The sequence below is a fragment of the Mercenaria mercenaria genome, chromosome 9 (assembly GCF_021730395.1).
Source record: "Mercenaria mercenaria strain notata chromosome 9, MADL_Memer_1, whole genome shotgun sequence".
Classification (NCBI taxonomy): domain Eukaryota; kingdom Metazoa; phylum Mollusca; class Bivalvia; order Venerida; family Veneridae; genus Mercenaria; species Mercenaria mercenaria.
In genome coordinates this window covers 76,538,183-76,653,248 of record NC_069369.1, presented here as the reverse complement: position 1 = coordinate 76,653,248, position 115,066 = coordinate 76,538,183, and the positions used below count along the sequence as shown (strand labels likewise).

General features: G+C 35.3%; 3 protein-coding genes across 4 annotated transcripts; 1 reads left to right on the top strand and 2 right to left on the bottom strand.

Annotated features, from left to right (window-relative positions):
* Window positions 1–7,555: 7,555 nt before the first annotated feature.
* LOC123546316 (negative elongation factor A-like) lies at window positions 7,556–45,568 on the bottom strand. The gene is made up of 11 exons (XM_053551767.1): window positions 45,341–45,568; window positions 33,023–33,194; window positions 31,157–31,318; window positions 28,115–28,204; window positions 26,376–26,533; window positions 23,303–23,366; window positions 22,136–22,266; window positions 21,355–21,460; window positions 16,794–17,068; window positions 16,236–16,335; window positions 7,556–13,227 (listed from the first exon to the last, which is right to left on the bottom strand). Exons 1-11 carry the CDS (start codon window positions 45,539–45,541, stop codon window positions 13,049–13,051), a joined length of 1,638 nt encoding a protein of 545 aa, XP_053407742.1. The 5' UTR covers window positions 45,542–45,568; the 3' UTR covers window positions 7,556–13,048.
* Window positions 45,569–50,494: 4,926 nt separating this feature from the next.
* Window positions 50,495–92,723, top strand: LOC123547515 (casein kinase I-like). Of its 2 annotated transcripts, none has more exons than XM_045334688.2 (9): window positions 50,495–50,998; window positions 55,188–55,294; window positions 59,762–59,888; window positions 64,632–64,730; window positions 66,078–66,204; window positions 66,615–66,706; window positions 78,687–78,761; window positions 79,128–79,341; window positions 86,127–92,723. In XM_045334688.2, exons 1-9 carry the CDS (start codon window positions 50,873–50,875, stop codon window positions 86,132–86,134), a joined length of 975 nt encoding a protein of 324 aa, XP_045190623.1. In that variant the 5' UTR covers window positions 50,495–50,872; the 3' UTR covers window positions 86,135–92,723. The 2 variants fall into 2 exon arrangements, with proteins under 2 accessions (XP_045190623.1, XP_045190622.1); XM_045334687.2 differs by lacking the exon at window positions 50,495–50,998 and adding an exon at window positions 51,453–51,726.
* Window positions 92,724–104,843: 12,120 nt separating this feature from the next.
* LOC128559599 (vacuolar protein-sorting-associated protein 25-like) lies at window positions 104,844–105,816 on the bottom strand. The gene has a single exon (XM_053551766.1). It carries the CDS (start codon window positions 105,665–105,667, stop codon window positions 105,149–105,151), a length of 519 nt encoding a protein of 172 aa, XP_053407741.1. The 5' UTR covers window positions 105,668–105,816; the 3' UTR covers window positions 104,844–105,148.
* Between the last annotated feature and the right edge of the window lie 9,250 nt (window positions 105,817–115,066).

The following is a 115,066-nucleotide window of genomic DNA, read 5'->3' as shown; positions in this document are numbered from 1 at the left end:
CATCAAGGGGGATAGGGGAATTAACCGTGGATTGAAAAACCTATAGGTCAGTTAGTGTAGCCTCCCTTTATTTTGCAAATGGCGACAAGGGGGTAGGGGAAGTAACCTTGCATTGAAAAGATAGAGGTCGGTTAAGGTAGCCTCTCCTTTATTAGCTCGACTATACAAAGTGTGGAGAGCTGTCCTACTCGACTCGGCTCGATGTCGGCGTCCTTCAGCGTCCTCACATAGGTTAAATTTTTGATGCACTTTCTCTTTATCTCATGCATTTGTTTTAAACTTAAAATTTTTATTCCTAATCATCACCCACATCATACTGAGCAAGGGCCATACTTTTTGCACCAATATTTCATGAATCATCCCCCTTTTTATTTAGAATTTCAGGTTAAAGTTTTGATGCACTTTCACTCTATCTCAGAAATTAGTAAATCTTAAATAGTTGTTCCACATCATCACCCACATCCTATGACACAAGGTCCATAACTCTGGCACCAATTTTTCATGAATAATGCCCCCTTTTACTTAGAATTTAAGGTTAATTTTGATGCATTTTCACTATATCTCTGTTATTACAGAGAGGATTTTATTCAAACTTAAAATAGTTGTTCCACATCATTACTCACATCAGACGACACAATGGTAATAACTCTTGCACCAGTATTTTAAGAATAATCCCCCATTTTACGTAGAATTCCAGCTTAAAGTTTTGGTGCAGTTTAACTCTATCCCAGTGATTACTAAATGGATTTGATTCAAACTTAAAATAGTTGTACCACATCATCATCCACATCATATGACACAAGGTCCATAACACTGGCACCATTTTTTCATTAATTATGCTTCCTTTTACTTAGAATTTATGCCCAGTTTCACTATCTAGCATCGAAATAGTCGAGCATGCTGTCTCCTGTGACAGCGCTTGTTTGTTATACCCTTGCAACAGCCATTCGGTTCAATCTCAAACTTAGGGTCCCGAAGTGCCCTCCGATCTACTGCTGAACAGCATAAAATTTAAAATAAACACAGATCAACATTGTTTTGAGGTAGAACATTTCTATCTATTTTCTTATAATCACTTCATTGCCCTTTGACCTGAACATCAAGGCTTGATTTAAGCGGAAAACACAGTTTATAGCCTCGAATCTCACAATTTATTTAAATATGTCTAGATACGTCCTGCTCTGTGTTTTCTTAATAAACCATGCAAATTGGCGGTGGGGTGGGGGAGGAGGAAGGGGCTAAAATAGATTCACATCCCCATCAGTTTTGACAATTTTTGTAGAGCTTTGCGTATTTTTTCCTTTCAACACCAACATTTGTATCCAAAATTGTAAAATTCAATTACACTTCACACTTTTGATGAATACAATCAATGTAGTATAGAAAATGTCTGAATTTAAGAATAATGTTATTTCAAAAATTGCTGTTATGTATTTATTTCTATTTACAATCACACTGTGTTGTCATTCGACACTGCAACATCTAATAATAAGTCACACTGGTGTAAATGTGCTTCTTTTTTCTCGCAGAATGTTTCTTTCACATGTTTAGGTGTTAAAATATCGCATATGCCAGTTAACATTTTTAAATACCTCCATCCGTTTTATTGACGAACCCGAAATTAAAGAACAAGGCTTTAAATTGTACAGTCAAACCTGTGTTAAAGACCACCTCTGAACAGAGACCACCTGGCTCTAAAGACTACATGTTTTGTTTCCCATTTTAACATTTGCACTGCACCGGTATTTCAACCTGTGAATAAAAACCACCTCCCAATACAGACCACATTTTGGCTCTCCCAAAGGTGGTCTTTATAGACAGGTTTGACCGTTAAAAACAAATGAAACAGTTGCCCAAATAGATGTTATGTATCATTACATGTTTAATTACATGTTTAGAAAAGCACCACTTTTAATACAGCACATAAACTTTAACAGTTAGAGCCATAAAGGGAGGTAATAAAAAAAATAATAAAATTTCCACGATGTTCATCATTATTCAGAAATCTGACAAATATCAGAGAAGATAATTGTTAGAAACAGGATTTAAGAAGAAGTTAATATATCTTATCTGACAAAGTATCACGTAGACCAGGTAGAAAATGTATCGTCTACAGTGTTAACACAGTTCTTCTATGACTTTACCTAATGACATTGTTTTTGATCACACGATTCAAAGTTGACCTGAATTTCATAAAGAACAAGGACTGTCTATTGACAGTGCTCTCGGCAAGTTAAAGCACTTCTACGTAATACTAACTTACATACAAACGTTTTACCAAATTGTAAGTTGAAAAAGGGGCACAGCTTTGTGAACTGTAATTCATATAGGTATGGAACCTGGCTCCGAGTGGCCATTTTAAAAGCATTTGGTTCAGCAGTTCCAGAGACTCATCTTTCATCACTATTTCTAAGTTATAAGGGGGCACAATTTTGCCAGAATAAAAGCAAGAGCTATGAATTCTGTTTGAGGTAATCTCTTAATGCAAAAGACGTGCGGAGTTGAAAGCATTTGGTGAGGTAGTTTCTGAGAAACCGGATTCCACGCAAAACGTGTACATTAGGCGTAATTATGATAAAATGTAATCCAGAGATATGACATGTGTCATGTGAAATCATTTTATGGCTTGTTTTGTTTGAACCAGAATTATTATGCAGAAGGTAATAAATCATTGCAATGGTTTTACACTCTTTTTACATTTGTGCCAGTATCTTTTATTTTCACCTACACTGAACACTGGTTCTAAATGCACAAAAAACTAAATCCATGAACTTATCAATAAGAAAACCAAGAAATAGAATTGACAGACACTGAAAAACTACTAGGAGTGTATGTAGACAACAATCTAAAATGGAAAACACATATACAAAATCAACAGGGGTCATCTGCTGGTCATGGCCAACCTCCCTTTCAACTTTCATGACCCTAGGCCAAAGCGTTCTTCCAGAAACGTTTTAACTGTTCCAGGTCACTGTGACCTTGACCTTTGACCTCAAAATCAATAGGGGTCATCTGCTGGTCATGATTAACCTCCCTATCAAGTTTCATGATCCTAAACCAAAGCGTTCTTAAGTTATCATCTAGAAACCGATTGGTCTACAGACCGCCCAACCAACCGACATCTGCAAAATAATATACCCCTCATTCTTCTATTAAGTTTTGTGATCCTAGGCCCACGCCTTCTCAAGTTCTCATCCGGAAACAGTTTAGCTGCTCCAGGTCACTGTAACCTTGACTTTTGACCTACTGACCTCAAAATCAATAGGGGTCATCTGCTGGTTATGATCAACCTCCCTTTTAAGTTTCGTGATCCTAGGCTCAAGCATTCTCGAGTTACTGTTCGGAAACAGTTCAACTGTTCCGGGTACTGTGACCTCGACCTTTGACCTACTGACCTCAAAATCAATAGGGGTCATCTGCTGGTCATGACCAACCTCCCTGTCAACTTTCATGACTCTAGGCCAAAGCGTTCTTCCGGAAACGTTTTAACTGTTCAGGGTGACTGTGCTCTTGACCTCAAAATCAATAGGGTTCATCTGCTGGTCATGATTAACCTCCCTATCAAGTTTCATGATCCTAAACCCAAGCGTTCTCTATATACCCCTCATTCTTCGAAGGGGGGACATAACAAACTGCATCAGATTGCATGTAGATCGGGTAGAAAACATTGACTTTTGAGTGAAATCAAAGTTAATTCACTGATTTGACCTCGTGATCTTATCGTCGGGCCCAGATTACTTACTTTCAAACTCAACATAAATTTCAGTTAAGAGTATAAAACACTGCCACCAGTATCAGACCTAGTATGAAAAAGCATGACCAGACAATTGTTTTCATCCCAAATCAAGCCAGTATGAAATATCTGTAGTGAAATATGATCCCCTTTCAAATGATATATACCAGAGAAAATGCCAGAAACTGAAAGTTCAAGCCTCTAAATGCCAAGTTATCTTCTCATGCTGTTGCAAGACGGGCATTTCAAACGTTTTAACAAACTATCTACAATTACAGACTGGATAGTGTTCCAGTAGGCTTTATTAAGCAAATTCATGATAAGCAGCCTTATTCAGGGTACTGAAATTCGCGAGTTTGTGTTTTAAGACATGATACAGACTAATATCAAAAAATATTTTTGCAGTGTGAAGTGGCATTACAAAAATATTTTTGCATTTGGAAGTGGCATTACAAATATATTTTGCATTTGGAAGTGACATTGCTAAAATATTTTTACATTTGGAAGTGGCATTACAAAAATATTTTTGCATTTGGAAGTGGCATTACAAATATATTTTGCATCTAGAAGTGGCATTGCAAAAATATTTTTGCATTTGGAAGTCAATTTACTGTGGCATTATAAAACTATTTTGCATTTGGAAGTGGCATTACAAAAATATTTTTTGCATTTGGAAGTGGCATTGCAAAAATATTTTTGCATTTGGAAGCGGCATTACTCATGGAAATAAAACCATTGTAAATAGTACCACATCTACAGTACGTCAAGCATACATCTAGTCAAAAAATGTCATCAACTGCAAGTCTCAATTCTTCCTCTCGCTGGTATTTATCTATATTCCAAGTTTCATTGAATTTTCCCCCAGTACTTTTGGAGTTACACACCGGACAAGGGCAGTGTGACACATGGACAAACATGACCAATCGGCAAAGCAGCATCTATATTCCCATTGCTTTTGAGATCACAATAATACAAACAAAAGAAGTATTATCATTTTTATTTTATTTCATCATTTTCAAAATAAATAATATTTATTCAAAACATATACAAAATAAAAATGGCAGCTCATCTGACATAAACACAACAGATACTTCCTGTATCACACTAGACAGATTGAGAGACTTTTGACAAAAACATTTATAAAATACTTGTTAATCACATTTTGGAGGTTTAAAACCATGTGCATTTTACATGTACTGAGACATCTTATTAATGCTCCTGGATTTAATTTAGCAGACCTTAATAATAAAGTACAGGAAATTTCTGCACACACATTGAAATCTCTATCTTTCTACATATGAAACTATACAACAACTTTTAATTCTCCATCTGTAAAATAATTTTTACTTATTTTTGCAAATTTATGTGAAACAACCAGTTCAATTATGTTCCTGGCAGGTGTCAAAAAATCCACATATATTAATTTTTGCTGAAAAACCCTTTTCAAGGTTTCCGATGTCGGCCGACGGTGTATTACATTCAAAGACCATTAGAATAATTTCAAACTTGATATAATGGATTTAAATTCAAACTTTTTGGTTTGTAGAGTTTTGTCATGGAAACTGTCAAGTTAATGTTCAGCTTTTCTAGCACGATACAAACCATTCTAAACAATTTAGAAACTGACTCAATCAGAGGACAATTTTATAAAGATGTTCTGAATATACAATGTATATGTCATTATTTAACTTCATTATACTTCTTGTATTTCAATCTAAATCAATAAAGTCTAAAACATAATGTAAGAAAACATGGCCCAAAAAAACCTGTAATGAGCGCATAGGACATACGTCCACCGTAGAAGACTTTTCTGTTAAAAAAAAGTCCTTCCTGTAAGTATCTCTATAAAGATCTGTCCTAAAAACAGTTCTTCCTTTCAGTATCTCTATAAAGATCTGTCCAAAAAACAGTCCTTCCTTTTAAGTATCTCTATAAAAATCTGTCCAAAAAAAGTCCTTCATTTAAGTTACTCTATAAAGGAAGAATTTACAGGTGAACCAACTTTCATATGAGCAAACGAGGGCAAATCTTTATCTCATATCCCATCCCAACATTCAGATGGGGGAATGGTGCATATCCATAAACCAAAAGTGAAGTTATATAAGTTAAAGAAAAACCATATAACACACTCCCCTAAAGCTCTTTAACCAGAACTAGAACTGTCACGGGAGTGACAAATAATACCCCCACAATACAACCTTGTCACAGAAGTATGGCAACCATAAGAAAGAAATGGCCACAAGAAGGTGCAATTTAAGTTGTTTAACTTGAAGGTAAGGTGAAACAAGGGTGCAGAATGTCACAATATACGCCCGTCACAGCAAATTTGTTTACACTAGCACCTGTATTTACAAATGGAATTTTAATTTTCTAGTTGTTTACAATGTTGTTTTTTTTAGAAATTATTGTAATTCTTTTATTTTTCTAAGTCCACAAAAAAAATCCTTACCAGGTAGAGATACCTTAAAATACACCCAAAATTTGAAAGTAATATCAATGTTGTACCACAGAAAAGTGGTCTTGGTTTTTCCCTACGGTCAATTATAAAAAAGTTACAACGTAAGTTATTTATAGTAACAACTAAGGGAAGTTAATCTTTAAAGAGAAAAAAAAAAAAAAAAAAAAAAAAAATCGAAAAAAAAAAATTACAAGTCCACACAAAAATCCTTACCAGGTAGAGATAGCTCAAAATACACCTCAGAATTGGATGTAACATGCATGTTGTACTACAGAAAAGTGGTCTCGATTTTTCCCTACGACTTGTAATGAAAAAGTTACAATATAAGCTATTTATAGTAACAGCAAAGGGAAGTAATTTTAAAGAAGGGACCAGTGCATGACACTCCGTCTCATGATGGTGTACAATTGTGCCAAGTTGCATCAAAATCCCTACATGCATGAAGAAGAAATGCTCCAGACAAAGTCATTCTTGTATCTGACCTTTGACCTTTAAGTGTGACCTTGACCTTAGACCGAGGGACCTGGTTCTTGCGCATGACACTCCGTCTCATGCTGTGAACATTTGTGCCAAGTTGTATCAAAATCCCTCAATGCATGAAGAAGAAATGCTCCGGACAAAGTTTTCATTCTTGTATCCTTTGACCTCTAAGTGTGACCTTGACCTTACCCCTAGGGACCTGGTTCTTGCGCATGACACTCCGTCTCATGATGGTGAACAATTTTGCCAAGCTACATCAAAGTCCTTTCATGCATGAAGAAGATATGCTCCGGACAAAGTTTTCATTCTTGTATCCTTTGACCTCTAAGTGTGACCTTGACCTTAGACCTAGGAACCTGGTTCTTGCGCACGACACTCCCTCTCATTATGGTGAACAACTGTGCCAAGCTACATCAAAATCATTCCATGCATGAAGAAGATATGCTCCGGACAAAGTCATTCTTGAATTTTTCATTCTTGTATCCTTTGACCTCTAAGTGTGACCTTGACCTTAGACCTAGGGACCTGGTTTTTGCGCATGACACTCCGTCTCATGATGATGAACAATTGTGCCAACTTTCATCAAAATCCCTCCATACATGAAGAAGATATGCTCCGGACAAAGTCATTCTTGAATTTGACCTTTGACCTCTAAGTGTGACCTTGACCTTAGACCTAGGGACCTGGTTCTTGCGCATGACACTCCGTCTCATGATGGTGAACAACTGTGCCAAGTTTCATCAAAATCCCTCCATGCATGTAGAAGATATGCTCCGGACAAGGTCTGTGGACGCCGCCCCGCCCGCCCGCCCGCCCAACCGCCCATCCGCCCGCCAGGGGCGTTCCCATAATACGTCCCGTTTTTCAAACGGGCGTATAAAAACTCAAAGGAGTGTTTTTGAAAGAGACTAGTGTTATAATTAGACAATGATTTCAGTTATTATACAGTTAATTATGTAAATGTTTTGTTTTAATAGCATACAAAATATTTAAGATTATTGTTAAATTCAATAGGCTTATTTCAAACATTAAATGATTTTTTGGATGTTTTCAGACAGAAATAAATATCAATTTATGTATTATAGAAACAAGAGGACCATGATGGTCCTGAATCGCTCACCTATCCCCACATGACCCAGTGTTGAACTGAGTATGACGTCATTATTTCTATTATTTGACATAGTGACCTAGTTTTTGAGCACATGTGACCTAGATATCATCAAGATAAAAAATTCTGACCAATTTTCATGAAGATCCATTGAAAAATATGGCCTCTAGAGAGGTCACAAGGTTTTTCTATTATTTGACCTAATGGCCTAGTTTTTGAAGGCACGTGACCCACTTTTAAACTAGACCTAGATATCATCAAAGTGAACATTCTCACCAATTTTCATGAAGATCTCATGAAAAATATGGCCTCTAGAGAGGTCACAAGGTTTTTCTATTTTTCGACCTACTGACCTAGTTTTTGACCGCACATGACCCAGTTATAAACCTGACCTAGATATCATCAAGCTGAACATTCTCACCAATTTTCATGAAGATCCGTTGAGAAATATGGCCTCTAGAGAGGTCACAAGGTTTTTTCTATTTTTAGACCTACTGACCTAGTTTTTAACCCCACGTGACCCAGTTTTGAACTTGACTTAGATATCATCAAGGTGAACATTCTGACCAATAATCATGAAGATCTCATGAAAAATATGGCCTCTAGAGAGGTCACAAGGTTTTTCTATTTTTAGATCTACTGACCTAGTTTTTAACCCCACGTGACCCAGTTTCGAACTTGACCTAGATATCTTCAAGGCAAACACTCTGACCAATTTTCATGAAGATCCATTGAAAAATATGGCCTCTAGAGAGGTCACAAGGTTTTTCTATTTTTAGATCTACTGACCTAGTTTTTGACCCCACATGACCCAGTTTCGAACTTGACCTAGATATCATCAAGGTGAACATTCTGACCAATATTCATGAAGATCTCATGAAAAATATGGCCTCTAGAGAGGTCACAAGGTTTTTCTATTTTTAGATCTACTGACCTAGTTTTTAACCCCACGTGACCCAGTTTCAAACTTGACCTAGATATCATCAAGGAGAACATTCTGACCAATTTTCATGAAGATCCATTGAGAAATATGGCCTCTAGAGAGGTCACAAGGTTTTTCTATTTTTAGACCTAATGACCTAGTTTTTGACCCTACGTGACCCAGTTTCGAACTTGACCTAGATATCATCAAGGTAAACATTCTGACCAATAATCATGAAGACCTAATGAAAAATATGGCCTCTAGAGAGGTCACAAGGTTTTTCTATTTTTAGACCTACTGACCTAGTTTTTGAACCCACGTGACCCAGTTTCGAACTTGACCTAGATATCATCAAGGTGAACATTCTGACCAATTTTCATGAAGCTCTTATGAAATATATGGCCTCTAGAGAGGTCACAAGGTTTTTCTATTTTTAGACCTACTGACCTAGTTTTTGATGGCACGTGACCCAGTTTCGAACTTGACCTAGATATCATCAAGATGAACATTCTGACCAACTTTCATAAAGATCCCATGAAAAATGTGACCTCTAGAGTGGTCACAAGCAAAAGTTTACGGACGCACGGACGCACGGACGGACGACGGACGACGGACACCGCGCGATCACAAAAGCTCACCTTGTCACTTTGTGACAGGTGAGCTAAAAATAGAATACCAATTTTTGTATACAATAGAATACTAATTTCTGTACACAAAATGAGTTTGGCAAATTTTAAATTGGAAAGAGGCCATAATTAGGTAAAAAAATGGTGGTTTGTAGCCAAAGTCAAACTTGACCTGTATTTTATGATGTTACACCTGTGTACCAAAATTTATTTAAATCTGTCAAGCCTTTCATGAATTATTGTCCGGAAACCTTGAGTTCGGCAAATTTTAAGTTGGAAAGGGGCCATAACTATGTAAAACAAGAGCACCGCCTTGCGGGTGCTGACGCTCATCTGATTTTTTTTGTGTAATAGAAATATTGTCCTACCCATGATTTTCTAAGTCTAAAAAGGGCCATCATTCTTGCAAAAAGCAGGATAGAGTTATGTTTCTTGATGTACAGTGTCCACTTATGATGGTGAAAAACTGTTGCAAGTTTTAAAGCAATAGCTTTGATAGTTTATGAGAAAAGTTGACTTAAACATAATACTCAACCAAGAAAATGATTTTCTAAGTCCAAAAGGGGCAATAATTATTGCAAAAAGCAGGATGGAGTTATGTTGCTTGCTGTACAGGGTCAGCTTATGATGGTGAACAAGTGTTGCAAGTTTTAAAGCAATAGCTTTGATAGTTTAGGATAAAAGCTGACCTAAACATAAAACTTAACCAAGAAAACTGATTTTCTAAGTCCAAAAGGGGCAATAAATCTTGAAAAAAGCAAGATGGAGTTATGTTTCTTGATGTACAGGGTCTGCTTATGATGGTGAACAAGTATTCCAAGTTTCAAAGCAATAGCTTTGATAGTTTAGGAGAAAAGTTGACCTATACATAAAACTTAACCAAGAAATCTGATATTTTCTAAGTACAAAAGGGGCCATAAATCTTGCAAAAAGCAGAATGGAGTTATGTTTCTTGCTATACAGGGTCAGCTTATGATGGTGAACAAGTATTCCAAGTTTCAAAGCAATAGCTTTGATAGTTTAGGAGAAAAGCTGACCTAAACATAAAACTTAACCAGGAAAAGCCGACGCAGACGCCGACAACCGCTCAAGTGATGACAATAACTCATCATTTTTTCCCCAAAAATCAGATGAGCTAAAAATGGTGGTTTATAGGCAAAGTCGAACTTGACTTGTATTTTCTGTATTTTATGATGTTACACCTGTGTACCAAAATTTATTTAAGTCTGTCAAGTCTTTCACGAGTGATTGTCCAGAAACCATGAGTTAAGCAAATTTTAAGTTGGAAGTGTACCAAAATTTATTTAAATCTGTCAAGTCTTCCATGAGTTATTGTCCGGAAACTATGAAAACCAACAAACCAACAAACCGGCAACCAACCAACCGACCGACAAGCTCACTCCTATATACCCCCCAAACTTTGTTTGTGGGGGTATAACTAAGTCAGATATCTGCAGGTCATACATCATAAATATTACTATATTGCACAGACATTGATATTGCCCAGCATTCAAACACGACATGACCAATGTACAATTTCAACATTCATACATAACAAAGCCAATGCACAATTTCAACAATACATAAATTCTAATACCGCCAATTTCTTTTCGCAAGTTCTATTTTTGCAAATGTAAACTTTGAATGATGAGTCATTAAGCTGATAAAAATATGAAAGTGACTAGTGGTACAAACTTACTGACATAAGGTTTTTGCAAGATTTTCTTATAAATAACCAAGAATACTGTGCAGAAGGGAGTAAATTGTTGCAACACATTTGAAATAATGCAGAAAATTTACATTCTTCTTGCATTTTTACCAGTATCTAACTTTTATTTTCACCCACTTTATCATTTGTTCAGTGTCATATATACATTCTATGCCAAACTTTGTGATGAAACACATTGAAAAATTTCACCCACATTGTGGGCGAGTAGCTTTAGGATTAGGAATATTGTTTTCTCAATTACTGAAAATCTTTTTACTATATAATACCTAACATATACCAAATGTTCTAAATTTCAAAATGGGTTGTACTGTTGTAAGTTGTGAGAACCGAGACATGGCTATTCTGTGAATACTAAACTACTGACAGATAGCAGACATACAAAAGCAATACTTATAGTGTTGCCAGAGATACATAAAAAACTGTATAAACAAACAATAAACTAAAACAGAATTACTGAAAGGACATTTTGCATGCAACATATGACCTTATTTGAAGAGGCCTGGATCTTGCATGAAAAAGTTTTGTTTCATGGAGAATATTTACTGTAAGCTCTTATGAAACCCAATGATGAGTGATGGACTGGACACAGATGAAAATCATGATGATAAACAAGTGTTCAAAGTTTCAAAGCCACATGTCAAATAGTTTTGACAAAATGTGGACTTGTACGAAAATAGTACCAATTTCCAAGTCCAAAAAGGGCCATAATTCAGCCAAAATAATTAACAGAGTGATGTACGTTTGCCTACAGATAGAGATTGTTATAATAAACAAGTGATAAAAGTTCCAAAGCTATTTGTCAAACAGTTTACACAAAATATGAACTGGTAAGAAAAACTTAACCAACATTTCTACGTTAAAAGGGGCCATAATTCAGCCAAAATGGTACACAAGTGTTGAAAGTTTCAAAGCTTTATCTCAGAAGGTTCTGTCAAAATGTGGACTGGTACTAAAAACTTAACCAAGGTGTGACGCCGATGCCGACGCTGTGGTGAGTAGGATAGTTCTACTTATTCTTCGAATAGTCGGGCTAAAAAGGTTCTTCTTTAAACCTGTAAGTAAAGACTTATGAAACTTCCATCTCTAACCTTGCAGAATTATACTATAATAACAAAAAAAAAAAAAGCTTCCATAAAAAAATGATTATGACTGGAGACAGTGTCTAAAATTTTAGATTTAAGTTAGTTCAACAAATGTAAGCTAACAAAGTACAAAATGGTATAAATATGGACGTATATTTATTATAAACCTTTTAAGTCAGAAATTTTGATTAAGATTAAATGAAATTATGCATAAACATGTATTTTGCAACTAGTCAGCTCCCCAAATTTCATCAGAACAAATCTACTATAAATGAAGTAATGTCAAACTGAATATCTGCCATTCTTAAGTATAAATGTTCTTCAACCTTAAGTATTAATTTCAGACTTTAAACATTGATGAATACCGGTCCAGTTAAATGTAAATCAGACTTTGAGGACCTGCCTGTCTGAACATGATTTCATCTAAAATGGAAGCAATTGGCTGAAAACTGCTAGAACCGTGAAAATCAGTATTTGCCAGAAACTGAACACTTTTGTTGAGCCAGCATGCAATGAGCTGAACAGTCATCAAAATGGCTGTCTGGTGTTTGTTTGTACATCTAAGTGAATTATTTTGGTTTAATTATTAGTAATAGTTCACGATAACTATTTGATTTTACGGCTAAAAATAATAATAAAACCCTAAATCAAATTTAAGTTTACAAAAAGCACCACAAAACCAGAATACAAATTCACTCTTTTGCCACTCCACATCATGAAATTCTCTCAGTGTGGCTCTTTCTCCTTTTCTTTCCTCATTTTCCATCCTTCAGATGCAATCACATTTACACCACCGAAATCCCTATTCCTTTTTTCTGGTCTTCTTTCCACCTCTTTCGGCGGTGATGAGTTTCATTTCCAGTTCCATCATTTAAGCTTATACACAACACAATAATGAAATCTGTACTATTCAACCTTCCTCGATTTCTCTGTATTTTTTCACCCGTTTCCATTCACCAGTTAAGTAATTCATTTGGAAGAACGTATCGACTAGCATCTGTTTCTGATTTTGATCAGGTAAAGTAACATGTTCCTTAGCTTCACTCAGTCTGATACTTAATATATTACCTTGCTGTGGACATGGATTCTCTGAAATACAACATAATTCATTGCTAAGACAGATACAGTTCCATTCACATATTCAAAATGATTAGGTTATTTAACAATTTTAGTTTGTATTAATCTATTTTAGCTCAATTGTGATGAAAGTTTCAAGCTTATTTGAACCACTCTCAAGTCTGCTTTCTGGAAAAACTAGTAATGGTGTTATATGAGAGAGGGTGGTCATGATCCCAGTGAGGCTCAAACCCTCGACCCCGGGTTGAGCTGTCAACATCTTAACCACTAGACCACCACTCCTCTTATTTAATATTTTTCTGTACAATACAGTGATATATTTGGACAAGAATGGTTCTTGGCCAAGATATTATGCTCATAAATATTTGGTGCGTGTGTTCGGGTTTAACGTCTTTTTATGCCCCCGAAGGGAGGCATATAGTTTTTGAACCGTCTGTCGGTCTGCCTGTCAGTCTGTGTCAGTCTGTCCGCAATTTTCGTGTCCAGTCCATATCTTTGTCATCGATGGATGGATTTTCAAATAACTTGGCATGAATGTGTACCACAGTAAGACGACGTGTCACGTGCAAGACCCAGGTCCGTAGCTCAAAGGTCAAGGTCACACTTAGACATTAAAGGATAGTGCATTGATGGGCGTGTCCGGTCCATATCTTTGTCATCAATGGATGGATTTTCAAATGAATGTGTACCACAGTAAGACGACGTGTCGCACGAAAGACCCAGGTCCGTAGCTCAAAGGTCAAGGTCACACTTAGACGTTAAAGGATAGTGCATTGATGGGCGTGTCCGGTCCATATCTTTGTCACCGATGGATGGATTTTCAAATAACTTGGCATGAATGTGTACCACAGTAAGACGACGTGTCACACGCAAGACCCAGGTCCGTAGCTCAAAGGTCAAGGTCACACTTAGACTTTAAAAGATAGTGCATTGATGGGCGTGTTCGGTTCATATCTTTGTCATCGATGGATGGATTTTCAAATAACTTGGCATGAATGTGTACCACAGTAAGACGACGTGTCGCACGCAAGACCCAGGTCTGTAGCTCAAAGGTCAAGGTCACACTTAGACGTTAAAGGTCATTTTTCATGATAGTGCATTGATAGGCGTGTCCGGTCCATATCTTTGTCATTCATACATGGATTTTAAAATACCTATGCATGAATGTGTGACACAGTAAGACAATGTGTCGTGCGCAAGACCCAGTTCCGTAGGTCAAAGGTCCTAAACTCTAACATCGGCCATAACTATATATTCATTCAAAGTGCCATCGGGGGCATGTGTCATCCTATGGAGACAGCTCTTGTTCAACAATTTTTCAGTCATATAAACGATGGTGTCTACTTGTAGCAGTGAGCACAATGCCCAACTTTATAGTGCTGCCTCACTGGAATATCACGCCGTAAACACGTGGCATGATATCCCACCCAGTCACATTATACTGACACCGGGCTAACCAGTCCTAGCACTATCCCCTTAATGCTGAGCTCCAAGCGAGGAAGCTGCTAGTACCATTTTTTACGTCTTTGGTATGACGCGGCTGCGGATCGAACCCACGGCCTACCGCACTCGAAGTGGACGCTCTACCACTAGGCTATCAAGGCGGTTTTCATGAATATTTGGACTGACTGAGCTGATGAACACTACCTACCAAATACTCAAGTTAGAAAGCAGAAACTGTCAATTTTACAATCTGAGTAATTCCAGCACAATGATTCCACAGCCCAAAGGACAATCCAGTTTGTTATCAAACTTATGTCCATAAACATCTGAAAATCTTTGGTAAACATTGGATAGTAACTCTTTCAAGATAGTCTAGACAACTTTGAGGAGGCTGGCCACTGCCTGCACGCAGAGGGCAATTCCCTAATATGTTCTGCTGCATGGGCGTATAAAAAAAATCAACAAAAACTAAAAGTGTATCCATATGACACTGGTGCCCACACTGCCTGTCACGGTCATATCTAACTTGTTGACAATGCAAGACTAAGAAAACTTTTATACTATCTTGGGTTGGGGTATGTTAATCAGAGTGAATTGGGCAGGGGTAGAGAAATGAATACAATAAAATTTCATTAAGAAACAAGTGTAAACAGAAACTGAAAGAGTAAAAACAAAGAAGATTTTTTTGTAGAAGATGGGTGGGGGAGCATAGGAGGGGGAAAAAAGATTCAAATCCCACAAAAAAAAAACACATACTGACCAACACTCCCATAATATTTCATGAATTATGGTCAAAATACTTTTTCACAAACTCTTCGACAATTAATGCATATCGGTATTTTTGATAAAGTCTAGGTTCATAACTCTGACCTTGCAAGGTGAAATCCCAAACAAAGCCACAGGTTCACAATTTCACATGCTGAATAATATTCCTATTTGGTTTGATGATTCTAGGTCAAATACTTCTTGAGATACTTGTGACAATTTTTTTTAGCCCTTTATGCATATTTTTGACTGAATCAAGGGCGATAACTCTGGGCTGACTAAATGATCCCCCCAACACAAAACCCCAGGTGCACAATTTCATTCGCTGAATAATATTCCTATAAGGTTTCATGACTCAAACTTTTAGGTCCTAAAAGCATATTGTTACGGTCACTTACGCATAGCCTGTAAGTTTAAAGCAAATCTTTGACAACTGCGTCAGGGAGTCGCCTCTTTGGCTCAGTGGTTAGAGCATTTGACTACTACCCGTGCAACCCGGGTTTGAATCCCGTCAAAGGTAGTTGGGATTTTTCGTCATAAAATGCTATGCTCATTGATTTGTTATGGCTAAAAGACATAAGAATAATTTTAACTAAGTCAAGGGCCATGACTCTGGTCTGGCTAAGTGAAGTCCTTAAAAACCCCAGATGTACAACTTCACATGCTGAATAACAATCCTATAAGGTTTGATGACCCTAGGTCAAATACTTTTTTAGATATGCCTGATACAAATGTGGAAGGACGGACAGATGCGAGGACAAGGGCAACTCTATGTGCTTCCCTAAAAATTAATATTAAAAATATTATTGTACCTCTTGATCCAGCCATAAAACCAAGAATCAATGCTTTTTCTGGTCTTGTCACTTTGTTTGAATTTTTAAACATTTCCTGTGCTTCGACCATTTGTTCTCGCTGAAAATGAAATGAAACCAGTTACAATATAATCCACTCCTCCTGTAAGTAAATGCGTACTGTAGTGGTGTGATAATTATCCACTTAGTCAACCAATATAAAATATTTTGTAATGTGACAGTTAACAAAAATTTTCTTCCCCAACAAATTCTAGTGTCTTACAAATACCAAGTGTTAATCTGCCTAGCAAACAGTCAAATTACTATCTATGAAAATGTATGGATGATCGAACCAGTCACAGGCTTAACATTCAAAACCAGGGAATTATTGGAATCATTCCAAAATCCAAGAATTTCCCTGTAGCTGTATAGACCAATCTTCATCATCATGATTAATCAATGATTAGGCTATTTTTGTACTGATTATTCATCAATATGGAAATTTTGACTGATTCCCAACACTAGCAGATTGCTGTTCATTACCAAATCAATAAAAAAGATCAATAGATGGATACATACTGTAAGTGAAAGCCCCTTCTTTGCTTGGGGTTGTTGTTGTTGCTGCTGCTGTTGGGCAGCCAATGGCTGTGGAACATTATTTTGAGGCTGTGGCTGGATTGGCTGTAATGGTTGTCCAATGGGAGTGGTTGTATTTTGATTGACAGCTGTCTGCTGAAATGTTTGACCAATGGATGGCAAGACAGTTGTAGTTCTGATTTGTGACTGGCCAAGCTGCTGTAGTTGTTGTTGTAAGTTGTCCCTCGCCTGCTGAGTATTTGCCGACACTGACGAGGCTGAAAAAAAAACAACCCTGAATGGACAAGCCAGTACAACATAACTGGACATGCCAGTACAACCTGATTGGACATGCCAGTACAACCTGACTGGACATGCCAGTAAAACCTGATTGGACATGCCAGTACAACCTGACTGGACATGAAAGTACTACCTAACTGGACAGGTTTAATTGTCGTCTGCATCCTACCGCCTTAGGCAATGTTATCGGCATAGTTGACACGTGTTTGGAATACACAAGGTAATAAACAATCCGCTCTATCGATTTTCTACACTAGCTGATCGTGGGTTACTGTCTCACTTGCCATAATTATTTATGTAGCTATTAAATAAAATAATCACCAGTTCCTGTCGCCAAAATTAAACTAGAGCTATCACTAAAGGTGATGAATGTACCCCCCGCATGCACTGACACAGTACATTGCAATTTGATGCGCACAAGATTGCATAATTATGTGGACTGTATGTATATAGACTGTATGTATACAGTATAGTAACAAAAAACAAAGTCCCATAACTATGCAGAATATTTATCTAAAAGAATGTAACATGCACCATGCACAACTAGGGTTGGTACTGATCACTTGTGTGAAGTTTCATTAAACTGTGTGCGAGGGTTTGGTAGATTAGGCACGCACAAGATTGCATATGCAGACTGTATGTACATAGTATGTTAACAAGAAACAAAGTCCCAAAACTCTGCAAATCAAGGGGATGAGGAGAGATGGTGCACACAAGATTGTGTCTATGAATATAGTATAGTAACAAAAAAAAAAGTCCCATAACTCTGCAAATATTTTTTCTAAAAGAACCAAACATGCCCCATGCACAACTACAGTTGGTACTGATCACTTTTGTGAAGTTTCATTAAATTGTGTCAAGGGGATAAGGAGAGATGGTGCGCACAAGATTGCGTCTACGGACAGACAGACAGACAGACAACCTGAAACCAGTATACCCCCCCTTACAACTTTGTTGTCGGGGGTACAAAAATATAAACTAGAGCTATCACTAAAAGTGATGAATGTACCCCCCGCATGCACTGACACAGTACAAAATTGTGTCTATGTATATAGTATAGTAACAAAAAAACAAAGTCCCGTAACTCTGCAAAAAAAAAATTCTGAAAGAACCAAACATGCCCCATGCACAACTACTGTTGTTACTGATCACTTGTGTGAAGTTTCATTAAATTGTGTCAAGGGGATCAGGAGAGATGGTGCGCACAAGATTGTGTCTATGTATATAGTATAGTAACAAAAAACAAAGTCCCGTAACTCTGCAATTTTTTTTTCTGAAAGAACCTAACATGCCCCATGCACAACTACTATTGTTACTGATCACTTGTGTGAAGTTTCATTAAACTGTGTCTAGGGGATGAGGAGAGATGGTGCGCACAAGATTGTGTCTATGTATATAGTATAGTAAAAAAAACCAAAGTCCCGTAACTCTGCAAAAAAAAATTCTGAAAGAACCAAACATGCCCCATGCACAACTACTATTGTTACTGATCACTTGTGTGAAGTTTCATTAAATTGTGTCAAGGGGATCAGGAGAGATGGTGTGCACAAGATTGTGTCTATGTATATAGTATAGTTACAAGAGGGTCATGATGACCCTGGATCGCTCACCAGAGTAATATGAGCTACATGTTTCAAATGTCAAACTGATGATTTTTAGAAATTTTTTGAAAGATTTTCTGATGTACAATCAAGTAACCCCTGGGGCGGGGCCAAAGTTTGAAGAAGTCTACTAGGCAATGTAACATATCAAATATCTAAGATCTAGGCCTTCTGGTTTATTTTTGGCAAATTTATGAAGATTTCCCTATATACAATCAAGTAACCCCTGGGGCTGGGTCAATTTGACCCGGGGAGGGGGGGTCAAGATTTGAACAACTTTTGTAGAGGTCCACTAGGCAATGCTACATTTCAATATGTAAGCTCTAGGCCTTCTGGTTTATTTTAAGAAAATTTTGAAGGTTTTTCTATGTACAATCAAGTAACCCCATGGGACGGTGTCTAGTGGTAACACACTTGACTGTTAATCCAGAGGTCCGGGGTTCGAATCCCGGTCCAGGCACTGGAAATTTCTGAGATGCTCTTGAGTGTCTCCCACCTGACTAGAGACCTGTACTGGTTCTTCCCAGGAAAGATGGCTTCGCATGTATTCGGTGCTATACACCGGGCACGTTAAAGAACCAGACTGTCTATTCGAAAAGAGCTAGGCTAAGTTAGCCGGACGCGTCTGTATCTGAAAAGTTCTCTCTGTCTGTTCTGGGGGCTTTATCTCACTCTGTCCCTCTGGTCAGATCGCCCTGTGTCTGTACTAGTAGAGGATGATTTCGCACCCTCTGTGGCTGCAGTTGCTGTAAAGCACCTTTGAACGTGTTTATCATGAAAAGGGCGCTATATAAATCTGGTATAATAATAATAATAATAATTCATGATTTGAACAAATTTTATAGAAGTCTACTAGGCAATGCTACATGTCAAATATCTAAGATCTAGACCTTCAGGTTTATTTTTAGAAATTTTTTGAAGATTTTCCTATGTAAAATCAAGTGACCCCTGGGATGGGTCAATTTTGACCCCGGGGGTCATGATTTGAACAAATTTTGTAGAGGTCCACTAGGCAATGCTACAGGTCAAATATCTAAGCTCTAGGCCTTCTGGTTTATTTTTAGAAAATTTTGAAGATTTTTCTATGTACAATGAAGTAACCCAATGGGGCTGGGTTAATTTGACCCCGGAGGTCATGATTTGAACAAATTTTGCAGAAGTCTACTAGGCAATGCTACACTTCAAATATCTAAGATCTAGGCCTTCTGGTTTATTTTTAGAAATTTTTTGAAGATTATCCTATGTAAAATCAAGTGACCTCTCGGGTGGGGTCAATTTTGACCCCAGGGGTATTGATTTGAACAAATTTTGTAGAGGTCCACTAGGCAATGCTACATGTCAAATATCTAAGCTCTAGGCCTTGTGGTTTATTTTTAGAAAATTTTTGAAGATTTTCCTATGTAAAATCAAGTGACCCCTGGGGCGGGGTCAATTTTGACCCCAGGGGTCATGATTTGAACAAATTTTGTAGAGGTCCACTAGGCAATGCTACATGTCAAATATCTAAGCTCTAGGCCTTCTGGTTTATTTTTAGAAAATTTTTCAAGATTTTCCTATGTAAAATCAATTGACCCCTGGGGCGGGGTCAATTTTGACCCCGGGATCATGATTTGAACAACTTTAGTAGAGGTCCTCTAGGCAATGTTACATGTCAAATATCTAAGCTCTGGGGCTTCTGGTTTTTGAGCAGAAGATTTTTAAAGTTTTTCCTTTTGGTTGCCATGGCAACCAGAATTCTGTATGGAATTCAATGCTTTGAACAATTTCTGAAGAAGACCATCCAAGGAACATCCCTGTGAAGTTTCATCAAAATTGGCCTGTTGGTTTAGGAGGAGATGTTGTTTAAAGGAAAGTGTGGACGGACGCCGGACGGTGAGCGATCACAATACCTCACCCTGAGCACTTTGGGCTCAGGTGAGCTAACAAAAAAGAAAGTCCCATAACTCTGCAATTTTTTTTTTCTGAAAGAACCTAACATGCCCCATGCACAACTACTGTTGTTACTGATCACTTATGTGAAGTTTCATTAAATTGTGTCAAGGGGATGAGGAGAGTTGGTGCGCACAAAATTGTGTCTACGGAGAGACGGACGGACGGACGGACAGACAGACAGACAACCTGAAACCAGTATACCCCCCCCCCCTTACAACTTTGTTGTCGGGGGGTACAACAATCGCAAGTGGCGATAATGGTGACTCAGCGTGAGCCCTGCCTAACTGGACATGCCAGTACAACCTGATTGGACACGCCAGTACAATTTAACTGGACATGCCAGTACAACATAACTGGGCATGCCAGTAAACCTAAATTGACATGCCAGTACAACCTGATTAGATATGCCAGTACAACCTACTGGACATGCCAATACAACCTAACTGGACATGCCAATAGAACCTACTGGACATGCCAGAACAACCTAACTGGACATGCCAGTACAGCCTAACTAGACATGCCAGTACAACCTAACTGGACATGCCAATAGAACCTACTGGACATGCCTATACAACCAGTGCAACCTAACTGGACATGCCAACAGAACCTACTGGACATGCCTATACAACCAGTACAACCTAACTGGACATGCCAGTACAGGCCAGAAGAACCTTACTGGATATTAAAGTACAACCAAACTGGATATGCCAGTATAAAAAAGATATAGATACCTGGAGAAGGCTCGGGTATTCTGGTAGTTTGTGTTGGAACATAGGACACAGTCTGAGTCTGTGGTAATGATGAGACAGCTGAACTGGTACCAACTCCAATAATCTTCTACAATTTTGAAAAAAAAAAATTCCATAACAATTCTAAATTTCTTGGAATAAAAAGCTTAATTTCTTACTTCGCTAACCACAGAATTGAAGAATTATTATTTAAGAACTGACTTATTTTCACTATACAATTTTTAATATCACAGTGAAGGATTAACTCTTTACAATTTTCAATTTCCTAACCATGGAAGTGAAGAATCAATTGTTTTACTTTACAGCTGAAGTTCTCCTAATCAGAGAGGTAAAGCACTAAAGTTAAATAAATGGAACCTCAAAACTCACAATTTTGTAACAACAGAAATGATCGAGAATAATTTGAAACATGATTTCAAGAAAAAAAAAATTTGGTAGGGGTAGGACAGAAAAAATACATTTTACACAGTATGAGCAGTTGCAACATTCTAATTGTCAGTAATTTTTCTGACAGCAGTATAATATTTCTAGTCAAACAAAAACAATCAATATTCAGTCAGAAAAGATAACATTTCAACATATGCATATATTTAAGTTAACAGGTGTTTGTCAAATAGTTTGAGTGAAATCATTTCAACTTCCACAAAAAGACCAATTTTTATCACCAAGCTTCAACAGGAGTATGTAAAGTAAAGTTTTAATAAAATAATTTCAACTGACGACAAGATTTAATACATAGTATGTACATGTAAGAAGCACTTACTGCTGGGGCTGGGGAAACAAGCCCTGCTGCGTAATCTGGAGTATAGGGGGCAGGATTTGCCGCTTGATTGGCCGCAGCTGCAGCCTTCTCTGCTTCCCTTTTTTCTTTTGCTTGTTCAATAGCTTCTGTTTCTACAAACAGAATGTCACAGTACTTAAAACAAAGAATGTCACAGTATTGAAAACATAACAATAATTATAGTATTAGTTACAGTGCAATCCCTGTTAAAATACCTTGCCAGGGAGACTGGATTTTGTTGCACAATGGCTGTTTTTCTGCAGAGGTCAATAAGTCAGACATCTGACTGGTTGGAAAGTTTAAATGTGCCTTTATAGAAAGGCATTTCGTGGCCTCAACGCGAAACTAGTCTATCTGCTTCTATTTCTATATACACATAGACTAGTTTCACGTTGAGGCGACGATTTGCTCTCAAGGTGTGGTATTAACACAGCTGATGAAGAACAATTTTGCCTGCATTAGCGACATTTTTTTTGTTCAACAGCATGTTAAAAGCTATCTGATGGCTGTAATTCTTAGTAAATCACCCAACCTCATCTTGTTCTTCAGAGGTTACAGACAACATCACAACAGGTGATCAAAAACAAAAATCTTTGAGTGCCACCTGCCTATGGGCCAACCAGCTGTCTCATGTTGTTGGGTTTTATGTCATACACACACAATTTAGGTCAAATCGCATTTTCCAGTTTTTAATGATTGAGAATAACCCTAGCTGCTCCCTAAAGCATTCCTCCAGGCAAAGGGTGGCTCCTGGGTAGATTTGCCAACCTTTTGTGAACAAGATGTATGGCTTCCTAACATAGGGAATTATACATCCCTTTTAGGAAATCCCACAGCAGTGAACGGGGCAAGTTATTCCCACAGCAGTGAACGTGGCAAGTCATTCCCACAGCAGTGAAAGAGGCAAGTTATTCCCACAGCAGTGAATGAGGCAAGTTATTCCCACAGCAGTGAACGAGGCAAGTTATTCAAAGACTGCAACCTTATCAATTTTCCCATGCCAAGTCAATCTAAATATCCAAAGTGCAAAATAACAAACAGACAAAAGCCTTAAGCTCCAGATATATAAATAATGTGTCTCAGTACAGTGCAGATCTTTTCCTGCAATGCTCAGTTTATCTTTTCTTGCAACAATCAGTAAATACTTGCCAGCAAGCTTTCTCCTCCTTTTTGCCTCTTTTGGTCCTAAAGGTTGTTCTGCAATATCTAAGAGCTGTAATGAAATACAAATGGTTTACAATATACAGAGGATATTTGTTTGTTTTGAGTGAATATGGAATATATCTCACTGAGAAGTGAGAAAATTTCAAATATTTTCATGAGCGCATAGCGCGAGTGAAAATTTTCTCACTTTGAGATGAGATATATTCTATATTCACAAAATACAAACAAATTTTCTTTTTATTTTATGCTTAATTACGTTGAGATATGCATGTTGGAACAAATTTTAATCTCAGCGCGGGAAACGGACGTGCGTAAACGAACATGATGTCAGACGTGTTGTGACATTAGAAAGAAGCACACGACATAAAGTTCCATTTTATTTTATTTCTTGCTGCATAACGTTATGAAATTCTCATTAAGTGCAATACTTTGAATAGAGAAATATTCTATAAAGAACAAAGTGCGACTACAATTTTCATCATGTTCTAAGCAAATAACCTTTAAAATTTATACACAATGTACAAGTAGATCGGCAAAGCTGTATCATTTAGTGAGTGATATGCAGTGAATGATATGGATTATATCTCACTGATAAAACGCAATATTTCATCAGTTAGCAAAAAATAAATGACTTTATTTATATTTCAAATGTATAACTTTCAGAAATCACATACAAATAATAAAGCACGTAAAGCAACTTATCTTAAATGAATTTGGTGGGTTTTTTTTTTTCACTAAGAGGGGAAGGAGAGCAGGGGTGTAACTTGGGGAAAATGGCTTCGTTTTTGGGCAAAGACGAACAAGGCAGTCTGAAAGACAGCTAAATCCCCCGCCATTGCTATGGATAGTGAAAGGGTAAACCTTTGACCTTTAGCTTTGACACTGACCTTGAACTGACATGGCCGACTCATGAATTCTGCATAATGTCTTGATGAGGTGATCATTTGACCCAAGTTTCATGAAAATCCTTCAAGGGGTTTAGGAGATACAGAGCTCAAACCTCTGACCTTGAGTTGTGACCCTGACCTTGAGTTGACATGGCAAGTTTAATGTTAATCCTTAAAGGGGCTTACGAGATAGAGTGGACACAAAATGGAAGGCTCAAACCTTTGACCCTAAGTTGTGACCTTGACCTTGAGCCAGCATGGCTGACTCATAAGTTCTGCACATCATTTTGATGAGGTGATCATTTGACCCAAGTTTTATAAAATTCCTTCAAGGGGTTTAGGAGATACAGAGCGGACACAAAATGGAAGGCTCAAACCTTTGACCTTGAGTTGTGGCCTTGACCTTGAACCGACATGGCTGACTCATGGGTTCCGCACATCATCTTGATGAGGTGATCATTTGACCAAAGTTTCATGATCATCCTTCAAGGGGTTTAGGAGATATAGAGCGGACACAAAATGGAAGGCTCCAACCTTTCACCCTAAGTTGTGACCTTGACCTTGAGCTGGCATGGCTGACTCATGGGTTCTGCACATCGTCTTGATGAGTTGATCATTTGACCCAAGTTTTATAAAATTCCTTCAAGGGGTTTAGGAGATATAGAGCGGACACAAAATGGAAGGCTAAAACCCTTGACCTCGAGTTGTGACCATGGGTTCTGCACATCGTCTTGATGAGGTGATAATTTGACCCAAATTTCATGATTATCCTTCAAGGGGTTTAGGAGATACAGAGCGGACACAAAATGGAAGGCTCAAACCTTTGACCTTGAGTTGTGACCTTGACCTAGAACTGACATGGCTGACTCATGGGTTCTGCACATCGTCTTGATGAGGTGATCATTTGACCCTAGTTTCATGATCATCCTTCAAGGGGTTTAGGAGATATAGAGCGGACACAAAATGGAAGGCTCAAATCTTCACCCTAAGTTGTGACCTCAACCTTGAGCTGGCATGGCTGACTCACGGGTTCTGCACATCGTCTTGATGAGGTGATCATTTGACCCAAGTTTCATGATTATCCTTCAAGGGGTTTAGGAGAAACAGAGTGGACACAAAATGGAAGGCTCAAACCTTTGACCTTGAGTTGTGACCTAGACCTTGAACAGACATGGCTGACTCATGGGTTCTGCATATCATCTTAATGAGGTGATCATTTGACCCAAGTTTCATGATTATCCTTCAAGGGGTTTAGGAGAAACAGAGTGGACACAAAATGGAAGGCTCAAACCTTTGACCTTGAGTTGTGACCTAGACCTTGAAACGACATGGCTGACTCATGGGTTCTGCACATTGTCTTCATGAGGTGATCATTTCACCGAAGTTTCATGATCATCCTTCAAGGGGTTTACGAGATACAGAGCAGACACAAAATGGAAGGCTCAAATCTTTCACCCTAAGTTGTGACCTTGACCTTGAGCTGGCATGGCTGACTCATGGGTTCTGCACATCGTCTTGATGAGGTGATCATTTGACCCAAGTTTTATAAAATTCCTTCAAGGGGTTTAGGAGATATAGAGTAGACACAAAATGGAAGGCTCAAAACTTTGACCTCGAGTTGTGACCTTGACCTTGAGCCGACAAGGCTGACTCATGGGTTCTGCACATTGTCTTGATGAGGTGATCATTTGACCAAAGTTTCATGAAAATCCTTCAAGGGGATTAGGAGATATGGAGCGGACATGAAAGTGTTACGGACGAAACGGTTATGACAGACGGAAGGACGGACGGAGACCATTCCTTTAACCCCCCCACCATTAGTGGCGGGGGATTAATAAAAAGTCAATTTTAGGAGAAAACTGCATGATCTGAAAGAAGGGAACAGGTCTATAAACGGCCCCTATTATAAAGAAAGAAAAGCCCTGGACTTGTTCCTCTGCACTCATTTACACTTATTTTTCAGTTTTATTATGAAGTGCTTTCAAAACTTGTAAATTGTAAGGGGTTATGCTGCCTTGTAATACTTATAGTTAATACCCTGTATATATGCCAAGCTATTTGAATATTCATGAAATTATAAAGAAAATATTTGACCTATAAAAGTGACCATAAGCTGAATCAAGACTTTCCCAAATCATCTGAAAATGTATCCATGCATACAAAGTTATTACCTTAATGCCTCCTTCTTTTTTCAAAGTATTCATTCTGTTTGGTGTACCCGCTATAGACGAGCCAGAGCTTCCGAGAAATCCTGATTTTCTTCCCACTGAGTTAGGGCTTAGGAATCCTCCAGTGGGCATGTTCTTACTAGGAAAACCCTTTAAGGGAGCTGAAATGACAAGATTCAAGGCTGTATTCATAAATTTTTAGTCGTAAAGGAGAATTTTCGTTTCATTTTCAACAGTGGGGATTTGCCTTTCTATAAAGGTCAAAGGGCAGCTGAAACAAAACCCAGATGATTAACAAACAATTTCTATTTTCATGAAATTATGACCTGTAACTGCAAAACTTCCCCTAGCACAGAGGGGGTGTAGGACCCGATTTTGTCCTCAGAAAACATGAAACAAGGACCCCAAAGGGCACGGATCTAAAGATACCATGGATTCTGTTATCAATAAAGCGGGTTGCATAACAATGTCTGTTAATGATTTCCTCGAAAACCCGAAAAAGCCTGTCCAATTCTCTCTGCATAAACTTGGCCAACATGAAGAAATCTTCTAGGGAGGCCAACCCAGATGAGTTTTCGAAATCATACACATGGGGAAAACTGCTTGTTTCATCTAACCTTTTTCATTGTAATATTGATTATTATATTCTTATCTCCTGACAAATAAGATAGAAACTGTCAAAACAAAAAAAGGGTGCTTTCTTCCTCATAGAGCATCTGCCTGGCAATTTTAACACTGTCTTCAGACACATCACAAAAATAGCAGTATGTAACAAGAGATGTTAACTGAACAAGCATGTCTCTCTAAGCAGCCAGTCAGTAATGGGGGTGATGAAGTAATACCCAGTAATCAACAATAAACCATTCCAATGCTCAAGGTGACCCGGATCTTGATGTCTGATCTACTGATCTGACAAAAAATGTTTGAAAAATATGTAAGCCCACCTACAGACCTTTGACTTACTGACCCCAAAAACAATAGGGGTAATCTACTTCATAAGCCCAATCACGCTAATAAGTTTGAAGGTTCTGGGTATAGTGGTTCTCAAGTTATCATGCAGAAATAGTTTTCAATGTTAAGGTCCTTGTGACCTTGACCTTTGACCTATTGACCTTAAAACTAATAGTGGTCATCTACTTCATAAGCCAAATCATGCTAATAAGTTTGAAGGTTCTGGATCAAGTGATTCTCAAGTTAAATTTGATTAAAGTCCATCCACCTTTTCAGACGCCGTGAAACATGATTCGGAAAGTTTTCAAGGTTCAGGCGCCTGTGACCTTGACCTCTGACCCCAAAAACAACAGGAGTCACCTACTTCATAACTCAATCATGAATTTTGAAGGTTCTAGGTCAAGTGGTTCTCAAGTTATTGAGCAGAAACGGTTCCCTCTTCCAACAGACAAACATACCGACCAATCGACATGTGCAAAAGGGGAGCAAAATCAGTCAACCTAAACATTTGGTCCAAAAAAAATTATAGTGAGGTATTTGAGAAAAGTATCAAGAATATCTGGCAGCCACTTTGTGCCGAGGAAAGCACCTATTCAACATTAAGGAAATTATAAGCAACAATGTTAACTGAACTGAATGATTTTCCTCCATGTGTGTATGGTACTGAAAAGTCATACGCGTTTGCCACCCTGTAATAGCTAACCTGATTGAATTTTATAAAGCAATTTCTTACATTTTCAGTTGTCTTTGAATAATCTTTTACGAAGTGTCAAGTTTTGGGAAACACTTACTAAAGTCATCCATCTTTTTGGCAAAACTCCTTACTTTGATTGGAACATAGTCAGAACCATTTCTCTTTCTGTTAACTGCTGCCTCAGATGCTGTAAGTAAAACATATTGTAGCATTTAAACCACAGTTAGTACTGTGTTCATAAACAATATAATTTGAGGAACTTTCTCTATGGTGCAGCAAAGTACACTGAACTTCCTAAAATACACTGGGTAATAATCAGAAATATGTTAATACGCAACTGCATTTTTAAGTCTGCACATAGGTAAAATGGTAAATACTAACAGGTCCCAATTTGCTTTCTTATTAAAGAAAGACTGAAACAGCAATTTCCAGAGCTCCAGATAAGCTTTTGGTGCAATTGGGTATTTACCCATCACTTTTTGTCTGAATTGGGTATTGGAAATTTGAATTGGGTAAAAATAATATCATTACCCAGCCTTTTCAGATGTAATTGGGTATTTGCTAATACCAATTGGGTATTTTACCAATCTCGCACTAACAATTGAGTATTTTTTTGCTTACAGTATACATGGTATATATCATTAAACAGGACTGACTAAGTATTTTAATGGCGCCCTTCAATGTTTAATACAAAAATGTATTTAAAATTGTAATGAATGTTTCATACTGTTGTTTTCTTTTTCACTTTTAATGCAGTCTGAGATCAGTTCATCCACAATATCCCGAACGATGTGGTCACCGCAATATGCAATCTCCCAAAAGATGTCATCCAGTATTGGTAACACTACATCGTCACAAACAGATAACTGTCATTGTTGAACAGCAAAATATCCCACTAATTTGTTTGTTTGTGCTGCAACAATGTTTTTTCCTGCAACCTCTTTAGGTTAAAGGTCAGTAATTCAAATCCTTCTTTGTTTCATATAAAAAACGACAACTTCAGGTCGTCTTTACGTATCTTTAGAGAACATCACTTTTTCCTACACCTATTTTTCATGAAAGTTCTATCACAAATTAACGAAAAAATGAAAAGAAAATAGGGGGTTATGTAGTTCCTAGTGAAATGCCAGTCAGTTGTGGCCTGCTACCCTAAAAATGGCGCATATTTACTCTCGTCCGCGCAATAAACACCTACTTCCGGTTTCGATCTGCAAACTTGACATGTGGGGTGTATGAACATGAAAACCGTCTCATTTCATGCAAAATGTCTTCTAGTAATGAAAAACGGTGATTAAAGCACTCGTTCTACATGAATTTGCGCAAAAAATGGGAAAATTAGGATCTATTTATTATGGACTTCTTTCGACTACATCACCGAAGCACATTTTCGACCGAATTACTGACCTTATTCCTATAAGAAATGTTTCTTTTCAAATATCACACAATTTTCATTTCTATTTTCAAGAAAGATGTAATACCAAACATATTGCCAAGTTTCATTGTGAAATTTCGAGATTTTAGAAATATATAGACATTTAATAGAAGCCACCCCCTACCAATTTACTGGGCTAAATTTTGGCCCTATGGCACTTTTATTGTATATTTTGGTAAAAGTTTCACTCGTTTGCATTATTTTTCACTTGGATTCTAAAATTTCATTCATTCCGTCATGAATAAGACCCAAAAGGATGCATTTTGTGCATTTTCTGACATTCTGGAGACAAAACATTGGCTTTTTTATCCCAGAAATCGCTGCTGAATAGGCGCATCTACTCAAAATATGGTCAAAATTCAAAATTTTTCAAATGTCACTATTATTTTGCATTGAAAACACCCTTTTATATCATAAACAACTGATCTATGACTATTAAGACTAATTGCAATGTGTTTCGAGAAAGTCTTATTTCAGCTCTTATAGGTTAAAGGTCAGTAATTCAAATCCTTCTTTGTTTCATATAAAAAACGACAACTTCAGGTCGTCTTTACGTATCTTTAGAGAACATCACTTTTTCCTACACCTATTTTTCATGAAAGTTCTATCACAAATTAACGAAAAAATGAAAAGAAAATAGGGGGTTATGTAGTTCCTAGTGAAATGCCAGTCAGTTGTGGTCTGCTACCCTAAAAATGGCGCATATTTACTCTCGTTCGCGCAATAAACACCTACTTCCAGTTTCGATCTGCAAAACTTGACATGTGGGGTGTATGAACATGAAAACCGTCTCATTTCATGCAAAATGTCTTCTAGTAATGAAAAACGGTGATTAAAGCACTCGTTCTACATGAATTTGCGCAAAAAATGGGAAAATTAGGATCTATTTATTATGGACTTCTTTCGACTACATCACGGAAGCACATTTTCGACCAAATTACTGACCTTATTCCTTTACATTTTATTGGCGTAAAATTGTTTACAAAGCGTCCAAATAACACCGATCGGCCGACTGAATGGTCCTGTTATTTTTCCGATAAATTGCAACCTGTTCTGCAGTAATGTATAACCAGTCAGTCAAATCTAGCGTTAAAGTCTCGTACCCGTTCTAGTTATAAGGAAAATGCGATACGCAAGCTATTTTTTACGAATTGGGTATTAGGAATTTTAATTGCGTTTCAGTACGCACACTGTATGAATTCAATTGGGTTTTCTGCAATTTTAATTGCGTAAATACGCAAATACGCAGCTTATCTGGAGCTCTGAATTTCATTATGCAACATAATCACAGTTTGTATGTCACAATCCTTTTGTCATAGCACAGAACTTCAAAGCCTGAAAAGTAACAGCAGCACACTGGCAGATAAAACCATACAAACAGGCAAATATCTGTCTGTCCGTCCAAATTGTTTAACCTGTTACAAGTACAGGACAACCAACTGTGAAGTCATTACTTTTCCTTGAGGACTATCTTTTTAAGATTTTATATAACATGTGGTAATCAGCAAAATTTCATCCCAACAAAATGGTAAAATTCTAATTCATTTTGAAGATTAAAATCCATAAATTCAAATCACCAAGAAATAGCCGTTTTGGCCAAAACCGAGAAAAATCCTGCATGCAAATCATATGATTTTGCAGTGTATTAGATAAGACTGTCATTTCAATCTAAATGCCCTGTCTAACAGATGAGAGAAGTAAACTTACACTTTTGTAAGAGTTCAGCTCTAAGTGCAGCAGACTTCGGTTTTCGTTTCAGGGCAAAGTGTTTTGTCGGTAGTGGCTGTTGTCCCGTGGTGGCTATCAGCGCAGTCTTGTTGAGAAATTGACATTCCATTGGCAACATCTTCACATCTACGGACCGCTTCACTGAAAGGCATCACGGAATGTCTCGGTATGTTATCTGATTTTACAAAACTCTTAATTTCTAAATAAACTACATGTAATTATGTTCTTTATCTCGCGTGAAGTTGTTTGAGATGAGAACTTATTTGTTTACAAAAAATGCCTGATGAAAAACATAAAAAAGAACTGTTTTTTTTTTCATTAGAACAGCATGTTAAGGCACTTGAATTGCTCGATTAGGGAAAACCAGGGTATAAAGTCGCTGAAGAATACGGAGTCGGTGCATAAATTAACTTTATTCCTGGTGAAACAAAAATATGGCTGTATTTAACAGGAAACGACGAAGTAAACACAGATTAAAGATGCAGTCAATAATCGAACAAATGTCAATGAACAATTAGTACACAAAAATAAAAATACCATAAACCTCAGTGTAATTAGTTCAAATGGAACATTTATATTTTACTGCTCCCCTTTATTTCCTTGCCAGATCATGAGCTTAAATTTGTTTTACCAACATCATACGAATGATGCATATTATTTGAAATTTATATTTTATCAATATGCAATTAAAGAAATAGTATTTAATCATTTCCACTCCTACCTTAAAAGAGGCCAATATATAAGTATCCAATATTCATGTACTTTAATTGGAAAAATATATGAAACCAGCGTCATCCTGTTAAGTGAGACTGTTTTAAGAGACTCCCTGTCATATGTGACCTTTTTCGCTGCTTCCCAAAGTCGGTCTCTTAAAACAGTCTCGACTGTAATTCAAAAACTTTATCTTTAGTATTTTTTGTTAAATAAAATTCATTCTTTCTTAAGTTTCTTATCTGTGACTAAATGAGCAAACATTACACATAGATGAACTATAAACCAGAAAAAGGTCAAAAGAACATTTAAAAAGTATTTGCTTTATGGCAGAACCATTGACGGCAATTTTTATGAATGTTCATAATTCTTCTCCATACATAATCTTATTTACATAATCTGACGAAATTATAATCAACAAAAGCAAAACTCGCCTTTTTTTCATGCACGTTTCACTTTTATCAATTGCTCTATACACTGATGTATCCAGATATAAAATCAAGCATTGAAAAAACATCTTCATTGGTTAATAAGCTTTCATTTTGGTAATCATTGTTTTGAGTGAGACTACCCTCTATTTTCATTCTAGAGACTGAATAAATCTTTGCAAGACTGTAAGGATCTTACATGCCTGCCTGTGTAAGACAGGGTTTTCCCAAACCCGAGGGACCATGTGGAATGGAAAACCGAGTGCTAACGTTTTTTCCCATGTTGTCCCAAGGCTTGGGAAAACACCTGCCTTACTCAGGCATGTTACATCATCTTTCTTGCCTACCATTAATATTGTATAGCTCATACACTATGATGTCTGATGTCATAATATGTCAAATGATGTCAAACGATGAAACGATAAGGTGATCACCTACCCAGATAACTTTTGTCTTTCCCCGCATGGCAGGCAATATCATATGATCAGATACAGTTAGTAGATATTTTACAATAGAATTCTCAATTAATTACAGAACTGTTTAATGCTTAAAGCACATCAATACACTGATTTACAATTTTGTTTTGTGAAGCAGTGTTCTTGGAATGTGGCTACATGGTAGTCCTATCTCTGTCCTTATTTCTTTCGGTTCATATCTAATACAGATGAATAACATGTTAATATGCAACATTTAGCAAAACAATTACCCATCTTTTTGAGATCAGAAAGAACTTCAGCAAAAGTTCCATTATTATCCTCCAGCTCGAGATTCAGTGCTCCTGTTGCAGGGTATGTGCGTAAAATCTCCCCTACCATAGACACCCACTGATCTGTATCATGTATTGCCAACATCAGGATCTCTTCAAGCTGTCCCTTACACTGTCAAATAGAAGTAATGAAAAATATCTTTCACTTAATATTTACATTGTATTTAACACAGATTTTGGAGAAAATGCTAACATACAATTTGTGTTAAGTATGCTCAATGACTGCTTCATAAGTCTGGATACTATGAATATTAGACATTCAGGCTTGGAGTCAGACACTCTAAGCTGTTCTTTTTTTTTTGGACACTGTTGGTGTTCCATTTCCCTCTGTACTAATGAACTGTTCAGCACAATTTTTAAAAAAATCCCCGTCTATCCCTGCACCACTATGTTCATGTACTTAAAGAAACCTCTATGTCTCGCAATTATTTGACAAACTCCAATTTATGCTATATATCTGGTCCAGTATCATCATCATCATACATTGGCTGCTGATCTATTCTAGTGAGTTAACATTAAGAATTTAAGACTACAATCATCTGGATACCGAATCTCTAGATAACTAGTATATGGTCCGTCTAGAGGTGTGGTAATCAATAAAATAAAATTATAATGAATTCTAAAAATGACCCATATCGAAATAAGTCTGACACAGTAAATTTATGTAAGTAATACGTAAGTGGATTTGATGTAAAATTAATTACTGCAGTTGCAAAGGGAGGTATCATTGACATTTTTCTACTATTGTCATAAAAGAAGTAAATGTTGGCAAAAAGCCGGTCAATATGAGTATTGACCGGGCCGGCAGTCAATACTGGTTAAAACCGGTCAATACTGGTTGATTTAATACTTTGGTCACTCTTGGGTGGTCAATACTGGTTTATTCAACACTTTTACATAATGCACATTCACAGATTAGAACAAGCTGTAACAGTAATGTAAAAATTATAAAGCAATCTGAATAATATAAAATTTTGTTTGTTAAAAAGTATAGTGGATTAGTGGTCAATACTGGTCGATTCAGTTTTGGTCCTTGGCAATGTATCCTGGTCAGGCTCAGTTCTGGACAATATACTTAGACTGGTCAGTGGTCAATACTAGTTTATTTAATGCTTTTATCACCTTAATGTATAGCCTTTATTTTGAATTAATTTAAAAAAATTATTACTATAAATTACACTCACTGAAATGGACAGTACTGGTCAATTCAAATTTTGGTCCTACACAGTATCCCTGATCAACACATATATTGGTCAATACTGGTCATTTGCATAACTAACGGTAATTTTTTTAGATAAAGTTACCATGTTCAAGCACCTCAGTAATACAGTGGGATTATTGATCATGACAGCTAATTAGTGACTAGATAGACAGGCCTGCAACATATAATCTGTTGTATATTGTAAGACATGGTGTCAATTAGGCAATGTGACACTTGCTACCAAAACATAATTTAACCACTTCAGTGAAAGGGTCCACTTGTAGGCAGCAATTTTTCATTGAATTAAATACCAGTAAAAATAATTAGATTTATCACTTGTGAATCAAACACTTAACTGCTACAGTTTATGAAATACTTTCTACAAATGAAGTTCAGTTAAATTAGCAGTCTAATGACCAGTATCAACCAGTGCTGACAAATTGACCACTTCTGACTAATTTGGGAGTATTAATTTGGTTGCTTGAACTAAATATAATTCATGCAAATACGGTACCATCATCAAGCCCCAAATGCTCTTAACAGTCATTATTTAAATTGTTCATAAACTCTGCAAAATATCTTAACAGTCAGTATTGACTAATTGACCAGGATTGACCAATCAACCAGTATTGACTACTTCAGGGAGTATTGACCGGGGCAGTTTTTAACCGGTTAAAACCGCTGATTAAAACCGGGGGCAGTTTTAACCGCCCAACATTGGAACTTGTGCACGCTTGCATGGCTTTTCATCAGAAAATTGGGAAGAGGCCCTGGCCTTTCAAACTGGGAACTTTATGCCCGATAATTGTCCATTTTTGGGAAAAAAAGCTTTTCACTGAAAGATGGATACGAAGTATATAAATTTTAATAGTAATAAGTATTTTCAACTTGTATTTAATTTTTACAGCATTTTATTTTTCAGACTTCAAAATTCAATTCAATAAAAAAATATTTCAAATCTATTTACAGGTTCATTTCTCTTTGTTTGAAATCTTTAAATTTGTCAACCAGCAAATTAAACAGTAGAGACCTTCTCAGTGGTAACAGTGTTTGAAATAGTACTAGTACGGAGCTCCTTGGTTACCGTTTCTTCGGTGGTATTATTACCGCTACCCTCGATTTTACGTTTTTTATCCCACAGTCGAACAATGACCTCTGATATTTTTTGATACTGTCACACGTTTGATTGAATTACTGTAGTATTTCCTGTTATGTGATATTTTGGAAAAAACAATCAACCGGAAGTAAACACTGAAAGACAAATTAAATTTATCTCCTTTGAAACACGGACTAAAATCCTGGACACGGAACATAACACGTGGTACTGTGTTCAGTTAGGCTATAGCGTGACAGAATATCGATACCAGACAAACGCTTCCTCTGGAAATACTTAAATGTAAACAAAATCTAAAACATCTGTTAGTGTGATTTTGGGAAATCTTGCCTTGCATTTTGGAAGTGTCTCTGCCACAGTTGGGAAAAAATACTATATTTTTGGATTGGTAAGTGGGAAAAAATATTATATTTTTGGATTGGGAAGTGGCCGAATATCGGCCTCTGTTATATAAGGATGAAATGCCCTGGCTTGTTTGCAACTAAAAGCAACATTTTGTTGTTATTGTTTGTGATGTCACTACCGGCTTCGCCTCGCAGTGAAGAGCGCCGTTTCGCAGTGAAGAGCAGGCATCATTCCACTGATAAATAAGATTATTTTTTTTTATCTGACAAAAATCGTAAGAGACTGGCGTCCATTTAATTGATAAATTGGTAAAAGTATTTTACAGGTACATTTTTGAAACCAAATAGAACAAAGTTGCCTTTACCCCTAGAGACCGGGATCAAATAACGACATGCTAACTAAGCTGACGGCATTATGTCATGCATGCAAAATAATGTGTAAAATTGTTGTTATATGAAATAAAAACATGTAAAGATCTAAATTGTCTTTAAAGGCACTGACCTCCAGATTTGGCTAAAAATAATCTTTCTTCCAAATTGAAGTTTGGTCATATTATAAACATTAGAATATGAGTTTTTGTTTCTAAATATTCTAAAAATTCAAGTCAACAAAAAATAGGACCACATCGGGAATCGAACCCCGGACTGCCACAGCAATAAAGACATTTTCCTGTCGTGGTAACCAATAGTGCTATAGCGGAACTGGTGAATTATGACTTCAAAATACAGATATTAATAATCGAAACAGTTTACCTTGAGTAAAGCGTTACAAACGCTTTTCGATTTTCATTGTAAAAAGTAGTAAAAACAGCAAATTCTCATGTGTTTCCGTAACATATAGTTTGTCAGTAATAAGTTTTAAAGCCTTCTTGAGAAATATAGCATTTATTTCCAGATATCTAAACAAAAATATTTTTTTTGTTGTCGAACGAACTGAAGGCCAGTCCCTTTAACTCATAAACACAAGATTTTAGATTTTGCAACATTTTTCTGCTGCTATAATTGCACAACTAAAGTATTTAAACAGGGTTTTTTCCAGCTAATTTGGGAACATTGCCTAAACCCCCAAAATTGGGAATTTTGACATGTAAATGTTCCAAATTGGGAAATATTTAGTCCCATCAGATATAGTAAGGATGTGTTGAAGCACTTTCTCATACACTTGTTTCACATTGTAAACCTCTTTAACATACTTCCGTTACAAAATTGTCCATAATTTGGTCAATTTTTGTGCAATTTTTATGAAATTTTTTTCAGAATTTAGATTGGGAATTTTTGCATACTAATTTTGGGAAAAATACGTACTTTTTGGCATTGGGAATATAGCCAAATAAAGGCTATAAAAACGGCCAAAAAAACCCCCCTGTATTGCGTGCATTTAATTAATTTTGAAAGATTTTCCTTTAATTTCATGAATGAAACTCCGGCCTAGAACAAAGTATTGAAAAGAACAACTTATGCCGAAGGTACACGATCAGGTTTGGAAGTGGCTATTCTTACGGTCCCGTAGAAATAGCCTCACAGGCTATTCTTACAGCCCTCCCGTAAGAATAGTGAAAAGCCTGCAGGTGTCTATTCCTACGGCTCTCATTTGACTGAAATAATTTCACCCATCTTCTTTACTTTTCCGGTAAGGAAATTCATAGAAGACAATAAAGAGAAGTGATTTCCCCTAGTATAACACATTTTATTATATTTTATTACTTCCATTTGTTACATAAACAAACAATTTTAATTCAACGAATTAAACGCAAGTGTAAAATACTTATTTAACTGAAATTTGTCTTCTTATTAATCTTAATAATTCGGAAAACGATTGTTGGTTGTGCAGATGTGGATGTAAATACATACATTATGAATATTGAAATTTAAACACTAAAAATATTGACCAAGTGCTTTCAACTATACCAGTTAGAGAGTTATTGATCTATGTTCGTGCATATCGATCTACACGCAAATTTTTCCTATGGGACCATAAGAATAGCCACTTCCATCCACAGGCACCAGTATCGGACCTGGGACAAAGAATATGGCCTTGTTTTCATCCTAAATGAGATCAAAATGAAAAATATGTAATGAAATATGACCCCCCTACAAATGATACATATGTCTACTGAAGGCCAGAATCTTGAGAATCTGCGAGCAATGGGTTCACTTCTTGGGCCGTTGTGAAATAAATTCTCTAGACATTTGAACAAACTACCTATCACTATTTCACATGTACATTTAGCTACAAAATGAGACCGACCCCAAGTCTCTAGCCCTCCTTGTTCATGAAATATCTATCAGAAAACGAGTGACTTTCAGCTGCAAGTTCCAGGTAGACAGAAATGTGGCACAACGAAACAGTACGAAATCATGGACTAAAAGATGTTTGTCAGCCTAGCTAGGGTCAAATTCATTTGCCATTATTAACAAGTATTACTAATAATGTAAATCATGGCCACTCACCACCGTCAGTAGCATCTACCATACGCGATATTTACTTTTTTATTTTTCCGTTGGTCTTTCAATTGTATTCTCCGCCATTGAAACCGATAAATAATATTCGAGTAATTTCGAGTAATTTTGCACGAAACGTTGCGATTCTGTCGGAGGTGTGTCGCTATTGGCCAATCAGAAATTGCGTTTAAAAATACCTACTACTGTTTGCAGATCAAATTGCCCTTTCGTCTTTTCTTAAATCGATAAACTTGTACCTTTACAGCGATGCTGGAGCTATTTTTGGATCTCGTCTATACAGGTAACTCCGCCTTTCCGATACGAGTAAAAATTACTGAATGAACTTGTTTACATAGACTGCGTTTAACTGGATTGTAACAGATGTACTAGAACTAATCTTCATTTAAAATTTAAATGAATCTTGCCATAATGCAAACTACATTTAGGTAGCGTGGATATGAAAAAAGACACCCTCTTGTACATTACAGGCCTTTTTCTTCCTAAATTTCAGTACCTTTTGCTGCATATTTTTAAATAATGTACCTCGTGTTTATTTTTTTAACAATAATTATAAAACGTGACTGACTCGAGTTGTTGGATTCGCTCATCATTGATTGAAGGGCATAAATTCGATTCCCGGAACCGACCATGCTTCCTTAATTGAAAAAAAAGTCGGCATTTTCTTACGGAATATGTGAGTCTGAGTCTAACTAATTTGACGCGATCCTAGGAAACAGTTACGAGTAGTTTTCTCCACTCGAAAGAAATTGTCATTGCCAGATTTGGGTTTAAATGCTGATATTGTTGCAAATATAAGATAAATTCAAATAAAACTTACATGTATCAAAAGGTAGTCCAAACAATTTTACTCAAGAGTTGAATATCGTTATATTTTTGACTGGTTGATAACAACTATCTATTTACGTCCAATACATTTCCATACACAGGTTTATTTTTAGGTTACACGCCACGCCTATGTCATCGACATTTTTTTATTTACTCCATGTACTTACTATTCGCATTATGGTTAACAATTTCGTTTTTACTGTATGTTTTTAAATTGATGGCATTTTCTTCTTATTAAAGATTTTTCTATTCTGTTTTTGCCTTTTCTAGCCGAAAGTCCAATTTTATTTTTCGCATTGATTTCAATTTATTTACTTATAAGACATAATAGCTATTTGCGATCGCGCTGTATAAAATTTTACCGGTAAATTTATGAATAATCGGCCGTTTTTATGTAATTTTGATTAGTTTAAAGTTTGTATCTTAATGAAAATGCCCTAATATTCTAGCTACATCTATCTTTTATCAACGTTAAAAATTTGAACCAAATCTGTTGGATATTAAAAGCTCCACACGCGTTTCCTGTGTACGGGACACCTAAATTTCGCGGTATTATTCTTATCTAAAATTTACCTGGTTACCTGTTTTCGGTTGCCTGTCGTCGTCTGCTTGTTTATTGTACGTTTTCACTACTGGATTTTCCTATGGTGACTTCTTTCTTATATCCATTACTCTGCTCTGTATGTTGTTTATGCCACTGTAGGTCCCTAACATCTATTTACAAATGCTTGCCTAACTTTACTGTAAATGATATTTTCTTCCTATGTTTACTATTTGATTTCTTATAGTTGTTTTATTACCTTTGTTTCAGTTTTATGTAAAACATGTTAAAGTTGTTTCAAATTTTGGTTAAAACTAGCTAAAATATGATAAAATTTTATAAAATCAGCATCGGCGTGTGCAAGCGATAAAACCAATAAGTACTGCGATTTATCCTCAATTATTTTGGTCCTTTTAGAGTGACCTTCACAAATATAAAACAAACTAAACGTCGAATTATTTTGACTTCTGTGAGTCTATAACTGGTTCTTTCCACGAAGACAAGGCTTATCAACTGCCTGTATGTTAATAACTGATATAGTGTTTAAACGACTTCAAATAAATAGTAGATCTAGATAAATTCACATAGTTTTACACGTTAACCCCACCAAAAAATAAAATTAAACAATCAAATAAATCAGTTTTTATGGATATAACAATTACATTTTCTACAAGTGTTGCGGAGCTTGAAGGTTCAATGATCAATGATACCTTTCTATAAAACCATGTATACTTTTGCATGGTTAGAAATTTCGTCAATAATAATTGTCATAACAAACAAAAAACGCTGTTTTCATGTGAACGTAGTTGAAATATTCTATATTCTACTTTTGAAACAATATATATCTATTATCTCCTTATTCATTGCACTTTACAATGTATGCAAGTAAGGCGATACTTCAAAGACAGAGTCAGAGCGCGCGCTTTGTGTGACGTCAAGATAAAGAAAAAAGTTTCACCACAAAGTGAATGAATGAGGCAGGGTTAACCTGTCAGCATTGCTCCAAAAATAGCTTCAGCTTCACGGTTTTTGTGACGTAAAAGAGTAACTCTATCGATTTCAAAAAGGAGGAAAGGGCAATTTGATCTGCAAACAGTAGTAATGAATTCTGTTCAATGGTGTAGCATTCAGTTGAAAGACCGTGGAAAAATTTGAAACGCCAATATCGCCCGTTTGAGATGCAACTGACGATTGGGAGTGGCTCTAGTTTATGTATTTATTTATACTATTTAGCATTTTTTATTAAATTTGAGCCGCACTCGGCGGACAACCATACTTTAGTCTATGTTTACGTACCGATTCTTTCTGCCGCATTTTTATCTACCAGGGACTTTCATCAGGAAATCACTTGTTTCCCGATTGATATTTCATGAACGGGAAGGGCTAGAGACTTGGGGTCAGTCTCATTTTGTAGCTAAATGTATACAGGAAAAAATGATAGGTAGTTTGTTTAATTGTCTTAAAAATTTATTTCACAACAGCTCGGGAAGTGAACCCATTGCTCGCAGGCTCGATTCTGGCCTTCAGCAGACATATGTATCATTTGTAGGGGGGTCATACTTCATTACATATTTTTCATTTTGAACTCATTTAGGATGAAAACAAGGCCATATTCTTTGTCCCAGGTCCGATACTGGTGCCTGTGCTTCCATCAGGTTTTCCTGTAGTCCTAAATATAAGACCTGACATAACTCATATCACGTTATAAGTTCATTTTAATTGATATTTTACATTTTTTATTTTCCATGTTATGTCAGGTCTTAACGTTGAACTGAAATAACGTATAGCACAAAAATCGCGGCTTCAGATCTGAATTTTGATCTGAAGGTTTTTTAACGACTTTCTGGCAAAAATGACTGAAATTTTCACTTTGAGTGTGAAGAATAATCATAAATGTGCCTTATGGCAGCGATAAAAGTTACATTTTACCTTATTTGTTTTCAATTATCCCATCAATTAATCCAGTATCCAGTCCGTTGAAAATTTTGAATAGTGGCACGGTAATAACCGAGGGTGTTCCGGATGTAAACATGATTTGCATATTAGAATCATTTCTTGAACGAAAGTTACCTTTTCTGTATCCCATACAGAGAAACTATAAATGTCAATATTCTTTCTATTTTTAGAAGAGACATTTAAAATTTATAAGGATCAAAAAAGAAAATATACATTTATGATGAAAATAAATCAAAATTACAATGAAAATATTTGGCGGGAAATATTTTTTCGTCTACCGCCGATCAAATTTAATTGGTACTTTCAATTTCGAAACAAGATGGTGGCACGTCAAATATAAACATTCGATGTCAAAAAGACGGAGCGTCATTTCGTGGATAATAATGCATTTTAAATCATTTTAACCTTGCAGAATTGAAGCAAAGGTATTTTTGTTCCATCTAGGTACGAAGTTTACCGACTTTAAAATGTTTTAGAAATTGAATTTATGCTACACTTCTTTCATACTTAATGTTTAGACAGCAAAAAGGATTTGATAGCAGAGCTACCGGCGCCGCGACAGCGTCGCATTACGGTTAGACGTATGAACAAGAAAACGAATAGAGAGATCTAACTGTGTATACTATCGAGTTGAAAATTCGTGGTATTTTTTTGGAATCGGTGTTGTTCGAATTTTTTCGTGTGGTCTATGCACATAGTAATTAATCAGTAAAGACGTCAGTAGACGCTTACTGTTTACGGTTGACAAAAGCGTCTCGCTTACTGCTTTGAATATTGAATAAAAATGTAAATGCGTGTTTGATAATAAAAAAATTAGTGCTAAATACATTTTCTACGAAGAAAAAAGAAATAAAATACAATATTTTCATTCTGAAACGACTTTCGTCACGCTGCCTTACTGAACATTATTATATATACTTATGTTTGTCATGATGACGTCATAATTCTCCAATGGTGTAGTGGTTAGCAAGTTCGCGTTGAAAACCAGAGGTTGTGAGTTCGAACCTCACCTGGACCAGATTTTTTTTTTCAATTCCTTTTTTAATTCATTTTTTTCCCTATTATTATGAGTTTTTAAAAAAATATTGTATAACTAAAGTCATTCATGTGTGTTTAGTTTTGATGTCAGGTTCCAATGTAGTGCCTGTGCAGTAGTCAGTAGACATAACTTTAACAAGAGCACCGCCTTGCGGGTGCTGACGCTCATCTGATTTTTTTTGTATAATAGAAATATTGTCCTACCCATGATTTTCTAAGTCTAAAAAGGGCCATCATTCTTGCAAAAAGCAGGACAGAGTTATGTTTCTTGATGTACAGTGTCCACTTATGATTGTGAAAAACTGTTGCAAGTTTTAAAGCAATAGCTTTGATAGTTTATGAGAAAAGTTGCCTTAAACATAATACTCAACCAAGAAAATGATTTTCTAAGTCCAAAAGGGGCAATAATTATTGCAAAAAGCAGGATGGAGTTATGTTGCTTGCTGTACAGGGTCAGCTTATGATGGTGAACAAGTGTTGCAAGTTTCAAAGCAATAGCTTTGATAGTTTAAGAGAAAAAGTTGACCTAAACATAAAACTTAACCAAGAAATCTGATATTTTCTAAGTCCAAAAGGGGCCATAAATCTTGCAAAAAGCAGGATGGAGTTATGTTTCTTGCTGTACAGGGTCAGCTTATGATGGTGAACAAGTGTTGCAAGTTTTAAAGCAATAGCTTTGATAGTTTAGGATAAAAGCTGACCTAAACATGAAACTTAACCAAGAAAACTGATTTTCTAAGTCCAAAAGGGGCAATAATTCTTGCAAAAAGCAAGATGGAGTTATGTTTCTTGATGTACAGGGTCTGCTTATGATGGTGAACAAGTATTCCAAGTTTCTAAGCAATAGCTTTGATAGTTTAGGAGAAAAGTTGACCTAAACATAAAACTTAACCAAGAAATCTGATATTTTCTAAGTACAAAAGGGGCCATAAATCTTGCAAAAAGCAAGATGGAGTTATGTTTCTTGCTATACAGGGTCAGCTTATGATGGTGAACAAGTCTTCCAAGTTTCAAAGCAATAGCTTTGATAGTTTAGGAGAAAAGCTGACCTAAACATAAAACTTAACCAGGCAACGCCGACGCCGACAACCGCTCAAGTGTTGACAATAACTCATCATTTTTTTTCAAAAAATCAGATGAGCTAAAAACAAAAACAGCTTTAGGATCAAAATATACAGGCATTGAACTGTGAAAAGCGAATAATGCTCTTCTCCCCGTTCACATATATTCAAACGTTAGCTTTAATATTGTAATAGTGGCCCCAGGTTCTTAGCATAACCTCGGACTGACAGACAGCAAGTGATCACAATGGCGTTACACGGACAGACAGACGGATAATCATGAACACACTTGTAGACATTGGGACACTGAATGTTGGACGCTGTTATAAGACGAACTAATATATAGTGACTAATATATTTTATTTAGTATATATTCAATTATACTAATATAGAAACTAGCTATTAAATGAATGATAATTATATTGTAAGTCCTAAATTTACTTAAAGAATTATATTTATATTAATTTAATTGAAAATATAATGATATGGCCGAAGTTAATGGTCAACGATATTCGTTTATGAGCAGTGGACTAAATCCAAGTTTAAATGTCAAGGCTAAGCCTTGTTATACTGACCTCAGAGGTGCAGTATTTAACCGACCGATACACTATTGTGTCTCGGTATATATACGGTCAGTGGTAGAACAAAAACAATTGATTGGTTAATCTAAGGAATAAACAAGTTCTTAAACCAATCAAATATGTAAACCAATGAAAATAGAATATAGTTAAATTCTGATCAATGACAGAAGGCGTATTATCTTAACATTAGATAGGGTTTCCAAAATGGCGACTTCCATACTGAAAATGACAGAAAATTAATAACAAATAAAAGTGGTAAGAATTCTGTCCTATTACAATATCACTGACCAGAGTTTATAAAAAAAAACTAAAACTATTGGCGATGAATTATCAATAAACATCAAAAAGATTAACCATAAAAAAGCCATAGAAATGTTAACTTAGAAGTTCAGTAAATAAACAGGGGTTTTCGAGAATTTCGGCAAACACTGTTTTTCTCAGGTAAAATTCTGATCATTAACTTTTAAAAATTGCTAGTCTTTTGGGTTTAAAACAAGCTTTGTACACTCATGTAAATGATTATTTGTACAGTCATGTAAATGATTGTTATTTTCCCATACCAGGCGTCTGTTATAGCGGTATTTTTGACTGAAAGTTTGACACAATCAATCTTCCTTTCAGAAAGAACCAAAATTTGATCTAATAGAACATAAACTTCCTAAACGAATCCATAATTCCAGACAATTCCAATACCACTCCTTTAATTTTAAAGTGGCAATGATTTTTCAAGGGAGCTCTGCCTTTTAGGTAGCACCTAATTTCATATTAGTAAATTTGTAAAATGTCAGAATATTGAATGTTGAACGTCAAATGACAACTTTTTCACGTCTAATTATTTGGACTAGTTTTCCTGTTGAATAGGCAGTAGTCGAACTAATCCGACGTATACAGTTTGTTTTATATTGTGACGGTCAAACTGTAACGATGGCTGCACAAGTCAGAAATTAAAAAGCAGCCACTCAGCGACAGTAAGCTCGTCTAATTAGGCAGTAGCTAATTTCATACTACAGTAACAGCATATAATTTGAATACCTGACTACAGACTCGTTATATAAAGGTCCGGTAACATGCACTACATGGTGGATTTTGACAAATCCTACAACAGAGTTTGAATATGGCACAATTTTGTCTTACCAAATCAACATTCCTCCTAGGAATGTGTAGAAAAGAAAGCATAAGTTTCACTTTGACATGCGGCTGGAGGGTATGGAAGCAAGCATGGATATTCTGCAGTCTTTCCTGCGAGAGCTGGGAGCATATTGTTTTACCAGACCACAGGTCATCTGTTGAACCTAATTTGTTGTGCAGCCAGAGCGCAGTGTCACCGGCGGCCATATTGAAGAAGTCGCCTACACGTTTAGCATAAACACTTTCGATTGGTCGGAATGATAATGTGACATGTAATCTGATTGGTGAAATACAGATTGTACAAATACCCCGTAATGTACCGTACCATGTCCTACTTGAGGGTATACAGTAGTAAATAAATTTCTATAGGCTACGTTCTATATAAAATGAGCAATCTTCTGAGAGCTGTAACACATAGCCAGGCCCATTTTAAAAAAGGATTACTAGCCTTTGTTCTTTAATGACCTATAAACCACAAAATCATGACTGCTCAAAATGCTGAAAGTTAAGCAACGCTTTAATAATTCGTTATCAAGTTAAGTGTAATGCAATTAACTGGGATATGCATCACTATTTTCTTTATATATTATCTAAATCGTATTTGATTTCAGCCATATCTATTGCTGTCTAAATACTTTCGATTTCGATTTAGACATTACTATTGATAGAACTTGTGGTGTAACTATATACTTAACAGTGAACATAGGACTTTCCTGGTAGTTTTATTTCGATTATCTACTAGGAAAATCAAAAATTTATAACTCTGTCAGATACGATACGATAACCAATGATATCTGTACTTATTTGTGATTTAAATTTAGTGTGTATGTATGCATTAGAAAATATTCTCGTGTAATACACTGATAACTGATTTTCCTTTTAAATTATTTTTAAGGAGACTTATATTTTGTAAATAATGTTTGATATATATATTATAATTACCCGTGTTAATGATAATTGGATTTGTTCTACAGGTATATCAAAATGTCTGTCTGTAAATATTGTCGAATGTGTATGTTTATGTGTATATATGTTCAGCTCTTCATGTATATTGAAGGAAATAAAGTATCTATCTACCGTACCATGTCCTACTTGAGGGTATACAGTAGTAAATAAATTTCTATAGGCTACGTTCTATATAAAATGAGCAATCATCTGAGAGCTGTAACACATAGCCAGGCCCATTTTAAAAAAGGATTACTAGCCTTTGTTCTTAAATGACCTATAAACCACAAAAGAACACCAAGAAAAGTAGGGGTCATGTATTTTCAAAGAGAGATTTTTGTTTGACAGGTCAACACTATGGACTCACAGCTAAAATGTGGGTATGAACAAAGGTGTAATTAGATTTGTTTACATTTCTTTAAAAGCAAAAAATCTCCTTGAAAATACTACCAAAATTTCAGGTATAGGTCCACAATGAAATAAAATTAGGACCTGGCTTATATACAACATGAAAATGCCACTTCAACTGGAAAAAAATGGAGGATTCTTTCTTTTCACCATTGGTTGATTTATCTATTCTGTATTTTCTATTATTTATGTTTGATTTTAAAAATTTAGTATTGTTTGTTTTTCTCAAAGTTAGTAATAAAACAACTCAGTCTGACCTGTGGAAATATATAGAGGATATTTGTTTGTTTCAAATTAATACCGAAATACCTTATATAAGTGAACACTAAGTGCAATATTTTTGTGAGTAGCGCAGCAACGAGTAATAATTAAAAATCTAGTGTTCACAAGTGAAGGATATTTAGATCTCACATCGAAATAAACAAATTTTCTTTTTTCTTCCATATCCTTTAAGAGATTTTATCAAATCACATCCGTTTTACTGTCAAAGGGATAATAGATGCATGTTATTAGTCGGTATGACATATGTTTGGGTGTATGATGGCACTAAGACGTTAGATGTTACAGTGTTATGATAGGGTTTGTAAAATGTAATTAGTCTGAAGTATATACTCCGGTGTTCTAGAGCCAGCTCGCCCAAATCTTTCTGCAAAAACAAGGAAGAATATCCAACAGGGAAAGCCACGTTCTAAAAACGCAGCCTCCCAAAACGAGCACACGATCAACACACGCACACCACACACACACACACACACACACACACACACACACACATACAAGGGCAAAACAAACAAATAAAGGAACACAGTGGGACACCGCCTCGGAACGGTCAGTGGCAAAACCACCACTGGGGAGCTTAAACCAGTTAATGGTGCACCTAACCTCACTCTTACTTCCAAAGTCACGGGACAGTGTAAATAAAAATTATCCCCGCCAGGTGAAACCCTAACATATGCAAAGCCAACAGAAGGCATATAATGTAAAACACAAAAATGCTCTTGTATACACCTGTATCTCCTTGAACATCAACCAAAAACCAAGAAAGTCACCTGCATGATACAATGGTTATTTGGAAAATAAAATAAAAGTTTTTTTACATTGTCATGATTTATTTATTTTAATTCCGACGATATTGAAATTCAATAAGAATACCAATCAAAGTTAAGTAAAAAGCAAACCAGCTATACTATGCTTTAAACCACCAACATTATGAACATGAGTCACTGTGTAAAATCAGACCATCCAAGATTACTTAGACAGTCTTTTGGAAGCATAGAACGCAGTAAAGCAAACTAATAGCAGACTCGGTTTGATGAGAATGTTCATGTGAAATGAAAAATTGTGCAAAACCCCTTATCCCACCCCAACACCGCCCAGCACAAATTAAAGTGAAGTTCCGTTACAGTGGTACATTGAATGTGTTCCATGATCCTTAATTAAGGACGGGACAATATAATATCACCGAGTTCAAGTACATGGAGACCTTTTGCGGCCGCAAGTTAATGTATGCCTATTACATCTGTACCTTGGTCAGTACAATTTGATCTACCAGTCCTCGCCTCAATCGTCTTATAAGTTAACCAATGGTGTTACATGTTCTTGTAGTCCAATGTTATTGGATAATCTGTCCGAACGTTTTTAACCATCTCGGAGCTGATCTTTAAATTTGATCCTGAGGCAAGACGCCGCACATCGAAATCCTTTATCCTCCAACTGAAATTACTAACATTCTTTCGGAAGAGTGAAATGTAAGGGTGGCACGCTACAGAACCCATGGAAGCATCTGGTAGCTGTCCATTTTCTTTATTTTGCACTTTTCTTTAACTACTCACTTTTTCTGGGGAAGTCGAACTTATGATGGGTAACCAGTAGCGGCTATAAATAAACTAAGATAGGCTACACACACTTGAGTTACAATAACTGGCGTGAAACGGCGTAGTATCTAAAGGAATGGCTGCGACAAAAGAACAATATCAGATATACACTGATGACAAGTGTCGTGTCTCACGTCCGCGCCGTCCCGTTCAGTGATTGAGATTTGAGGCGTAATATCTATTATAAGCTCGAACATTAGTAGTTGATCTTCAATACACTTTTACCGATTCCTTGTGCATTTTAACGAAAGCCATTTACCGGAGGACTTAAACAATGATGTCATACTTTCACACAAAAGGTTTTTACGTCTTGTTTATTTACAGAACCTATGAATTACGATCAGGCGTTTTGTCAGTATACTAGCGTCCAAATGATCTGCAAAAAATGGGCTAGATATAGTTTTGGCAGGACTATTTCCGTCTTGCATAAATGTCGTAATATTATATATGTCACTATTTAAAAATTGTTCAGTACCCAGTCCGAGACGCCCATGCACACCTTACTAATATTTGAAAGCTGCCTTTACAATATTCATCGGAACATTATTATAAAAATAAATCATTATTTGACATAGATTGACTTGCCGTCTACTAGTTAATTAATGAAAATATGCAAAGGTGAGTCTGGGAAATAGACATTCAAAGTAAGGTAAATAAAACAATCATTATCATACTGCTGCCTAATTTTTACTAAATTTTTTGTATTATACAGGTTCGTTTCAAAATGTTACTACATGGGTAATTGTCTATAACTTTTTGCTTACCCCTATATATGATCACATTGAAAGGCAGATATTATCTTTGAAAAGAAAATATAATTTTACTTATGGATTCTTTTAGATGAGTAAAAGTGAAGAAAAAAATCATTGACCATAGTATGGATAGTATAGGATTTATCGGTCTTTAATTATAAACTCACGAACATAAAATATCAAATAACAAGATAAAAGGTGAGGAGGTATGTAAACAACTGGTATTAATTGAGACCGATACATGTAGTCTTTATCCAAACCGAGAAATTAATCATTCAATGAATATGATTCTACTAGTGTAAAGTAGAAACACTTGTTTTGATCCTAAAGAAAAAATAATCTGCGTTTTCCATAAATATTCAGATGTTGATCAGAAAGTATATGATTTTCGCAAAGAATGGAAAATCAGGATAAATTGAATTGTTATAACAGTTTATTGTATTTCTGTAATAAACTTTTACAATCAAACATCGTATTTATGCAAAATCATGGATTTAAGCCATATCGGAGTACACCTGAAACTTCGTATGAAAGTTTAATTACACCACACAGTTCTAGTTTAGTTCAGTTTAATACAAAAACTTGATTGCATTTTTCTCGATAATAAAAACATGTTCTTTCTACTTATTATGGCTATATTGCACTGAACAGTGTCCTTAGTTTGCATCAGAAACTGTATCAGTCACTGTCAAAAGGAGTTATACTATGTTTCCTGCTGTTCAATTTTTGACGGTTCTAAACAAGAATTAAATATTGATAAATCATTAAAACATATTTCCCAATACGATATGATCTACCATTTAAACTTATCTAACATAACCCCGAAAGCGGGAGCATGATTCTTTATATAACACATGCTCTTCGATGTGATCATAATTATAAGCTGACATAGGGGAATGCGAATAATTATGAAAAGGGCCTTTACCTACATATGTATTACATTTTTTATGAATTCAGCTTGTCAGTGCATATTATATCTGTCTTAATTATTTGCTACAAATACTAAACGCTGCTTTTTTTCATTAATAGATGTAAATATGTGCTGTCAAAACATGTCACTTTTTTATTTGTCACTACCTTACACGTGCCATCAGTCATATACGGACAACTAATAATATGCCAATCACGAAACTGATTGCTCAAAGTATATATAGATTTGTTCAACACATTCAAAACTTGATTAGTTTTTTTTCTGTTTTTAAATCCGATTCAGGATCAATATCGCACTACGTGTGTACTTGTAAGATACACCGATACAATGGATTATATGCCTTAAGCTTATTTGCGATACTAATAGTTCTTTACACGCTTAAAGTTGTCGAATTACCCACAACCCTCGTTGGTTTTAACCTTTCTTTCGTCGTTAACATAAAACTTCTTTGTGTTCAACCAGAGAGGACTGTCATGGGGATTAACAGGCAGAAAACCTTTTAATAATTTACGTTTTAATGATAGTTTCATTTTTTATCACACAGAGGATATAGCAGTAAATGAATTTTCAATACATGGTACATGGTGTAAGTGATTTGGTTTTCAAGTTATATTAGGTGGTTTAAACAATGGCCAGCGCAACCAGTTCGTCAAAAGGAGAATTCCACATTGGTGGAAAATACAGACTTGTTCGGAAGATCGGTAGCGGTTCATTTGGAGATATTTATCTTTCAATAAATATTGCGAATGGAGAGGTATATTCAATTTTTATTTTATTTTTTTTTATAGGTATTATAAAATGTTCTTATAGCAATTTTAAGTTTCTAAAAAATTTAGTCCTTCTTTAAGATAAACATGCATATTATATATGTGCACTATCTAGACAATTATCAATCTTGAATGTACATTATAAATTGGTGTAATTTGTGCAATTTACCTGGTCACCATACTTAATGACACCGGAAAAGAGGCAGTTAGGTGGGTTTTGGAAACTTTGAATACAGATTTATGACCATTGCGTTTCAATTCATTTTGTTTATCATTTCTTTACTTCATCCATCGCATCATCATCATCATGATGAATCTGTAAGAAACGAATATTATCGAGACAAAATTGGATGGTGACGTCATACAGGAAATATAGGACGCTGTATGTGCTCCCCTTAGTAACCGGGCAAGTGCCCGCCTACTTTCCCATAGTTCACTGCTTTTTCTTTGTTCCGCAAATAACAGTGACACATTTCAACAGCTGATCGTTTATTAAAAAGAACTTAAAATGGAGACAAAATACATACTGTAATACATGTTTTTGAAACGAAATAAACCTTATACAATGGCGAGTGCAACAAATTCGACAAGTAATTTAAGTAAACGTTCAGCATGTTCAGAGTTTCATATCGGTAACAAGTATCGTCTGGTTAGAAAAATAGGAAGTGGGTCATTCGGCGATATATATTTGGGAATAAATATAGCGACAGGAGAGGTATTCTTTGTTTTAAATTTTCATGTTTTTTTTTTGTGTTTTATAAAGAGAAAATGTTGAAATGTTAGAAAGTCTTAGTGTTTCGTCAAAACAAATAATTGGCCCAATAAATACAGACTTCTAGATATCTTTTTTGGTCGAAAAATCTTTCATACCAGTATAGTTTCGTCCACAAATTACAGGCTGGTTAGTGGGAGGGGGTATTTAATTATTTTTCTTCAGTAATAAGTAAACAGTAAATAAAGTCAGCAATTGTAACATTATGGTATGATATAATTTCTAGATTTTATATAAAAAAACTTGTTATTTTTCAAGACTATTGACAGTACCTTAGACAGTGATGTATTTCAGGAGGCTAGTCCAACTAATTTGACGCGATCCTATGAAATACTGAGATATTTTTTTCATATAAGCAATATCCCCACTCGCGTCAAACACCCGAATGACCAAAGTAGTTGAAGCAACTTCCGATGAAATTTTCATCACTGCCGACGCTTTACATCAGGGGTTCCATTTGACCCGGGACCCCGGGTCCAGACCCGGGAGATTTTCAAAAGACCCTCAAAGGACCCGGCATGATACTTGCCTGTGCGTCCTTCGGGACCCGGAGGCATTTTCCTTTGATAATCCTTTCTCTTATCATTCATTTCCTTCAGTAAAACTATTTCCACGATAGACACGTGTATTCCAAAATAAACGCTCGCGGTCATGCCTTTGATCTTCTGCTAAATCCCGCCCTTTCTCCTGTAGACAAGCCTCGCTGATTTTTTTTATCAGCAAATTACGTCACGGCGAGTGCACATAGGTAACAAGAATCAATGAAGTGTTGAAATTAATTGATAAAGCGTATTGATCCTGTGGACAGTCAAAAAAGGCGCCAATTATTAAATTATCCTAAGCAGCTGATTACCGTGCATGTGAAAAGTGCCCTGCAAGATTTTGTCATGCAAACCTTAAATTAGACCATTGCTTAGTGATCATACCGTAATTTCAACAAGAAACTTCACAAATTTTGATGAATTTTGAAAGCAAAAATAAGATTAGAATGTCCGTTCACGAGTCTAATTACACCCGATGTCATATGCATATTTCCAAAATTCCTTGAAAAAAACTGACTTTCAATGCAGTTTTTAATGATAAGTAGCATAATTATTTGAGTAACTATCTCTGATTCAGCTTAGTTTGCCAAGTAAACCGAGCATAAACTACTTTCCGGTGACATTCCGAAAGTGTACCAGTATCCGGAAAGTACATTTTGGATACATTTTTATAGAGTGTTATAGCACTGTTCTGTTATTAAAAATTAAATGAAACATAGAAGAAAAACCTAATCAAAATAACATGAATTTTGATAAATATTAGTTTACAATATATGACCTGAAACTGACATTTTTATTATGCTGTAACATGATATTGGGTTTATTGTTTTCTTAGGTAAAGATCTACGTATAAATAAAAAATATAGTCAATTATATGGACGTGTTGGGACAGGACTCCTGTATTTTGGAAAAGGACCCTTCAAAATTTGGGCCCAAGGGTCCTGGGACTCTTGGGTTTTCAGGTCTAGTGGAACCCCTGTTTACATGCTACAGTATTGAGGTTTAAATGCTGATTATTTCATGAATTGGCCATAAATTAAAGGAAGTTCTAGGGTAACGGATCCGTACTTCTAGACAAGCCTGTTAGGTTTTTTCTAGGACTAGGAGTACAGACCTCCATTTTTCTTGAGATTAAGGGTCATTTACATTTCAAATTTTGTTTAAAATGAAATAACAAATAACATTTCATCAGAATTCACCTTAAACTTGGATCTAAATGGTTTACAGATAACAACTTTCATCCGTTTTGTTACATTTTCTTTTTCGTTTTTCACACATTTGGTGGCCATTACGAGATAACATACATGGGACGTTTTCACAAACAGTTTCTTTTACTTAATGCCGCTTAATTTATTTCTAAACAATCAGTTCAAATAATATCCAAAATTACGAATTTTCTGGTGATTTAAACCTTTGTATGTACTGTACACAATCAACATTTACCGTGTGTTTACACGTCATAGTTTGCATAAAAAAACAGTAACTTTACATGACTGTGTACTGTGATTTAACTTCCATTATTTTGATCCTTCAAAGTTTTGATGTTTAGATTACCCGTCACAAATATGAAATAATCTGAACGTCGAATTATTTTGACTACTCAGGAGGCCAGCATGATTCATTTGATACTTGTTGCCATCTTCTAAGACTAGATGTACCAGGAGTTAAAAAAACTGTATTTGAGATGACTTATACATTTACATTGGTAGATGGTCTCAACAACAGAACTATATCTTATTTTGATAGGAATAAATTTTACAGTTGTTAAGGTTTTTTAGGCTTGATGTTTGGCAACAGTCATTTTAATATATAAGAAATGATGGCAGCCCGCAAATGTTTACTTTTCAGCAACAGACTGTCAACGAAACAGTATTACATGTTGTACATGTGTTCATGTACCGGTATTTCTTGAAAAAGGTGTTAGATACTTTCAGTAAAATAAAGATATACTGGTATACACTGCACACAAGTACATACCCTGCATCCCTAAAATTATATGCCATGACAGTAATATTAGTTAGCCTGACAGCAATATCTTGGACAATTAATTATCTTATACCTGTACAAAGAAGTGAAGTTCAAATATATAATATTTATAATGTCAGTATGAGTCACAACAGGTACCAAAACACATATAAAATATTTTTCCAATTATTGATTTGAATTTTAATACTGCATGCTCATGTGAAGTGAAGTAAATGTTTGCATGAAATCAGTTTGGAACTCATTATAAGTTGATGGAAAACACGAGTGTACTGTATATAAATATAAAGATATAGAAAATGCTTTCTCAAACATGTAGTAAATGGAAGAACATGTAGTGTCAGTTGTAACCATGAGCAAAAAAAACTGTACAAATATGATTGTTAGTAAATTATTTTAAAAAACAATAAAAACATGTTAACTGTTGCATATACAGTAGTTTTGAAGTTCCCATCATTTTGTCAAACTGACAACTGGGCTTCTCAGGGTTTTCCAGGCAGTACTATTATATCAAATTTTAAGAGCAAATTTTTTATTATGCCCCCAGCATCTACTGATGCAGGAGGCATATAGTGATTGTCCTGTCCGTCCGTTAGTTCGTCCGTCCGTATGAGGTTAACCAAATGGGACCGTTTCGTCTAGCATCAATACCCCTTACTAGAATGACTTGATACTAATGTAGATGTAACCTGTGACCATTCCTCATCTTCAGACATCACCTGACCTCAGTTTGACCTTGACCTCGTTTTGGACTTAGGTGCAAAATCTATCGACAAGGATGCCACTGGGGGCATCAAGCGTTTATTGAACGCAGCTCCTTGTTTCTTTAGTGTTAAAGAGCAGCTGATAATTTACTTATGTTTAATTTGTGTATTGCAGGAGACAGCTGTCAAATTAGAGTCACAGAAAGCCAGACATCCACAATTATTATATGAGAGTAAACTGTATAAAATTCTTCAGGGAGGAGTTGGTATCCCACATATACGGTAACCAAATTAATCAGTTTTGAATATTATTTGAAGAGGTTTTTCCTCTTATGATACAATTTAGGTCTTAAATAGAAAGTATAAGAGCCCATGTTATTTGTAGGAATGAACTAAGGGTCTTTTAGTTAACTCTTTCAGTGTATCACATCTTGTGAATATAACCATACACTATGTCAGAATTTAAGTTAAATAAACACGTCCATTTAGAACTAGGATGAGTTTGGGGTTATTATCTTGGTTAATAGCTTTCACATCTTTTAGACAATTGTATTGTTTGGGGTAAATAGAAAAGTCATACCTCCAAACTGCTTAAAATAACCGGTTTTACAGATTTTTTATCGGGTGATGCAGTTTTAGATGGATGTGCCATAAAGCATAAAAGGTATCAGGAAGTTCTTTAAAATAAGATTTATAAAATTTTACAAAGTATTCAACATTGGACTGTTATATTTAACTGGAAAGTTAACAGTGTAATATTCCCACAACACAATAATTTTGATACATTGTATATCTATTATAAAATCAATATAGTTAATATCATTTTTATTTGTATTATTGAACATGTTAGCAGATGCACCTAGTGACCTTTGACCAATATTTGCAACACTAATAGCTATACACATGTATTTGATAATACTAGGGTATCTATCTATTTGTTATATCATATTATATAACATCATGTTCACAATATACCCCTATAGCAAATGGAAATACCTTTCACTTTTTATCACATATTGTACTGAATTATCCAAAACATGACGGAAATATTGGGCATATGTTCGCAGTTGTCACATCAGATTGCTATAAGATAATTACATCCATAAGACCTGCATTATTAACGAGGAAATAGCTGTATGTACCATTGAACATACAGTCATATAATAGTTGCTAGGGAAAAGATCAATCATTTATAATAATTGTTTACTGTTTGAAACAGTTACTTCCTCATTAACTTGATGATATATTCAGTTGTTGATCTACCTCGTATATGCACATTTCAAAAAACAGTGCAAAAAAAGCAAAGTATATTGTTTTACAAATAACTCTTTTAATCAAGCTAGCTCCTAGCACACTATCATATTCCTCAGTTATGTGACATTAAACTATGTCTGTATGTAACATATATATGGAATTAAACATTGTTTAAACCAATTAGTTACTTAAAGTAATAAGTTTGTTTTGAATTAATATACAATGCTTTTAGTATTATTAGAAAAGCTTTAATATCAGAAGATATTCTTAGTTCTTTCATCTCAGAGAGAATAGTTATAATATATTGAACTAATTACAAATGGGGTTTGTCTTCCGTTGATTTATTAAAATAAAAAGAAATGCCTTAGAGATTTTAAAACAAGCAAGGATCCAAAAACTAACACACAGTTCTAAGTACAGTAAAAAGAAAAAGAAGAGGTCTGGATTTTTTAACTTTAAATGTGTGAAATAGATTTTGAACGCAAGATGTACTAAGACACTAATACCGGTAGACTGTTTAAACCAGAAATCGATCCAATATTTAACCCCATTACACATTCTTGTATTAAACATATTGATCAAGAGTTGGACAAACAAAAATAGAAACGTATCTATGCAGATTGTGGCTCGATTTCTGTCTGTGTGTAAAGAAGATCGAGTAAAAGAATTTCATTGAACACCAAAATTCAGACAGTGAGCTGAGATTATGCTTTTCATACTGGGACAGTCATTAAGTACAAGATACAATGAAAGTTTAACAATAATCATTTATCTGCACTGTAAAACTTGTAAAGGCAGAAACAAAAAATCAGAGCATTTTATTGACTTGCAAAATATACCCTGTATGTTAAAAAAATGCACACTGTATATGGTTGTCATTATACAGGTTTACATAAAACAACTTTTAACAATGAATATTTCTGAACATACGTGTACATTCAAGATATGAATAAACTTGCTTTGCAATAAAATAATGTTAAACAAAGAATATCCTAGGTCAAAAATAGTGTATTTCTAAATGATATGAGTGCATGAATCAGTACATTTTTTGGGAATACTCATATTTTAAAATGATTGAGCTGATTTACACACATTTATAAATGCACATTGGTATGTACAAACAGTAACAGCATTTTCTCAGTTGATAAACAGTGATTATCTTCATAACTGCATAACTCTGGGCTCAGCGATATATGACCATTTTGTGTCGATTCGCCGTAAAACCCAACTCACTCATAACTCTGGTATGTAGGAGAAAAACTTAGCTTCACTTGCCTTTCTGACCAGTCTTGTTGGGCTGTCACTCTCAGCTTAGTCCTGCCACAGGCATTTGTGATGGTAGGTTCCATACCTATCACATATATATTAATGCAGGGATAGGGCCAATATGGGACTCAAGGAGTTCATGTCATGTACTTGTAGCAGTACTTTGCCTTGGCAAAAATGTCTATTGTTTATACTTTAAATAAATGTGTTCTCCAGTTTTCTGACTCCAAATAGTCAAGTATTCCAAATATCTCTACTTACATGTATTTTCATGTACTTACTTCACAGACCTTCAACCTAATATCTGTCCTTTTCATTCACTGGTCATTTGTTTGTGTAACATGTGACTTGTGTGAATACAGATTTTCTCATATTGTACATTTCCCTGTTATGAAGAGTGTATAAATCAATGAAACTATCTGAAATTGTGCCTTTTCAATCAATAGACTTACTGTTCTCATATCAGATGTCATATGAAAAAGCCTTATATAAGATCTGTATGTATTAATATAAGAACGTGACTTAAGAACATTTGGGTTTTTAGCTTTTCTTTAGCACTCCTGCGTTTTTACGCTTTTCAAATGCTAGACCCACTGTTTTTTTGCAACTGGAAACATTTTCAGTTTCACAAATATGCCATGCTCAATTAATATTCAGCCAATTTCCTACTGTAAAAACATTTCATTGAATATAAACTCAGTATGGACATAATCTACTCAAAGTTGTTTAGGACATAAACTGAACATCAGTTTTTATTCAGACTTTTTTAGGATCGGATCTGAGTAATAACTAGTTTTAATACAAATATTTTGATATATAAATGTTATATTTATTACAATGTATCATAACAGTAGAGTCACGTTTCCTAAGTTACTAGTCATAGTTGTATGTGTAAGTGCATGATATATTTTAACTTTTAAATAAAGTTTCACTTGAACACGTTTTTGATGTAGTCTCGGTGGGTGTTGGATGTTTACAAGTACGATTTATATCCTCCTGGATAATACATGGTTTAAACAGTGCAAACTGTTCAATTTTGTTGATGTCTTTCGGAGATATAGACAAGTTTAATGGACCGAGAATAATCACTTTAGTCAAGGAAATTATCATACAGTTGATCCCCATTATAAAACACCAATTTATCATATACAAGTACTTTAATACCTTTCAGTCCCTTCTGAAATAAAACCAGTTCGCTAAGACTTTTTATAGGATGTCTAATATTTTCCCTTTTCACCTGTAATTTGAAGATACCTTTTTAGTGACAGATCAGTTTAAGTACAAATGAAAATTGAATGTGTATTTTGCCCTTTGGCTCTTACTTTCAAATTTTGCACTGAAATAGATCAATTTGATACAATTAAGGTGTTTTATTGCCCGGACAATTTTATCACCTGTTCAAATATGTCCCATTGGATGTGCATAGCCCTATCAAAAGTCATATTTCTTTTAAATGTAGGCCTATGAATGAATTCAGACATTCAATAGACCTGAACAACTTTTATGTATCAAGATATTATTTCTGATTTCATACTACATAATTTGGTCTGTTTTCATAAAATTATATTTGCTGTTATAAGTGGATATTAGTGAGATGTCCATTTTCTGTATTTGTATGAATAAATGTCATCCACTACCATCTTGACATACTCTGTCCATACAAAAAGATGCTTGTAAAATTCTATTCTACTGTCATGGAAAATATTCAGTTATGATGATCTTGTTCTTGATATGCGTTCATTGCCATTTTGAACAGCACACATTGTATGTCAGGTAGTAACTGGTGGTCATTTAAAGTAACCAGTATTCCTAGATTTTATATCAGTATTGACTTGTTCTGTGCAAGAAACTGACAAGGTCACTGGTCACTTAAAAGTTTGAGGATGAAGAACAAAATGTCTTCTTCAGATTGTCGTTACTCTTAAGGAATAGTTGCCTTGCAAGGAGATCAAACTTGCAACCTGAAGATTTGCAATTTATTTCTTCCCTTAGGCCTACTGGCCTGTACTGACTGAGCTAGCAGTAATTATAATTCTTACAAGGAAAAGATACTCATACAAATTTGATGAACTGCAGACAGAAACATAGCACATTTTTGGATGTGAAAAATTCAGGAATTTTATACTTAAAATGACAGGTTTAATGCTTTTGCCACTGTTTGACATATTTTCACCATTTAAACCTGTGCTATTTGACATATTTTCACCATTTATTGTTGCATGTTTTTAGATGGTATGGCCAAGAGAAGGAGTACAATGCCCTTGTTATGGATTTACTGGGACCAAGTCTCGAAGATCTCTTCAACTTTTGTTCAAGACGATTCAGTATGAAAACAGTGCTCATGTTAGCTGATCAGGTATATCAGATGTTCAGGCCTTACTTTATTTACCAAAAAAAATTATTTGAAAGTTTGACTAGTAAATGTTTTTTTGTGAAATTTGCTGTGGATCGTTTTAGTTTCAAAGTGTAAGTTTTTGTTTGTCTTTTGAGATGAGGGGTTGTCATGGAAAATTCTATCAGCAATGTACTACTACGTCAGGATTTGATAATCAGCTCTACCTGATAAAATTAATCTTCTTTCACTGTGATAATGTTTACGTCAACCTCTATTTTTTCTATTTTTAACTGATTCATTCGCACATTAAAAGCAAATTTTAGTTTATTGTTTGTTTGTTTGGGTGTGTCATATTAAAGACACGCTCAGACATGACAAAGTCTAGGATCTTTTGTGTCAATATATTGACGAATATAATTACACAAGATCTCGCTAGATAAAATGTCATATTGTATCAATTTTGTACTGTCATGATTCACACTTCAGAGAAAGACTGTTTTCTTTAAAATACATAAAAAAATGCTTAAATAGGTGTAATTTCACAATACATACCAAATCACATTGCACATTCAACCATTCATAATACAGGTCGTGATATTTTAAAATGTTTCCCGGATTAATGAGATTTGAGTACAGGTGTCTTCAAGTGTTATCTAAAGATTGTCTCACAATTAAGATGTGATTGATTTTACTTCCTGTTTTTTATCATTTATTAGCTCATCTGATTTTTTGAAAAAAAATGATGAGTTATTGTCATCACTTGAGCGGTTGTCGGCGTCGGCGTCGGCGTTGCCTGGTTAAGTTTTATGTTTAGGTCAGCTTTTCTCCTAAACTATCAAAGCTATTGCTTTGAAACTTGGAATACTTGTTCACCATCATAAGCTGACCTTGTATAGCAAGAAACATAACTCCATCTTGCTTTTTGCAAGATTTATGGCCCCTTTTGTACTTAGAAAATATCAGATTTCTTGGTTAAGTTTTATGTTTAGGTCAACTTTTATCCTAAACTATCAAAGCTTTTGCTTTGAAACTTGGAATACTTGTTCACCATCATAAGCAGACCCTGTACATCAAGAAACATAACTCCATTTTGCTTTTTGCAAGAATTATTGCCCCTTTTGGACTTAGAAAATCAGTTTTCTTGGTTAAGTTTTATGTTTAGGTCAGCTTTTATCCTAAACTATCAAAGCTATTCCTTTAAAACTTGCAACACTTGTTCACCATCATAAGCTGAGCCTGTACAGCAAGAAACATAACTCCATCCTGCTTTTTGCAAGATTTATGGCCCCTTTTGGACTTAGAAAAATCATTTTCTTGGTTGAATATTATGTTTAAGTCAACTTTTCTCATAAACTTTCAAAGCTATTGCTTTAAAACTTGCAACAGTTTTTCACCATCATAAGTGGACACTGTACATCAAGAAACATAACTCTATCCTGCTTTTTGCAAGAGTGATGGCCCTTTTTAGACTTAGAAAATCATGGGTAGGACAATATTTCTATTATACAAAAAAAATCAGATGAGCGTCAGCACCCGCAAGGCGGTGCTCTTGTAATGTTATTTGAATTTTTATGTGACTCAAATGATAAAGCAATGTGTCTGGCCAAAATAAGAGATCATAAACATTGTTGATAAAATTTGAATAATAAATTTTAAATGGCCTTTAATATATGGCTAAAAATGTAACTTCATTTTTTGTCAAAATTATTGATAATTGAAATACCTGGTAACATTTTTGAGAGTTTACAGTTTTTTCCCAGCTAAATTTATAGCTACTATTGAACTTAATATTTCCAATAAAAAATCCATTTTTCCCCAAATTTTAGACAGATATTACGTCCAATTATGTTTTAACTAAGTACCTTACATGTGAAACAAACAAATTTTCTTTTTACTTTGAATATGTTTGATATTTTTCAGATATATTTCACTCTATTTCGATAATTCTCTGAAAAACATGTAATAATGATTTATAAATCAATTGTGAAAGGATCTTTGTAATAAATAAAGATTAAAGTATTTTGGGAGAATAAAGGATCTATGTCAGAAAGTACAAGGCTTAAGAAGTTTTGAATATTACACTCAGAAATCACAGAACATTTTGGTGCTTCCTTCAATGCCATAGCTGTTGCTATGATACTGAACAGAACCCTTGAGATAGGTATATGCTGTCTGAACAAACACACAATTAAAAAGTTCCCCTAACTTGGTACAATGTAAATTGTACAGTAATTACTGTAACATTATATGTTTTGCTTAAGTGTGTGTCATACTGTAAACTGCTGAAATGTTACACCAGTGTCCTGGCTTTGCCATTGTGTAGCAACAACACGCTATCTGTGTTGTGTGCAATTTGATATTACCTTGTTTTTATCAAGTCCAAATATGTACAAGGAAGCACTGTGAGACATTGTCTGTAAAAAAAATTTCGTAGATCAGGTGAACTTAATAGAAGCATAACACATTGTGGTTGACTGTACTATTATGTACATGTACTTACTAGTTTAATTAACTAAGTATTGCCAGAAAGACAAAAAACTTCAGTCATCTAAGGTTAATGTCTTAAAAAGTACAATTTACCAGTTACCACAATGGATTTCTGTTGTTGTTTTTGCTATTTATTTGACCTTTAAGGTGTTATCTTTTTAATACTTCAATGATAAAAGCAGAGGATGATGTCAGTCTCGTGTTGATTTTGGTTATGAATAAGTAGGCTGCCTATGTTATCATCTTCATAATGTTTTGTCATTCGATAAGCATTGTTTTACAGGATCCCATTGTTTTATGCTGAAATCAATGTGGAAAATGATACAAGCAGAATTTATGTTGTAGTTAGAAATGTTTTGAAAAAAAAAAACCTAACAAGGAGGAAATAGAAGATTGCTTGGCTGTGCCAATTAAAACCTCGTAAAACTGTGACATATTAATTGTCTATTTTGTTGCAAGCAAAATTTTACTTCAAAGCAAACAATAACCTGTCATGACAACAATGCAGACTTGGATTTGTTAGCATAATCACTCTTGACCTACTTTCTTTGTGTAAATATATGGGTTTTGTGTAGTTATATGACTCCTAACATTTATGTAGGCACAAAGCATGATGGTCATTTGACCCTCTATGACCTTTATTTATTGTACACATTGAAAACCTGGAGGTCAACAGCTGATTGATTACCTGATGTGTATGGACATGACCCAGTGTCATTTTTGTAAACACTGCAATATGATGGACGTCAGCTTTGCCTGTCCGGGAACATAATTACCTGAGTTTTTATATCCTTGATTTTTTATCTGAAGCATTTATATCGAGATTGTACATCAAAGTGCTCAATATCTTATTTATTTTCCTTCAATGTTTATAGTCTATACCTAACTAAAAAACAAGTGATAATTCTTGCTATGAGAGTCTTCCTCATGTGTGTGTTATCTTGATTTTTGCTACACTTTTTAATGCAATATTGTTGCCTTTATCATTGTGGAAAAAAGTCTTTTCTTTTCTGTACTTAAATATTTGACAGAGGACACTATGTTTGAAAACAATTTTGTCCCAACATCAGATTCATATGGGGAAATCAGGGGTCACACTGGGAATTTTTTTCTCTGAGCCACTGCTTTTTCCTAAGATAAAATTATGAGGCCAACAACGGCGAAGCGCATAGCATTGACGTTCTTGTAGGGCTACATTATATGTACCAAAGTACTCATACTACTCAAGAAATTAATGTAGTTATTACATATTTCTTAGTAACCCTTTAAAAAAAGCTTTTTAGAAAATCAATTTGTGTTAATTTCTAAAATTATCATTTTTATAAACATCTGCCATTTAATAAAAAAATTCTGAAAATCACATTTAAAATAAAGATGTTAAAAAAGAAAAAAAAAATTGTTTAAAAAAACAGCAGTGTCTTATTTTGCACATTGCCTGTAAGTGGTTGGGGTTCGATGCCCTCGCATGTTTTATTCTCGAATATTACTTCAAAATAAGAGCTCCTTTTGCAACATTTGTCATATTTTTCTTAAATGTAGACTTTTTATTGGCTTTTAATTAAGATTGCACTAAAAAATCTCGTCAGAAATGACAGAAATATCCGAAAATCACGGTCGCGAAAACGGGTGACAGATTCGGAAAACGTAAGTTAGAATTAAATATTTGATAAAATACCTATGTTTTATTGCTTTTCTATCATCACAGCTATTCAATACTTCCAATTTCTGCTTGTCTAAAGCATTTTTATTTGTTTTTGCCCAAACTAACCCTCGGCAAGAAAATTTGTCTAACGGCCGACTGCTCATAAAATCGTATCAAGTGCACAAAATGAAGATTATAATTATCCAGTTTGTTATTCAATAATCTGATTATCGCCAATTAAATGCCTGATCAAATAAAACATTGCAAATTGGCTCCCTCCCTTTCAATAACGGATGTTGTGTCTACACAGATTATCGATTTTTCACACCTTTTGGATCGTAAAACTGGCAATATTTGTAGTTTTGCAGACAGACATAGCTTCGGGCCATTTTCGCCAATTAGAAAATTTCGGAGCCACATTTAATTTTTTGTCGCAAATGGCTCAAGTGGTGATTGACAGCGTGACCCCTGGGAAATTGTTAGTTACTTGTTAGTAACTTGTGATGAACCTGTACGGTAAGTACTGGTATAGAATCCAGAAATACCGGCCCCTTTTACCTAACTGAAATATTGTAGAAAAAAACTGTAATAAAAGCATAATTAAATATAAAAATCTCTTTTTTTTTTCATTTTAGATGATCAACAGAATAGAATATGTTCACAATAAGAATTTCATCCACCGTGATATAAAACCAGATAACTTCCTTATGGGTATTGGAAGACATTGTAATAAAGTAAGTATACAATATTATATATCATTATTGATATCAAATATGCAAATAATTATAAATTATCAAGTCAGTTATTATCTGCATGTATACTTTGCCTTTGTTTTGCAAGAGACATTGATACCAGGATAGTTATAGAAATGCTTGTACTGAATAATCAAGCAAACAGTCATAACAGCTGTTTTGCTAGAGGTCATAACAAGTGCATTAAAACAGTAGAAATTACAGTTTTAATAATATGTCTTTACATGAGCTGTATTAAACCAATTGCAATTCATTTTCTGTGGGCATGGCATCTTCCAGAGAATGCGTGTTTTGTGTCGCAACTCTATTCTTATAGCCAATAAAAATGACTTTCTTATATTCAGAGTTACCAGTATATTTGTTAAAAGAAGAGTCAATAATAAAATTGAATTTTAAAATGTGGTCAAGAAAATGAAAGTGCAAGTATTTACTGTTGTTCAATAGTCTATGAATATAATATTGTTTATGGCTTTTCCCTGTGAAAAAATGACAAGAAGTTTTTCACATATTCAGGCTTTATATAAAAGCTGTTAAGAAGCTATGTTCTTGAAATAAAATGTGACATTTTATTTACGTGTTTTAAAAACTGAGAATTATGGTAAGGACAAGAAAGTGCTGGAATTTATTCTTGAACCTGCAATTATATTGGCAAAACAGCTGGAACCAACTATCTGTCTACTAGGAGCCTTAACATGAAATATTAACCATTTAAGGATAGGTCTGAATATAGAATAATTAACCTTACCTTGATTTTGTATGAATGCATTTGACAGTGGGGAATAGAAATTTGATGACTTTGTGATCATATTTTGTCATTATGAAGAAAGGTGGGAGCATTTTCTGTTAGAAAAGATTCTGTCACTTGCATCGCCATGTGACTTTAATACTGGAATCAATAATTTAATAGAAATATAGGATTATACAAATACAGGCAGACCTGTACATGAACACTATGCTTGGGAGAATAAAAGATTGCCTTATTTTGCAGGTGGTTGTTATCACTCAAAGTATATTGTAAATATTCAAATTAGAAGTGAAACTGTTGACCTTTAAGAGCCAGATGGTAAATAATTTTAAGTGGTCATTAACCCTTATCATGCTGGACACGATTGATTCTGCCTTTGCGACCAGTGTAGATCATGATCTACACTGGTCGCAATTCAGTCAGTATTTTTTTGGTAAGCACCCCTTTTAACAGTTAATGGTACTGTCCAAATTGAAAGATGGACCAGTCCATTTTAGAAATTTAGCAGGGTAAGGGCTAACAAAGGGTTTGACTGAAATTGAAAAGATCATCAGTGTATGATATAATCTTTCTTCCTATTTCAGGTATTTTTAATAGACTTTGGCTTAGCCAAAAAATATCGTGATAGTCGAACAAGACAACATATACCATACAGAGAAGACAAAAATCTCACAGGCACTGCCAGATATGCCAGCATCAATGCACATTTAGGTAAAGATTTGTAAATTGTTACTAGATAGGGATATGCAAATAAAATAAACTTTTCCATTGCTTAATTTTTTTGCACAGTTTAGCAAACACAAAACAATGAAAATCTTTGTTGTGCGATTTCACTGGAATCCAAAAAAATATTCTTTTTTTTAAAGTCACAGCATAAATTATGTGTGAGTCAATATAATTATGATATCTTTCTATAAGCAATATGTGGACATGATTTTGTTATAAATACAGGATATCATGTTTATTGATAATGTCAAAGAACAAAAAGTAAGTATTTCAGTTTAAAATTAACAGCTTTCAGTGATGAGACTTTGATTCAGTTATTATCAAATACACAAAAATGGTAAAAAAGATGTACAATTTTGTATGTATTAATGATTTAATGTATGTGTATATTACAGGTATTGAACAAAGTCGTCGTGACGATATGGAATCTCTAGGTTATGTGCTCATGTACTTCAACAGGGGAACTTTACCATGGCAGGGACTTAAGGTAAGAAACACCTATAAACTAACTGATAATGAATCAGTTATGCATCTACTTGTAACATTTAAATGCCTCTTTAAAAGATGAAATCGTACGTTCTTTTTAAGATAAGGAAGTGAATAATTTTGAGATGTTTCACAAATCATAGTCAGTTAAGGTGAAAAGTATTCCACAAAAGTCATTTTAACCAGATTTGAACTAAAGTTTGGTTGACAGATCTTGCCTATTTCATATATTTTGCCATTAGAGTTTTGTTCTGCCCAAAAACCAGTATAACAAGAAACACATGGAGCTTTTGGTCAAAACTTGTGAACTTTCAGGGAATAGGCGTCTGATTTTAAATCTGACCTCTTAACAAAATTCTATGTTTTACTGTACATAAAGGTCTTTTTTACAAGATTACGCAACTATTCATCAATGTTGGATTTATGTACATTGAAACATTATGAGGTGTTTTTAGCTCACCTGAGCACAAAGTGCTCGGGGTGAGCTATTGTGATTGCTCACTGTCCGGTGTCCGGCCATCCACACTTTCCTTTAAACAATATCTCCTCTGAAACCATTTGGTGGAAATTGATGAAACTTAAACCTGGATGTTCAATGGTGGTCCTCTTCTAAAGTTGTTCAAATGGTTCTGCTTGGTTGCACAAAGGGGCCACCAGGGCTAAAAATATAAAAATCTTTAAATGATATCTCCTAAACCGCTTGTCTGATTTTGAGATAATTTCTTAAAAAATGGTCCTTATGTAACCCTCTACCAAGAATGTTCAAATTATCCTGATTAGTCAAAAAACATGGCCGCCAGGGGACATGGTCACTTTTCCTTATATATATATATTGGAAACTTTAAAAACTTCTTTAATGAAACAGCTGGCTTGATTTTGAAATAATTTCACACAAATGGTCCTTGTGTGACTCCATGAGTGTAAAAAAAAATTCACACCGCTCACCCTGCAGGACTAGTAACCAGTAAAATCTACTCACCCTTAGCGAACAGTCACACGCCCTAATAAAATTACAACCATCTTAATGACATTTTTAATACTGTCACTTTTATGAAAGAAGTATTATGTACAACAAACAAATTTAAAATATAACAAATAATATTCTCTTGTACACTACATTTCCGTTTTAATTAATCATATTCGTTCTGCTTAAATTTCTTTTCACAGCAGACATTTTCATTTTTCTTTCACTGTATTTTTGTCATCTCCACCACCCAGTTGCTCTCCAAATAAACTGCAGATGTTGGTTTGCCATGCTTTAACAAAGTACGGGAAAATAAATGGTCACGATAATAACATTAACACGGATAAATAAGTTTATCTTGGCTGACTTACATTACATGTTTTTCTTGTAATAATTGCATCAATAATAATAATAATAATCACAGTCTAGTGTGAGTCTAGCGTGCAATCATTATCGATAAGCAATTGAATTTTAAAGCGTCTACTGATGCAAAGTTCGTTATCATTTTTCGCGATGTAATTCAAAATATTTTTTGCTTAAGGCCAGAGAAAATAAATGTTTAGATTCTCATCCGAATTTTGAGAAAAAATGGGGCGGGTGGGCACTTTTTATTTTTTATTTTTAGCCCACCATCATCAGATGGTGGGCTATTCAAATCACTCTGCGTCCGTGGTCCGACGTCCGTCCTTCCGTTAACAATTTCTCGTTATCGCATCTCCTCAGAAACTACAAGGGGGATTTTGACCAAACTTTGTCAGAATGATGTATTGGTACCCTGGTTGTGTCCCCCTGAAAATCAGACTGGTTCAACAATTCTTTAGTGAGTTATGGCCCTTTGTTTATTTCTATAATTACATAGATTTATATAGGGAAAAACTTGAAAATCTTCTTGTCCAAAACCACAGAGCCTAGAGCTTTGATATTTGGTATGAAACATCATCTAGTGGTCCTCTACCAAAATGATTCAAATTATTTCCCTGGGGTCTAATATGGCCCCGCCCCGGGAGTCACATGGTTTATATAGACTTATATAGGGAAAAACTTTGAAAAACCTCTTATTCAAAAACACAGGGCCTAGGGCTTTGATATTTTGTATGCGACATTATCTAGTGGTCTTCTACTAAGATTGTTCAAATTATTCCCCTAGGGTCAAATATGGCCCTGCCCCGGGGGTCACATGGTTTACATAGACTTATATAGGGAAAAACTTTGAAAATATTGACCTAGTGACCTACTTTCACATTTTTGAAGGTACAGGCTTCAAATTTGGACCACATGCATAGTTCTGTGTTCCGAAATAAAATTTGACCTTGATTTTGACCTAGTGACCTACTTTCACATTTCTCGAGCTACAGCCTTCAAATTTGGACCACATGCATAGTTTTGTGTTCCGAAATGAAATTTGACCTTCATTTTGACCTAGTGACCTACTTTCACATTTCTCAAGCTACAGCCTTCAAATTTGGACCACATGCATAATTTTGTGTACCGAAACAAACTTTGACCTTTACATTGACCTAGTGACCTACTTTCACATTATTGAAGATACAGGCCTCAAATTTTGACCACATGCATAGTCCTGTGTTCCAAACTAAAATTTGACCTTGATTTTGACCTAGTTACCTACTTTCACATTTCTCGAGCTACAGCCATCAAATTTGGACCTCTTGCATAGTTTTGTGTACCGAAATGAACTTTGACCTTAAGATTGATCTAGTGACCTACTTTCACATTTCTGTAGGTACAGGCTTCAAATTTAGACGTACATGCATAGGATTGTGTACCGAAGCAAACTTTGACCTTGACATTGACCTAGTGACCTACTTTCACATTTTTGAATATACAGGCTTTAAATTAGGACCACATGCATAGATTTGTATTCTGAAGTGTAATTTGACCTTGGTTTTGACCTAGTGACTTACTTTCACATTTCTAAAGCTACAGCCTTCAAATTTGGACCACTTGCATAGTTTTTTGTACCAAAATAAACTTTGACCTTAAGATTGACCTAGTGACCTACTTTCAAATTTATCAAATTACAGCCTTCAAACTTGATGCACATGCATAGTTTTGTGTACAAAGAACTTTGTCCTTGAAATTGATATAGTGACCTACTGTCACATTTCTCAAGCTACAGGTTTCGAATTTTGACCACATGCACAGTGTTTTGTAGGGAAATGAAATTTGACCTTGAGCTAGTCAATAAGTCTTAAAATTTTGGAATTCTCAAAAATGGCACATTGGTGGGCGCCAAGATGATCTCTTGTTTATCCCCCCACCAAAGGTGAAGGGGATATTAGAAATGCTCTCCGTCCGTGCGTCCGCAACGATCTTTGTCCGGAGCATAACTCCAAAAGTACTTGAGGGATTTTCTTCAAACTTCATACACTGATAGAACACATTGGGAGGAAGTGCAGTGTGCAAGAACAATAACTCTACCTTGCCTGTTTTTTGAGTTATTCCCCTTTATCTTATTTTCTTAAAAATTTTGTCAGGAGCATAACTCCAAAAGTAACGGAGGGATTTTCTTCAAACTTCATACACTGATAGAACACATTGGGAGGAAGTGCAGTGTGCAAGAACAATAACTCTACCTTGCCTATTTTTTGAGTTATTCCCCTTTATCATATTTTCTTATAACATTTGTCCGGAGCATAACCCCAAAAGAACTGAAGGGATTTTCTTCAAACTTCATACACTGATAGAACACATTGAGGGGAAGTGCAGTGTGCAAGGACAATAACTCTACCTTGCCTATTTTTTTAGTTATTCCCCTTTATCATATTTTCTTAAAAAATTTGTCCGGAGCATATCTTCTTCATGCATGGAGGGATTTTGATATATCTTGGCACAAATGTTTACCACCACGAGGCGGAGTGTCATACGCAAGAACCAGGTCCCTAGGTCTAAGGTCAAGGTCACACTTAGAGGTCAAAGGATACAAGAATAAAAACCTTGTCCGGAGCATTTCTTCTTCATGCAGTGAGGGATTTTGATATAACTTGGCACAAATGTTCACCACCACGAGGCGCAAGATCCAGGTCACTAGGCCTAAGGTCAAGGTCACACTTAGAGGCCAAAGGTCAGATACAAGAATGACTTTGTCAGAAGCATTTCTTCTTCATGCATGGAGGGATTTTGATGTAACTTGGCACAATTATACACCATCATGAGACAAAGTGTCATGCGCATTTCCCTTCTTTAGAATTACTTCCCTTTGTTGTTACTTTAAATAGTTTTTATTGTAACTTTTTCATTACTAGTCGTAGGGAAAAATTGAGACCACTTTTCTGTAGTACAACAAACATGCTAAATCCTATTTTGAGGTGTATTTTGACCAGTCTTTTCCTGATAAAGATTTTTGTGTGGACTTGCAATTTTTTTTTTTTTTTTTTTTTTTTTAAAGATTAACTTCCCTTAGTTGTGACTATAAATAACTTATATTGTAACATTTTTATAATTGACCCTAGGGAAAAAACAAGACCACTTTTCTGTGGTACAGCATAGATGTTACTCTCCAGTTTTAGGTGTATTTTATTAATTGTATTATATATAAGGTATCTCTACCTAGTAAGGAGTTTTTTTGTGGACTTTAAAAAACAAAAGACTTACAATGATTACTAAACAACCACAAAATTACATTCCATTTGCAAATACAGCTGCTAGAGTAAAGAAATTTGCTTTGACGGGCATATATTGTGACATTCTGGCACTCTTGTTCCCTGTTAGCTTTCCATTCCTTCTTTTTACAGTAGCCATATAGAAAAACATCATAGCTATACTCTTCATGAAAATTAATAAAATTTAGCAGTAAACCACCTCACTACTGACTTATTCTTTCTTCCACATCTTAAAACCCCTGATGCGGACCACATCCTTCAATTATGATATGCCCGGTGGGGGGATTAGCCATGTCTGACATGGCTCTTGTTTTTTTTGGTTTTTGTGAACCACAACTTTGAAATAATTTTAAATTTTCAGCATTTCCTCATTTCCCAACAAACTGCATTTATGTGAAACTTCATACACATGCAGTTGCATATAAGAACTTTCCACAAGTGCTGACCTTAGTTGATGAAATAATAACTTTAATTTTGTATGTAAAGGGACCGCCATCTCGCAGTGTCATGGTCATTACAGGTAGAGGATTTGTATTGCATGGTAATGCCTATTTTTAGCCCACCATCATCAGATGGTGGGCTATTCAAATCACTCTGCATCCGTGGTCCTTCGTCCTTCCGACTCTCCTTCCGTCCGTTAACAATTTCTCGTTATCACATCTCCTCAGAAACTACTAGGGGGATTTTGACCAAACTTTGTCAGAATGATGTATTAGTACCTTAGTTGTGTCCCCCTGAAAATCAGACTGGTTCAACAATTTTTTATTAAGTTATGGCCCTTTGTTTATTTCTATAATTTACATAGATGTATATAGGGAAAAACTTTGAAAATCTTCTTGTCCAAAACCACAGACCCTGGGGTCTAATATGGCCCCGCCCCGGGGGGTCACATGGTTTATATAGACTTATATAGGGAAAAACTTTGAAAAACCTCTTGTCCAAAACCACAGGGCCTAGGGCTTTGATATTTTGTATGTGACATCATCTAGTGCTCTTCTACTAAGATTGTTCAAATTATTCCCCTAGGTTCAAATATGGCCCTGCCCCGGGGGTCACATGGTTTACATAGACTTATATAGGGAAAAACTTTGAAAATCTTCTTGTCCAAACCACAAAGCCTAGGGCTTTGATATTTGTAATGTAGCATCATCTAGTGGTTCTCTACCAAGTTTGTTGAAATTATCCCCCTAGGGTCAAATATGGCCCCACCCTGGGGGTCACATGGTTCATATAGACTTATATAGGGAAAAGCTTTTAAAATCTTGTCAATAACCTACAACATTCAAATTTGGACCACATGTATGGTTTTGAGTGGCAAGATGAACCTTGACATGATTTGACCTTGATCTTGACCTAGTTACCTACTTTCACATTTCTGTAGCTACAGCCTTCAAATTTGGATCACATGCGTAGTTTTGTGCACTGAAAAAACTTTGACCTTGACATTGACCTAGTGAGCTACTTTCACATTTTTGGAAGTACAGGCTTCAAATTTGGACCACATGCATAGTTTTGTGTTCCGAAATGAAATTTGACCTTGATTTTGACCCAGTGACCTACTTTCACATTTCTCAAGCTATAGCCTTCAAATTTGGACCACATGCATGGTTTTGTGTACCGAAGCAAACTTTGACCTTTACATTGACCTAGTGACCTACTTTCACATTTTTGAAGGTACAGGCTTCAAATTTGGACCACATGCATAGTTTTGTGTTCTGAAATAAAATTTGACCTAGTGACCTACTTTCACATTTCTCAAGTTACAGCCTTCAAATTTGGACTACTTGCATAGTTTTGTGTACCGAAATGAACTTTGACCTTAAGATTGACTTAGTGATCTACTTTCACATTTCTGTAGCAACAGGCTTCAAATTTAGACCACATGCATAGGATTGTGTACCGAAACAAACTTTGACCTTGACATTGACCTAGTGACCTACTTTCACATTTTTAAAGGTACAGGCTTCAGATTTGGACCACATGCATAGATTTGTGTTTTGAAGTGAAATTTGACCTTGATTTTGACCTAGTGACCTACTTTCACATTTCTCAAGCTACAGCCTTCAAATTTGGACTACTTGCATAGTTTTGTGTACCGAAATAAACTTTGACCTTAAGATTGACCTAGTGACCTACTTTCAAATTTATCAAACTACAGCCTTCAACCTTGATGCACATGCATAGTTTTGTGTACAAAGAACTTTGTCCTTGAAATTGATCTAGTGACCTACTTTCACATTTCTCAAGCTATAGCTTTCGAATTTGGACCACCTGCACAGTGTTGTGTACGAAAATGAAATTTGACCTTGAGCTAGTCAATAAGTCTTGAAATTTGGAACACTCAAAAATGGCACATTGGTGGGCGCCAAGATCACTCTGTGATCTCTTGTTTAATTTTGAAAAATGGTAGTCTGGAGGTAAATTTGACAGATAATATTTAAAATATCACTGTATTGATATTCTAGTGTGTGTTGCTGTGTCCTTGAAAGCTTTTATATGTAAAACCCATTTTGAAATACATATATATGAAAAAATAATTTCATGTCATAAACATTTGTCTTATTTATGATTTGATAGTAAATCATTTTGTCTGATTCATTGTTGATTGTATCCTGTACAAATAAGTAAATCTACAACAACAATGGCAATCAATATTTGTCTGCTCAGTGATTTGCAAATTCAAAATATTTAGTTCTGTCAAAGTACAACCACGACCTGTAAAGAAAACAATCAATCTGTCTTTCCTGCTGAGCACGTGCTAAAAGCTATGCTGATGCTGTTGACTTACGAGCTTAAAGTATAAAATACAAGGAATCTAGCAGTTTTACACCTGAAAAAAATTCAGATGTTTCTTAATTTGATTCACTTGCATATTTTTATCCTATTTCCAGATCTATGAAACAAATAGCCGGTTAATTCAATATACTTTGCACATGAAAATGACATAGACTTCCCCACGAAGGCAAATGTTTCTGTTAAACACAATTGAAATATTGAAATTCAGACAACAGATACTTATTTCTAATCAATAAAAAGCAATAACAATCAAATCAGGATAAGAAAATACATTGGTTTTACTTTTTTCTAAAAGTCTTTGAAAACGAAAGTAGGTTGCCAGAACGTCTGCTAGTCGTGTGAATTGCCGATATTTTATGAACATTTCTCTTAATTTATTATAATAAGAGGTAATGTCATGGTAAATTTTAATATCAGATACTTTCAAATGCTGTTAAATTATCTTTGCATCACCACAATATGTCAAACATTTTCTTTAAACTCGACAATTATGCAATTGTTTATGCAAGTGTACCAGTATCCGGACATAAAATTTTGGATATCCGGATTTTGATTTTTGACTAATAAAAAATTTCGAGGCGGGGAATTTCAGGTAGGGGAGGGCAGGGATGAGAATCTAAAAACTAACTTTCTGTTGCCTAATTTTGGTAAAGTTACGACATAGAAAGCACTCGCCCAATCGGTCGAGTATACAGCGAGGTCCACTTATCCTGTCCAGACTTTAACTCACCAGTGCAAGCGGGTGAGTGGAATTTTACACCCCTGGACTCTATCAAGATTGTTCAAATAATTTTGATTTGTCAAAAAACATGGCCACCAGAGGTCATAGTCACTTTTCCCTATGTATATAGTGGAATCTTTAAAAATTTTCTTGTAGGAAACTTCTGGCCTGATTTTAAAATAATTTTACATAAATGGTCCTTGTGTGACACTCTACTAAGATTGTTCAAATTATTCTGATTCGTCAAAAAAAAAAAACACGGTTGCCAGGGGGTGTGGGCACGTCTTCCCTATATGTGAATATTGCAAACTTTAAACATGTTCTTATCAGAAACATCAGGCTCAATTTTAAATTCATTGTCAGAAACTGCTGGTCCTTCACAAAGATTGTACAAATATACTGTTTCATATTAATTTCACAGACATTTTCCTTGCATAATATCTTTCAAAACTGTTGAAGCAAGCAGTGTATCTCAGGTGAGCGACCTAGGGCCAACATGGCCCTCTTGTTAGCTCACCTGTCACATAGTGACAAGGTGAGCTTTTGTGATCACCCTTCGTCCGTCGTCAGTCCATCCATCCATCCGTCCGTGCGTCAACAATTTCTTGTCTGCACGATAGTGGTTTCCTTTATGATTTTATTTTAACCAAACTTGCACACAACTTGTATCACCATAAGATCTCGGGTCCTTTCTTGAACTGGCCAGATCCCATTATGGGTTCCAGAGTTATGACCCCTGAAAGGGCCAAAATAAGCTATTTTGACCTTTTCTGTGCAATAGCAGCTTTATTTATGATTTGATTTTTACCAAACTGGCACACAACTTGTATCACCATAAGATCTTGGTTCCTTACCTGAACTGGCCAGATTCTTTTATTGGTTCCAGAGTTATGGCCCCTGAAAGGGCCAAAATTAGCTATTTTGACCTTGTCTGCACAATAGCAGCTTCCTTTATGATTTTATTTTAACCAAACTTGCACACAACTTGTATCACCATAAGATCTTGGTTTCTTTCTTGAACTGGCAAGATTCATTTATGGGTTCCAGAGTGATGGCCCCTGAAAGTGCCAGAATTAGCTATTTTGACCTTGTCTGCACAATAGCAGCTTCATTTATGATTTGAATTTAATCAGACTTGCACAAAACTTGTGTCACCATAAGATCTTGGTTCCTTTGTTGAACCGGCCAGGTCCCATAATGGGTTCCAGAATTATGGCCCTGAAAGGGCCAAAATTAGCTATTTTGACCTTGTCTGCACAATAGCAGCTTCATTTATAATTTGATTTTAACCAAACTTGCACACAACTTGTATCACCACAAGATCTTGGTTCCTTTCTTGAACTGGCCAGATTCCTTCATGGGTTCCAGAGTTATGGCCCCTTAAAGGTCCAAAATTGGCTATTTTGGCTTTCGCAGCCATATAGAGACTTCATTTATGGTTTTATTTGATACAAACTTCCAAAATATCTTCAACAACAATAAATCTTGGATTCCATGACAAATCAGATCCAATCATAGATTCCAGAGTTATTAGTCCCCTACTGGTTGAAAACCAGTTTCGGGGACTATAGGAATGCGCTTTTCTGTCATTCCGTCTTTCCATCATTCTGTCATTCTGTCATTCCGTCCGTCCGCAATTTCGTGTCCGGTCCATAACTCTTTTATCCATGAAGGGATTTTATTATTACTTGGCACAAATGTTCCCCATGATGAGACGACGTGTCATGTGCAAAACCCGGACCCCTAGCTTAAAGGTCAAGGTCACAATTGGAAGTCAAAGGTCAACAGGGCTTTTTTCCTGTCTGGTCCATAACTCTCCCATCCTTGAAGGGATTTTAATATCACTTGGCACAATTGTACCTCATAATAAGACGATGTGTCAAGCACAACTTTCAGACCCCTAGCTCAAAGGTCAAGGTCACACTTAGTAGTCAAATGTTAACATGGTACGAACAGGATCTGTTTCGTGTCTGGTCCATAACTCTTTCATCCATGAAGGGATTTTAATATTACTTGACACAAATGTTCCCCATGATGTGACAACGTGTCATGCGCAAAACTCGCACCCCCAACTCAAAGGTCAAGGTCACAATTGGAGGTCAAAGGTCAACAGGGTATTTTTCCTGTCCGGTCCATAACTCTCCCATCCTTGAAGGGATTTTAATATCAATTGGCAAAATTGTACTTCATAATAAGACGATGTGTCATGCACAACTTTCAGACCCCTAGCTCAAAGGTCAAGGTCACACTTAGTAGTCAAATGTTAACATGGCATGAACAGGGTCTGTTTTTCGTGTCCGGTCCATAACTCTGTCATTCATTAAGGGATTTCAATATTACTTGCCACAGATGTTCTTCATGATGAGACAACGTGTCGTGTGCAAATCCCGGAGCCCTTGCTCGAAGGTCAAGGTCATACTTAGAGGTCAAAGCTCTAATTCAAGAATGACTTTGTCTGGAGCATTTCCTCTTCATGCATGGAGGGATTTTAATGTAACTTGGCACAAATGTTCACAACCATGAGACAAATTGTCTTGCGCCAGAACCAGGTCACTAGGTTTAAGGTCAAGGTCATACTTAGAGGTCAAAGGTCAAATTCAAGAATGACTTTGTCCGGAGCATTTCTTCTTCATGCATGGAGAGATTTTGATGTAACTTGGCACAAATGTTCACCACCATGAGGCACACTTTTTTAGAATTACGTCCCTTTGTTGTTACTATAAATAGATTACATTGTAACTTTTTTATTACTGGCCGTAGGGAAAAATCGAGACCACTTTTCTGTGGTACAACATGCATGTTACATCCATTATTTATGTGTATTTTGATCTATCTCTACCTGGTAAAGATTTTCTTGTGGACTTACATTTTATAGATTTTTTTTTTTTTTTTTTTTTTTTTTTTTAGGATTAATTTCACTTTGTTGTTACTAAAATAACTTTTATGATAACTTTTTGTATAATCGGCCCAAAAAATTCCAAATGAAAACAACTGTACGTTTTTATATATGCAAATTTTAATCCAAGTGCTTTGTTATATTATATTGTATATATAGTACAATATTGTTTATACATCATTGACAGATATCAGTTCATTATGTTATACTGCAGTAGGGAAAATTAGGTGCCTTCCAGTAGGGGACTTTGTATTGCATGGCAATACTTCATTCACTTGTTTTATATCTGATTACCTCCCCTGATTGTGATCAAAATGGATTTATATCAGTAAGTACTTATAGGACTTATTTGAAATTTCATTATTGTCATTAGTTGGACTGAGCCAATCAGGGTAGATAACTATGGACTGATTTTATGTCAAATTACCTCCCGTTATTTCAAATTAAAATGGGTATATCTCCGTAACTAATGAAGATACTGATCTGAAATTTCATTTATGTCAACAGATTAATTTGGCAGATCCTTCTTTTGTTCACTTACAATAATTTTTTTTTAATTACTTCCCGTTTACGTTACTTTAAATAGCATATTTTAGTAACTTTTTTATTATTGGCCGTAGGGAAAAACCGAGACCACTTTTCTGTGGTACAACATGGATGGTACCTCCAATTTTTAGGTGTATTTTGACATATCTGTACCTTGTAAGAATTTTTTTTTTCTTTTTGGTTAAATTTCTTCCCTTTGTTGTAACTGTCCTTTGGACTTAGATATTTTTTCTGAGGACCTTCTTGTCCTCAAGTGCAATGATAACAGGTGAGCGATATAGGGCCATCATAGCCCTCTTGTTTTTAAGTGTGCATTGAAAATCGAGTCATAGTAATTCCTTATTTGTTTGAGAGCATAAGCAGGAAGTTTGGACTGATTGGATGTGTTTTACTTTTAGTTCAAAATGTATTTACTCATATTTCTTTTTGTCATTTTAGGCTGCTACCAAAAAACAAAAATATGAAAAAATTAGTGAAAAGAAAATGTCCACTCCAGTAGAAGTATTATGTAAGGTAAGTTGAACTTAAACCCTGCTCAGTATTTTTAAACAGTGTTGTTATTTAGAAATTGTTTTCAGTGGTATAATTTGATCCACTGAGATGAGGTAGGTGGTTGAAACAATAAAGGAACTCTTGTACACTTCTATTTTAGGGCCATCATGGCCATCTTGTTTTTTCTAGTGTTAGAAAGTATATAAACCTTTCAAAGAGTGAAGTGTATGAAATATCAGAAAGCCTACCACACTACCTTAAGGGAAGATACAGATATTAGTATTTCATTAGTTGGTATTTCTAATAGGAAATTATATAAATGTTTTTCTTTAATATTTGCATTTACACAGTTACAACTGAACGTTTCTTGTGAATTTGTTAATACAGGGTTATCCAGCAGAATTTGCTATGTATTTGAATTACTGCCGAGGATTGCGGTTTGAGGAAGCACCAGACTACATGTATTTACGTCAGCTGTTCAGAATCCTGTTCCGAACCCTAAATTATCAGTATGATTATGTATTTGACTGGACAATGTTGAAACAAAAAGCGGCAGGGAGTTCATCAGCAGCACACGCCTCACAAGCATTAGCGACAGCAGGTTGGTTAAATATTTTGTCATTTGAAAGCTTCAAGAGACTTAATCCTTTTTTATGCCCCCGGCATCTACTGATGTGGGAGGCATAGAGTGATTGTCCTGTCCGTCCGTTCGTTCGTCCGTCCGTCCGTTCGTCCGTACCAGGTTAACCAAATGGGACAGTTTCGTCTAGCATCAATACCCCTTACTAGAATGACTTGATACTAATGCAGATGTAACCTGTGACCATTCCTCATCTTCAGACATCACCTGACCTCAGTTTGACCTTGATCTTGACCTCATTTTGGACTTAGGTTGCTTTATATGGGCCATCTCTTGGTTAACCAAATGGGACCGTTTCGTCTAGCATCAATACTGCTTACAAGAATGAATTGATACTAATGCAGATGTAACCTCTGACCATTCCTTATCTTCAGACATCACCTGACGTTTTGGACTTGGGTTGCTTTGTATCGACAAGGATGCCGCGGGGGGCATCAAGCGTTTATTGAACGCAGCTTCTTTTGGTTTTTTTTGTTAAATTAAAATCTCCTGAAAATATTTTTGGTTTAGGTCTCAACTGCTTATCATGGTAGTTGTGGGTATGATCCCTACTGCGGTCATGACTGCACCTCTTCATTTGAGACCCAGGATGCTTGAATTAATCAAAAAGTGTCGAGCTTTCATCATAATCGAGCTGAAATAAAATAGTATAAACTTGATTATCGCTGTAGGGTACAAAAGTGATGTGTTGAAAGAAGTTAATTGCTTTAGACACCTTTGAAATGATGGGAAAAAATCAACGACATGAGCTTTAACAAATAATCAGTAATATTGTACCATGACTGTTACGCTGTAGCCTTCTTCATATCTACAGTATAACCAGTTTTATTTCATAACTCCCTTATGTAACTTGTAAATCACCAGTTCATTGTTTATGCTATATGACCTGTCTATACACAACACTTGCTTACTGGATTGAAGTCAAGACTTGAAAAAAAAAAGTGAAAATTCATTTGACATGTCATGTAATAAAACACTGAGCTGTGTGCCAGTCATCAAGTGTAAGTGAAATCATTTAAATTAGAGAGCATGAAATTTTGTGGTTTTATTTTGTGGGAACTTTGTGGATTTCAGCTTATGAAAATAGAACAAATGGGAATTTTAGTTGCTCGTTGGGATTTAATTTCATGGATTCAATTGATGCAACCACGAAATCTACAAAGAACTAGTCCTCCATTAATTTTAATGAAGTCAGTATATTAATGACTCCTACTCTATAACAAAAAAATATTTTAAAAAAAGCAAGGTTTGTCCTTTACTGTTAGAATTAAACTCACCAGAGCAAGAATCTCTCAACAAAAACATTTCAGTTTTCCAACCAGTGCTTGTTCTTCAGAGGTTGCACTGAACTTAATTTATTATGGCTGTACCTTTCAGAACATAAATGAGCTTTTTGATTTCTTAAGTCTTCATTTTGAATTGTCTTACAGCATTTCTTTAAATGGTAAAAAGTTTTTTCGGTAGGAAAAAAATAAATAAGCAGAGAATTCAGGGTTGCCAGCAGCCTTGAAAAGTCAGGGAAATTGGTTTCTTTTTCAAGGTCAGGGAATTGTCAGGGAATTTTAAAATTTGGTCAGTGAAAAATGAAAATCCTGGAAAGTCAGGGAAAAGTCAGGGAAAAATGATTTCAAAGCTCGAAGAATCATTTTAAACTTTTGTGGCTATGGCAGTCTTCAAGCATTAAATTTAAGTAATTAAAAACAAAGTTTAATAATGTAATACTGTATTATGCATTTAATTTGTTTAAAACCCCCATTTTTAGCTCGACTATTCGAAGAATAGTCTAGCTATTCTACTCACCCTGGCGTCGGCGTCGGTGTCGGCATCGGCGTTGGCGTCACACCTTGGTTAAGTTTTTGCATGCAAGTACATACAGCTATCATTTAAAGACATATAGCTTTGAAACTTATTTATTCTTTTTCTAGGTCAATTACCAACCTCACTGGGTCAAGTTCCATAACTCTAACATGTATTTTGAGCAAATTATGCCCCCTTTTGGACTTAGAAAATTCTGGTTAAAGTTTTACATGCAAGTTACTATCTCCAAAACTAATGCAGATATTGAATTGAAACTTCACATGTGTCTTCGGGGTAATAAAACTAGTTGATAGCACCAAGTCCCATAACTCTGACCTTCATTTTGGCCAAATTATGCCCCCTTTTGTACTTAGAAAATTTTGGTTAAAGTTTTGCGTGCAAGTACATACAGCTATTACTAAAAGGCATATAGATTTGAAACTTATTTTTTCTTTTTCTAGATCAATTACCTACCTCACTGGGTCAAGTCCCATAACTCTGACATGTATTTTGGCCAAATTATGCCCCCTTTTGGACTTAGAAAATTCTGGTTAAAGTTTTGCGTGCAAGTACATACAGCTATTACTAAAAGGCATATTGATTTGAAACTTATTTTTTCTTTTTCTAGATCAATTACCTACCTCATTGGGTCAAGTCCCATAACTCTGACATGTATTTTGAGCAAATTATGCCCCCTTTTGGACTTAGAAAATCCTGGTTAAAGTTTTGCGTGCAAGAACATACAGCTATTACTAAAAGACATATTGATTTGAAACTTATTTTTTTCTTTTTCTAGATCATTTACCTACCTCACTGGGTCAAGTCCCATAATCTGACATGTATTTTGAGCAAATTATGCCCCCTTTTGGACTTAGAAAATCCTGGTTAAAGTTTTACATGCAAGTTACTATCTCCAAAACTAATGCAGATATTAAATTGAAACTTCACATGTGTCTTCGGGGTTATAAAACTAGTTGATAGAATCAAGTCCCATAACTCTGACATGTATTTTGGGCAAATTATGCCCCCTTTTGGACTTAGAAAATCCTGGTTAAAGTTTTGCGTGCAAGTACAAACAGCTATTACCAAAAGACATATAGCTTTGAAACTTATTTATTCTTTTTCTAGGTCAGTTACCAACCTCACTGGGTCAAGTTCCATAACTCTTAACATGTATTTTGAGCAAATTATGCTCCCTTTTGGACTTAGAAAATTCTGGTTAAAGTTTTACATGCAAGTTACTATCTCCAAAACTAATGCAGATATGGAATTGAAACTTAACATGTTTCTTCGGGGCTATTAAACTAGTTGATAGCATCAAGTCCCATAACTCTGATATGCATTTTGGTCAAATTATGTCCCGTTTCGAACTTAAAACTCTTTCGATATTAAACATTTTGGGTAATAATTTCCTGCTTCTGTGACAATATTTCGAATAGTCGAGCTTGGCTGTCTTAAGGACAGCTCTTGTTTTGTTGCAGGTACTCCAGGTGTTTTCTGTTTGTTAAATAATATCAAAACATACACATCTAAGTACATTGTTGATGGCATGTATTATGAACAAGTTACTATTTCAGGCACTTCCCTACTAGCATGACAAACTAACCAACTAACCTTGTTATTATCAATGCTTTATTGTTATGCCACAATGAAACTATTGAGAGATCTTGGGTTTTGAGAGAGATGTTTTGCCAATAGGATTCCAATAGTCTTGCTACTACAGTATTAGTCATGATGCTTTATTGTTTTTGCCACAGTGACTAGGACACTGTATATTAAGAGATCTTGGATTTTGAGAGTGATGCTTTGTCAATATAATTCCAATGGTCTTGCTATTAGTCATGGTGTTTTATTGTTTTTGCCTCTAGGAAACTGTGTAATAACAGTGTTTGGGAACTTGACTTAAAACGGCAGCTTACACGGAAAAATGGCCGATAATTTCTCCGGTTCGCAAGGAAAATCCAGGTATTTCTATTGATCAACCTTTGTTCAGATGTTCTTATATATCCTATCATATGCCCCCTACCTTCTGATTACCTCCGGTACCCATACTTTGTTCCATTCACCTATATTTATCGAGAACACTTGGGAGGTTTGAATACATTCGCAAGTTTTGGAATGACGCCATCCACGGACGGATACAGTTTTGTCCAGAAAATACAAATTACTGAAGTAAATGACTGTACAATTACATGAAAAGTTAACCAAATACACTGTTCAGCCTTAACATGTAAAGAACTGGCAAAAAACAAAGCTGCCAAAAAGAGAATGTTGAAATCTACGAAATGGCGCTGAACACGTACATAGTCTTCGAAGGTGCTGTGCACGTACAGGAGCAACTATTCTATTTTATATTAAAGAAATACTAAAGTTGCCGCGAGGCTTCTGTATTTACAGCACACTATATGATTGTTTTTCGTAATCCTAAAAATGTATGATAGGACATATTAGAACATCTAAAACAAATGTTTATCAATAGAAATACCTTGATTTTCCTGACGAATCGGAGAAATTATCGGCCATTTTTCCGTGTAATCTGCCTTTGTAAGTCACGTGATTCCCCACACTGAATAACAGATCTTGGATTTTTGAGAATGATATTTTGCTAATACTAGCAGGGTTCCAATGGTCTTGTTATTAACCATACTTTATTGTTTTTACCATGAGGAAAGTGTACCTTAAAAGATGTTAGATTTTGATAGTTACATGTCTTGCAAAGATGCTTTTGATATGTATCTCTTAATAATTAGGTTTCACTGACCAATAGTCACAATTATGTTTCATTGACTTGACCACCAAACAGTCATACAAGAAAGAAAACCATGTTTATGATCATTGTGTTTGATGTTTATGTTTAATATATTGGAAAATAAATGCAAAACATTTGGAAAAAAAATAATGGGAGGATTGGACGGCTATAGGGGAGGTCAGGAGGCCATTTAAATGTTTGGCGGTTTTGGTCATTGAAAAACATGAATTGGTCAGGGAAAAGTCAGGGAATTTTATTCACCCAGAGTGCAGGCCACCCTGAGAGATACTGGAAAAATGATCTTAATTATTCATACACAGTATAAAAGTTTCTATATGTGCTAGGATTAACTGAGATTGAATTTAATCCTAATCTAACATTGAGGTAGTTTAAATATAATCACTGAATTATACTAGTTTATAAGATTAAACATGTGTTACTCTATGTAAATATAAAACTTGCTTGTTTAAATATATGCAAATAAAAAAAAATAAGAATCAGTATTTCTTAAGGAAATTAGCAATGCTAAATGCCAGACATCAAAATGAGATATCTAAATATTGCACAACATGTGAAACATTATGTTGATAATTTTCATATTTTTTAGAAAATAAAACACCCTCGTAATACAAGATTTAAATGTTAAGTTTGTATTATTTAAGTCTGACTTGTATATGGTGGAAAATCATATTAAAAGATTAGAATTCCTTACTTGTATAAATCTTGTATGTGGTTAATTTTGTGATTTTATAAATGAATAGGGATTTTTTTAGAAAATTTAAATCATGCATACTATAGTTAACATGCCAAATACTGCCTTTATCTTGGAAAAGTGTCTTCTTAATGGATATTAAAACTATTATTTTGTTATTTTTCATTGTTTGAGATGAATATACAAATTAAAAAAGAATACATATCTAATGAATAATGCGATGCTTACATTGCTGATCTAAAAACACAGTCCTACTTGATAAACATAACATGTACTGCATTCATTCTGTGCTAGTTTCCAACATCTTGAGGAAACATCAATATTTGTTAACAGCTTGTGTGTTTAAAGACTGAAAATACCACTATCTTTTTATTGATCATTTAATAACAGTGATTCAAAAATCTTTCATAGCATACTTCTATGTTCACCTTGATTAAAAAATGTCACAAACACGCAATCACTAAGCATAAATTTCCCAATAATATACAGTGGTTGACATAGAATAATATTATGTAGGTAGTGTTGTGTTTTTGCTTTGGTCTTCTTTCAATTCAGTAATATTATAATAGTGTAAACATACTTTTAAAGAAATGAAACATTGATGAAATAATAATTGAGAAATCCAAGTTCATTCCATCTGATCATTGAATTTATCATTGTATTTTTAAAAGCTAAACAAAAAAGAGTTTTTATTGTTTTGAAAACTATTGAGGTGATAAACTTGAATAGAATATTTAGATAATCTCATGACTCATTATATAAATTGCTGGTCCATAGTGTGCACTATTCACCAGTCAATAGTTCCACACAACGTTTTGCTGGGCTAAAATAAAAACTTGAAGAAAAAAGGTAAGAAAAAAGTATTTCTGATGTCGTATAATAGAACACTTCTGAATGGCTTTCGTAGTCAAAACTATTGCCCTCATTTTTTTTTAACCATGGGCAAGTGTTTTGACTATAGACCAACAAACCATCCGATAAGGGTATACTGTCGAAAAGTCAATTTTTGATCAGGGTACGGAATATTTAAATTTCCTTTATTATACAAGTTTAGGGTGTTAAAATTCATGCTTAAGAAAAACAACCCTAAACTGTGAGATTAGTGATAATTTGTCTAAAGCATTTGTTTGCTGAAAGTTTAATACAGTCAGTCCTTAAAAAACACTGAATACCACAAGCTGCTTTTTGGATTAAACATTTTTAGTGTATCTTCACCCTAGGACTAAAGACTACCTCATGTCAAAATATAATGGGAAAAAATTTGTGTAATTTCTTAAGCACTTATTTAAATTAACATAAATTTGCTGTTATGTTAAAGACCACTGAAGTTCAGGTTTGGTCTTAATATAATCTCAGTGCTGATTCTCGCAAAATTGAACCGTCCAAACGTGGAAAATAGTAAAAAAAAAAAAACTGAATTAAGAATCAACACCAAGAATGTTTGTCTAGCTGTCAGAAACAGTAATTGTATGTTATGATCTATTTCAGGACGGTGAAAGGGCCAACCAGTCTTTCCAGGGATCTCGTTCAACAATCAAACTGTGATCATTCATGATTGATTGAAAAAACTTCATAATGTACGGAGTGCTTGTGAATTATCATACAGTCATAATTCATCAGAATTCAGTGCAAGACTTGCCCTCAGTGAGGAAGAGTAACATTGAAAAAAGTTATTTATAAATGATCTTAGTCAAAACTAAGGCATTCACTGAATAAAACTTTGAAAATTGTATCACTGTTTTGAAAATACTTTGTTTTCTTTGGAAGTTTTGTCCAGTTACACGACTTTCAGAATTATTTTAGTTTGTTTTCAAGATTGGTTTTCTTTTTTAAAAATATTGATGGAATGAAGAATAGAACTGCAGGAAAGAAGTGCTGGATTCTTACATTTTTGTTTTAATAGATATTTTAAGAATTATGGGCTAGTTTACTTAGGTGGTAGAATTTATCATTTTGAGTCTCGTTTTGAAGCCAAACTCAAAAGAGAGAATTACTGGTAGAATTAATTGACAGCTGAGGGCATTGAAATTAAGGTTTTTGTCAAAGCCCTGACAGACAAAACTTCAACACTACATTTCATCTGCACGATAGAACATTAACCTGACACAATACAGAAAGACAGTTTACCGAAATGTATTGTTGGCATTGTGTCTTGCTCTGACTGAAGTTGTTGATTGATAAACCACTTTCATTTAAAATTAGTTCAAAGTTTTTAATTTTGATTATAGAATAATGGGGAAAATTTTCAATATTGTTCTAAGATGTATATTTTCTTTTAGTGAAACATATCCTTTATTAAAACTTGTATTAAGAGTATTAAATAAATTGGGAGTTACTTCCCTTACTGTTCATGTCACTTTTGCCGCATTCAACACTTTGCCAATATCCAGTCGATGTTCTCTTGTGATCCTGGTTGTGTTTTTGTTCTGTCCTGTGGATGTTTTGTTCTGTGTCCAAAAATTAGATATACTGATAGATTAGTTTTTTTTATGTATAAAAATGAGAGTAAATGGCACCATATGCTGTACATCAAAACTAGACTGGCACACAGAGTTAAAATACTGGTGCATTTATCTGTCAAAGATTTAGTTGATATAATATTACTTTGTAATTAAATCTGGGAATTTTCTAAGACAAAACAGCTTTGAATTTTTATTGTTTTTTATGAAGTGAAGTTTTTTGAGAAGATTCTTTTGAAAATATATGGCAGGGATAAAAGTTCATCTGACTAGGGTTTCGGATGGGAGTTCAGCTGAAAGTGATGGGGTGGGGAATTAGGGGAAGTTTTTTTTAAAACTATTAATATATGCACCCACCAGTCATACTTATTTTAATGCAGACAATAGACAAGGGTTATTTGGTTGTGAATATTCACATTATTTTTTGTATCATGATGTTTGTTTTTGTTCACACATATTTTCCTGCATATATTTATTTTTATACCCCCACCAAACATGTTTGAGGGGGGTATATAGGAGTCAGTTTTGTCGCGTCCCGTCCCGTCCCGTCGCGTCCCGAAATCTATTATCTCAGTTATTACCAAATGGATTTGATTCAAACTTAAAATACATGTTCCACCTTATCACCCACATCATGTGACACAAGGTGCATAACTCTTGACACCAAGTTTTCATGAATTATGTCCCCTTTTACTTAGAATTTAGGGTTAATTTTGCTGTATTTTCACTCTATCTCAGTTATTACTAAATGGATTTGATTCAAACTTAAAATAGATGTTCCACCTCATCACCCACATCATGTGACACAAGGTGCATAACTCTGACACCAATTTTTTTTATGAATTATGCCCCTTTTTACTTAGAATTTAAGGTTGATTTTGATGTATTTTCACTATATCTCAGTTACTACTGAATGGATTTGATTCAGACTTAAAATAGATGTTCCACCTCATCACCCACATCATGTGCCCACATCATGTGACACAAGGTGCATAACTCTGACACCAAGTTTTCATGAATTATGTCCCCTTTTACTTAGAATTTAAGGTTAATTTTGTTGTATTTTCACTATATCTCAGTTATTACTAAATGGATTTGATTCAAACTTAAAATAGTTGTTCCACCTCATCACCTACATCATGTGACATAAGGTGCTTAACTCTGACATAAATTTTTTATGAATTATGTCCCCTTTTACTTTAAATTTAAGGTTGCTTTTGATGTATTTTCACTATATCTCAGTTATTACAAAATGGATTTGATTCAAACTTAAAATAGATGTTCCACCTCATCACCCACATCATGTGACACAAGGTGCATAACTCTGACACCAATTTTTCATGAATTATGCCCCTTTTTACTTAGAATTTAAGGTTAATTTTTATGTATTTTCACTATATCTCAGTTACTACTGAATGGATTTGATTCAGACTTAAAATAGATGTTCCACCTCATCACCCACATCATGTGGCACAAGGTGCATAACTCTGACACTAATTTTTCTTGAATTGTGTCCCCTTTTACCTAGAATTTAAGGTTAATTTTGATGTATTTTCACTATATCTCATTCTGATTGGCTTAGAGCCAAAGGGAAGTAACCTTTTTTTAACTTTTGTATGGAGTTTCTTCCTCTTAAATTCCAGGAATTAGTCTATTTTTAGAAATCCTATTTTTAGATTTTCAATATTTTAGGTATTTTTCTAACTTTTTTATTATAAGTCCTATGTAAAAAGTAAATACATTTTTCTGTGGTAACATGGGTTGGTAAGACACTTTTTTGTATTCACTTTTAGTGTATCTCTAATATTAGAGATTTAATATATTTACTAGTATTACTATACTAGTATTATACTAGTATTACTTACATGTGGAAGCCCAGGATGAAGTACTCCAAAGACTAAGTATTTTTAAGATTTCTTATGGTTGCCATTCTTCTGTGACAAGACCGTATGGTGGGGGTATGAGTCACTCCTGTGACAGTTCTAGTTTAATTTAGTCCTGGGGTAAATGGCAGTAAATGCAGTTTTTTTGTTTTCCTTGGTTTAGTGTTTTTTTGACTGTTAGAAGAAAATTCATTAAAATATTCTGTAATAATTTTCTCATTATCAAGTTCATCAATAAGTTCTGCAGGGTTAGTCTTGTCAAGTTTTTCACTTTTTCATTAAATTACACTTTTAAGATAAATATTATTTTCTTGAGAAGTAAGTATTCCAGAGATAACCTCTTGTTAAAGATTAGAACTTGAGAGCAGTCTCAGAAATCCAGCATATGATTGGTTGATTATGTTCTTACTATCAAAATGAGCTAATGGCAATGCCAAATTTTCAGACGGGTATGCAGACCATGTTTCATAATTTTAAAACCAGTCTGAAACTGAAAAAAAATCTTATAATTCACCAAGACTGGTCTGCAAACTTAGTTTTGTAGTCTTTAAACCAGTCTGAAAGTGAGAAGAATTTTAAAATTTACCAAAAGCAAAGCTTAATTGTGAAACTTGTCTTATAACCTTGGAGCTACTCGGCTGCATGTCCATTTGTAATTCTTTATTTTTAAATAGGTCATAAGGAATGTTTTATAATGCAATAAAACAAACAAAAAGAAATCTTAATAGAAATGTATAATTGTTACAATGATTGAAACACAGTGTTTTATTTATGCCACAATTTTTTGTTGTTACTTTGAATGTAAATATGATAGATGTGTAAACTAAATATAATATGTTTAATTTATTTTGTTCATTTGAATCGTCAGATTATGTTTGAGGGATCTTATAGGGTGAATAATTGGAGAAAAACAAAACAAATAAACTCAAAAGGTTATGAAGTTTTTGTATAGCTTGTTGGTTTAGCTGAAGTTAAAATTTTAACAAGCACAGTAAAGATCAATGCGCATTATACACACTAAAATACAGTAGTAGATTTTTGCCAAGTGTGTTAAAAGGATATATAATTGAAAGTATATTTTGTATTTGTGTGTATATAAAATTCCCGTGCTAAGATTTTATATATGAGGGGTTACAAGTTATCTAGCTATGTAGTGTGACCTAAGTATGGGGGTTTGAAAGGAAGTCACAGCATGTATGTTAGTTCTCAGTCATGTTGATACAGGTGTTATAACTGTTAAGCTTTTTAAAAAGCTGTATGGCATTTTGTCTTTTGTTACTATATACATGTATGTAAGTGTTATATTTTATTTTGAAAGAAGAAGACAGTTTGGAAAATTTTGGAGAATTTGAATTCCAGTGTTGTTAGATACATACAATATCAAGCACCATTCGTGTTATTAAGGAAACATTACACAAAATTGAAACAGAAAATGTCTTTGTTTTCACTTTTTACTGCAGAAAGAATTGTGTTCAGACAATATTTGTTTGATTTGTGTACCATTGGCTGGCTTCAGATAAAAGCTGTACACCAGTATGCTAGTGTAACTGGTAGAATTTAAGCAATCCAATAATCGTCAACCACTTGATAAATTTCCTTCATGACAGTTGAACAAATAAATTATGTTAAAGATATTCTCTGTCCCATGTGGTCTCCTCCATGTTGGCAAGTTGCTATTCTGATCTGTTGCATGTAAGGAAGTTGTAATGGATGAGCACAGAATTGTGCAACATTAAGGAAGTTGCTGATTACTTGCTTAGACCTTGTTACTTATGGTCAGAAGTATACTTGTACCAAGTTACATTAGCTGCCATTTTGTGAATGCCTTTAAATTTGAAGAGGCATTTAAATGAATAAATGTTATACACCTAGATGGTACTGTTTAATCCACCTTTCCTTCAGAAAGTTTTCCTTGATTTCTGTTTAAATATAGGACAAGACCGTTTATAAGTTGATCTAAAGAACTCTAAGGGTGGTAATAGGAACTTAAATTCTCAAAATATTCTGATCATTTTTTCGTTAATCATGGAAAAAATGATTTTGATAGTGTATTTTCTGTGAAATGTTTTCTTCTCAAAAACTTTCATTTGCAACAAGTTTACATGGGCCATAATTTTTCACAGGGGGAAAATACATTTTTGCCAAAAAATTTACATTATAAAAGATATACTGCTAATTTACCTTTAGCCTTCTGGCGGCAATTGATTCTGCCTTTGCGACCAGTGCAGACGAAGATCAGCCTGCACATCCCTTATTAACAGTTAATGGTACTGTCCAAATTGTAAGATGGACAAGTTCGTTATAGAAAATTAGCAGGGTAAGGGTTTAAGGATCCAAATACCAACACTGGATAATATATAAAATATATCTATACTTTGCAAAATAAAGCTACAGTTTATGAAAAACCCTTTACTAGATTCGGTGGGTGAGATAGTAAGTTAAAAGACAATGAACAACACTGCTTATACAATATCAGCATTCAGATTTATGTATAAATACCTTTAACATATACATTTAACCTTTATTCACATTATATTTTGTACATGTTTTAATTTGAACGACGGTTTCTTATACTAGTTTTACACTGTATATAAAATGACAGCATTTTATAAGTACAAGTTGTTTTTAAGACATTTTGTTGTTGAGTGAACAGAGAATTGCCAAAAGCGTAGTCATTGTAAGTTTGTTGTTACTGTGAATGGGTTGGTGAAACTGATATAAATATCCAGTTATTTAAAAAACTGGTGATGTGGTATAGAATGCTTTTCAATACATAACAAGAATTACCTCCCTTGGTTACCTTACAGTCTGAATGTAGTTTTACAATACACTTTCCTAGTTTGATGATACTGCAATTAGGTTTTACATGGAATTAGAAAACTGCCCATTCCTGTGATGGAGATTTATTTACACAGTGTATTTGGGTTTTACGGCGCACCAACACAGTATAGGTTATATGGCACCAAACAGGACTACAATTTTTGGTTTCACATCTTATTTACATCGAAATAAAAACATGAGGTATGGAATCAAAATTTGCATAATGTGATGGAGAAGTCTGGGAAATTCTCAAAAATAGTGGTAAATTTTTCAAATACAATGTCCTTTTTAGCTTGATGTTTTAAAATTTTCCAAATAGTAGAGCTTTTGTAATTACCCTTTGTCGATGTTCACTTCTGCATCACAAAAGTTCAGGTTTGCATGTACGCAGGTTTCTCGGAAACAACTAGGCGAAATGCTTTCACACTTCAATGAATTAGATTCCTAAATTAAATATTGGATGTACTCTATTAATAATGCTGTTTGGAATGGCAACCAAGGGAGATAATTTCTAATTGTGAAAAAGTTCCACTGGCATCTAATACTTCTGTTTTGAAAAGAGCAAGATTTTAGAATTAGAGACTATTATTTTTTATTTGATATGTTTTTTTCTCCTTTTTACAAGATTTAAAAGAGAGAAAAAAAATCAGATCCAAAAAAAAAAAAAAATTTGTATGGCGGTTATTTTACTTGATTTCTTTCACTGAAAATATTAGCTCAGTCTTCTTTGTAGCACAATTTTTTTTTATTGAGAACTCACTGTGTGTGTTGACTGTTTACCTGTATTGTTACTGGTATTTTTGTTTCACTTTATTTTGCTAGAGATAGTTAATTATTATTTTGTCTTAAATTGTTGTAAATAATTGTAAATAGATTGTCTGTAATTGTATCAGAATGACCAGATTAAAAACAATGAAATGAGACTTGGCTGTATTTTTGTTCCTATTTGTGGTTAATGACTAAAACTAAATGCATTTCCATAGTAGACTGGTGACTCTACTCCAATCCAATCACAGTATGCAAATTTTTGACTAAGTAAAGGGCTGTTTGGCTGTGTGAAATCTCAATTAACACACCAGGTGTTGAAAAAAAATCCTGTGAGGTTTGATGACTGCAAGACATACTTTTTGAGATACACACAATACAAATTGGGACAAACTGACAGATGGACAGACGTACCCCCCACCCCCCTCAACATTGTTTCTGTAGTTATATGTAACCCCAAATTCTGCAGAGACATATATTTGGTTCAGTCAGGTTCTCTCTGTCCATCAAAAAGTTGCATTCACTCGGGCCACCTTTTTAAACCCCAGCCCACTCCAATGGTCTGCATGTATTTTTTTCCACCCAATGTTGAAGACACAGGAAGCATATAGTATTTGCACTAATTGTTATCGAACACATTAATTTATACAAGAGGGTCATGATAACACTGGATCGCTTACCTGAGTAATATGAGCTACATGTTTCAAATGTCAAACTGATGCTAAAGTATTAAGAAAATAGGTCAGTAGGTCACATTCATGGTCGCTGAAAGTCGGTTTAAAAATCAGTGTGCAAAACTGTATTTGTCATCCAAATTTCAAGGCTCTATTTTAAAAAAAAAAAAAAAAAAAAAAAAAGTAGGTCGAGGTCAGTCAAGTGACCACCAATTACTTTTGGTCATCATGTAGTTATAATAAAACAGTCTAGGAAATATGTTAAGAAATTCTTTTTAAAGTATTTTTTCCTATATAACTTGTATAACAAGTGACCCCTGGAGCAGGGCCTCTTTTCACCCCAGAAGCATCATTTGAACATTCTTGTTAGAGAACCACTAGGCAATGCTACATACCAAGTACCAAAGGCCTAGGCCTTGAACTTTCAGACAAGATTTAAAAAAAAAAAAAAATCCTATATAAGTCTATGTAAAACTTGGGACCCCCGGGTGGGACCACTTTTCACCCCAGAGTAATAATTTGAACAATCTTGGTAGAGGACCATAAGGCAATTCTACATACCAAATATCAAAGGCCTAGATTTTTAAAGTTTTTTTCCTATATACTGTGAAATCATTATTATTCGTGGGGGACTAATTTTCGTGGATGAGTTAGTAAAATTCCCATTCGTTTTATGTTCAAAATTTGAAATCCACGAATTCATATCCCCATGACATTGCCATTTTGACCAAAACTATGAAATTTCATGCCCACGAAATTAAATGATTTCACAGTAAGTCTATGTAAAATTGGGACCCGTGGGGCGGGGGCCTCTTTCCACCCAAGCGGAATAATTTGAACAATCTTGGTACAGGACCACCAAGAAATGCTACATACCAAATATCAAAAGCCTAGGTCTTGTGGTTTAAGACAGATTTTTAAAGTTTTTTTCCTATACAAGTCTGTGTAAAACTTAGGACCCCCTGGACAGGGCCTCTTTTTAATACAGGGACATATTTTGAACAATCTTGGTAGAGGACCACTAGATGATGTCACATTCCAAATATCAAAGCCCTAGGCCCTGTGGTTTTTGACAAGAAGAGTTTCAAAGTTTTTCCCTATATAAGTCTATGTAAACCATGTGACCCCCAGGGCAGGGCCATATTTAACCCTAGGGGACTAATTTGAACAATCTTGGTAGAGGACCACTAGATGATGCTACACAATAAATATCAAAGCCCTATGACCTGTGGTTTAGGACAAGAAGATTTTCAAAGTTTTCCCTATATATGTCTATGTGACCCCCAGGGTGGGGCCATATTTGACCCTAGGGGGATAATTTGAACACTCTTGGTAGAGGACCACTAGATGATGCTACATACCAAATATCAAAGCCCCATGAACTGTGGTTTTGGACAAGAAGATTTTTAAAGTTTTTCCTTACGGTTGCCATGGCAACCATAGTTCTGCATGGAATTTAATTCTTTGAACAATTTTGTAAGGGGCCACCCAAAGATCATTCCTGAGAAGTTTCATCAAAACTGAACTGGTGGTTTAGGAGATGTTGTTTAAAGGAAAGTGTGGATGGACGGATGCCGTATGATGGACAGCGAGCGAACACAATAGCTCACCCTGAGCCTTTGGCTCAGGTGAGCTAATAACCTCAACAAGAGCACCGCCTTGCGGGTGCTGACGCTCATCTGATTTTTTTTGTATAATAGAAATATTGTCCTACCCATGATTTTCTAAGTCTAAAAAGGGCCATCATTCTTGCAAAAAGCAGGATAGAGCTATGTTTCTTGATGTACAGTGTCCACTTATGATGGTGAAAAACTGTTGCAAGTTTTAAAGCAATAGCTTTGATAGTTTATGAGAAAAGTATACTTAAACATAATACTCAACCAAGAAAATGATTTTCTAAGTCCAAAAGGGGCAATAATTATTGCAAAAAGCAGGATGGAGTTATGTTGCTTGCTGTACAGGGTCAGCTTATGATGGTGAACAACATACATGTGATCTCCCGTGCGGGAGGGTCAAAATCCCGATTTTTTCACCTTGCCTCCCGACAAACAACTATAATTCTCCCGCTTTTAAAAAAAAATCAGTATTATGACTTGGTTGATAATTACCGAGGAGTGCCAAACATGTTTACACAGTAAATCAAAGTGTCACCGACTGTTGTGTATTATACATGTTTGACACATAGCTGGAGGAAAAAGTTGTTTTTCACAGGTGAATTTTGATAACATGATTAATTGTTTTGATAAGGGATTAGACAAGCAGGGCCTTTTCCACCTGTCTCACGAGGCCGAATATCGACCCATTCTCAATGCCAATTTGGCTCCATTTTTTACTTATGTGAAGCAAAAAGAACTCCAAGTCAAAGGAAATAATTCCCAGCTGAAATGAATTTTTGATTATTCAAAGAAAATAAAATCACATAAATAATTGTTGGAAAAACCAACCCAGTACTATTTTTAGAACATGAATGTTATTTCCCCTTTTGCAGTTACGCCATTTTCTTCCAGTGTTTACCAAATTAATTTGCTAATAAAATCGGACTTATTTCATTGAAAATTGGATGAAAACACATACTCATTTATTTGACAACTTCAATCTACATTATTTTGGTAAGGGTAAATACATGTTGACTTCTGTTTTCTGTTTTTCATGTCAAAATCATTATCAGTATTTTCATACGAAAGTGGGTGGGGTAAGAATTTACATACCGTAATTTATGGGTTGTGTTCAGACCAATTTAGAGCTTCGTTTTTTTTTTCAGTCCTCGAGAAGAATAATGTTAGTGCATGTTCACCACCATTCCAGACCTAAATTGAGACTTTGTTTCAACAAATTTAATCTGTTTAACTTCTGTAGAACAGCTAGTCTAAATAATGAGACCTCGGGCAGACCGATTTTACATTTTGATATTTTACGTTGTCTACCTAGAGGATATCGACAAGTCAAAATAATATAACGATATTCAACTCTCGAGTACAATTATTTGGACTATAGAACAGCATGCTCGACTTTTCTCAGTGATTGACTCTGAATTAAAGCTTTGCCAGTAAAAGGGGCAGTTAACGCTTTGCCAGTAAAAGGGGCATAATAGTCAATAGCTTTGAATGTAACAGAGATATTGGACATTACATAAAGCTTTAACTAAAAAATGTAAGTTAAAAAGAGGCATAACTCTGTCAAAATTCAAATCAAGAGTTATGAGGATCGATTGTTTCTTCTGGTGTAGACTTATGCGTTATTGTGTGGCCTAAAATGTTGGATTTTGACTCCAAGTTTTGTGTCCGCGCGCTTAATTTATGTCGATAAAAAACCTCCAGTTTTGAGACCCCAACTCCAGCTGAAAAATAGCAAACCTCCAGTTTTGGGATTCTGAACTTATCACATGTATGGTAAACAAGTGTTGCAAGTTTCAAAGCAATAGCTTTGATAGTTTAAGAGAAAAAGTTCACCTAAACATAAAACTTAACCAAGAAATCTGATATTTTCTAAGTCCAAAAGGGGCCATAAATCTCGCAAAAAGCAGGATGGAGTTATGTTTCTTGCTGTACAGGGTCAGCTTATGATGGTGAACAAGTGTTGCAAGTTTTAAAGCAATAGCTTTGATAGTTTAGGATAAAAACTGACCTAAACATAAAACTTAACCAAAAAAAATGATTTTCTAAGTCCAAAAGGGGCAATAATTCTTGCAAAAAGCAAGATGGAGTTATGTTTCTTGATGTACAGGGTCTGCTTATGATGGTAAACAAGTATTCCAAGTTTCAAAGCAATAGCTTTGATAGTTTAGGAGAAAAGTTGACCTAAACATAAAACTTAACCAAGAAATCTGATATTTTCTAAGTACAAAAGGGGCCATAAATCTTGCAAAAAGCAAGATGGAGTTATGTTTCTTGCTATACAGGGTCAGCTCATGATGGTGAACAAGTATTCCAAGTTTCAAAGCAATAGCTTTGATAGTTTAGGAGAAAAGCTGACCTAAACATAAAACTTAACCAGGCAACTCCAACGCCTACAACCGCTCAAGTGATGACAATAACTCATCATTTTCTTTCAAAAAATCAGATGAGCTAAAAATGGTCGCACACTCACTAGCCTGTTTAAGCTCTGAAACTCGTGTGAGAGATCTAGGGCCATCATGGCCTTTTTGTTTATAAGTATGGTGACTTCCCAGATTTGAACTATGAAGGAAGACTCCAGATGCCCTTCAGGTCAGTATTTCAGGCACAAGGTTGTACTACAGATCTGTAAGCCTGCTACATGACACTGTCTTGTGTTTGAAAGAATTCTTACACTATTCCGGGTTTCAACAGGAAGTGGTGTCGAGGTGAAATCAAAGATCACTTCCAGGTTAAAATACTGCTGCACATGACTAAAATACTAGTGAAAAATGGTGAATACCTGCAACAAAATAAGTCAGCCACGATGGGCCTATATGTATTGTTTATGCATAAATCATCTGGCTTGTCAGGCCACCTCTTGTAATAAAACAGGCAAAACTCACCATTCTTACATTATGATAACATGATACCATTAGATCATCTTATACCTGAAAATGTTAAAGACCCATCACAGAATAACTGTATTTTTTATGTTTATACAGAATTTGCATGAAAAATTGAGAAATACAAGTATCTAGTTACAAATGGACAGTAAAATAATAATTACTAGTATATTTGGCCAGGACAATGAGTTTAAGGGGACGCATATTGCTACATTCACAGTTCATATGGCAATGCGGAAGGGGTGCATATTCAAGAAATCGATGGTGGGAAAATAAAAAACATATTCCTAAACTGATATAATACTGATGGACACCTGTAATATTCAGTATTTTGTGGATAAGGATGTGGTACTATGAATGTAATAGGAAAACAGAGGTCTTTGTGAAGTACATTCAACACAAAATATTAAGCTTTTGTATAAGGAAAAAACAGGTTTTTTACAGTAACAGTGTTCCAAATAATGTTGAAGGGATGAGATTTTCTTTCTAACACACCAGGTTTGCTTAAACATGTAAAAATTTTACGCCACGTCTGTTCATCTCGGGATGGACGCCATCTTTGTCATTGATAAAAATGTAAACAAAAAAATCAGAGTGGGATTAGCATTGCAAGGGCATAACATGACATTCTACACAATGAATACCTTAGAACAGATATCTAAGATGCTACACAGGTCAGGCGGGTTAAATGCATAATGTCGATCACTTTAAATTCATCTTGAAAAGGTGGTTAATTTTAGTTTGTTTACATTGTTAGCTCACCTGTCACAAAGTGACAAGGTGAGCTTTTGTGATCGCGCGGTGTCCGTCGTCCGTCCGTGCGTCCGTCCGTGCGTCCGTCCGTAAACTTTTGCTTGTGACCACTCTAGAGGTCACATTTTTCATGGGATCTTTATGAAAATTGGTCAGAATGTTCATCTTGATGATATCTAGGTCAAGTTCGAAACTGGGTCACGTGCCATCAAAAACTAGGTCAGTAGGTCTAAAAATAGAAAAACCTTGTGACCTCTCTAGAGGCCATATATTTCACAAGATCTTCATGAAAATTGCTCAGAATGTTCACCTTGATGATATCTAGGTCAAGTTTGAAACTGGGTCACGTGCCTTAAAAAACTAGGTCAGTAGGTCTAAAAATAGAAAAACCTTGTGACCTCTCTAGAGGCCATATATTTCACAAGATCTTCATGAAAATTGGTCAGAACATTCACCTTGATGATATCTAGGTCAAGATCGAAACTGGATCACGTGCCATAAAAAACTAGGTCAGTAGGTCTAAAAATAGAAAAACCTTGTGACCTCTCTAGAGGCCATTTTTTTCATGGGATCTTCATGAAAATTGATCAGAACATTCACCATGATGATATGTAGATCAAGTTCGAAACTGGGTCACGTGCCGTCAAAAACTAGGTCAGTAGGTCAAATAATAGAAAAACCTTGTGACCTCTCTAAAGGCCATATTTTTCATGGGATCTGTATGAAAGTTGGTCTGAATGTTCATCTTGATGATATCTAGGTCAAGTTTGAAACTGGGTCACGTCCGGTCAAAAACTAGGTCAGTAGGTCTAAAAATAGAAAAAGTTTGTGACCTCTCTAGAGGCCATATATTTCATGAGATCTTCATGAAAATTGGTCAGAATGTTCACCTTGATGATATCTAGGTCAAGTTCGAAAGTGGGTCACGTGCCTTCAAAAACTAGGTCAGTAGGTCAAATAACAGAAAAACCTTGTGACCTCTCTAGAGGCCATATTTTTCATGGGATCTGTATGAAAGTTGGTCTGAATGTTCGTCTTGATGATATCTAGGTCAAGTTCGAAAGTGGGTCACGTGCCATCAAAAACTAGGTCAGTAGGTCAAATAATGGAAAAACTTTGTGACCTCTCTAAAGGCCATATTTTTCATGGGATCTGTATGAAAATTGGTCTGAATGTTCTTCTTGATGATATCTAGGTCAAGTTCGAAACAGGGTCATGTGCGGTCAAAAACTAGGTCAGTAGGTCTAAAAATAGAAAAACCTTGTGACCCCTCTAGAGGCCATACTTGTGAATGGATCTGCATAAAAATTGGTCAGAATGTTCACCTTGATGATATCTAGATCAAGTTTGAAACTGGGTCACGTGCCTTAAAAAACTAGGTCAGTAGGTCAAATAATAAAAAAACCTTGTGACCTCTCTAGAGGCCATACTTTTCATGGGATCTGTATGAAAGTTGGTCTGAATGTTCATCTTGATGATATCTAGGTCAAGTTTGAAACTGGGTCAACTGCGGTCAAAAACTAAGTCAGTAGGTCTAAAATTATTAAAATCTTTTGACCTCTCTAGAGGCCATATTTTTCAATGGATCTTCATGAAAATTGATCTGAATGTTCACCTTGATGATATCTAGGTCAAGTTTCGAAACTGGGTCATGTGCGGTCAAAACTAGGCCAGTATGTATAAAGATAGAAAAACATTGTGACCTCTCTAGAGGCCATGTTTTTCATGAGATCTTCATGAAAATAGTGAGAATGTTCACCTTGATGATATCTAGTTAAAGGTCAAAACAGGGTCACGTACCTTCGAAAACTAGGTCAATAGGTCAAATAATAGAAAAACCTTGTGACCTCTCTAGAGACCATATTTTTCAATGGATCTTCATGAAAATTGGTCAGAATTTTTATCTTGATAATATCTAGGTCAAGTTCAAAACTGGGTCACATGAGCTGGAAAACTAGGTCACTATGTCAAATAATAGAAAAAACGACGTCATACTCAAAACTGGGTCATGTGGGAAGAGGTGAGCGATTCAGGACCATCATGGTCCTCTTGTTTTTAATTTTCCCACGACTTCTCGGCGATTCACTGCAAATGTGTTACTGCGCCGGACGAAAGGTAACTCTAATTAAACAACGGGAGACAACTTAGGTGTCAGCATGTGTACGATTTTTAAAAAAACATGTCGATGATTATAATTTCTTATCAAATAATGAATCCTATTCAGATATTCGTCTTTAATATTAGAAAATTATTAATTTCTGTGGACATTTGTCAAATAATATTACTTACAGTGGACTACTTTGCGCATCAAACTGGTTTCCGCTTCAGTTGTGAGGCACTTCCGTTATACTTTTTGACAATAATAACAAAACACAAAATGAATCAATAAAGTCACTTATAAACCGACTGCTACTTAAATCAGTGTAAGTAAAGTTGTTGTTACAACATTATACATGTTCGTTACGTTATGAGATAAAGTTTATCTTGAACTGCATAATCCATTAATTACGTTTAGATGATATTGCATTTACAACTTATTTGACCCCGTTTTTTTACGTGAATGACAGCATTCTCGTGCAACTCGTGCAAACAGAATTATGAAAAGTATGGTGGAGAATTCAAGGACAAATTATAAATGACATTAAAGTGAGGATAACTGTATATTCGTCCAGTTTTGATCATTGACATTCCTGCTGTTTATTAGTAACTTTTGTGAACAAGATTAGAATGTTGCTTTTGCACATATACACATTGATTGGACCTCTCAACCAAATTTCATACCTTATTTTTGGGATTTTTAAGACAATACAATTCAAAAGTTTGTTGAATGTGTTTTGATATTTAAGTGCATTGTAGTTCATGAATACCAAGTTTAAAATTAATAATGGCAACATTTCTAGGCCTTTATTGTAAGCCACTAGACTTCTGTAACGATAAATGTTTAATGTATTAAGGGGAATATACTCTTTTAGTTTTGTAATGTGGCATTCCTTGACCACCGTATCTTTTCTTATGCACTACTTTGTAAACAAACTAAATAATGTGTTTTAGCTCACATATGCGAAATGAAAAGCAAGACAGTGAACTTATTTCACATTCTTTCTTTAAATTAGAATCTGTAGGACATTGATAAATGTTTGGACAAAGTGATGCACTATTATTTTCGCACCAAAAAGTCTTAATTGTTGACTTTGAATGTACACAAGAAGTCTTATGTAATTCAACAATAACTTTCTTGTTTCAGTTTTTCTCATTTTTATTTTAGTGAGCAATCCTTTGTGTACTTATAACAGTTGAAACAGTATTCATTTCATTTACCAAAACCTTGTACTTTTTTGCAGGTAAATTTTATAATACCCCACCCACTTTTTTCTAATTTCAAAGTATGCGTCCCCTTAAGGTCTTTAAACTTTTACTGAATCATTATAGCGATATACACAGTCCTTGGGTGTATTTAGTTAAGTTAAGATTAAACTTTGTTTTAATCTACAGTGTAAGATAGTCATTTATCTAGTATGTTTTTAAGGCTGAAAGGTCACTAACTTCAAATCACTTGCCCCTCTACTTGATGTGGGTTCAAGCCTTGCTAGGGGCATTGAATTCTTCATGTGAGGAATAGTTTGTTTTGGGCTGAACACCATGTTTCATCAGTATTTCATTTATGTAACTGCGGGCAGTTAACCTAACCAATGTTCCTGGATTCCGTACCAGTACAAACCTGTTAGTTTATACTAATCTATTTTAGGTTGATTGCGAAGAAAGTTCTACAACTTATATTAATCACTTTCGACACACCTCATTCCTAATGAAATCCATTGCCACGAGGGTATGAGAGAAGAGAAGCCAGTTTCCCCTTTAATGCCGAGCGCCAGGCAAGAGAGCTACTGGTACCATTTTTCATGTCTTTGGAATGACGTGGCTGGGGATCGAACCCACAAACTCCCACGCTCAAAGCGTATCCTCTACCACTGGGCTATCAAGGCAGTTACAAACCTGTTCTCCGCAAGTAACTGCCAACTTCCCCACATGAATCAGAGGTGGAGGACAAATGATTTCAGACATAATGTCTTTCATCAAATCATTATAGAGAACAGGCGCCTCGCCCTGGGATCAAACTCTAGACCCCATGATCCATAGATCTGTGCTCTTCCTATTGAGCAAAGTGGGCGGGCTGCCATCCAGCTGGCTTATGGAAGGTCGGTGGTTCTAACTAGGTGCCCTCTAGTGATGAAATAATGCATGGAGGGTCACCTGGGATCTTACTCCACCAGTTGCCACATGACCTATAATTGTGTTGTGTGAATTAAACCTAACAAAAACAAACAAGAGGACCATGATGGTCCTGAATCGCTCACCTGTCCCCATATGACCCAGTTTTGAAATGAGAATGACGTCATTTTTTCTATTATTTGACATAGTGACCTAGTTTTTGAGCTCATGTGACCCATTTTTGAATCTGACCTTGATATCATCAAGATGAACATTCAGACCAACTTTCATACAGATCCCATGAAAAATATGGCCTCTAGAGAGGTCACAAGGTTTTTTTTATTTTTAGACCTACTGACCTAGTTTTTAATCGCATGTGACCCAGTTTCGAAACTGACCTAGATATCATCAAGATGACCATTCAGACCAATTTTCATACAGATCCCATGAAAAATATGGCCTCTAGAGAGGTCACTAACAAAAACTAGGTGAGTTGGTCATGGTAAAGATTATTCAAGATAACTACTGAAATCTGTTTAAAAATTAAACTGGACTGGTCCAAATTTCTTTGCTATACCTTCAAAAACAAGAAAGTATGTCAGTAGGTCATGACTAAGACATTTCAAGATGAATATTGAAATCTGTATCAAACCTTATGCTTGTGGTCCAAATTTCTTTGCCACTGCTTCAAAAACAAATGTCTATGTAAAACAAGGGACCACCCTGGCGTGACCTATACTGACCCCAGTGTCATGATTTGAATAATCTTGGTAGAGAACACTAGAGCATAACACATACTAAATATCTAAGCTCTGGGCCTTATGGTTTAAGACAAGAATTTTTTTTAAAGGTTTTTCATTGTACGAGTCTGTTTAAACCATGTGCCCCCCAGGGCAGGGCCCAGGGGGGATAATTTGAATGATCTCGTAGAGGACCACTAGATGATGCTACATAAAAAATATCAAAGCCCTAGGCCCTATGGTTTTGGACAAGAAGAGTTCCAAAGTTTTTCCCTATATAAGTCTATATAAACCATGTGACCCCCGGGGCGAGGCCATATTTAACCCTAGGGGGATAATTTGAACAAACTTGGTAGAGGACCACTAGATGATGCTACATACCAAATATCAAAGCCCTAGGCCCTGTGGTTTTAGACAAGAAGATTTTCAAAGTTTTTCCCTATATAAGTCCATGTAAACCATGTGACCCCCAGGGCGGGGCCATATTTGACCCTAGGGGGATAATTTGAACAATCTTTGTAGAGGACCACTAGATGTTGCTACAAACTAAATATCAAAGCCCTAGGCCCTGTGGTTTTGGACAAGAAGAGTTTCAAAGTTTTTCCTTATATTATATATAAGTCTATGTAAACCATGTGACCCCCAGGGCAGGGCCATATTTGAAGCTTTTCCTTTCGGTTGCTGTGGCATCCAGAGTTCTGTATGGAATTCAATTCTTTGAACAATTTGTAAAGAAGACCACCCTAGGAACACCCCTGTGAAGTTTTATCAAAATTGGCCTGGTGGTTTAGGAAGAGATGTTGTTTAAAGGAAAGTGTGGACGGACGCCGGATGGTGAGCAATCACAATAGCTCACCTGAGCACAATGTGACCCAAAGTTTTTCCCTATATAAGTCTATATAAACCATGTGACCCCCGGGGCGGGGCCATATTTGACCCTAGCGGGATAATTTGAACAATCTTGGTAGAGGACCACTAGATGATGCTACATACCAAATATAAAAGCCCTATGACCTGTGGTTTCGGACAAGAAGATTTTCGGAGGAGATGTTGTTTAAAGGAAAGTGTGGACGGATGCCAGACGGACGCCGGACGGTGAGCGATCACAATAGTTCACCCTGAGCACTTTGTGCTCAGGTGAGCTAATAAAAAAAGTTGAAATACATTTGTTGGGTTATATAATCATAACATTAGTCATCTAGCATTCAAGTAAACCATAGAGTACATGTGCGTATAAACCACTAAAAGGCTTTACTTACAAATAGAAATTTTATAATGTTTACAATATTCTTTTTATGACAATTTTTTAACAATCATTTTTTTTTTTAATTGACTTTATTCACACAAAAACTTACCTAACTTGACTCTTATATTATCTTAAAGTTAATATACAGAAATCTCAAAAATTTGTAAAATTTGTATTTGCTTTTGTGTACACTTTAAAATTGACATGTATGTATTTTTGCATAAGTATCAAATGAAAACACTATTTTCAAGGAGTAAAAAAGTCAAAAGTGGCTAAGAATTGTGAAAAAATAAATTACATTCCCAGTAGACAGTTACTAACATATACTTTTTATTTTCTTCATTTCATCTGTTACTTCTCAATGTTTGATATACATTTATATATCAGTCTGTATAAATGAAGACATTCAACTTTCAAAATAACAGCCTATATTTGGCCTTAACCAAGTTGCCTGTACCAAAAGTTAAAAGAATTTGACTCCGTCAGTGCCCATAAGTTCGGCTTTTCCGTCAACTTCTAACGTCTTAAGGGCCCGTATCAGCAACCAATCATCTAACTGATGGAATTCCTCGCCCTCTGTATCATCTCCGTTGGACAATTCAAACAGTGTACAGACTGTGTTTGTCATGCTGCGGTCGGATATATACTTGTATATTAGTTTACCCCATTCTTCAGGCGTGCGCCACATGATCAAACATTCCTTTCTCGTCTTTGGATCCTTCCACTCCAAATGTCCCTTTTTACATAACTCATCCAGAACCATGTAAATTCCATCTAAAGGCAACTTTCGGTTGATCTCCTTGTTGCTAAAAATAGAACTCTGAGCTTCATTTACATCAAGACTGTGACTTTTCTTCTGTTTTTGAATGTCAAGAACGAGGCGACACCACGCTTCCAACTGTTTTTTACGCGTGTCTATATTCGGTTGGATAGTAAAGAATGGAGGAAAATTATATTGCCAAGGTTTTTCAACTGAACCCATTGTTCAATCAGTTCCTGAACTTCCTTGAATCTCAGAAAATTTGAAATAAACTAGTTACATCAATGAACAAAAACAAGATTTAAAACTAAGTCAAAATAAACTGATCACACAAGAAATAATGTTCAATAAATGCCAAAATTTTCTTCGTCTTTAGCCTCCAATTCTTGTTGTTTCACAATTTCTTGAGCTTCACGTTGCATTTTTTCCATCTTTTCTAAGGACACAGATTTCAGAGGCAAAAGTTTTGGTTTACATAAGACAACTGTAGGCATATCTTCATGATAGGTTAGTCCTTGTTTAGGTAAGCACTCCTTGACAAGTGGTTTAGTTTCCGGCATTTTGAATAAACATCAATCTGAAAAAAAAAAAACACAACAAAACATGTTTCTAGTTTTATATATAAGTTCTGACATGGGAGAATTGATTAACCTTTACCCTGCCAAATCTTTTAAATAGACTGGTCTATCATTCAATTTGGGAAGTACCGTTTATTATTAAAAGGGGTGTTAACTAAAAATTTACTGACAGAATAGCAAACAGTGCAGGCTGATCTTGGTCTGCACTGGTTGCAAAGGCAGACTCACTAGCCGCCATCAGGCTAAAGTTTAATTACAATGTTACTGGAACAGAATGACTACAGATTGAGATTTCATGGAAAGCTAAGGAATAATCCAGCTTTTACAAAAATGTCACTTTAAATAAAGGTCATTACAACATTAAATACAGGGACATTAAATATACTTTTCTGATAGAAGTGTGCTTTAAAGTAAGTGAAGCCATGTTGCTAGTTGAACGAACTTCAAACAAAATGTATGTAAAATACTAAACGATCCAAAATGACATTTCCTCGATTCATGTTGGCACACAATAAAGAGTTAGAGCATCAGAAAACAACAATGATGCACAAGCAAATTCTGTTACAGAATAAAGGAATATTAGATACGTTTTACACTTCTTAGTATAGTAAAAAATTTAAGTTTTTGTAAAAAATCTTGAGTAATTCGAACTTGACCTAGATTTCATTGTGGCAACCATCCTAATCAAATTCCATGAAGATCCAGTGAAAAATGTAGCCTCTAATTTTCCATACACAAGTACCCAACATGACCTACATTCAAACTTGACCTAAATTTGATCAAGACAAACAATCTGATCAAACTTCATGAATAACCAGTGTTTAATGCAGCCCCTATTGCATACACCAAGTTCTTCTTTGATTTGTCCAAGTGACCTAGTTTTTGACCCCAGATGATCTAGTATATTCAAACTTGACCTAAATTTGATCAAGACAAACAATCTGATCAAATTCCACGAATATCCAGTGAAAAATGCAGCCCCTTACCTATTGCATACACAAGTTTTTTCTTTGATTTGACCAGGTGACCTAGTTTTTGATCCCAGATCACCCATATTCGAACCTGGCCTAGCTTTCATCAAGACAAACATTCCAATCAAATTTCATGAAGATCCAGTGTAAAATGCAGCCCAAATTGCATACACAAGATTTTTCTTGGATTTCACCTACTGATCTAGTTTTTGACCCCAGATGAACAATATTCGAACCTGACCTAGATTTCATCAAGGCAATCATTCTGATCAAATTTCATGAAGATCAAGTAAAAATGCAGCCTCTATTGCATACACAAGCTAAGTGTGAATGGACGACATACAACGGACATCGAGCGATCACAATAACTCAGGTGAGCTGATAAAAACACATGAAAAGAATGAAATAATGATATCCCAGTGACATCTTCTCCCCAGAATATTTTTGAAGTAAGCTATTTGCTGTAACAGGTAAAATGCCTCTTTAACCTTAGAAAAATTGAACCAAAGGTATCCTGATGTCATGACTTTTTTGTGTTCTTGACATACATTATGGAAATGATCTGCATAGTTTTGCATGCAACATGCTCCTCATATTCAATACACGCAAGTGCAAACATTGTGTTTGCTGTTTTAAAAATGAACAAGGCAGTCTGAAAGACAGCTAAATCCCCCGCCACTGCTATGGATAGTGAAAGGGTAAACCTTTGATTTTAGCTGTGACCTTGACCTTGAACTGACATGGCTGACTCATGAATTCTGCAAACGTCTTGATGAGGTGATCATTTGACCAAAGTTTCATGAAAATCCTTCAAGGGGTTTAGGAGATACAGAGCTGAAACCTTTGACCTTCAGTTGTGACCTTGACCTTGAGTTGACATGGCTGACTCATGAGTTCTTGATGAGGTGATCATTTGACCCAAGTTTGATGAAAATCCTTCAAGCGGTTTAGGAGATACAGAGTGGACACCAAATGGAAGGCTCAAACCTTCGACCCTTAGTTGTGACCTTGACCTTGAGCTGGCATGGTTGACTCATAACTTTTGCACATCGTTCTGATGAGGTAATCATTTGACCCAAGTTTTATAAAATTCCTTCAAGGGGTTTCGGAGATATAGAGCAGACACGAAATGTAAGGCTCAAACCTTTGACCTTCAGTTGTGACCTTGAATGACCTTGAGCCAACATGGCTGACTCATAAGTTCTGCAAATCGCCTTGATGAGGTGATTGTTTGACCCAAGCTTGATGAAAATCCTTCAAGGGGTTTAGGAGATATAGAGCGGACACAAAATGGAAGGCTCAAACCTTTGACCCTAAGTTGTGACCTTGACCTTGTGCCGGCATGACTGACTCATGGGTTCTGCACATTGTCTTGATGAGGTGATCATTTGACCTAAGTTTTATAAAATTCCTTCCAGGGATTTAAGAGATATAGAGCGAACACAAAATGGAAGGCTCAAACCTTTGACCTCGAGTTGTGACCTTGACCTTGAGCTGGCATGGCTGACTCATGGGTTCTGCACATCATCTTGATGAGGTGATCATTTGACCCAAGTTTTATAAAATTCCTTCAAGGGGTTTAGGAGATATAGAGCGGACAAAATGGCAGGCTCAAACCTTTGACCTTGAGTTGTGACCTTGACCTTGAACCGACAAGGCTGACTCATGGGTTCTTTTCATGATCATTTGACCCAAGTTTGATGAAAATCCTTCAAAGGGTTTAGGAGATATGGAGCGGACACGAAAGTGTTACGGACGGACGGACGGAAGCAGACCATTCCTATAATCCCTCCGCCATGGCGGGGGATTAAAAAATAAACAGTTTACTTAGTGTTAAAGCAAGACAGTTTCAGTCTGATTTCAAATTATATAATTAAGCTGGAAAATCTTAATGTTACTTTTAACATGGTTAAAAAGTTGGTACATGTATATATCCATAACATCATGACTGCTATTAAAATTTCTGCACCGGATGTAAATTAAAATAATCCTTGATGACATCATTCTGCTCGAAATTCCACTGTGTTAGAGATGTAGACTGTGTGAAGTAGCAATAGGCGTTACGAAAAAGATCTGAAACACAACTCAGGGCTATCTGTAACGAAAAGATTTTGATGAAAAGAGTTTAACTTTCAAAAGACGGTCAGGCTATAGCCTTTTGATATTGATTTGATATAGTTAGGTTATGAAAAATGGGTAGCAACTGGGTGTTTTCAAATTATTTCAGTTGTCCCATAAGTTGCCAGGCAATCATACCATTCTAAATATCTGTTATTTTGATTTAGAAATATTCCAAAAAATAATGATAAACTCAATTTTTATAAAACAGGTAATATTTCCAAATTATATACTTTTATACACTGATACAGTTTCACAACGATTTTAACAGAAATTGTAAAAAAAAATCAGTATCTAAAGAAAGCTCGGGAATATATGACAGGTGTATCCTGGACCTACAAAGTAGGTCACTGATGAAGTGGGTTACTCGGAACTAAACGAAAATGAATTTGTGTCTTTTTGATATCAGGAAGATCATGAAGAGATCAGATTTGGAAAAAATGGTGATTTGAAAGATGACTTTATTTTATTTATTTTAAAAATATGCATGTTTTTTCTTAGACTGTCTGGAAAACATACAAAGTTAAGTGACTTTATGTTTGCAAAATAACATAATTATATCAGGGGTGTAAAATTCTTTTACACACCACTCGCCCTGCAGGACTACATGTAGTACTAGTAAAATCTACTCGCCCTTAGTGAACAGTCACTCGCCCTAATATGTCACGTTTTATGGAAGGAGTATTATGTACAACAAGCAAATTTCAAATATAACACATAGCTCGTACACTATGTTTCCTTTTGTCCTAAAAAAAGTATGGACACAATAATCGTCATCCACCTACCCATCTTGAAAGCGAAAAAAAAAATAGTTGACAATCATCGGTAATTATTCTGTTGATAAACTAAGTAATTGTCGTTGTTTTCATCATCAATTAACATCCTCTCAAAAGGCTAAAAGAAGTGTGTCGGTATCATGACATCTGAAGTGGAGATCGAAGCGGTATTGTCGCACGAGGTTGAAAAATTGAAGCAATAATGTTAAAAAGTGAATGCACTATGCGCGTTTATTGTGTTTGTGTCGATAAACCAAAGTAACGGCGATGTAAATTAGATATTACGATAGGTAGCACGTGCTCTGGGAATGGAAAATTACCGGCATGATGTTTTGATATCTTTATGATTCGCGGGTAAATTCCAGTCAATCAAAGTAGCAACTGAACCATCTCAAAGTTTGTTGACTTTTTTCGAGATGTAATTCCTGAATTTCATTAAAGCTACGACGTAAAAACCACTCGCCCGATCGGTCGAGTATACAGCGAGGTCCACTCGTCCTATCCAAACTTTAACTTGCCAATGGGAGCGGGCGAGTGGAATTTTACACCCCTGATTATATACTACACTTAAGCTAGCTAGACTGCTTTGATAGCATCTGTTTAGACGTCGAAAAACCCTTGATAGAAAAGTTGTAAAATGTCAAGAATACTGAATGCTGAATGTCAAATGACAACTTATTCATTCGTATTGGTACTTGTATTGGTCTTGTAGAATCTTTCTGAGTTCTGGTCAATGTTGGGCGATTAAAACCATCCCCGATTTTAACCAGCAGTTTTAACCGGTTAAAACCGTCCTGGTCAGTACTCTCTGAAGTGGTCAATACTGGTCAATTTGTCAATATTGACTGTTAAGATATGTTGCAGAGTCTGTGAAGAATTAAATAATGACTGTTAAAAAGCATTTGGGGCTTGATTAAGGTGAATGCAGGCATTATTATTTAGTTAAAGCAACCTGATCAATACACCCAAATTTGTCAGAAGTGGTTAATTGGTCAGAACTTCTGGTACTCATCTTATATTATACATCAATTTATGTATTCAACCCTTTTAAAGTAACACTTCCGGTGTTTGATGAGGTAAAAACTGATAAAGTCATTAATGATGGACCAACAAAATGAAAGATAAATCACAGTACACCGTCATGTAAAGTTATTGGTTCTCTCGAATTTTTCACTATCTTTTGAGTAGTGAATAGTTCCTTTGTAATATATTTTAAAAGCTAAATCTGATATCTTGTTTTGAGGCTTTGCCTTATTTCATATTATTTCTGCTTAAAAAGAATACAAGACACAAAATTATTTCAGGAAAAAATCTTGCTTCAACAAATACAATGTCTAAGGTATTTCAAGGACCTTGACTTTTGATGTAAACAAATATGGCAGCCGCCGATTGAAAGCAGAAAGTGCTGCTCGCTAAAAAATTCGGAAATACACTCATGATTTCTTTGGCGAAAAAGTCATATTCCTTACGAACAAATTTGGCGGTGAAACTTAGCTTTCATTTGGTAACATAAACTTGGAAATGATTGTCAATTTTCATAAATACAGCAGCAAACAAAAAGGAATTTCTACAGATGATGGATTACCTTGCAAGTATTTCATTATTGCAGAATATAACCATCTTACCCTCGCATTTACAAGCAATCAGTATCTATCTCCAAAAGTTCAAATTGTAAAGTGCTTCCTGCGCAAGCGCAACGCAAGTGATGAAATTCTTAGGAAGAAGTACTTATTCACTTTCTGTATTTTTTCTGAACTATCACCACTAACGGGGAAGTAGCTTAGACGTTGCTAAATATGTATTCTGAAACTTATCCCTTTGTTTGAAGTAGTGGTCTCCCTTTTCGAGGCTTTTGTTTACATTTTTCCAGGCATCAAGAGAGAAAAATAACATAAGCAGAATTTTACTAAGTTCTCAACATTTTTAGAAAGATGTTGCCTTAAACAAACAAAAATATATTTTGAAGAATAGGAATTTATGCATTTTCTATAAGGCAGTGGCTAGAGAACTGGAATCGGTTCCCTAGACAGCGAACTTATTCGTCCGGAACCGGTTCTCTAGCCAAAGAACCGTGCATAGACTAGGGAACCGGAATTTTACTTCTATGCATAAAGCTGCCGAAATTCACTTTGTTTCTTTTGGTAAGTGTTATGCACGATATTATCTTAATAAATTCAAATTTTAGCAAGGAATGCCCTTTCATTTATCTGTGTTTACTGTGTCTCCAAAAGTGTACTCGCCGCATACTGTCCCTCATATTGGAATGATAAATAAACTAGTACGAATGAATGTGTAAATAGTCAGCATTGGAGCAAGCCGAAATAAATTAAAAGGTATAAAACAATAAAAGAAACATTTAAAACAAATTAAGTAATTTCTGTTAATTAGTATTGATCGCACATCTTAGAACGTGAAATGCCGCGGTATTATAAACTGATCAAAGATTCCGCATGAAGTTTTAATGGCAATTAAATTAGTTTGTACATCTATAAACATGTAATGACACAAATACAAATCAATATTAGTTAATATTTAAATAATTTTAACATAGTACATTTTGTAAGCAAATAACATTTTAAAACGGGATAGTGAGTTTTCACGCATTTATTCGTACTAGTTTTATCATTCAAATATGGCGGACAGTAAACGCAGATAAATGCAAGGGCACGGTAAAATTAATTAAGATAACAATATGCATGACATTTACCAAGAAACAATGTGCATTTTGGCAGCATTATGCATAGAAATAAAATTCCGGTTCCCTAGCCTATGCACGCTATTTTGGTTAGAGAACCGGTTCCAGACGAATAAGTTCACTGTCTAGGGAACCGATTCCAGTCCTCTAGCCACTGCCAGGGCTAGCGCTGGAATGGGCATTTTTGAGCAAAATGCTTAAAATGCTAATTTTGGCTCAAGACAATTCAGAAATGGCTCAAACTCTAAAAAAACCTACTTTAAGAATTAAAATCAGTCAATTTTATAAAATGTTATTTTTGGACCAAAGAGTGCCAAGACAGACTGTGACAAACGTGCAATAAACAAGAGGCAGAGTCCATGGTCCATTATTAACACCATCAAGTGACAATAAACCTGTGCCCTCAGGGGTAATTAAAAGCATCTCTCACAGTTTGTTTAGCTACATTGGCACTGATTAATGAATACACATGGATCAAAGGTGTTTGTTTGTGGTACAATCATGCCATGATTGAAGTTCCTTGATTGAATAAAATATTGTACCTTCTGTTATTATCTCATCAAAAGACAAGATTAAAATTTGATCTTTATTGTCCAAAAAAGATTGATTAAATAAAATTATTTGAATGAGTAATTCATTATTGATGGCAATAAGTATATATTAAAATGTTTTTAAATTAATTTCTAGCTTGTCATTATGGCTGAGAAACTTAGTTCTGAATCAGGTAGTTTACCTCCAAAGAAAGCAAAACTGTGAAAAGTGAAACTATGACTCTAAATCCAGCTAAAAAATGGAAAATAGAAAGCCACTGTCCCCTAAAATATGACGAATGTCTTGTATCAAGATCCCAAAAGATAACTTGGGGACAGAACTATTGGGGGGCAAATGTCCGTTTCAGAAATAAAGAAATAAGCACGGGGAGGGGGGGGGCGCAAATGTCCCGATCCCGGAAAATAGACTTTCCTTGGTTGCTTGTGGATTACTTGAAAGTTATCGTGATTTATTTCAGAACTGATAAATTAAAACATTGCTTAAGAGTTGTCCCAGTAGCTACATGTATATAATATACTGTTAATTCATTGAAAAATGATACAAATTATGGTTTAAAATAAATCCATCCTTGATGCACTGTTTTGCTTATTATTACACAAGGACAGACCATTCAGTTATGAAGCATTTAATATGTTTCAACATTAATTTTGTGGATAATGGTGTTTTCTGCTGCAATCTAAGCATTTGAAATACCCCAAAATAGCCCATTTATGAAAGTATTAGGGGGCAAAGCCCCCTGTGAACCCCACCAAAGCCCTGTTGTGGATAGCGGATACGCAAATGGGCATGCAAGCCTATATACAGTTACTTTATTGAGAAATGATATAAACTATGGTTAAAAAATTTTTTTTTTGGATTTAACATCGCACCGACACATGATAGGTCATATGGCGCCTTTCCAGCTTTAATGGTGGAGGAAGACCCCAGGTGCCCCTCCGTGCACTATTTCATCACGAGTGGGCACCTGGGTAGAACCACCGACCTTCCGTAAGCCAGCTGGATGGCTTCCTCACAAGAAGAATTCAACGCCCCGAGTGAGGCTCGAACCCACATCGATGAGGGGCAAGTGATTTGAAGTCAGCGACCTTAACCACTCGGCCACGGAGGCCCCTGGTTAAAAATAAATTTATTCTTGATGCACTGTTTTGCTTATTATTCGTAACACAAGGACAGACCATTCAGTTATGAAGCATTTAGTATGTTTCAACATTTGTGGATAATGATGTTTTCTGTTGCAATCTAAGCATTTGAAATAACTTAAAGCCCAAAAGCTTCTGGGGGCACAGCCCCCTGTGAACCCCACCAAAGCCCTGTCTTGGACACGCAAATGGGCGTGCGAGCCTCTTCGATCTACGGTGTAAATATCTGGCTCAAACTTTTTTCAACCCAGCGCTAGCCCTGCACTGCCTTTCTATAAAATGTCATTTAGTAAGTTCACATCGGAGCTCTAGGGACAGGTAGGCTTTTGTGCAAATGATACTTACTCCCACCAGTAAAGTGATTGACCAATCAAAAATTTGGCCCTGGAGATATGTAAAACTTTTTTTCCCTGCACATTGAACGCTGCATGTGATGAAAAGCAAGGAACCAGTAAACCCTACTTTGCCATGGAGTTTGCAATTAGCTTTTCAACAGGGAAGTAGGATTGATGTACTAACTTATACCGTTCAAGTGGGTTATCAATTATAGAGTCGGTCTTTACTCTACCCTAGAGCTTTGATGTAAACTTACCCAATGAACTACCTACAAAAAGGCTACAATCTCAAAGTGGGTGGCAAAATCTCCACTTTCAAATTGTTAAATGGATTTATGTATTATTCAGCTTTCTGATTAATAACTCATTTTTTAACATATTTATTTATAATTATTATATTTTAATTAATAACTCATTTTTAAACATTTTTTTAATTATTACAGTATTAAAATTATTA

Coding starts and splice junctions, on each gene's coding strand:
- LOC123547515 (XM_045334687.2), top strand. CDS start 51,547: ATGTTTTTGAAACGAAATAAACCTTATACAATGGCGAGTGCAACAAAT. Junction 64,731..66,077: donor TTGGAAGACATTGTAATAAA/GTAAGTATACAA, acceptor TTCCTATTTCAG/GTATTTTTAATAGACTTTGG. Junction 66,707..78,686: donor TACCATGGCAGGGACTTAAG/GTAAGAAACACC, acceptor TTGTCATTTTAG/GCTGCTACCAAAAAACAAAA.
- LOC123546316 (XM_053551767.1), bottom strand. CDS start 45,541: ATGGCCGCCGGTGACACTGCGCTCTGGCTGCACAACAAATTAGGTTCA. Junction 33,195..45,340: donor CTAGGAGGAATGTTGATTTG/GTAAGACAAAAT, acceptor TCTATTTGACAG/TGTAAGGGACAGCTTGAAGA. Junction 31,319..33,022: donor TTCTGATCTCAAAAAGATGG/GTAATTGTTTTG, acceptor GATGCCTTTCAG/TGAAGCGGTCCGTAGATGTG.
- LOC128559599 (XM_053551766.1), bottom strand. CDS start 105,667: ATGGGTTCAGTTGAAAAACCTTGGCAATATAATTTTCCTCCATTCTTT.